This window comes from Mytilus californianus, unplaced genomic scaffold (assembly GCF_021869535.1).
Source record: "Mytilus californianus isolate M0D057914Y unplaced genomic scaffold, xbMytCali1.0.p SCAF_19, whole genome shotgun sequence".
Taxonomy (NCBI): Eukaryota; Metazoa; Mollusca; class Bivalvia; order Mytilida; family Mytilidae; genus Mytilus; species Mytilus californianus.
The window spans coordinates 7,624,870-7,769,048 of record NW_026262667.1 but is presented as its reverse complement, the minus strand read 5'-3'; positions in this window follow the sequence as shown (position 1 = coordinate 7,769,048).

The window sequence follows — 144,179 nt, the reverse complement described above, 5'->3', positions numbered from 1 at the left end:
GTGGGTTGAACCTGGTTTTGTGGTTAGCCAAACCTCGCACTTTTATGGCAATGTTAAATATAACACTAAAATGACACCATTACATGATATGAATACAGTACAACATTACGGACAGAGAATTACGCAAATAAACAATACAATATAGTACATTTGGACAACGAAACAACAGAAACACTGAAGTGAACAAACAACAAACGACAATGCAACACACACAGAAACAAACTATACGATAACAACTGCCATTTTCCTGACTTGGTACAGGACATTTTTAAGAAAAAAATGGTGGCTTGAACCTCCCGCTTTTATGGCAATGTTAAATATAACATTAAAATTGGAGCTCACTATCTTATTTTTATGGATTATAAAGGTATGTTTAAATTGCATATTGATTGTTATTCAACTCATTAATTTGCGCGCCAGATAAATCATGTGACAGGCAACACATGGTTTTTATACAGGTAAAGTGGTTAGGCAGAGCACTATATTTTGATATGAACAGACGTTTAGTCTGCTACAGTTCATTTATATTTGGTGATACATCAGAATTATTAGTTCAGGACATGGAGTTTCACAGGACAATATATTGAATTTGCTCAGGTAAGATCATTTATTTCTATTTTTGACGGTGTTATCATTTACTTGTCATTTTGGTATATCGAACAGACCTAGAGTCTTTTTATCAAGTGGCAGTCGATTTATGGTGTTGAATCTTGTTTCCGTTTGAATATGAATTTTATTTGGGGTTCAATTATTTGTTTCAGGGGTTTTTCTATGCAGTTTTATGCTCAGTTTTGAAGCGGCAGCGTTTAAACGGTCAGACAAAGTATGTCCCATTTATTGACACAGATCTTCCCAAATACCAGTTACGAAATTTAATTATCGTATCATACAACGGCAAGTTATTATGTTATGCGGCAGAAAATATGTATTTTGCGTATACGGAAGTTGGTGTAAATTGATTGGTAGTTACGTTCATTTGAGAAACCGGAAGATAATGGTGAAGTATTAATTACCGGAGGTATTATAGTGTAAATGCAGTTAGTATTCGTGATCCGATATATATATTTAAAGGTTGGTGATTAAAAATGTGACGATAATATCAACCAGAAGTGTCATGTCAGCAGAAAGCTGTGAAATTAGTGCAATATTAAATAAGTGAAAATATAGTAAGCCATACAGCTAGTGTCATATTGCAAAGTCAATATAAAGTCAGTGAAATTTAGATTAAATCAATCTGAAAGTATTTGAAGTTCCAAGTAACGAAACGTCCTAGATCTTGACAGCAATCAGAGTATATGGTTGTGGTTGTGATGAGACATATTTTGCTGATTTGTTTTAATTTTTACTAACTAACTTTTTAGTTGTGTATATTATGTTTGAATTTTGACTTTTGTTTGTGATAATTTTTTTCATTTGCATGTCCATTGATTTGTGTTCATTTGCATGTTGTAATTGTGTTTAGTTTTGTTTGATTTTTTCTAGTTTAGTTTTAGTACATTATTACTTTTTACTTTTGTTTCCATGAATGTTGGCCAACTGACAATCCGATTATCCTACGTCTTTACACATTAGTCACAAGTCATATAAGCATTATTATTATATTAGATACTTGTATCTTTCTATCCTTTTCACTTCCCTTTCTTTTAGCAGGACCGATTTGTCCTGGCCCTGGTTGTCCAAAATATCCCCGAGGTAACCCTTGAAGGATGGTCAGAAATCCCCCCAGGATTCCCCAGACTGCTTCCTTAACTGCTTTTTTTCATGGCTGAAGGCTTTGTGGCAAAATATATTATATTAGGCATCAATAATATAGATTAACAGTAAAATAATTGTTGCAATTTACAGTATGTTTCATAAGGATGATACCCCTATACACAGTAAAGGTACAAAATATAAAACTTGAAATAAAGAGTGTCAAAAAGGGGTGTGTCTCAAAATTGATATAGCAAAGTTAACTACCTGTCAAAAGATGTGGTATAGATCATTTCCATTTGGCGTCCGTCCATAATACGCGCCGCCGAAAGGGTTTGCGTCTCTGATTGTTAAATTTATGCTTATAATTGAGAATGGAAATGGGGAATGTGTGAAAGAGACAACAACCCGACCATAGAGCAGACAACAGCCGAAGGCCACCAATGGATCTTTAATGCAGCGTTAACTCCAGCACCCGAAGGCGCCCTTCAGCTGGCCCCTAAACAAATATGTATACTAGTTCAGTGATAATGGACGTCATACTAAACTCCAAATTATACACAGGAAACTAAAATTAAAAATGATACAAGACTAACAAAGGCCAGAGGCTCCTGACTTGTGACAGGCGCAAAAATGCATAGTTATCAATGACATATCTTTTATTTTATTTTAATTTCACAGGCACTTGTCTCTGAGAAAATACTCTACATACCTTTACAAGTTAACGGTATATATGTATATTTGTAAATGACAAGTATGTGTGCTTAATTTTAAGAATGGTTAAGACTATAGACGTCAAATTTAGTTCGTTTAAATTTGACAAAACAGATTTTACTCCCATCTTAAGAAGTCGAATATCCTTTTTAAAGATTGTACTTGTTTATTCTTCTAATGTTGTATCTGATGTATTTGTCATAATGATACATACATTGCCCGTGTCAATTTCAATTTTTGAAATGTTTTTCCTAGCTTCCGACAAAACTCGTATGCCATTGAAGGGGATACGTACAATTTTTCTTTCTTCATCATCAATTGAATTGTTTTTGAATATATAGTACTAATTGTGAGACAAGACATATCTGTTTCCTCTCAAATCAAGAACAATGCCAGAACCTTTGTTGGCCAGATACTTTGATCTATAAGTTATAATTATGGTTTCTTTAAACTCATACAGCGAGGATCAGTGCTTTCTATAAATAAAGAGAAAAACATAAAGGGAAGTTAATATAACAAAGCCAAGTATAAAACTGACTGTTTGTCTTCAAGAATGAGAAATTAATGAATAGAAAAACTGAAACTTCGGTGTTTCTCATAGAGTCAGCTTTCCGTCGTCCATCAGCATTGTCTTCAAATAAAATATCCAGATATATACCATACTTTCATGTTTATTTTTTAAACGTAATTTTATGGTCACCCTGAGAACTATGTGAGACGGAAATACTCGCTGAAATTAATGATTATAATAAGTGAAAAATGTATCTGAAAATAATATGTTACCTCTTTTCACGGATTGGATGGTAAATACTGCAATGTACATGTGCGTCCGTATCTTTCGTTGTATATAAAAGAGAGGCGAAATATACCAACGGGATATCCAAACTCATATGTCGAAAAAAAAGTGACAACGCCATGACAAAAGCAAAAAAACAAAAGATGAAAAGACAAACAACAGCACACAAAACATAGCTTATATATTATAGAATGATTTGATATGTTGTTTGCAATTGTATAATGTTGTATAGAGTAAGCGGTATCGGGTCTCAGAAATAACACCTTGTTTGATATTTATACCTACAGGAGAAAAGTAAAAATTGAAGGTTTCCTTGCAATTCGTCCTTGGTAAGTGAAGGATCCGGTCAGAATCGGGACATTAAATCCGATGACTCGTGACGAGGGAATGCCACGCTAAGTGCACGTCAAGAACTCATGCACAACTCTTTGAGGGGTCAGTAGGTGGCCGTTTGCAAGGTAAAAGTTCTGTTCCTGACCAATTTAATAAAATTTTCCAGTAGCAGTCCAAATTTCACGACCTTCATTCTGGACGATCGCTATCACATAAGCTACCTATTGTTTGTGTTATTAAATTGTTCTCGTCCTGAACACAAGTTATTTTCAGAGCTCGATTGTTTTGGTTTTTTATCTTTTGGAATACATGCGTGATTTTAGCGAAGCTTTTTACCTATTTGTAATGTTTTTCTGTCCCCAATATACGACAAGAAATATTTTTTAATTGTGAATGATGACGGCAGAAATATCATTTTCAGTTAAACTAAATTGTCTGCAAATAAGCACTGTGTGATTACATTTTTTAGGGATGAGTACTACTCATTTTAGATTTGGTTAAAATCTTAAGCAGTTGTCATTGTAATTATTAAAATGAATGAAGCTATGATGTATAAACAACCTAATCAGTTCAGAATATGAAAGAATTTAAAATTCTAGGGAAGTATTTTTTTGCGGATTTTCCGTAATAATTTGTATTTGAACCCTTATCGTATAATTATTGCGTTTTCTGCCGTATGTATGTAATAGTAGGATCTATGTAACACTATGAATCTTTGATGAGAATTTTGCCAAACGTATTCTTCTCGCTGATGCCTTTTTCGCTCAAACGTGTCCTTCAAATCACAAAACGCACAAATATGTCCAATTTCCTTTTCCCTAAACTTGTCCGAATTATTTCCTTTCTAAAAGTTGTCACTACTTTCAGATGTAAACTGACCTCTATGTTACGTCAGTTACGTTGTCTGTACTAAAAAAAAAGTTTTGTTTATACTGCAACATACCATGCACTTCACTATGGTCTATACAATTAAGTTTTCACTCCTATGCTTTGCTTTGTAATTACTTTGAAATTCAGGGACTACTCGGCTTAATCATTGAATTTTTCAAATCTGGAATAACGAGTACTTCAAGCGTGTAACTGTAATCACCCTGTTGAGGATAACCAACATTTCTTTTTTTATTTGCCCTAAGTACAATGATGTAAGACAGATCCTACTTGATTCCATTTACTCAATTGCTGATAATGTTGACATAGATATTAAATTATTACTTTTTGGAAACAGATTATTTGCGTATGATATGAATATTGCTATTTATAAATCTGTTCAGAAATATATCAGTGACACTCAACGTTTTGTTTGAAATTTACTCATTTTTTGTTTTATTTAGTTTTATTTTTTATTTTTTACTCCTCCACTTCAACATTAATTCATTTATTCCACTAAGTAAGCTTAGTGTCTCTTTCAAGCCATACATATATATTTCTAATTACTTATAAAGGATATTTGCATGATTCAAGGTACTCGAATAAATGATGAGTAATTGCCTATATACTTAAATATACTTTACATTTATTAAGTAACACTGTAAACATATATTTGCTCGTGTGTGCTCATAAGTAGCATGCATGTTCCACTATATTACATTATTTTAAATACAGTTGTTATAATTGAATTATACCTTGTACATGTAATATGGAGAGAGCTTTTATAAGCTGTGCCTGTTGCTCAATCCTTTTCATATCTTAATGAATAAAATATGTTTAAAATCAAAAATACTCCAAGCGTGCTTCAATATATCCAGTAGACCGATTTGATAATAAATTTAGGAACGTAGAACCCTACAGTCCTCATGAAGGTGATACAGTTGACAAAATCCTTTAATGAATATGATAATTACCATGCTAGCTGTATTTGGCAAAACCTTTTGGAAGTTTTGAGAATCAACTTTGTACTTTATTTGGCCTTATTAACTGTTTTTATTCGAGCATCACTGATGAATCTTTTGTAGTTAAAACGCGCGTCTGGCATACAAAATCTTAATCCTGGTATCTATGATGATTTTTTTCAAGAAAGGGTTGGTGATTCGAAAAGACAAGGACCCAAGACGTGAAACACTGTACACAATGAGGGATGAGATAACGAAATTTTATTTTCAAATAAACATATATCAAATTAAGAGTTGCATATTAAAAAATGATTTTCTCCCTGGATATTCAGTAATAATTGTGTGAAACAGGGATACTTGATGGAATGCTGTACATCAAAAAAAAAAAATGATTTTCACCATATTTTATTCATTTTCTGATCATTTCGAAAATCCTTCTCCCAAGTAGCAAGATGTCTAATTAAATCTACTTGTCTGAATATGTCTTTAAACCGTTGACATGAAAATGAAAAAAAATGACACGATTGGGTGTTAAAAGATGTGTAAGGAAAGGGATTTAAACACTGCGCTGATGTTAAATAACATTGCCGATACAAGATTTAAGTGTGGACTTTCTCAAAATGCAATTGCATTGAAAAGTACCCAGTCATAGTATAGTTTACCTTTGTGGTGTTCTTGATACAATATCGTTAACGTCGACTCCAAATTTTAAGACATACATGGGCCATTCAAAGATATTAATATACATATTTGTATTTATTTGATTTGGGAGTGCGAAAAAAAAAAAAAATTTAAAAAATATATAAAAAGGTAAAGAATGGAATAATATGAGTAGAATATGTTTCATAAATAACCCTGTTTGTCTCTACACACAACACACACTTTAACAATTTGATTTAAATCGTGTCTTGGATTTCTCCACAAAGTTCCAACAACCTAAATGTTTTTAAACGTCTTATAGCTTGTTCGACACTCTGAAATTCTTCTATTTACATTTTCTATTTTCCCTTCGCAAAGTTTGTCTTAATTGGTGTCTCCTATATGGCGTAAAAATTGGTGGACGGTTTGCATATATCTTATTACCTAAGATAACAAAGTTTGGAGGGAAATTCAATTCCAAGTTAGTCTCAAATCTTTGAAGAAGGTTGTATAGCTGCGCATCGTATTGATGTCAAAGAAAACCACGGATAACGGGCATTTTGGTAAAAGTATAAAATTGATGATGTGGTTCAACTTGAGATCTGTATATTACATAGGATGTACCATCAATGGCTGCAAAAACATTTGGAAGCTTCGACCAGTTTCCGTGTAATTGAAACCATTCTTCCCGACTAGGCCAGACTATATTTGGTGAATACATCTCCCATAAAACCGGTACAAGGGTTTTATATGGTTTGAGATGAAACGTCAAACAGAAAACTTAGAAGATGATAACACGGTTAACTACCAAGCCACACAAAAACTAACAGGAGACGATTATTTGGCGAAAGTCTGTGTAGTCCTCCAGTATTTTATTATGTGTTAAAAGTTAAAATCTAAATGCAAGCCGTTTGTATGTTGAAACTTTGATATTTATTTCCAGGAGAATAACTGACTATACTTGCAGCCAAAAGAACAAAACGCCTACCCAGATTTAAAAATCAAGAGTCGATGATGTTCTTTACAGCCTATCTCAGCTATCCACTCTCCTGGCCAAAAATAATTCAAATCATGAGAAAAACATGCATTCACTTTCAGAGGAAGTACATAATCTGTATAAAAAAGGACAGACAAGCAGCTTATGATCCGACTTTCTTCTTAATTTGGAAAATTGTCACTACAACCCCGGAGAAGATACAGGATATTGATATATGGAAATATAGTCTCTAGGTAGCGTTTAAACATACAAGATAACTTCCGTTTTTTATCTCTTCAATCTTTTTTACCTATACACCCAAGGATGATTATGGTCAAGTATAGTTCCAACTGGCCCAGTTTTCAAAGAAGATTTTTGTAAAAGTTAACATGTGACGATAAACGCCCAGTAATGAGAAAAGCTCACGTGACCCTCTGTGCTAAATGAGCTAAAAAATACTATATTTTTTTTTTAATTCTGGACGACACGACCAATTGCACTTTAAGATTTTTAACTGAAAGATCAAGGATCATAAAAATGTTAGCATATTGACAACATGAAAACATGAGACATACCTCTGTAATTGTTTTTTTTTTTTAGATAATTTGAGTTTTTAATATTTAAGAGTTCCTCTTTTAACAAAAACAATAATTCACATCATAAAAATATAACCAGTTATATATATATATATTATAGTAAAACAATCAGGAACAACATGAACATCCTGTCTGAAATATTTTTGAAGAATCAAAAATCCTAATGTATCCGTAATATGTCAGCTTGAAGTCCGTTGTTATATCTGTCTGTCAAAAATTTATAACAAAATATTATGTCATATTGTGACCGCAAACAACAATTTTTTTAGTTTTGAAATTAAGTAAAAAAGATTAAGCAAATGTATATTAGTATTTACCACGAAACGACCGATTGCGAAAAATCCTTAAACACGTGGTAGCATGTTTCCTAAATAAGAATTGTGATATAATAGGTATAACCCAACCTAGTCCTGGTTTTCCAAATCTATGTGCATTTCCTATCCCCAATCTTTGTTTAAGCTACTCAGATACGTCTGGAGCTTTTCTTCACAATTTAATCCTTTTGAAATGAAAGTCCGGAAAAATAAAGGCAACAGTAGTATACCGCTGTTCGAAACTCATAAATCGATAGAGATAAAAACAAATCCGGGTTACAAACTAAAACTGAGGGAAACGCATCAAATATAAGAGGAGAACAACGACACAACAAAAACACAACATAAAAATGTAACACACACAGAAACGAACTATAATATAACAATGGCCATTTTCCGGACTTGGTACAGGACATTTTAAGAAAAAAATGGTGGGTTGAACCTGGTTTTGTGGCATGCCAAACCTCCCGCTTTTATGGCAACGTCAAACACAACACCAAAACGACAACATCACATGACAGGACCACAATACAAATAAATGGGAGAACATATAGGACAAAGAAACACACGAATAATAGCTAACAAAAGGTACTAGGCTTAAAATTCAAAACGCCAGACGTGCGTCTCGTCCACACAAGACCAACCAGTGACGCTCAGATTGAAATATTGTGAAAGCCAAAACAAGTACAAAGCCGAAGAGCACCGAGGTCCAAAACTTCCAAAAAGTTGCGCCTAACACGGCCAGGGTTTTCTGCCTGGGACAAGAACATCCTTATTATTTAGAATGATTTATAATTTTGCAAACAGTAAATTTTATAAAATGACTATATAATAGATATACATGATAAAACCGAAGTGGAGACTAACTACGGAATAAAAACGGATACATTACATAAAACAACTTAATCCAACACATAAAAATACACAGCCGAGTTAGCCAAAGCCTCAACGTCACTTTTCACATTTGAAATTCTAGAAAAACACACAAAGTGACGTCACATTTGAATTTGTAAAAATATTTCCAAAAATAAAATAGGATAAGGATTGATTCAAGATTAGATTTGTAATACTGACATTACATTTATTAATAACAATGAAAATTACAATACTTATTAATATCAAACTGTGGTAGTAATTAAATAATTAATTGTATTATCTAGCTATGTCGGTGTTTCTTCTGAATCAAACTGTAGACCAAATATATCGTAAAAATTTCGTTGAACCAAACTAAAATCTAATAAATGAAGGGGGTGATTAATTATCTTTACCATAACACACGAATATAACAGAAAAGACGTTAAGACATTTGACAAAATCCGACGAGAATAACAAATATAACATCAAAATTAAATACATGAATTTGGGATAGAAAAGTACCGTGACACGTCTTATAGCAATGCAGTTTCACACTCAGCAAAACAGTCACAATCGGGAATAAGTCACGTTCGGTAATTAAAAGATCAGACGACGTAATGACAAACCACAATCTAACACGTGGTAAAAATGTCCTTAGTTAGTTTGGACAAAAACACATCGTATGGATCAACCAATTCGTGATGGTGTCCGTAAAATTTACGGAGTGTCATTTTTAATCTGTCCTCCTCATAACTTTGTTGGAGCAGTTTCTGCGTAAGGAGCACACTCCTGTATATGAAGTCCGTACAGTGTAAACAAGCACGAGAATAACGTATCAATTGAGATATGTAAACACCATACGAAAGGACAGAGGGTATGTTACTGCTGAGAAATGGGAAATTGATAATTGGGAAGTTGAAATCGTCCCGCTTATCATAGATTTTCGTGTGAAGTCGTCCATCTGTGTCAATATTGAGGAAAAGATCAAGGTATGAAGCAGTCCTTTTAGTATCAGTAGTATTCTTAATTTCAAGTTCACTGGGATATATGAGATGTAAGTATTGGCTGAAATATGGGTTATTCAATGATAGAACATCATCAATTTATCGGAAAGTAAAATTAAAGAATTTCGCAAGGTGCTTTTTCTTTTTGTCTTTTAGAAGGTTCTGAATGAATTCTGCTTCATACGAGTACAAAAACAAATCGGCCAGTAGGGGTGCACAATTAGTTCCCATTGGAATACCGACTGTCTTTTGAAATATAAATCCTCCAAACTCAACAAATATATTGTCGATCAAAAAGTCCAGCATTTTGATAATATCATCTTCAGTATATTTTCTGGTAGATTCAGTGTGGTTTTTCACAAAATATGAATTATTGTAACCCAAAACAAGAAATTTGTATCTACGATTCCCAGATTGTTCTTCAAGGATCTACAGCAAAGATCCAATACACAATCTTTTAACTGTTTCATTTGCTCAAAGTATTTCAGGATGATTTCCAACTTTTTCAATTGGTTGCATGGTTTCCTTAGAAGATGATATCACATCATTGAAAATTAGATTTCGTTGATTTTTCCGATTTCTGTTTCTTGTTTTTATTTCACGCGATCATCGATTTTTTTTCACTAGAGCAAACATATTGGAGAGCAGCTTGACATTCTCATCATCCCAAATCGCTTTTTTACTTTCTTATATCAAATTTCTTATGATCTTGCCAACCCCAAGGGTGACTGGGGAATAGAAATATTGTCACTTAGTCTTCTTCCGACAGTCAGTAAAAACCCTACCAAAAGTGGGGTATCCGTTTGTGCGGGATGTATAAATTTCGCAGCCACGTCGGTCAGAATTCGGACGTTAAATCCAATGCTAGTTTAGAGAGAATGCCCCGCTCTTTGCACATTAAGACCCTTGCATCAACTCTTTGGGGGTCCGTAGGTGGCCTGTTGCACGTCTAAATAGTATCTTTCCAATTTAGCCTAATTTTCCAGTGGCGGTCAAAATTACCCGGTCTTCATCCAGATCGACCCATTTTAACCTACCAGTTGTATGTATTGTTGATGTGCTCTTGTCCTGAACATGCATGAAATATTTGCCACTGGACGTTAAACAACCATTAATCAATCATATATCCTTAGACATTATTTTTGTTTTAATTTTGTAAATTAAATGAGGATAATGATAAATAGTTACGCTAACAATCGTTGTCGCGACTTTTTCATATTGACGTTTCAATAACCATTCTTTGTATAGCTACGTGTATACAAAGTCTATATAACATCTATTTTCAATATTTAATCTTACCCGTCTGCTATCACTGTTTTTTTTCTCCATTTCACAGGTTTTATTTTTACCTACATATGTTCTGCAATAGCACAGCATTCCAGTGTATTCGTTATTTCTTTTGTTTAAACTAGTTTTTGCTGGAGCTTTTTTCTTAGCTGTATTCACATGGTAACAGAATTGATTGTTTATTTATCTAAAAATAGATTTCAAACATAGGTGCACTAGCCATATCTTTTTTGTCCCAATTGCTTTGCTTTGATGACGTCAAAATTATTCTGAAAAAAGTTAGAAGTTGCTTCATTTTATTGTTTTATCTTATTATGTACATGTGGTACATGTATATAACAGTATTTTTGGTATTTATTTTATTTTAATACAGAACATTTCCATTCCTCTTATTTGAAATAACACTTTATGAATTTAGTGCGTCGAGAGCACTTTTTAAGTTTTATCTTCATTAGGTGCGCTCTCATATCCCCAAAATTCAATAGTTTAATAAAACCATCAATTTCCATTGTTTTATAAAAAAATTAAGACCCCATGCATGAAAAGAATGTCTTAAAATCATTCGTAAATGTGCATTGAACGTTGCCTCTGTTTTGCAACATAGAAATAGAAAGTGCACTATTGGGAAGCTGGACTCGTTTCTTTAGTCGTAAAGTTTTGTTCCCGACCGACCCATATATAAGTACTGTCTTTCAACCTATGGCTCCTTTGTAATGAAATTAAGATGGCTTTCTGAAATACATTGATTTTAATTGCATGATTGCATTTACAACTTACTTCATCCGGATGAATCTAATAGAAAGTAGAAATCAATAGCAAGTCTTTATATTGGGTTTAATCTGTATACTTCGTAAACAGAATCATATTTTTTTTTTAAATTTCTTAACATTATCAAACAATTTGTCATAATATTCTTATACGAGTTTCAGTTTTGTTACTTTCAGGAAAGATCAGGTCAAATCCTAACACAGCTTCTAAAAATATCAATAATATTGACGGATGATTTCCAGAAGATTAAGATGATAGTCACATAGAGATACCAATAATACTTTTTATCCTTTCAACTGTCAAAAGAAAATATAGCAACAAATACATGACCTTCATACATTTTAGCATTAGCGTCCTTTTGTAAATCAAATTCTTTAATAACATCAATATTTTCTATATTTTTTGTATAACTTATACGATAACATTTATTGATTTGTTGATTGTTGTTTGTTAATGCCCATTCATAATGCTTCATTAATATAAATGATTGAGACATCCAAATCATATATATATATATATATGTATATATATGAGATGTGAGGTATTAATTGATTATACACCTACGATACAAAACATTAAGATCATGGCACATTAACTGTAGCAGTTTATATACTTTTATACATTGCTTCGTTGAAAGTACCAGTACAGTTTATCTTCTAAAAGAGAGGCGGAAGATATCAAAGGGATAATCGAAGATGAACTGACATTGACAATGGCAAAAAAACCCCTAAATATGGAAAGTTAACAATTGGAAAGCTGAAACAATCTCTTTTGAAGTTTAGTTTTGTTCTGAAACGACCTTCATTGTCAATTTCTAGATGCAAGTCAATATATGAGGCAAATTTAACTCCTTATTTCAAGGTGATGAGAACATCATCTTTATAGCTAAACGTGAAGTTAAAGGATAATGCTAGCTTCTTTTCGGTCTTTCTAAGAAGCTCCAGTATGAAGTCAGCCTCATATGAACAAAAGAACAAGTCGGCACGAAAAGAAGCATAGTTGGTTCCTTTTAATTGAATTAGATTGGTGTTTTTACACAGTACGATATTTACCTTCCTAAAACAAGATATTTTTATCTACGTTGGCCATTCTTTTTTTAATGAAAGAAAACAGGACCAATTCTTTCAATATGTGTTTAGCTTGGAATTAAAAATACTTGTGTAAAGGGATGAAAGGACAAATGTTTTAATACTTTTGCAATGAGAAAGAGAACTAGACGTATGTATTATTACAGATCTTTGGAATGTTTTAGTATCCAAATCTCATTCAAACCGCTCCTAGAGTAGGTATTCTCACATAAAGTCTGAAGCCAGGCTTGATTGCTGATAAAATTTATGTTCATAATTTGAAAAAAGGATTTTGTTGGGCACTTGGAAGTCCCAGTAATATAACGCTGTGGGGCATTGTAGAGAATGTAAATATTTGGGTAAAGTGTTAAAACCCTATGTTACTTTCACTGAGGCTTGCAGTCTTTGTAAATAAAAAAATCAAAAGCTTGATATTGTATTATACTTTATTTTAATTTTTCGAAGATCATAGTGCTTCGTTTATGGGTAGACGGTTTACCCTCATTTAAATGTTCCCGCTTATAACCTTCTTATTTTTGCATAAGGATTGAGTATTGTAACCGGGGTTTTGTATTTGCCGCCATTGCATCAGCAGACTTGAAATTAGCAACCAATCAGCATTACGTAAGTGTCCAACATTCACCATTGGGAACGATACTTTGAGGACCAGTTGTATAAATTTGAGTGCAACTCATTTATCAAATCCAGGACAAAACATGCATGACCTAGATATTAAACTAGTATGTTGTTGACAAACGATCAACGTACCAGAAAGGAGTGCCTCGGTTTTATTTAAATAGAATATTTACTTAAGAGCCTTGTTAGGTCTCCTGTGATTTATACTTTGTAGAACTATTAGACGATTTGTTTATAATGAATTGTAAAGCTTAAATAAATTTTGTTATCTGTTGTACATGTATTGTTAGTGTCTCGGCTACCATATTGAAATCAGTTCCATAGGTGCTTTGCTTGGCCATTTAGCCAGTTGCACTATCAGCATAATTAGATTGTAATTCGACCAGAATTGACATATATCAAAATTTACCAATAACAGGAGCGACAATGAATGCTTTTCGGTTAAAATTGCTCATTATTTAGTTGATGTACTTCCAATTACTTTAGTCTCAAGCATAACTTAAGAAATATTTGTTGAAATGCGCAGATGGTGTAGGAATATTTTTCAGTTTTATGATAATCAATTCATTCAATTACAGGCAACGTTAGTGCAAAACTCGTAAATCAATGAAAAATGTACATGAAAAAAGTCCAGATATAAAACAAAACTAGATTGATTCGCCTGGATTCCATACGAACCAAGACCGGGTGCGTCGATAGGATGAGCGTCTTCGTCTGCCTGCATCGCCCGTCCTGAAAATCAACTCTCAGTCTAAATGGAATGATAAGGACTCAATGGATAAATGTACAGATTAGCTTAAGATATAAAACTGTGAAAACATGTCTGTTGTGAGTTAAGACAAGCGCATTGTACCAGTCAACCAATTCATGATGGTGACCGGAAACATATTGTAGTATCGATTTCCGTCAATCTTCAAAACACTGTAAGAGCAGTTTTTACGTCAAGAGCACATCCCCGTTAAAACATACCGTATAATATACCGAACGAAAACAGCTTGAATGATAAATCAATTACGAAATCAAAGACCATTGAAATAAAAAATCAACAAAAATTGTGCTAAATCTCACTTAGGCCATTTTTGCCTTGGATTACAAATACTTTCTGCTTTGAATCAGTTTAACGTTTAATTAACAGTGTTTCTCCAGGAAATACAAACTATATGATGAGACTTCATTTAACGTCATTGAAGAGACATTTATTCTCGAAATGCGGATCTGGTGCAGTAAAATTGGTACCGTTAATGTTGTTACTACTATATGTTCGATACCTCTACTGGTGGACTGTTAGTCATGGAGACCAGTAGCCTAAATTTAAAATTATTTCCAAAATTTGTTTAACAAGGTTTGGATTTTCTCAATATTTTGGCCTCGAGCATCACTCGCTGAAGAAACATTTACTGTCAAAATGCCCATCTGGTGCATTAAAATTTGTACCGTTAATGTTATTACAATATGTTCTCTCCAAACAAGCAGATATGCTGAGAGACATCCCTATGAAAACGGAAAATTACACTGTTTGAATTGTATGCATCCGATGCGCTTTTCTGGATTCACCTCCACCAGGAACGCTCAAAGCCGAATACTTTTAAAGCCAAGGATGTAAAAGAAACGAAACAGTTGAACTAAATGAACAAAAAGGAACTGATATAAATTCATCTACGGTCAATTTTCTCTGATATTATAAGTATTTTGACGGTTTGACCAAAGACGTCCATTTTACCTATACATTCATTTATATGTTTTAGATGACGTCCATTATCACTGAACTAGTAAACATTTTTGTTTAGGGGCCAGATGAAGCACGCTTCCGGGTGCGGGATTTTCTCACTGTGTTGAAGACCAATTGGTGGCCTTCGGCTGTTTTCTGCTCTTTGGTCGGGTTGTTGTCTCTTTGACACATTCGCCATTTCCATTCTCAATTTTATTGTAGGTATTTGTGGAAAAAAATAGGAACTAAAGATTTGTCAAAAATGTTTTGTTATGCTCACATCTATATATACGACATATTTTGTTAAATAACTCTAGAACTATAATATCACAAAGAAAACCCACAAAAACACAAAAGATAAAAAAAGCCCACTGAAATGGGTAAACTGATTTATGGTTTTTTTCCCAATATTTGATAGAGTAATGTCAAATGAACGTGCAAAATATATTATTTGATATATTAATTATACTTCGTTATTTTTAAAACTTAAGGGACCAAAGTTGTTTTAATAAACCTCCTCTTTTTTACTTTTCACAATCCGCTTCCCGTATTCTACTCCTTTTATTGTGTTCAAGCATGGTCAATAATTTTCAGAATCTAAACCGATATTACCGTATGAAAAAGTAAACAGTAAAATCAAGGACAACATACCAGAATACTGTTTTACAAGAAAATGAAACGAAAAGTTTAATATGCTATTTTTAGTATGAATCTTTTCAAGGAAATAAGAATTTTACTTTGTAGAGGTAAATTATATGGCCTTCCAAATACCGTTTCGATTCCTAACATCACTGAAGAGACATTAATTGTCGAAATCTGGATATGGTGTACTAATTTTTGCACTTTTGTTTTGGTAAACCATCTTTTCCGCAAGTTTATTGATTTCTGTTTGATATTAAATTAATATTTAAGATCCATTTTGTTACATCTGGTGATCATTTTATTTGGCAATCGCCAATGCTAGTCAGCAGGGTTTAAGAACATCCGTTGTTCGAACTGCTAGTCAAATGCGTTTTGTTAAAATATACTTTGTCACTTTTTTGGTCTTTTGGAAAATGTTGTTTGTGCTGTATTTAGACCCCTTTACCAAGAAATTTGTTTTGCACGCACACGTATAAGAATTGCGGTTTTTATCCAACGCAATCATAGGTTTGAACGTTGTTTTCAATTTAGACTTGTTTATATTTTTTCGGGCTTGTATTATATTTGCCTTCGGCTTTATATGAACCGTTCATCCTATTTCAACTCGTCCAAATTCAAGAGTCTATCCTAAATTGAAGTAAATTATATGGCCTTCCAAATACCGTTTTGATTCCTAACATCACTAAAGAGACATTAATTGTCGAAATCTGGATATGGTGTACTAATTTTTGCACTTTTGTTTTGGTAAACCATCTTTTCCGCAAGTTTATTGATTTCTGTTTGATATTAAATTAATATTTAAGATCCATTTTGTTACAACTGGTGATCATTTTATTTGGCAATCGCCAATGCTAGTCAGCAGGGTTTAAGAACATCCGTTGTTCGAACTGCTAGTCAAATGCGTTTTGTTAAAATATACTTTGTCACTTTTTTGTACTTTTGGAAAATGTTGTTTGTGCTGTATTTAGACCCCTTTACCAAGAAATTTGTTTTGCATGCACACGTATAAGAATTGCGGTTTTTATCCAACGCAATCATAGGTTTGAACGTTTTTTTTCAATTTAGACTTGTTTATATTTTTTCGTTTGGGCTTGTATTATATTTGCCTTCGGCTTTATATGATCCGTTCATCCTATTTCGACTCTTCAAAATTCAAGAGTCTATCCTAAATTGAGGTAAATTATTTGGCCTTCCAAATACAGTTTCGATTCCAAACGTCACATCGAAATTGGATATGGTTTACTAATTTTTGCACCTCATGTTTGCGGTATACCATCTTTTCCGCAAGTTTATTGTTTTCTGTTTGATATTAAGTTAATATTTAAGATCCATTTTGTTACATCTGGTGATCATTTTATTTGGCAATCGCCAATGGCAGTCAGCAGGGTTTAAGAACATCCGTTGTTCGACCTGCTAGTCAAATGCGTTTTGTTAAAATATACTTTGTCACTTTTTTGGTCTTTTGGAAAATGTTATATATAATATATATAAACGCCTAAAACGTGTACAAAACAACACAGAACAATAAATGTAAGTATTTATAAATATTTCATCAGTATGATTATGATGTAAAATGAATCATGTCAATCTATTCTGAATTAACTATAACAATCTTGAAATTTATACAATTAAAACCTAACACAATGTACAATTCTAAAATTTCTCAAAAATGACGTAGGTTATATAGGTATTTAAAACAGAGACTGCATAGATATGCTTCTAATAAAAATAGAAATGTGCGATATGAACTGGTACATTTCTAAAATTTTAAAGGTGACGACAGTTAAGATATTACAACAAACACTGCGTACAAATACATTCCCAATGAACAGCACTGACCGATTTGAGCTGATATAATATTTCAAATTTGACGACGGTAAAGTAATTACAACAGAGGCTGTGTATTTAAACATCTAAAATAAATAGCAGTTTGATAATGATTAAGTAAAAAAATAATAAGTTTGTCAAAGGTTAGTAATTGAACGTGGATGCGTATTTATACCTCCCAAATGAATAGTACCCTGCAATTTAAACTGGTATAATTCTGGAATTTTAGAGATGACAAATGTAAAGGAATAGTAACAGAGAATGCGTAGTAATATGTAATATAACCCAAATGAAAAGCACTGCGTGAATTAGAACTTCACCTTTTCATTGATCCCATTTGGTGCCAAAAATTTTAATTTTCTTATCCAAAATCTTTCCCGAGTGAGTCTATCCTCCCTCGACCAAACAGTGTTGTGGTCTATGATTGTAATGGTCAGTCGATTGAGATCTGCCTTAGTGTGGCCAGGGGATCTCAAACGTCGACTGAGGGGAAGGTCTGCCTTGCATTCATAGTCGCTACGATGGCCGTTCATTCGTTTGTGAAATGGCTGTTCTGACTCACCAACATACTGTTTACCACATTTACACTGTAGAAGATACACAGCATTTTAGTCTTGCAATTAACATTGCAAAATATGGTGTATTCCGTACCAGTGGAGTAAGTGTTAAAAGTTTGGGTATTCAGTATTTGTTTGCAAGTCAGATATCGTTTGTTTCCGCATCCCTTCCAAGAGCCCACAGACGAAATGCCTGATTTAGAGGATAAATCAGCTCTCACCAGCAAGTCTTTAAGGCTTTTGGGCCTACGGAAAGCCAGTACAGGTGGCTCGGGAAAGATCTTGGATAGTTTAGGATGTTTTTCGATTTCTTTCCAATTTTCGCGGATTATGTGTGATAACTTTTTGGATGGTAAGTCAGCACAAACGGCACTCTTTTGTTGACCTTTTTGTCTTTATATTGTAAAAGTTCATCTCGGCTGATGTTGTTAGCACAAGAGAAACCTTTATCAATGGTTTTTCTTTTGAAGCCCCGACTTTTTAGGTGACCGCGAAGTTCTTGTAGTCGCCTTTTTGTAGTATCATTGGTGGAGCAAATCCGTTTTATTCGTTTAGCCTGGCTGGTGGGAATGCTCTTGGTGCAATGTTTAGGATGACAACTCAAAAGTAGAAAGATATTGATGTTTGTCTGTGGGCTTGCAATACAGATCTGTTAATATGATTCCACTCTCACTTGCATAGTAGTATCAAGAAATATGATCTTATAGACAAAGATTTCATAAGTGCATTTTATTGAGGAAATGAACATCGTTGGCATGTTAGATGAACACTTGAGTTCTTGTTCAGTATTATCCCACTTCATGTCAATATCGTCAATGAATCGGAACCAAAAAGAGGTTGATAAAGAGAAGAATTGAGAATTATATATATATATATATATATATATATATATATATATACAAACAAGTCTAAATTGAAAACAAAGTTCAAACCTATGATTGTGTTGGATAAAAAAAAAAATATATATATATATATAAGCATTGCAGAAAATATCAATAGACTCTTTATAGCAGTCATTGTAGCTAAATTTTATGATTTTTACCAATTTTTACGATTGTAACCTATAATCTTGAAAACTATAATAGATTGAGAGAAACTGTAAGCAGCATACATGATTAGTTAAACAAGATCTACAAATAAGTCAAGGCCCGAAATCGTTAAGAAACGCCTTATACGTGTAGGCGTTATAGTCCTGCATGATTATTTTTACCCTAATTGTTTTTTTGCGACAACTAGAGTTAAACTGTATAAACTGTTAAAATGATCAGCAAGCGAGATCCAAAAAGTAACAATTACCAAAATCGTCAGGTAATTCCTTGTACGAGTTATAACCCTTAAAATGACGATTTCTACAAATATTTTCTTTTATTTTAAGACTATAACATGTAATCAGCTCACTGCATTTTTTTGGGTTCATCGAACCATATGCGTCGATCATGTATACATGGCTTACTTTGAGTGTGTTCAGCAATAATAGTCTGCTTAGGCGATTTTTCAATGGAAAGTTTTTATAATATAAAAAACAAAGCTTATACTTTTTTAAGCTTAATTTAGAGCTTCATCAATGGTGTCTTAATTACCTTGACAAAAAGCAATTGCGAATCCCCAGTTGGGCAGGTTTGATTTCATAACTATATCGACCTTTCCATCATAATTAAATTAAAATATTTATATGCACAGAGCATTATAGGTGTTATTTTTATTATCCGTATGATTTTAAATGGAATTTAATAATATTTGCATGATTATTTTAAGAATCACGATTCCTTAAACATTTATCAATTAGTAAATATTACTGACTTTGAAGTTAATGGAATTCTAAATAATAAATGAAAATGTTAATTGAAGATATAATTATATATATATTCTAGCGCGTCGGGCATATTGCCAGGCGATTTGGTACCACGATATCTCAGTAGCATGAGTTCGAATCCCTGCCAGGGAAGAACAAAAAATTTGCTTCCGCAAATTAACAGATCTAACATTGTTGGGCTGTTATTTAGACGAATTATGTATACAGAATGTGTTTTCAGCCTTGTATCACCATCACTGGTGATCCGATGGATAAAATCTGTCGTAGAGTTGTCACTGGTTCAGACGTACTTATTATATATATATATATAATATGTACGAACCAAATCTTTCTTTAGATTTTGCTCAATCAATATTTCACTATAGAATTTTTACAATGTCAGAATCTTTAAAGATGCATCAGCTGCCAAATGCATGTCCACCGAAAAGACTCTTAAATCTCATTAAAAAAATACTAAAACGTATTTTAGAATGACAAAAGTTGGACAATAAACAATGCATCAAGTCGTAAAAAGTATCAACATTATTGGACTGACGTTTTATAATCATCAACATTACCTGCGAAGACTGCCGATAGGCATGTGACCTTGATTATCAATTTAAATTCAGGCGACAGTAAATTGTGATGTTCAAAACTTGTAAATCGATTAGGAAGAGAACAAATCAAGTCTTCAAATAACAAAATGAGAGAATCGCATGAACTCGGAAAGGAGCGAGACTGGGTGTGATGGCAAGGTAAGCGTCTCCTGCTATGCATGCATCGCCCGCCATGGGAGTAACCGCTCAACGTGCTACGATCGGGAATAGGATTGATTGATTGTTGGTTGCTTAAAACTCCAGTGGCAAATATTTCATGCATGTTCAGGACGAGAACACGTTGACAATAAATAAAATATGTAGGTCATATAATAGAGGCCGTCCGGGATAAAAGGCGTAGACATTTGGACTGCCACTAACATTACGGACCCGTAAAAGAGTTCATGAAAGGGTTCTAAATGTTCCGGAAAGCGTAGCACTTCTCTACATGATTCGCCTGATGTAACGTCCCCATTCTGACCGGACGTGGCTGCGTACTTGTACATCCCGCACAGTCGCCTCACTGCAAGAGATTTACTGTCGGTCGGAAGAAGACCTAAGTGACCATATTTCTATTCCCCAGTCGCCCTTTGGAGCTCGGGATTAGGACACATCTGATAAATTAAGACCAGATGACTATAATGGTATCTAAAGAATACATCAATTCACAAATCAATATGAACTTCCACAATATTCACCAATTTATTTAAATAGGAATCAAGTGACTGTCAGATTTCTCCTGTTTACACAAATTGATACAATAGAAGGAAAGAGCATCTTTAATGACCTGACTACACTCTTTTCCATTTATTTTCGACGGTGGAAGATATTTTGGTCCTTTTTACTGAAAGTGTATTTCTTCTCGGTCTTGAACGATGTTGAGGTCCCCTGTAATTTCATGGCAATAGGGATCATATCTAAATTTCGATGTTTTACAGTCTCATTCATGTTGAAGGAGCATTGCTTTCTAAACTGACGTCTGATGTAACTGACTGACGTATGATTAAAAATTTAACTTCTACTGTTTTTTTTTTAAATCCGTATAAGAAATTGTAGGTGGTTCTATGTTATCAAAATATGGAGGTATAAAGTTTTGAACGGTAGAGTCAATAATAATCTAGACAAATTGATAACATTAATACCTGTGGCATCGCACATGAAAACGTGTTGATATGTATGTTGATTTTTGTTGAATAATCTAGCTGCTTCCTTTAACACAATTGTGGAAAATGTGCTAAGTTTTGAAGGTGCAATTCGAGTAGCGGCAATTGAATTTATGTTAGGAATACGGTTTTTGAAGTACGTGAATATTCGAAGAGTGCAGAGGTGTTTTGTAATTCTTCCGTTACTCAATATGATAAATAAACTTTTATAAAAATGGACAAATAAAAGAGTTCAAAAGTCAAAGCATTGAATTGGAATCACAAATACGGTATGTGCAGACAATAGTTAGCGCAGTCGAAGAACTCATGGCAAATACAGAAAATTTAAGAATTCTTAGTAAAACCATAAAAGGGGAAAATATAATTTGGTAATCAATTTAAAAGAATAGAATAAATGTGATAATAAAAACAAACGGTAGAAAGCACTCTCACAAGCAAAACAAAATGTAAAATTTAGGGCACACACCACAAGCATTGTCTGCAATCTTCTCAAGCGATTGTTCACTGGAAATTTGTGTAAATACTGTCCCTTCATAGCTTTTGTTTACAAGCTTAATTGAGAGCTTCATCAATGATGCCAGCATTACCTTGACTAAAAGCAAATGCGAAATCCCGTTTGGGCTGGTTAGATGTCATATCTATTTCGACCGTTCGATCATTATTAAATTGAAATATTTATTTGCACAGAGTTTTATATATCCTGTCTCCATTATCCCTATGGGATTAAACAACTACTACACATGATAATTCTTAGAGTCACGATTCCTGAAAAATATATCAGTTAGTAAATTTTAATGACTTTGAAGATATTGTTATTCTGAATAATAAATATCGGTATTAATTGAATATATAATCTACCTGGAGATTGTGCTTAATCAATATTTCACTGTAGAATACTTTTCAATGTTTGGAATCTTTAGAAAGGTATTAGCTGCTAAGTGCATGTCCACCGAAATGCCCCAAACTACTAAATTTGATTAATAAAAAACTAAAACGTACTTTAGAATTGTTGCACACGAAAAGATGCATCAAATCGAGGCAAGTTTCGATTAATTTGGACTGGCCGCCATTTCATTAACCAACGACGACTGTCATTAGGCATGTGACCGCGTAATCAATTTAGATAGATGAATAGAATAGAATACTAGTAGAATATCGAATAGAATAGTGTTTTATTGCAAATCACAGCGCCCAAAGCTATGCTGAATACTTACACTAAACTTATATACAATAATTACAATGATTTAATGAACAATTGGAAAAAAAAAAAAAAAAAAAAAAAAAAAAAAATCGATGTCAAAACCTTTAATCAAAACCAGCAATTAAACCAGCAGAATTGAATATATTAGGTACAGTTACCCAGTTTAATAATACCGACAAGCTAGAAAAAACTTACCTGCCACTTCTAACTATTATTGAATGAATATTACTATAATTTGATATGAAAAAAAACTTTCAATTGACTATAATAATTGTAGGAATTCCTGTCTTTTTTAAATAATAAGACAAGGTTTTGATTTAAAAGTTTATTAATCTTGGGATCCCCAAAGTCCACAAACCAGACACACTTAGATTCATCAGCTAATGCTTTTATATTTTCCACCATTTGTTCTATATATGCTAAAATTACTCGCGCTTTTCTTCATATTTTGGACATTTAAGTACAAAGTTTATTTCATCTTCGATGTTATTTTTAATAAGTGGACATTTTCTATCATTCACATCTAAAATTTTGTATCTTCCAACTTCTATCACTGATTTATGTGCACTTTATCGAAATTTAGAGATTATATGTTTTTGTTCATTATTAAAATTGAAATATGGCTCAAATTCAAATTGAGATTTAAACAATCTATATGTACGCAATTTATTTTTCTTATTACCATCTCTCAAATCAGAAAAAATGTTTCATTTTCCAAATATGGTTATATTTTAATCTCAACTGTAAAAAAAAGGTTTTTTAAAATTTATATTTTGATAATTTGTAAGTGTCTTTATAAAGATGTAAAACAATTAAAATTGAGTGGATGCTTCCTAGCTATGAAACTTTGCTCTGCTCATGTAATTCTGATGATTCCTGCGTTGATGCAGATAATAATCTATCACTAGTTTTTTCTAAATGCTTCCAGTACTTTAACATTTTATATATTGTTTCTAGAAAAAGTGGACCAACCTCTCCCATAACAGTGGTTTTATTGATTACACATAATAAATTATAACTCATTTTTAAATGCAACTTTTCTTGTTCAAAATTTGACATAAATTAAATAAAAAATTCTTATTATCTGGGGGTTATTGAATGTTTTTTCGTATTTTTTTTTAGAAACCCCACATCTCACTACCATCCGATAAAATGAGCTTCACAATGTGGTCAACAATATGAAAAAAAGGATGTAAATAGAACTTGCAACATAATAATGTATATTTTTCTATTTGATTTCATGAACATCGTCATATTATTTGTAACACGTTTACGAATGATTTTAGCGGGTCCAAAACCTAGTCATTACGCCGGTTTTCCTTATGTTCATAACTTTAAATTTTCCAGCTGACTTTCTTTTCTAAAACTGAAATTGCTGAGCACAGGTGCAATAACTCCAACCGGGGCGCATAAATTGTTACATGCATATGAATCTAAATGAGGTCGAATTATTGCCTTGTAAGTCAATCATGATTCAGCAAAGTTATAGAACTGATTTTGAAGAAAAAAAGATGAACCTAACTGACTGTAATAAGAAATGATCATTTTTTTTGTTGGTATTCGAAGCAAAGAAAACAAGTTATACTATTGAAATCGTAGCTAATATCTTTTTATCATTTCATGTTTTTATGGTTGTCTGTAATTATGACTTTAAAATGTCTCTTAGTCGATATATTAAGCAATATTGGCGTAGTCCTGACCCTTTGTCGTTTCAAGTCATAATATGTTTAGTTAAACAACGTTTTCAAAATCTTAATTAATGCTGTAGCATTTTGTTAACAGGGTTTCCGATTATAAATTATAAGTAGTACGGCTAGGCGGGCGCCTTCTGTTGTTTCCGTGCAAAATATTGAGAACCGTTCTGTCAGTGCTTTTTCAAATTTGTTACTGATGAAAAAATTGAGGTAAAGTTCAACATTTACGATTTTGGAGTTTGATTTTGGAAATGGTAATGTATGTCACTACTGTGTAATTACTTGAGAACAGTTCAACCAAATGTTTTCAAATTTTTAAATATAAGGATGACAAAATTTAGTTCAAGGTATATATTGACGATTTTCACATCTGTCGTTTAGGAGTTATGGTCCTTAATTAATTAGAAAAAAACAAATGTCTTGTTCCTTGTTACCAAAAGGTCGAGATAGGTTTTGATTATTTTAATATTTTGCTGTTCAGGAGTTAGTGTCCTTGAATGCTCTTACCATGACCCTAATAAATGTAAAAAAACCCGGTTTGATGTCATTCTGTAAGCCTCTTAGTTAACTTATAGTTTATTCAAGATTACGATAGATTAATGTTGTATACAGATGGTTACAAGTTTATATCGAAAACCCCAATAGAAGTGAATTCTTATTTATTGTAAACTTATTGCACTTATAATATGGAATGTTGTTCATCATAAAATATAATACGAAACAAATAATCGAAGATTTATTTGCAAATCGCGGCAAACAGAATGTGCGGAATACTTACAATCATGAATTTTATACATAATATAAAAGAAAATTGTTTAAAGAAAGTACAACATAACTGGTTTGAATTAATTGATTAAAATTTTATATTTCAAGAAGTAAATGAAATTAGTAGCTGGTAATGATAATGTGTCTTTTTCAAGATGTACCAGCTACTAATTTCATTTATTTTTTGAAATGTTAAACAAAACAAATATTAAAATCATCAGCAGAAAATGTTCATGAAATTGTATAAATAAGAGGTAATAGGTATTAACCGATGTTCAAATCTCATATACCAAATAAAGAGATATACAGGTAAGCAAAGGAACCACCAAATACTAAGGCGATTCAGGTGCGTCGACGGGGTTGGATAACACTTATTTTTCTCATTGATAAAAAATTAATATTTTCAATCGCCATCAATCATAGGAATACTACATGTTTCTTTTCATCTACTTTTCATTTGCAATGTCATTTTATGCTTTATCATCAAATAGATTATATTTCTAGATTCTTTCAAACTGCTTTGCTGTTACCAAGATATTATTTCATTCTAAAATTTGAGTCAGTCGTGGGCTTAAAAGTACAAGTTGTTTTTTACACTTAACCTTGTCAGACCCTACTAAAGGTTAGTGACAAAGTAAGGTGACTAAAATTCAATTTATATACACAGCACCCACACACACAAAAAAAATCATTTATATTTTTATTTTTGTTGGTATAAATAAATCCTGTTTGAAACCCATCCCTTTCATTTGTATGTACAATTTGTTTTTGTTAATCTAATAGTTGATTTGAATATTGTGAACGCTGCTCTAGACATTGTTATCTGTGGCAAAAAATGGCTACCCTTTTCGAACTCTTTCTTCTTCTGTAAAGATTTGATACAGATAGTTTTATCAGTGTGAAAAAGTAAAATAACAAAAAATATCGTACACCAAGGGCAATACAAAACGGAAAGTCCTTTATAAAATGGCAAAATCAAAGTTCAAACACATCAATAGAATGGAAAACAACTGTCATATTTCTGACTTGGTAAAGGCATTTCCCGATGTAGAAAATGGTGGATTAAACCTGGTTTTATAGCTAGCTAAACCTCTCACTTGTTCACTTCGTCATATTTTGGACGACAATATTATTTTATTGTTAAGTCTGTTTTTTGTGATACCCATTTGACATGACTCTGTACTTATGTATTCCGTCATACTTTGAACGACAAAATTATTTTATATCTACCTGTGTGACGTCAAACGCGCAATTCTACGCCAGTACTTAAAACCGTCCTTCCTTTATTGATGGATTTTACATAGATAAATAAAATCGTATAATAAAAAAGCAAAATGAGGATGTTCAATTTGATGTACATGTATGCCTTTTTGTGCTTCTTTGTCACATTTGTTTGTTTTTATAATGATTTAGATGATAACACAATGTTGACTGCTGTTCCCCTATTTTTGACATTTTTACCTATTGTGTCTGTTTGTTTTGTTCACGCATCGTTGTCAATATAATGGAATTTGATGCAACTGTCATACAAGTGAGAGGTTAAGCTAGCTATAAAACCAGGTTCAATCCACCATTTTCTACATAAGAAAATGCCTGTACCAAGTCAGAAATATGACAGTTGTTATCCATTCGTTTGATGTGTTTGAGCTTTTGATTTTGCCATTTGATTAGGGACTTTCCTTTTTGAATTTTCCTCGGAGTTCAGTATTTTTGTGATTTTACTTTTTTTGTGTATGATAATCGCATAGAATTCCATTATATTGATAACCATGTGTGAGCAAACTAAACAGACATAATAGGTAAAAATGTCAAAAATTGGGGTACAGCAGTCAACATTGTAATACAATCTTAATCACTATAAAAAACAAATAACTATTTCAACAAAGAAAACCAAAATGGCATATAGACACAGTACACTGGCAGAAATGAAGGACAAGAATACAAAATTGACCACAGCACAACAACACAATGGCGGGATGTATAAGTACCGAGTCACGTCAATAGTATTTTACCAAAAATGGACTGAACAGTAAAGGTTAAAAGGACAAATTAAAAGATTACTATAACACGTAATTAAGATGATAAACAAAGTCAGTACATAGAATCTATACTTTAAGACCATCATATATTATTTCTGATGTTGATACGGCATATTAATCAACACGGTCTTGGTATCTTCCAATGAACTTTTTTTTAGAAAAAGGATGAGACGTTCTTTGACATACCCTTGGCTCATCAACTTTCTGCTCAGACACTGGTGACGTTTTATAAAGTCTGAGTAGCAGCTGCAAGCTCTTGAATACTGAATGAGTTGGGAAATGTATATTCCATATGAAAGCATTAAATAAACTCTTTATAGATACCAGGATTCAAATTCTGTAAGCCAGACGGGCGTTTCGTCAACAAAATGACTCGTCAGTAACGCTCGAATCAAAAAAGTTTAAAAGGCCAAATAAAGAACAAAGTTGAAGAGCATTGAGGACCCAAAATTTAGATATTTGAATTTTTTTTATCGCATTAGCCTTAAATCGAAAGACGATTGAAAAAGAAATAATCAATAAAGAATAAATAAACAGAAGAAAAAACATCATTTAAAATATACAAACTGAAATGTGCGGATGCTACGAATATTTAGAAATAATTTTAAAAGGTAGCATTTTAACTTAATTCCGGCACATATTCCCTTCATATGCTTTATATAGATTAGAGGAAAATTGCCCGAAACTTGGGTGTATTTCCGGTGTTATATTTATCTAAAAAAGAGCGGTAGATTAAATTTTCACCAAGAAAAAATTATGTCAATAGGACCCTTGCTCTGCTCGCACTCACATTTCCATGTTTATTGAACTGCGAAACGGAGTCAAGTCCTGTTTTGGCATAAATGTTAAAAAGTTCATATTATTATGATCAATTGTTCCATCTTTTAAGCTGATTTGACCTCATTACCACAATTTCATTATAGACTACCATAAACTCAAAACAAATCATTATATTTAGATATCAGTGAACAGTGAAATTTGGATCAAAACAATTATTTTGCATATATTTTAAAAGTTCCCAAGATAATTAACATTTTATCTAAATTCAAATTTATCTAAGTTTCAAATTTATGTGACAAACACTTCACGGTAAATATGAATAACAATTTATATATAGGGTTTGTCCGGAACGCTTTTCTGGATTTACCTTTATCGGGAACGCTCTACCAAAAGAAATTGAAAGCCAAAGGTGTATAATTACTAGAATACTTTAGGAGTTTTATAACCAACAGGTTAATTGCCTTTAACACAAAAACCAAACAAAATCAAACCTGATACGGGACACGGACTAATGGACGTACAGACCGGGATATGTACTGTTCACTAATTATTGTAGATATGAAAACTAATTAAAAAATAGAATGCGACCAAGTTTAATTAAGAAGCGGTTGGATGGCAGACGTACAAAACAGACATCGAAAAAATATCATATAAATGATACATACTGCCCATTTTTGTAATGCTTCGACTAACATCGTTCTGGCTGCGCCTTGATAAGTTGATTCCATTATCCCTTTGAAAACCATATTTACAAAAATCTTGATTTCGTTTAATTTATGTGGTTTTGCTATTTGGATGAACCAATTACTGCATTATAATTCTTTGGAACACAATTCCTGAAAATATGTTAATCAGGAAGTATTGCCGACTTTAAAGATAATTGATTACTTAATACACGTATCACATGTCAGTCTTATAATATCAATGCATTCTTTGTAGAGAATTCGTTGGAAAATTAACACAGTTTCATTTATCTACGTAAAAATATCTCCTTAGATGATATATATTATGCTATATATAATGATTCATGTAAAGTAAGTGATCGTGTTTCTATGGGATACAAAACAATTTTATAGAGTAAACTTAATGCGCTTATAATACGGAACTTAGTTCCTCGTGTAAAGTAATATGATATAAACATGTAGGATGAAAGAAATATTATTATTCAATCATTCCTATAGTGTATATATTTAAACGTTCTTTCTGCTGCTTTGTCTTCTTTAGGTGGCATTTTCGCACTAGCGTGGTAGCAGACAATGAAAAGTTATAAAATTTGTCAACGCTGTCCACAAAATAGGAAAAAAACAAGAGTGTCCATAGTACACGGATGCCCCACTCGCACTATCATTTTCTATTATCAATGGACCGTGAAATTGGGGTCAAAACTCTAATTTAGCATTAAAATTAGAAAGATCATATCATAGGGAACATGTGTACTAAGTTTCAAGTTGATTGGACTTCAACTTCAGCAAAAACTACCTTGACAAAAACTTTAACCTGAAGCGGGACAGACGGACGCACAGACCGAAAAACATAATGTCCCTAGGTGGGGCATAATTAGGCTGAAAATGCATTAAATATTTATATTCCATATGAATAATCACATTTTGTCGATTAAGACATAAAATTGTTCTAAATTTTCTCCATAATTTCCTTATAATTTTTTGAGAGAAATTGTTTCGACTGACCTGCTCATTTTGATTCTCCCGGTTCCTTCCTCATTAATTTCGCGGGCGAAGCAATGAAACTCGTCAACTTTATCTTTTTTTTTTTTAATTCTGTCGAATTAAGTTCTCTTAGTTCCTTAAGTATATCTTCGCTTAACGTTCTTTCTGCTTTTTTGTCTTCTTTAGGTGGCATTTTCACACTGGCGTGATGGTAGATAAGGAAAAGTTTTACAATTTTTTCACGCTGTGCACAAAAAAGGAAAAATGTAAGGCTGAAAATGTTTGTGCATTTTCAGCTTTATTTTTTTCCCTATTTTGTGCACAGCGTGGACAAATTTTATAACATTTCATTATATAAATATACGCCATGGCAAAACATAACCATAAAAAACAAACTAAAACCGTAAGACAACGAAACGACAAACACATCCACAAAAACAGTAAATAAAAAGCTATGTGTGACCAAATATTACCGATTATTTGAATGTCCCGCAGAATATTTCGAAACGTGCATTATAACGAATTTTCATCGCACTGATGTTTTTCTCAAGCGATTAAACACATATCTTTTCTCGACATCAATCATTTATATAAGCACCAATTTTTATGTTAAAAAGAGATGATTGCAGCTTCCCAATTGTGATCTAACCATTTCTATGTAGCATCGTTCCAGCAGCGCCTGCATATGGAGTATAACCTCCCAGTTGATGCGATATTCCAGATCTTGCATGTCCTATCATATTTTCTTTGATAGATGGTTGATGCTTACAAGGAAACTATCAAATCAAGAGTTTCAAATGGTGAGTTTGAAATCACCCATTCAATAATTTTACTGACGCCATCACGATTTGATTGACTGTTATGGAATATCTGTTCACAGGTGACGACGGATATGTTCCAATTATCTTTAACATACTGCCGTCCTCATTCCTCGAATGTGAGCTACCAAGTTAGAATTATCACTGGGGTTGTACTTACATGAGCATCACGACGGGTGCCACATGTGGAGCAGGATCTGCTTACCGTTTTGAAGCACCTGAGATCAACCCGGAATTTTGGTGGGGTTCGTGTTGCTCATTTTTTTTTAGTTTTCTATGTTGTGTTTAGGATACTGTTGTTTGTCTTTTGCTTGTTTTTGGGGTTTTTGCCATGGCATTGTAAGAATGTTTTCTTCTTGTGAGTTTGACTATTCCTTTGATAACTTTCGCCTCACTTTCTTGTCAAACATGATAATAACATACAATGTACAGTCGTCATTCTCGCATAGACGTTAGAAGCTTCGTCGTCAGTATGTCGTCAAGCTCAATGCATTCCGAGACAACCCTGTCCACAATTGTGTTTTCAATATAAAAAAAGGGATATGTTGTATTATAGCCAACGAGACAACAACACACCAGAGTTCAGGTGATGTAGATGTTAACAATAATATGTCACAGTACGGCCCCCAATTATGAGAAAAAATACCTTATAGTCGGCTACAAAAGGCCGCAACATGAAAAATGTGAAACAATTCAAACGAGAAAACATACGGACTAATATTTATCCCTTTAATATTGACCCCATTTATGAACAATTTTTGAAAATAAAATTCCTCCATTTGAATTTGTTTCAAACCACATTTGAATACCTTTGCTTTGAATTATATTGCTCTATTTCAGACCTGTAAATGCCCTAGATGCGTACTTCCTAAATCAAAAATCTCAATAAATAGAATAAGGCCTCTTTTGATTTAGCAACATTATTTTGAAATTAAAGCGAACAAATCAGACTTTTTAACTGTTAATACTGATGGGTTGTAGGATTGAACAAGAGTGTCATCTGCTGGTGTCTTCGGTAACCAAGTTGCAACTCTCCGCTTTCAATCTGCTACATTCATCTTTATTGCAGAAATTAAGGCAATAATTCCTGCCTTGCGTTTTTTTCTTTTTCAAAATTATCAAAACTCATATGTTCTCTCTTTCATGTCTTCAAGATATACAAAATACAAAAAGTGAAAACCCGTTAATTTGAAAAAAATACTATATTGAATCAGGAATTTGAGTATTAATAAAAGACATTTTTTGTTATGGGTGTCAATTTGCACGTCATATTGGCATCCATGGAAATACCGTTGAGGATCAGGGAGCGAAAAATGATAACCTCAATATGAAATACCATACACTGATTTGAAAATCTAATGTTAGAAAATACGTTTTTTTAATATATGGAAAAATAATTGGAGTTAAAAGGACGATAAGAATTTACATGAAATTAAACCAAATATAGGTAACTAGTTTTATATGCAGGAAAGAAAAGTGTAAGATTTCTAGTTGCCGCATTTGTCATATTTTACAAGAATATCTTTAAACAAATTAAATTTAACCACAGTGTATACCCTGCTCGTGCCAGTCCACATGTTTTAACTGAATGCATTAATTTTTCCGATATTTGGAGAAATATTTTAATGTAAAACAAATATGTAGGATTTATTTAATATTATTCAAGTTCAAACAATTGTTTTATTTTTTAAAGAAATTTGAATATATTCCAAAAAATAAACAAATTTAAGTATATAAATACAACTTTTGTCTGATTTTTAAAACTGCCGTTTGTTTATATATTCTCGATGCGAAGTAGCATTTTTTCGATGATGCGGCAACAAGCAATCGCCAATCAATCGTACATAGTACTTTGGAACTCTGCTTAATTGCGTTCTTAAAACTATAATAGATAAATAGACACTTTGAAAAGCAAAAATGATCAGCAACACAAGATCTACAAAAAAATCAAATGGCCGAAATCTTCAGTCGACTCCTTATTGGAATTATTGCTCTTTAATGACAATTTTTACCAGTTTTTAGTGTTTTGTCTACTGTTTGGTAAACTTTAATAGAAAGATAGACACTTTGAAAAGCCAAAATAATCAGCAAGACAAGATCTACAAAAAAGTCAAATGGCCGAAATCGTGAGTCGACTCCTTATTGGAATTGTTGCTCTTTAATGACAATTTTTACCAGTTTTTAGTGTTTTGTGAACAATAACATAAAGATAGACAATTAAAATATCAAAAATTATCAGCAAGACAAGATCTACAAATACATCAGCATGTCCGAAATTGTCAGTCCACTACTTAAAAGTTTTAGAGTTCTTGCTATTAAAGGACGATTTTTACCAGTTTTTTGCGTTTTTGTCTTATATCGTTAAACTATAATAGATAAATAGAAACTTTAAAGTGATCAAGATCTACAAAAAAGTTTAAATAATTCGATTAATTATTAGAGTTATTGCTCTTTAGTGAAGCTTTTTACTTCTTTTTGTGTGTTTAGCAAAAACTGAAGAAGATAAAAGAGAAACTGTAAACAGATAAATGATCAGCAATGAAAGATCAACAACAAAGAGATTTTTGTCATGAAATCCATTCTAGTCTAAATGGTTTGAGGGTGTCCATAGTTAAATATGCACATAGACCTACGTGAACAACACAGGCTTTTTAGAGCCTTTAGTTTATTTTGTGCTTTGTCGTTTTTCGTCTATTACCATGGTATTGTCAGTTTGTCTTCAAGTTGTGAGTTTGAATACCTCTTCGGTATCTTCGGCCTTCCTAAACACAACGGAATGCAGGAAATCATCACATTTTTAAGATAAGTTGGCCGCTAAATTAATAAAACAGATGATATTAGTCATGTATCTTGAAACTCATGAACTATCTCCCCCTTATGGTATAGAACCACTAATTCAGGCCCGGTCGGAAAGAACATACAAGAAAGTAGTACATATTGTAAACAAAATAGTTCCTACGCATAGCTGTATCTTTGTCAATAGTTGGAATATTTGGGTAGTTTTAGTATCAAATGAAAGCTTGGGGACTTGGGATCACTGTAGAACCCTTATTGAAAGTTTTATTTGAATAATAAAGAAGTATATGAAATTTTAATAGGAGGGCTCATTTGGCCTGTTGTTCAGATCAGAAGTTCCTGTTTTTGTACTATCAAACTTCCGGGAACCAGTACGCTCTAATATGCAATTAAAGGTATGTTGATTTTTTCAGCACAAGTCAGGATAAGGTACAGTTTTGACATGAAATAACTGCCACTTTATTTGAACTTAAGACAAAGTAGCCATTAAAGCTTGAATTTGCAGAATTTAACATAGAAAGCAATGGGGCTATGAATTAGTGGATTTATACCTATTACTGACAGGCATGTTAAATTCTATTTTTAGAAATCATACCCTTTACAGTGAAAATTGGTCACATTTGTTATCAGAAATCATGTTACATTATTTTTTTTATGTAACAATTGTGTTAGTGTCAAGTTACAACCCTCAAATTGCTAAAATAAGGTATTTTAGCCTTTTTTGGTCATTTAGCATGCACACAGTTAAGATTTTACCCGAAATTTTAATTTTTGGATTATCTAACACTGAAACCAATGACTTGTATATCATGACTAGTTTACAGTATAAATATTGTTTTTGGTCAAATTATCTAGTGAGTGTTCATGTTTTATTGTGTTTCTTAGTGAATTACTTATTTCAAGGAAAATTGGTGTATACTTATGTAGGAAATCCAAAATCTCACTTGAAATGCATTTTATAACCATTTTAGCAAGTTGTCTAGCTTGGAGATACATAAATTGCTCTTGTTGATCCATGTTTATACATAAAAGTATTGTTTTTTTTTTACCAAATCACTCTCCTTTTCCAACATGTAGAAAAAAGGGGGGACAAAATTATCAATTATATTTTATGTTTGGACCACTGTATTTATATTGAAGGAAGAATCTCTGATAAAAATAAACATATAGGTAAGAACACTGTTATTTGAGTAGATATTAACAAATCAGAGCTGGGAAAAATTGAAAAAGTTTTATATCTGTCACTATTAGTATCCATAAGTAGTTTTCTTTGTTTAACGCATATGCTACTACCAGTCCAATTTGAGCTTGAATTCAGTGATATAGTGTTTTGACAAAAGCTTGATGTGTTTTTCTATGCTAGAAATAGATCATAGAAGGAAATTAAGTCAAGCAATTCAGGCCCGGTCGGAAGGAACATACAAGAAAGTAGTACATATTGTAAACAAAATAGTTCCTACGCATAGCTGTATCTTTGTCAATAGTTGGAATATTTGGGTAGTTTTAGTATCAAATGAAAGCTTGGGGACTTGGGATCACTGTAGAACCCTTATTGAAAGTTTTATTTGAATAATAAAGAAGTATATGAAATTTTAATAGGAGGGCTCATTTGGCCTGTTGTTCAGATCAGAAGTTCCTGTTTTTGTACTATCAAACTTCCGGGAACCAGTACGCTCTAATATGCAATTAAAGGTATGTTGATTTTTTCAGCACAAGTCAGGATAAGGTACAGTTTTGACATGAAATAACTGCCACTTTATTTGAACTTAAGACAAAGTAGCCATTAAAGCTTGAATTTGCAGAATTTAACATAGAAAGCAATGGGGCTATGAATTAGTGGATTTATACCTATTACTGACAGGCATGTTAAATTCTATTTTTAGAAATCATACCCTTTACAGTGAAAATTGGTCACATTTGTTGTCAGAAATCATGTTACATTATTTTTTTTATGTAACAATTATGTTAGTGTCAAGTTACAACCCTCAAATTGCTAAAATAAGGTATTTTAGCCTTTTTTGGTCATTTAGCATGCACACAGTTAAGATTTTACCCGAAATTTTAATTTTTGGATTATCTAACACTGAAACCAATGACTTGTATATCATGACTAGTTTACAGTATAAATATTGTTTTTGGTCAAATTATCTAGTGAGTGTTCATGTTTTATTGTGTTTCTTAGTGAATTACTTATTTCAAGGAAAATTGGTGTATACTTATGTAGGAAATCCAAAATCTCACTTGAAATGCATTTTATAACCATTTTAGCAAGTTGTCTAGCTTGGAGATACATAAATTGCTCTTGTTGATCCATGTTTATACATAAAAGTATGGTTTTTTTTACCAAATCACTCTCCTTTTCCAACATGTAGAAAAAAGGGGGGACAAAATTATCAATTATATTTTATGTTTGGACCACTGTATTTATATTGAAGGAAGAATCTCTGATAAAAATAAACATATAGGTAAGAACACTGTTATTTGAGTAGATATTAACAAATCAGAGCTGGGAAAAATTGAAAAAGTTTTATATCTGTCACTATTAGTATCCATAAGTAGTTTTCTTTGTTTAACGCATATGCTACTACCAGTCCAATTTGAGCTTGAATTCAGTGATATAGTGTTTTGACAAAAGCTTGATGTGTTTTTCTATGCTAGAAATAGATCATAGAAGGAAATTAAGTCAAGCAATTCAGGCCCGGTCGGAAGGAACATACAAGAAAGTAGTACATATTGTAAACAAAATAGTTCCTACGCATAGCTGTATCTTTGTCAATAGTTGGAATATTTGGGTAGTTTTAGTATCAAATGAAAGCTTGGGGACTTGGGATCACTGTAGAACCCTTATTGAAAGTTTTATTTGAATAATAAAGAAGTATATGAAATTTTAATAGGAGGGCTCATTTGGCCTGTTGTTCAGATCAGAAGTTCCTGTTTTTGTACTATCAAACTTCCGGGAACCAGTACGCTCTAATATGCAATTAAAGGTATGTTGATTTTTTCAGCACAAGTCAGGATAAGGTACAGTTTTGACATGAAATAACTGCCACTTTATTTGAACTTAAGACAAAGTAGCCATTAAAGCTTGAATTTGCAGAATTTAACATAGAAAGCAATGGGGCTATGAATTAGTGGATTTATACCTATTACTGACAGGCATGTTAAATTCTATTTTTAGAAATCATACCCTTTACAGTGAAAATTGGTCACATTTGTTGTCAGAAATCATGTTACATTATTTTTTTTATGTAACAATTATGTTAGTGTCAAGTTACAACCCTCAAATTGCTAAAATAAGGTATTTTAGCCTTTTTTGGTCATTTAGCATGCACACAGTTAAGATTTTACCCGAAATTTTAATTTTTGGATTATCTAACACTGAAACCAATGACTTGTATATCATGACTAGTTTACAGTATAAATATTGTTTTTGGTCAAATTATCTAGTGAGTGTTCATGTTTTATTGTGTTTCTTAGTGAATTACTTATTTCAAGGAAAATTGGTGTATACTTATGTAGGAAATCCAAAATCTCACTTGAAATGCATTTTATAACCATTTTAGCAAGTTGTCTAGCTTGGAGATACATAAATTGCTCTTGTTGATCCATGTTTATACATAAAAGTATGGTTTTTTTTACCAAATCACTCTCCTTTTCCAACATGTAGAAAAAAGGGGGGACAAAATTATCAATTATATTTTATGTTTGGACCACTGTATTTATATTGAAGGAAGAATCTCTGATAAAAATAAACATATAGGTAAGAACACTGTTATTTGAGTAGATATTAACAAATCAGAGCTGGGAAAAATTGAAAAAGTTTTATATCTGTCACTATTAGTATCCATAAGTAGTTTTCTTTGTTTAACGCATATGCTACTACCAGTCCAATTTGAGCTTGAATTCAGTGATATAGTGTTTTGACAAAAGCTTGATGTGTTTTTCTATGCTAGAAATAGATCATAGAAGGAAATTAAGTCAAGCAATTCAGGCCCGGTCGGAAGGAACATACAAGAAAGTAGTACATATTGTAAACAAAATAGTTCCTACGCATAGCTGTATCTTTGTCAATAGTTGGAATATTTGGGTAGTTTTAGTATCAAATGAAAGCTTGGGGACTTGGGATCACTGTAGAACCCTTATTGAAAGTTTTATTTGAATAATAAAGAAGTATATGAAATTTTAATAGGAGGGCTCATTTGGCCTGTTGTTCAGATCAGAAGTTCCTGTTTTTGTACTATCAAACTTCCGGGAACCAGTACGCTCTAATATGCAATTAAAGGTATGTTGATTTTTTCAGCACAAGTCAGGATAAGGTACAGTTTTGACATGAAATAACTGCCACTTTATTTGAACTTAAGACAAAGTAGCCATTAAAGCTTGAATTTGCAGAATTTAACATAGAAAGCAATGGGGCTATGAATTAGTGGATTTATACCTATTACTGACAGGCATGTTAAATTCTATTTTTAGAAATCATACCCTTTACAGTGAAAATTGGTCACATTTGTTATCAGAAATCATGTTACATTATTTTTTTTATGTAACAATTGTGTTAGTGTCAAGTTACAACCCTCAAATTGCTAAAATAAGGTATTTTAGCCTTTTTTGGTCATTTAGCATGCACACAGTTAAGATTTTACCCGAAATTTTAATTTTTGGATTATCTAACACTGAAACCAATGACTTGTATATCATGACTAGTTTACAGTATAAATATTGTTTTTGGTCAAATTATCTAGTGAGTGTTCATGTTTTATTGTGTTTCTTAGTGAATTACTTATTTCAAGGAAAATTGGTGTATACTTATGTAGGAAATCCAAAATCTCACTTGAAATGCATTTTATAACCATTTTAGCAAGTTGTCTAGCTTGGAGATACATAAATTGCTCTTGTTGATCCATGTTTATACATAAAAGTATGGTTTTTTTTACCAAATCACTCTCCTTTTCCAACATGTAGAAAAAAGGGGGGACAAAATTATCAATTATATTTTATGTTTGGACCACTGTATTTATATTGAAGGAAGAATCTCTGATAAAAATAAACATATAGGTAAGAACACTGTTATTTGAGTAGATATTAACAAATCAGAGCTGGGAAAAATTGAAAAAGTTTTATATCTGTCACTATTAGTATCCATAAGTAGTTTTCTTTGTTTAACGCATATGCTACTACCAGTCCAATTTGAGCTTGAATTCAGTGATATAGTGTTTTGACAAAAGCTTGATGTGTTTTTCTATGCTAGAAATAGATCATAGAAGGAAATTAAGTCAAGCAATTCAGGCCCGGTCGGAAGGAACATACAAGAAAGTAGTACATATTGTAAACAAAATAGTTCCTACGCATAGCTGTATCTTTGTCAATAGTTGGAATATTTGGGTAGTTTTAGTATCAAATGAAAGCTTGGGGACTTGGGATCACTGTAGAACCCTTATTGAAAGTTTTATTTGAATAATAAAGAAGTATATGAAATTTTAATAGGAGGGCTCATTTGGCCTGTTGTTCAGATCAGAAGTTCCTGTTTTTGTACTATCAAACTTCCGGGAACCAGTACGCTCTAATATGCAATTAAAGGTATGTTGATTTTTTCAGCACAAGTCAGGATAAGGTACAGTTTTGACATGAAATAACTGCCACTTTATTTGAACTTAAGACAAAGTAGCCATTAAAGCTTGAATTTGCAGAATTTAACATAGAAAGCAATGGGGCTATGAATTAGTGGATTTATACCTATTACTGACAGGCATGTTAAATTCTATTTTTAGAAATCATACCCTTTACAGTGAAAATTGGTCACATTTGTTGTCAGAAATCATGTTACATTATTTTTTTTATGTAACAATTATGTTAGTGTCAAGTTACAACCCTCAAATTGCTAAAATAAGGTATTTTAGCCTTTTTTGGTCATTTAGCATGCACACAGTTAAGATTTTACCCGAAATTTTAATTTTTGGATTATCTAACACTGAAACCAATGACTTGTATATCATGACTAGTTTACAGTATAAATATTGTTTTTGGTCAAATTATCTAGTGAGTGTTCATGTTTTATTGTGTTTCTTAGTGAATTACTTATTTCAAGGAAAATTGGTGTATACTTATGTAGGAAATCCAAAATCTCACTTGAAATGCATTTTATAACCATTTTAGCAAGTTGTCTAGCTTGGAGATACATAAATTGCTCTTGTTGATCCATGTTTATACATAAAAGTATGGTTTTTTTTACCAAATCACTCTCCTTTTCCAACATGTAGAAAAAAGGGGGGACAAAATTATCAATTATATTTTATGTTTGGACCACTGTATTTATATTGAAGGAAGAATCTCTGATAAAAATAAACATATAGGTAAGAACACTGTTATTTGAGTAGATATTAACAAATCAGAGCTGGGAAAAATTGAAAAAGTTTTATATCTGTCACTATTAGTATCCATAAGTAGTTTTCTTTGTTTAACGCATATGCTACTACCAGTCCAATTTGAGCTTGAATTCAGTGATATAGTGTTTTGACAAAAGCTTGATGTGTTTTTCTATGCTAGAAATAGATCATAGAAGGAAATTAAGTCAAGCAATTCAGGCCCGGTCGGAAGGAACATACAAGAAAGTAGTACATATTGTAAACAAAATAGTTCCTACGCATAGCTGTATCTTTGTCAATAGTTGGAATATTTGGGTAGTTTTAGTATCAAATGAAAGCTTGGGGACTTGGGATCACTGTAGAACCCTTATTGAAAGTTTTATTTGAATAATAAAGAAGTATATGAAATTTTAATAGGAGGGCTCATTTGGCCTGTTGTTCAGATCAGAAGTTCCTGTTTTTGTACTATCAAACTTCCGGGAACCAGTACGCTCTAATATGCAATTAAAGGTATGTTGATTTTTTCAGCACAAGTCAGGATAAGGTACAGTTTTGACATGAAATAACTGCCACTTTATTTGAACTTAAGACAAAGTAGCCATTAAAGCTTGAATTTGCAGAATTTAACATAGAAAGCAATGGGGCTATGAATTAGTGGATTTATACCTATTACTGACAGGCATGTTAAATTATATTTTTAGAAATCATACCCTTTACAGTGAAAATTGGTCACATTTGTTGTCAGAAATCATGTTACATTATTTTTTTTATGTAACAATTATGTTAGTGTCAAGTTACAACCCTCAAATTGCTAAAATAAGGTATTTTAGCCTTTTTTGGTCATTTAGCATGCACACAGTTAAGATTTTACCCGAAATTTTAATTTTTGGATTATCTAACACTGAAACCAATGACTTGTATATCATGACTAGTTTACAGTATAAATATTGTTTTTGGTCAAATTATCTAGTGAGTGTTCATGTTTTATTGTGTTTCTTAGTGAATTACTTATTTCAAGGAAAATTGGTGTATACTTATGTAGGAAATCCAAAATCTCACTTGAAATGCATTTTATAACCATTTTAGCAAGTTGTCTAGCTTGGAGATACATAAATTGCTCTTGTTGATCCATGTTTATACATAAAAGTATGGTTTTTTTTTACCAAATCACTCTCCTTTTCCAACATGTAGAAAAAAGGGGGGACAAAATTATCAATTATATTTTATGTTTGGACCACTGTATTTATATTGAAGGAAGAATCTCTGATAAAAATAAACATATAGGTAAGAACACTGTTATTTGAGTAGATATTAACAAATCAGAGCTGGGAAAAATTGAAAAAGTTTTATATCTGTCACTATTAGTATCCATAAGTAGTTTTCTTTGTTTAACGCATATGCTACTACCAGTCCAATTTGAGCTTGAATTCAGTGATATAGTGTTTTGACAAAAGCTTGATGTGTTTTTCTATGCTAGAAATAGATCATAGAAGGAAATTAAGTCAAGCAATTCAGGCCCGGTCGGAAGGAACATACAAGAAAGTAGTACATATTGTAAACAAAATAGTTCCTACGCATAGCTGTATCTTTGTCAATAGTTGGAATATTTGGGTAGTTTTAGTATCAAATGAAAGCTTGGGGACTTGGGATCACTGTAGAACCCTTATTGAAAGTTTTATTTGAATAATAAAGAAGTATATGAAATTTTAATAGGAGGGCTCATTTGGCCTGTTGTTCAGATCAGAAGTTCCTGTTTTTGTACTATCAAACTTCCGGGAACCAGTACGCTCTAATATGCAATTAAAGGTATGTTGATTTTTTCAGCACAAGTCAGGATAAGGTACAGTTTTGACATGAAATAACTGCCACTTTATTTGAACTTAAGACAAAGTAGCCATTAATGCTTGAATTTGCAGAATTTAACATAGAAAGCAATGGGGCTATGAATTAGTGGTTTTATACCTTATCTGTATTTGTATAATGTATCAACATTATCCACGAAATTTGGTTATTTTATATAGCAATTATAATACGTTTTCGTTTCAGTTTTTAAAACTAAAAAATGCGAAAATTATATGTAGACAAATAGTTGCTTAAGATATTCAAACTTGTGAGTCGACAACAATATGACAAAAAAATTGAAAGTTCGCAATTGGGACGCTCAAATCGTATCTTTTATCGTAAAGCTTTGTTCTCAAACGACCTTCGTTGTCAATTTCTAGATGCAAGTCAAGATATGAGGCAAACCCCTAACGGGAGGAATTGTGCTTGATTTTCATATGATAAAGACATAATCTTTCAATCAGTTTAATTGAGGTCTGGAGCTGGCATGTCAGTAACTGCTAGTTGTCCTTTGTTAGTTTATGTTGTGATCATTGTCATTTTGCTTAGTTTCTTCTGTTACCTATTCTAACATCGGACTCGGACTTTTAAACTGAGTTTTACTGTGAGTATTGCTGTGTGTTTGTTAATTCTACATTGGCTAGAGGTAAAGGGGGAGGTTTGAAAACTCACAAAACATGTTTTAATCAGCCGCATTTTTGCGCCTGTCCCAAGTCAGGAACTTCTGGCCTTGTTAGTTTTGTTTGTTTTTTAGCTCACCTTTTCAAAGTAAATGTGAGCTTTTGCCATCACTTGGCGTCCGTCGTCGTCGTCCGTCCGGTGTAAACTATTTCAAGCATCTTCTCCTCTGAAACTACTGAACCAATTCCAACCAAACTTAAGCTGAATGATCCGTAGGGTATCTAAAATAAAGCGTGTGTTTTATTTTCTGTTTCGTCAAAAAAACATGGGCGCCATGGCTATAAATAGAACATAGGGGTAAAATTTATTTTGGCTTATATCTCAAAAACTAAAGCATCTAGAGCAAATCTGACATCGGGTAAATATGTTCATTAGATCAAGTTCTATCAGCCCGAAAATTTTCAGATGAATCTAACAAACCATTGTTGGGTTGCTGCCACTAAATTGGTAATTTGAAGGAAATTTTGCAGTTTTTGGTTATTATCTTGAATACTATTATAGATAAAGATAAACTGTAAACAGCAAAAATGTTTAGCAAAGTAAGATCTACAAATATGTTTTATATGACCAAAATTGTCAATTGACCCCTTAAGGAGGTATGCCCTTTATGGACAATTTTACACAATTTGTTTATCATGTTTTCCAACATTAAAAAATCTTCTCCTCTGAAACTACTGAACAAAATTAAACCAAACTTAAGCTGAATGATTCTTAGAATACCTAGAATAAAGTTTGTGTTTTATTTTCTGTTTCCTTAGAAAACATGGCCGCCATGGCTAAAAATAGAAATAGGGTAAAATGCAGTTTTTGACTTGTATCTCAAAAACTAAAGCATTTACAGCAAATCAGTTAAAGTATTTATTAGGTTAAATAATTTTGTCGTTCAAATTATTTTCAAAATTATAGTTTTACATGGGGAATGGTGGTATACAGGGTTGAAAAACCAATAGTTTTTGTTAGAACTAATTTCAGAAAAAGACCGAGATTTTACGGAAATTTTGCAGTTTTTGGTTATTATCATGAATATTATTATAGATAAAGATAAACTGTAAACAGCAAAAATGTTCAGCAAAGTAAGATCTACAAATAAGTTTTATATGCCCAAAATTGTCAATTGACCGTTTACGGAGTTATTGCCCTTTAAGGACAATTTTACACAATTTGTTCATCTAGTTTGCTTACTTTAAAAAATCTTCTCCTTTGAAACGGCTGAGTCAATTTCAGCCAAACTTGGGCTGAATGAGTTTCAGACTATCTAGTATAAATTTTGTATTTTATTTCCTTGTACGTCAAGAAAGCCACTATGGCTAAAATGGAACAAAGGGGTAAAATAGATATAAGAAGATGTGGTATGAGTGCCAATTAGACAACTCTCCATCCAAGTCAAAATTTATAAAAGTAAACCATTATAGGTCAAAGTACGGTCTTCAACACGGAGCTTTTTGCTCACACCGAACAGCAAGCTATAAAGGGCCCTAAAAAATTACAAGTGTAAAACCATTCAAACGGGAAAACAAACGGTCTAATCTATATAAAACACGAGAAACGAGAAACACTTATGAACCACATCAACAAACGGCAATGCCTTTTTGTGCTTTTGAAGAAAATTTGACAGATACAAAGAACATTTAAATGGCATTTTTAAGCCATTCATTAATGTATATTGAAAAGCAAAAATAATCATTGATGAAAGATTTAAGCAGAAAATTACAGGTGAGCGATTCAGGATCTTGAGAGCCTCTTGTTTTAATTTTGGTTCATTTATATGTTTCGGAGTTTAGTGTGACCTTCATTTTCTCTTAACTAGTATGCATTTATGATTAGGGGCCAGCTAAACCCGCCTCCGGGTGCGGGATTTTCTTGCTGTGTTTAAGACCCATTGGTGGCCTTGAGCTGTTTTCTGCTCTTTGGTCGAGTTGTTGTCTCTTTGACACATTCCCCGTTTCCATTCTTAATTTTAAACTGTATCGGTTGTATCCTTTATTTTAAGGTTGATGGGATAGTCACCAAACTATAAATTGAGTGAGAGACAATCATCTATATAGAGGAAAGTGAAGTTAAGGCATACTGCTATGAATAAAAGAACAAGACGGCAGGAAGAGGAGCACAGCTGGTCCCATGGGGATACCGATTTTTTGTTGAAAAACACGTCCTCTAAACGTAACAAATATGTTATCAATCAAGAAATCAAGCATCTTGATAATGTCAGTTTCAGAGAATATTTGTGTTTGAATCAGAGTGATTTTTTTACAAAGTACAATTTAACCCTCCCTAAGAAAAGATACCTGTATTTACATTTGCCATTCTTTTTAATGAAACAAAGCAGGACCATTTTTTAACTTGGCTTTTAGTTTGGAATGGGAAATACTTGTGTAAAGTGTAGAAAAATCAAATGGCCATTCTTTTTAATGAAACAAAGCAGGACCATTTTTCAACTTGTCTTTTAGATTAGAATGGGGAATACTTGTATAAAGTGTAGAAAAATCAAATGTTTTAATACAATTGCAAGAGGAAATAAGACTTGTTTTTTACTGATTTGTTGGGCGTAATCATTGAACATTAAGGAAATGTATATAAATCCAACACAGCTTTAGAAATTGATCTTGAATCCGCAATGCCTTCAATTTGTATTGCGAATTAATCCCCTTGTCTAATTTCAATGTTTTGGTTAGTCTTTGATATCCTACTTATGCTTGCGACATAACCAGATAAGATAGAGTAAAAATCCGAGCTTTAAAATTGATGTATCAAGATTATGATGACTTCAATAGATGAAATTGAACAACAATACTTGTTAAAGATTTTCTTTTTATCGTTACCACTGCAAACCAAATCGTGAAAGAGGCATTGTCAATACAAACTTAGGGAGCTACCATTTGATGTTTATGGGGGGCTAGGATAAAATTTGAAAAAAGCAGGACAGGAGTTTTGAGTAAAAAAAAGGCAGGATGTTAATTTATGTAAAAAAAATCCGGATAAACTAATAAAAGAAGGCAGGACCGAATAGAGTGAAAAATAAAAAGACAGGACAGAGATAACAACTAAAAAAAATGCAGGACAAATTTGTTTATCCTAGCCCCTCATAATAATCAAATGGTAGCTCCCTTACCAATACGATACACACGTATATATATCATCTCTGGTAAACCTATACCACACATTTTGCAACTTTAATTTTCAATTATCAACACGTATTTCAGGATCTCAATATTTACGACTTAAGTCTTAATCTCCTGATGTCATATTAATCATATTTAAGCCAGCTGGTCACATTATTACTGGTGACGTGTCCCTTGTCTACAACACTTCTCTGCGAAATATGGTAAGCAAATGGCCGGAATACCGTGAGCCTAGATCCATATATTGGAAACACAACTTATAAATACTACTGGATTCAGTTGAGGATTATACTAGGTAAAGGGCTTAAAAAAAACAAGAAGACACGGATACTCTTTCCGAATGGGTTAAGGATGTGAAGTCGTTGAACGAAATTAGAACTAAAAAAATGAATAGGTCGATGAAAACTCATGCTCAATTTATATTTTCCAAGACATAAATGTTGCTAAGCATTTGTCCAAATATGTTGTTGTGCTACAGAGAACATCGTTTTTGTTTGTAAACCACATATACTCCCACCACACTTACAGCGGAGTAGATCCTGAACAATCATAGGTCTGTTCGATATTCCGTTGGAATTTTTCAAAAAAGGTGAAAAGCTGGATCTTTCTTCACTGCACTGAATGCCAAAATAACATTAGTGTCCGTACAAACAATGCTATATTGCTGGGTCTGTCTAGTGCCCAATGAAACCTCTTCCCAATTTATAAACATCAGTTTTATCAGCAATCAAAGATAGGCTTTAGAGTTACTGTAAAAATAACCATTCGTGGGGCTGTGGATATGAATACTAAAAAAATCTAAAGATTATTAGAGTACATAGAATCTAAGACTCTTTCCTCTTGCAAAACTCATAAGTCGAAAACAAACTGACAATACCATGGCAAAAAAAAAAAAAAAAAAAACACGACGAAACAAGAAACAACAGTACATAAACCACAACATAGATAACTAGACTGAGCAACACGAACCCCACAAAAAACCGGGGCGATATCAGGTGCTCCGAAAGGGTAAGCAGATCCCGCTCCACATGTGACACCCGTTGTGTTACTATTGGAAGTAAAAATCCGGTGATGAGTCTTATTCGGTACGCACATTCGAGGAAAAGAGATTGGGACTGTGGTTACGACAATTGGAACTTATCCGTTATCATTTGTGAAACAGATATTCCATAACAGTCAACCGACTCGTGCTGGCGTCCGTAAAATTTTCGAAGGGATGATTTAACTTCACCACTTGAAACTCTTGGTGCAATAGCTTCCTAGTGTAGGAAATGCAAGCTCTGGAATATAGTATCAACTGGGAGATATATACTCCTTATGCAGGCGCTGTTTGAATGTTGCAACAAAGAATGGAAAGTTCACAATTGAGAAGTTGCAATCATTTATTTTGTGATAAAGTTTTGTTCTCAACCGACCCTCATTGTCAATTTCTAGATGTAATTCAAGATATGAGTCATACTGTTGTATCCTTTATTTCAAGTTCGATGGGATATATGCGCTTAACATAGTCACTAAACTTTGAACTATTTAGTGATTGAACAGATATCGTCTATACAGGGGAATGTTAAAGGATAATGCTATCTTCTTTTCATTCTTCCGAAGAAGCCCCTGTATAAAGTAAGCCTTCCATGAACAAAAGAACAAAACGCCAATAAGAGGAGCACAGTTGGTTCACATCGGAATGCTGATTGTTAGTTGAAAAACACGTCCTCCAAACGTAACAAATATGTTGTCAATAATTGAATAGTATAATGAAAGTTGACTTTTTTACCTTTTTGAATGGTTTTCTCTATTATAAACTTAAAGACAGATTGAACGAATTTGTGCCAATTTGTTTGCCATTGTAGATAAAAATGTCTTCTGTTAGCAAAGGATGATTCAACGACATCATCAGCATGCTTGATTTATTTATTGTCAACATATTTGTTACGTTTGGAAGACGTGTTATTTTTTATCAAACTATCTGCATTCCTTTGGGAAAACTCTGCTCTTTTATTAATTTGTGGCAGACTTCCAGATGAGCCTCTCAAGCAGAATAGAAAGAACCAAGCATTATCATTTAACTCCACGTTTCGCTATATAGATGATGTTCTCTCACTCATAAATTGAAAGTCTGATGACTCTGTTGAACGAATCTACCCCAGCTTGAAAATAATGAATACCCCACAGGTGCAGTTAAGTATGACTTATATCTTGACTTAAAATTGACAATGAGAGTCGGTTAAGAACACATCTTCACAACAAAAGTGGTGATTTCAGCTTACAAATCGTAAACTTTCCAAATTTTATGTAGCAACATTCCAGCAGCGCCTGCATATGGCGTATATATCTCCCGGTTGAAATTTTTCTAGGCTTGCCTTTCCTATGACGATTTACTTTATAGAGGGTTGCTGCTTACATGGAACGCCATGACGAGTTAGTTGATCGTTATAGAATATATGTGTCAAAAGTGACCACGTAGTCCCGTCTTTTCTTCGATTGTTACATCACCGAATGAGAATTCTCACCAAATGAATAGTTACCTTATGCAACATGCCATTAGAAGAGCAGGAATTGCATACCCTTCCGGAGAACCTGAGATCACCCCTAGTTTTGTTTAAAAGGGGTTTGTGTTGCTCTTGATTAGGTAATGTGTTTTACTAATGTTTTTAAGTGTATGTGTTGTTCCAACACGTAACAGTCTTGTCTAGCCTTTGTCCTTAAAACATTTCTTCAATTTCAATATTTCACATTCGGTCAAGTTTAAGGATAAGAAAATTTACATACCCGATTGTTTACGAATTTTTTTATGATGTCTTTGTGTTAGATAAGAGGCCATTACCAATTGTCGATTGCCTGATATCTTATTCCTCCTTAATAACTGTAATAATATTTTGTATAGCGCAACGATGACTGGTGTCACTAGTGGGGCAGGATCTACTTACCCTTTCGGACACTGAGATATCCCCAGATTTTGGTGTTGTTCGTGTTGCGCGAGCAGTCTGTAGTTTTGTGGATTCGTTTGTTTGTTCGCGTTCGGTTTTGTTGCTTTGGCATTCATGATTAGTTTGTTTTTATTCGAATAATAGGATTTTACATTTTCATAAGAAAAAGCGTTTCTAAAGAAAGCCTTTAATTGAGTAATTTGCAGTGTGAGTGTGTGTGTTTTGCAACTCTATTTAATTGGATTAATTATGCCTCTATGATTATATTAAGAACAGTTAACACCAGCACTGGATCAAGGCAAGCTTTTTATTAAATAATACATGAATGGGACACATATTAGTATAAGAGATCAAAACTTGATCTTGTCGAGAAAACAAGTCGTATGGAAATAGAAAGATAAGCTATACTTGGTCATTCCTGCGTTGTAACATAATCACTTAGTAGGTCAACAATTACACAAAACTGAATAATGTACGACTGAAAGAGGTATGTTTTAGGGAGCACCCAACACTTTGACTAAAATAGATTAGGCTCGTTTAATTCTCATAAAATTTTGACAAAATACTAACTTTGACCTGTTGACGAAAGTATAAAAATTTAAAGAAATTTGAACCACACAATTAACAGGAATAATTTCATGAGATATATAGCTGCTTGACTAACACTTATTTTGATCATTGAGAAGCTTGATTTTTCTCTTTACTAATGGCTTGTGACTAAAACGTTGTATAAAAGTGACACCTAACATCCACGTATTCCAACATCAATCCGAATTCCGATAGCAAAAAATCTTATTCGGAAGACTCCGTATACATACTATTAGTATTTTATTGTAATTATATTACGAAATAATGATCACATGATGCTTGTATTACTAGACTTGCAGTTGCTTTACAGCTGATTTTTTAAGAGTTAACTCCCTTAGGTGTTCTTTGAACTTGAATTATGTACAATAGAACAGTAACTGTTCGTTATGAATAATAATATGATGTAAATAGGTAGTCATTTAGTGTCATATAAAATCTTATGTAATCCAAAATCGCATTTAATAACATAAAAGACTTATACAAAGCTACCTAACGAGTGAAGTTTACGTCAGAACCCAATTTTGAAAAAAATCCCAATGTTTATAATTGTTGTTGATTTTCTTTACGAAACATATAACTAAATCAGGTACCACTACACCTAATCATAATAAAACATCTGTACTTATAACTCTTCGATATCACAAAGTTACGGACTAAGAGATGTAATTATGTTACATTAATTACTTAGTAGGTCAACAATTACACAGAACTAATTAATGAAGAGGTATGCTCTAGGGGGCACCCAACGCTTTGACTAAAATAGATTAGGCTCGTTTAATTCTCATTAAATTTTGACAAAATATTAACTTTGACTTATTGACAAAAATATAAAGATTTAAAGAAATTTGAACCACACATTTAACAGGAATGATTTAATGAGATATATAGCTGTTTGACTAACACTTATTTTGATCATTGAGCAGCTTGATTTCTCTTTACTAATGGTATTTGACTAAAACGTTCAGCTGATTTTTTAAGAGTTAACTCCCTTAGGTGTTCTGTACCTCCTTAAAAAAGTTTCGTTTTAGGCGTTTCTAGTGACAGTTATGCGTCGACGTCACAGGAAAGCCATATCACGTTTTTTTTCTACTAATCCCATAATATAGTATCCTTGTCGTTGATACATGCATATATGTTTCATAAAGCTAATCACTTCATCAAATGATTAGCTGTGTGACGTCTGCAAATTGTCATTGCTACTGTAAACAATAAGTATTAAAATACTGTGCCACGACGAAAATGAACTAAACCAAGACACTACTTAACTAAATTATAACACTACATTTTCTTTGAACTTGAATTATGTACAATAGAACAGTAACTGTTCGTTATGAATGATACTATGATGTAAATAGGTAGTCATTTAGTGTCATATAAAATACTATTAAATCCAAAATTGCATTTAATAACATAAAAGCCTTATACAAAGCTACCTAACGAGTGAAGTCTAAGTCAGAACCCAATTTTGAAAAAAATCCCAATGTTTATAATTGTTGTTGATTTTCTTTACGAAACATATAACTAAACCAGGTACTGTACCACTACCGTTCATAAAACATGACCAAATATTGTCTGACCAATTTAGAACATTTTCACACCTTCTAGAGACATAACAAAATTAGCCTCTCATTGTAATAACCAAACGTTGATATTAGCTCACTTTAAGTGTTAACATGTTTTGTAAAAGGGTTGTAAATCATTTAATGGTCATTTCAACAGATGGAATGAAACAGCAATGAGATAATGTTGTGATAACATAAAAGGATAAATTATTCAAAAATGGAGATTTCTTCTGCTTCAGGTACAATTTAATCTTGTATATCTAAAATTCCTTCATTTTAAAAGCACAAAATGTTATATAAATCAGCTTTTCTAAAATTGTATAGTTTTTAAATAAGGACAAAACTTCATCAATAGATTTTGATTTACAATCAATTCAACATCAGGTGCTTAGTTTTTCATAAACTTCCTTTTATTTTTGTTAAAACATTGAGTTTAAATAAATTTAGGAAGATGTGGTATAAGTGCCAATGAGACAACTCTCAATCCAAGTTACAATTTATATAAAGTAAACCATTATAGGTCAAGGTACGGCCTTCAACACGGAGCATTGGCTCACACCGAACAGCAAGCTATAAAGGGCCACAAAAAATTACTAGTGTAAAACCATTCAAACGGAAAACCAACGGTCTAATCTATATAAAAACGAGAAACGAGAAACACGTATGAACTACATAAACAGACGACAACTACTGTAATCAGATTCCTGACTTAGGACAGATGCAAACATTTGCAGCGGGATTAAACGTTTTAATGGTACCAAACCTTCTCCCTTTTCTGAAACAATAGTATAACATCTCAACATAGAAAAACACACTATAAAATATCAATTGGAAGGCTTAACTCAATCAAAAAACGTAAATTAACACACAATGAACGAATAAATTTGACCTGTGACACCTGAATGCAAATACACAGTGAATAAAAAATTACAAGGGATAAATATTTAAAGTCAAAAGTAAATAAACAGGTTTAAACAAAGTTAAAGTATGATATCACTGTGAAATGTCAAACAATTTTTAGAAAATCATCACTTTTGAAGAAACCTGCGTCATATAATACACAGGTATATGAAAATAATTTTGTTGTTAAGTATACTTCTTCTGTTTGTATAAAATCTTCCGTTTAGGAATACCAAGAAATTTCTTTAATATCAATAAAACTAATCTAACACTTGGTACATATGGGGTGAATATCAACAATAAAACTATACAATTAGTGCTAGATAAAACTTCCTGTAAAGGTCCAAGAACAGCATCTAAGGAAAAATGAAATAATTTTGATGTTCATAGTACGAAGAAGTGAAAATAATAATAAGTATATTTATACCAAATAATCAAAGCTGGTATATAGACAAGATCCATGTTAACATTAAATAAAATAACAAAAAAGCATTACAAATAGTATCAACAGGTCAAATTAAAAAGAAAGTACGATTTGAGAGTACTGACAGCTAGTTAAAAGCCAAAACAATTAATAATTAAAAATCATGCATCAGAGACTAAAATCAACTAAAATACATCCCAGGGATTTAGTATTTTAACGTCATGAACAGTCAAAGAAGACATGACAAAAATAAATGTATCGACAGGTAGTAAGTCTGGTATAAAAAATAGATTAAATATTACATTATTTTACCTACGCCGTTGCCCCCTTTTAATTTTTTGTTGGTTTTTTTTCGGGGGGGGGGGGGGGGGGGGGGTCTATATATGTACCATTAAATAAAATTTACAATGTTGAAATCTAAACTTAAAATGCTTTTGCAGTTCTATTCTCCTGATTTCATATATAATACCGGGTAATTAGAAAAACAACAGTACTCATGATTTTTTTTTTTGCTCTTTTTCCTTAGACATTGCCTTGGGGGTTGTACACTTCGTTAGTGCAAATTTTAAGAGTTCACTTTCATAATTTATCTACAATGAAAAGTCATTCATGTGTAGCATTTTATAGTGCATGGAAAGCCATGCACTAGTGAAAATTGTAGGATTTGATGTCTTTTAATTGTGAAGAATGAATGTAATTCATGTTCTGCTAAGTCTAGGTTAGTCTATGGAAAGGTATATACTATGAAATTTAGAGCGAGGGGCTTGCCCCGAGCTCTTAATTTCATAGTATATACCTTTTCATAGACTATCCAATTTAGCACATATTTACAACTCGAGTAATCTTTTAATTGGTCTATTGATAGTTTAATTTGGCTGACTACTTGTATCACAGATGTTTGTAAAACAGAGCTCATTAACGAATTTTATGTTTTGTAAATCTACTCACTAGTATCATTGTAAGATATGTGATTTCAAAAGGCCCTAGAATGAAAAGATGATAGCTGCTGGTGTAAGTATGTATATTGATATAAAGCGGTATTTTACTATACATGTATTTTACTATACATGTACTTCTTTACATGGTAAGATGACAAAATGAATTGACCAAAAGCAGACAATAATTAAATTGCAGCGGAAGCTTTACATGTTTTTAAAACACTTTTCAATTTCACAGTAAAACTAAAGCTATAATAAATTGAAATTATTTGAAAGATATAGATAGTTTGTCCCCATAGATAGTCTAGCGGATAGCATTAAAAAGCAACTACCAATAGATCAGAGATTATAGGTTTTGTGTTTTGTGTTTTTTTTTTCAAAGTAAAAACTAAAAGATTTATCAGAATATGTATATATGTATATATATATATATATAGGTGGCACATTCTCTTCAGAAATTATCATGGTTTTTCAATTCAAGACATGCATGAAATATTTGCCACTGGACATTAAGCAACCAATAATCAATCAATTCATGACGAAATAGATCAATTTCCCCAAGAAAGTTAATAAAATCACCAAGTTGCCTTAATTTCCCTTCACAATAAATCATAGTACACACTTTTTTTGTGTACATAGTAATTGCATGGACGATAAATTATTACAATTTTAAGATAGCGTTGTACTCTAATCAAGGTATAAAGAACCATATTTGTTACTCTTTATTTAAATGAAAAACAACTTGCAATTGTCAAAAACATTTTTTAGATCCAAAGATTTTAATAACAGGATTTAAAAATCAATGTGAAAACTAATTACAAACTATTTTATTTAATTTGGAACACAGTATTTTATTTCAAAATAGCCAGTGGCAATTTTTGTTTTCATATCTTGATTACGATACAATGAAATCTTACCCTTGTGGTCATTCATGCGTAGTTACTTAGTACACGGAAAAGTATGTACTATGAAAATTAGAAGGCAAATTCAAGCAATATGATTGGACGAGAAGTTGTAAGTATGTGCTGACATAGTACATGGCTTTCCATGCACTATAAAATGCTATACATGAATGACTTTTCATTGTAGATTAATTATGAAAGTGAACTCTTACTAACTTCACTAACGAAGTGTACAATCCCCTGAGGCATTTTCCTTGGGAAAATAGCCTACTGATTAAAGATGAAAGAGAAAAGAATTATAAAAAACATTTTGAACATTGCAAATCTTTATATTAATGGTACATATATATAACAAACAAAAAATAAAAATAAAATGGGGCCAAAGATGTAGGTAAAATTATCTTTTATATAATTTTTATACCAGACATTCGAGTCGATTATTTTTTTTCAAGAAAACAATGTCAAGACTGCTGATATATAAAGCAAAGTATTTTTTTGAGAAAAAAACCCACAATACATGTACATTCATCAATAAAAAGTAAGATGTTGAATGGTCGTAATTCAAATATTCATAGAGTTAGTTTTATAATTATCAAAAAATATTCAAATTTCAGAAAGCGGATTGATATAACATTGTGTGCTAATTAAAATCAAGAAATTTAAGGTATATAAGTATTCAATTTTTACTAGATGTAGAAGAAAAACTCAAATGTTTGAACAATTCATCCTTTTTGTCCTCACAAACTATGTCAGTGCTATTTCATTCCATCCATTGTAATGGCCATTACCTGTTATATACTCACTTCATTATAAAAAAGTGAATTCTTATTTAGTTTTGAATATTACAATGGGAAAGGATAATTCCGTGAGGTCACTCGAAAGTGTTAATATGTTCTAAATTGGTCAGACAATACTTGGTCATGTTTTATGAAGATTTTAAACCCTCGGCTACGCCTTGGGCTTTAAATCTTCATAAAACATAACCAAGTATTGTCTAACCTATAAATACATAGATGGGAAAATACTGATTTTTCCATTGGGCAAGAATGGGTGAGAATGTTTTAGCCCATGCACTATAAAATGCTACACAGGAATGACTTTTCATTGTAGATTAATTATGAAAGTGAACTCTTAAAATTTGCACTAACAAAGTGTACAACCCCAAGGCAAGGTCCAAGGAAAAAGAGCAAAAGAAAAAATCATGAGTACTGTTGTTTGTCTAATTACCCGGTATTATATATGAAATCAGGAGAATAGAACTACAAAAGCATTTTAAATTTAGATTTCAACATTGTAAATGTTATTTAATGGTACATATATACCCCCCCCCCCCCCCCCCCCAAACCGAAAAAACAAAAAAATGAAAAGGGGACAACGGCGTTGGTAAAATACATGTAATATTTAATCTAATTTTTATACCACACCTAAAACTCAATGCTTTAAGAAAAATAAAAGGAAGTTTATGAAAAGAAAACAAAAAACCCAATACATTCGTCAATAAAAAAGAGCAAGCACCTGATGTTGAATTGATTGTAAATCAAAATCTATTGATGAAGTTTTGTCCTTATTTAAAAATTATACAATTTCAGAAAAGCTGATTTATATAACATTTTGTGCTTTTAAAATGAAGGAATTTTAGATATGTAAGATTAAATTGTACCTGAAGCAGAAGAAATCTCCATTTTTGAATAATTTATCCATTTTATGTTATCACAACACTATCTTATTGCTATTTCATTCCATCTGTTGAAATGACCATTAAATGATTTACAACCCTTTTACAAAACATGTTAACACTTAAAGTGAGCTAATATCAAAGTTTGATTATTACAATGAGAGGCTAATTTTGTAATGTCACTCGAAGGTGTGAATATGTTCTAAATTGGTCAGACAATACTTGGTCGATGTTTTATGAACATTGAAAACCCTCGGCTACGCCTCGGGCTTTAAATATTCATAAAACATGACCAAGTATTATCTAACCTATAAGTAATTAGTCAGGATTTAATCTTGACGTCACTTCAGCTTAATTTCAAAGCGTGAGTTGATTTAAATTTAAGTCTATGCGCAGTGTATTTTGTGGACACTTGTTTGGTACATGACTAGATTTTTCTATGTAATTTTTTGTAGACTTCTGATTGCTTCAGGCATAAGTTTTCTGTTTCGTGTATATTAACATCACTTTTTAGTACTGAAAAATTTCAATTAGAGAAACTACCATCAGTGATAAATAGAGGAGAGGACAAAACCTGAAGGTCAGCATTGCTTTTATAACCAAAACATTACGTTAAATGTATGTTTCATTAGAATCCTTACTTTTGTTTGTCTGACAACAATCGCAAGGCAATTCAATGTCACATTGTATTTCTATATAATATACAACAGCCATGACTGCACGTGCTATCGATGACAATGTTGAAATAATGCACTATAAAAACAGACGAAAAATTTGAATTAACTCTTAATTTTATGGTCGTAGGATAGAAATGTAATTGTAAGAACTATATACTTCTCTTTATAATTGTGTAGGGTTGTCAAAGCGATGATCGTGTGCACATTTTAAGTATGAAGCGCTTCCGCGCTTCGTACAAAATGTGCTTCGGTCAACGCTTTTACACCCCAATAAAATTATAAAAAGAAGCATTCAATTTTTGTCTCGCCTTGACGGAGTCAAAAAGCGAGACAGATGTATGCTGTTTCCGGCGTCTGTGGCGGCGTCAACGTCGTATTAGTTTGTGAATAGGTCTAGTTTATGGTGAACCACTAGAGGTAGGTCAATCATCTTTGGTATGCAGTTATATTAGTATTGACACATCTCATTTCCATGGAGATTATTTGACCTTCTCCCTCATTCATGGTCTATTGACTTTGAAACTTTTGCTTAGTGAAAATATATTAGTTTGTGATAAGGTCATTTTACGGGAAAACCACTAGAGGTAGGTCAATGATATTTATTATGCAGTTGTATTAGTATTGGCACATCTCATTTCCATGGAGATTATTTGGCCCCATCCCCTAAGTCATGGTCTATTGCCTTTGAAACTTTTGCTTAGTTTACATATATTAGTTTGTGATAAGGTCATTTTATGGGGAACCACTAGTAGTAGGTCAATGATATTTATTATGCAGTTGTTTAAGCATTCGCATATCTCATTTCCATGGAGATTATTTGGCCCCGCCCCCTCAGTCATGGTCTGTTGACTGAAAGTTTTGCTTAGTTTACATGTACTAGTTTGTGATTAGGTCAGTTTATTGGGAACCACTAGTGGTAGGTCAATGATAATTTGTATGCAGTTGTAGAAGCATTAGTACATCTCATTTCCATGAAAAATATGGTCCTTACCCCTCAACCAAGATCTATTGACTTGAAACATTTGCTTAGTTTACATGTATTAGTTTGTGATTAGACCCACTAATGTTAAGTCCATGATATTTTGTATGCAAATGTACTGGCATTTGCAAGTCTCATTTCCATGGAGATTTTATAGCCCTACTCACTCATCAGGGTTCATTGACTTGGAAATTTTTACATAGTTTACAAGTTAATGTTTGTGTTCTGGATTGTTTAAAGGGAACGACTTATGATGTGTTAATGGTATTTTGTATGCAATTGTTATAGCATTGGCACATCTCATTTTAATGGAGATTGTTTAGCCATGTATCTTCAATCATGGTTCATTGACTTTTAATATTTGCATAACTTACATGTTAAAGTATTGCTATTTTAATTTCAACATTTGCATTATCAAAATAACTAAAAAGCGAGACATATCTATGTGTTAACAGTTTATTAAAGAATCCCTGATAAGACCTGTTGATTAATGAATTTTAGATCGTTGGATATCAACAGATACAACACTGATCTTTTAAAATATGGAGGAAGTTTAGATTTAAATTGCGAAGGATGTCTTGAATATCATTTCATGACATCTTTATACAATGGTATGTTTTATAAAGATAAGCTACCTTTCGATTACAACACTGATCTTTTAAAATATGGAGGAAGTTTAGATTTAAATTGCGAAGGATGTCTTGAATATCATTTCATGACATCTTTATACAATGGTATGTTTTATAAAGATAAGCTACCTTTCGATTTTGATGATGTTTTAAAAAGTCGTTCTAGAGTTATTGGACTGAAATTTAAATTGCAATAAGTTACTTAAAACACCAAACTATACAAAAAGAAAGACACAAATTCAAAAGTGAGCAAATCAGGATTATCCAATAGAAATGCGTAGATAATATATCTAATCGATTAACCCTTTTCATATTTATTAATATATTGGTGATTCACGGACATACAATACTTGTTAGTCTTGTATGTTTTTTTAATTTTAGTTCATTTATATGTTTTGGAGTTTAGTATGACGTCCATTTTCAATGAACTAGTACACATTTTTATTTAGGGGCCAGCTGAGGACCACCTCCGGGTGCGGGATTTTCTCGCTGCGTTGAAGACCCATTGGTGGCCTTCGGCTGTTATCTGCTCTTTGGTAGGGTTGTTGACTCTTTGACATATTCCCCATTTCAATTCTCAATTTTATTATAATTTAGTTTCTTCGTGACGTAATTGAAGAAATTCTTTTAAACATTAATATTTTCCTGCAAAAAAATATTTCACAGAAGAAAACTAGCATAGATCTGGACCTGTATCTTTCCGATTAAGGTTCTCTCCAGATGTCTGTAGGATTTTTTTTTTGTCGTTTGGTTGCTGTCTCATTGACGCATACCCCACATCCCCTTTGATATATCTTATCATAACTCTGGTATCAAACAGACATTTTGGAAGATCAATCTAAAAATAAACTTAGTCGATACAACTAAAAATATCTTTATAAATAAAAAAAACATTCTCGCAGTTAACAATTAATTTGACAATACATAAAATGTCTATTTACATGTATATCACAGACTTTTATTATACACAAAGAATTAACATATGTTACAGTTCAATACGTTTCATTTTCAGTAGGTCCAACGGTTAAAGAATTATTGTATGCAGAATTAACTCCAACGAGTTTCAAAAAACTTCTTTTCTTCTGTAGAAAATCTGGCTCTGATGGAATGATATGATTCGGTAATAATGAACATGGCCTACAGCTGCATTCTTGTGGGACAGCTAAAGTTACAACGTACACTTTGAACATCCTTTCACCAGATGTATCAGGACAGAGTATCCGTACTCGAGCAAATCTTTTTTCGGCATCCTGGCAACATTGGCAGTGGTGATCAAGCTCCCCAGAATTCGTCGATGACGGTCTTGTGTAGGACGTACAAGTACCCATGCATCCGAAAGAGAGCAGTCGTTTTGGATGACAATTTCTATATCTTATTGTATGTATGATTCGTTTTCGTTCACACTGTGCGGCAGAAATAGAAATGAAAACACCTAAGATCACACATACAGTAAGGGGTTTAAGAGGCATCTGTAATAAAAGCAAAACTAAGAATTACTTTATTTAAATTTTAAACAAAACCAAAATACCATGACAAAAAAAAAAACGAAAAATATGATAAGAGCCATGAATTGACCCTAAAACTGTTCAGATATTAATTGAAAAGGGGGAAATATTCTGAAAATCTCAAAATGGTTTAACTATTGAAAGTTTTGTAGTTTAGCTAAAAAGTAAAACAAATTAAAAAGTCCAAAGGGTTGACTAGGTTATTTTTATATATGGTCACCACCAATGATAAAGAACAGCATCTTTGGCTGTATGGAATATGAATTAACAGCCATGTCCAGTAAGAATGGGGACATTAATCCGATGTCCGTGTAAGGGAATTACCACGCATTTTATAATTCAAAGAACCCTTGCAACAAATCTTCGAGGAGTAACCGGGTGTTCTGTTGCAAGGCAAATTTTCCTAAGTACCCTCTTTTCTAATTGCAGTTCATATATATTAAATCTGGTCGACCCATATTGCAGTATCTACCTATCGGATTTCTTGAAAAAACATTTTCTCGTTCTAAATATGTGTGATAAATTTACCACTTTACGTTGAAATAAAAAAAAACCCGATCAATCACGAATTCAAAACCAACATCATTGAAAAAATTATGAATTTTCGTATTTTGCCTGACCAATTTAAAATAAGAAACTGAAATCGTTCTAGAATGAATTCTTAAATGTCATACACAATGCTCATTGTAACATGGATATGCATAAATATTTTGTCAGTATCTGTATACCAAACATTAACGTTACCTGTCATTCTCGTTTAACTTGGATAGGCATTATCACGGCCGACACTCGGCTAACCGAGAGATTGGTCGGTTAATCTATATTGAGTATGCGGCTATATGGGCGGTTGGTCTGTTAATCGGGTCGGTTATACGTCTGTTAAGAGTAAAACGCACAATTTAAATGTTCAACTCTGTTAAATATACAGATTTTTGGCATATTTTAAGAACCAAATAAAAGAAAGAAAAGTGTCTGACAAAATGATATCTATCATAGAACATTTTCCACCTGTAAAAACATTTCATAGTCTGCGCAAACTTCAGTAAAACTAAAAGGCGTCGCGCAAGTATGTGGTATTTATGCTTATACGCATAGCAATTGTTTTAATAAAAGGCGAAACAAACAATTTTAGATATCATTTAAAGGACACAAAATAGTACTTTGGTTCTAAAAAATAAATTGACATTAGTAAATATTTCATAATTGTAATATAACGTGAGTAATACCATGTTTTAGTGACTATTAGGGGAATAAAGTCTGTTAATGGGTTGGACAATTAAAATTGTGTCAGTTAAGAGTTATTTAGCCACGACAATAGTTTTGCTACCTTTATAATTTCCCATTAAAAAAGTTAAGAATGAGATGTACTTGAGTAAAAAACAATGACAATATGGTGCAACAGTATCCTTGTAGTAAGAGGATTTTTATTTTGACTTTCTTTCCATTTTATTGAAAGGTGTGTCACTGCAATTTAGCGTGATATGGATTGGCCGCTGGAATATGCATGAATTTATTATTAACGTTTTCAATCAGCCTTGATTTTTGTGTCTGTTCAAAGAAGCACGTTCAAAAATCCGACTGAAAGTGTCTGTCTTATACAACACCGGGTACATATAACGTGTTGTCGTTCTCATATGGACATGATATTTGCCACTGGACGTTAAACCCTAATTCGTCAGCATCATCCAATTGGTTCTTTTGTTCTATTACTTAATCATATGTTGTTGACAAAACATTCTAAAGAAGTAAATGAAAAGAAGCGAATGCAGCTACATTTGATTATCTTAAGTTTTAATTTTCATTTTATTCCGTTTAGTTCCTTGCTACATAAGTGCAGAGGAGAACTGCAGTTGTGCGCTTGTAAAATTCTAGCATTTGTCAACAATTTGAGTACATCGCAATCCGTTACTGTTTTAACCACCCCCTCCCCCTGAAATTTTGTTTTGTTTGCACTTTACAATATTTACTGAGCTATCAGATTCAGCGGTTGACAGGAGGCCAATGTTTATCGGACTCCAGTCACAAATAACATAAAGTGATATACAGTAAAAAATTTGCAAAGCATCTATATAGATATCGTTGTCTAAACTATTAATTTAAGAATAAGGAGATGTGGAATAAATGCCAAAATTGTTTTAACAATCATCTTGGAGGGTCTAAATAGTAAAAAGGGGTGTTTCATGTCCGTATTCTTGAACAATTGTTATTTTTCTCTCTTTTTTAGCAATGCATCACTCTCTACTGTCCTTATCTATTATTCTATATTATGCGACTCCATCAAGATTCTCGTGTATACCATGAGGGTCCGGATTGGGGGTGTTGTTTATTTCTGTATTCTTTAAATTGTTATGTCACTTTTCTCTACATTTTATTTATTTTTCTCATTATTCTTTCTCTATTCTTTATATTTTAGCAACCCAATATATTTTACTTACTGATGTTTAGTTACATTACGACGTTTATCTCTGATATAAAAAAGCAGATGTGGTATGATTGCCAATGAGACAACTCTCCACAAGAGACCAAAATGACACAGAAATTAGCAACTATAGGTCACCGTACGGCCTTCAACAATGAGCAAAGCCCATACCGCATAGTCAGCTATAAAAGGCCCCGAAATGACAATGTAAAACAATTCAAACGAGAAAACTAACGGACTTATTTATATATAAAAAAAATGAACGAAAAACAAATATGTAACACAAAAACAAACGACAACCACTGATTTACAGGATCCTGACTTGGGACAGGCACATACATACATAATGTGGCGGGGTTAAACATGTTAGCGGGATCCCAACCCTCCCCTAACCTGGGACAGTGGTATAACAGTACAACATAAGAACGAACTATAAAAATGATGTATATACTGGTTACCAATGTAGATGAAAAATTGGTGTCATTCATAACAACGAAACAGAATTCACATGATATATGCGACCATTCTTGAATGAAATTAATATTACTTTGATATTACACTTTTTGAAACCATTTTTATCAATTTCCAATTTCCATTGTCTAAATTTATGTTTCATTGTTCATGTGTTGTTTCCGTATATTTTATCCACTCGTCTTGAGCCTACCCATTTGATCCGATAACTCCCCATAAAGCAATCAAATTATATTTTCATTGCAATTCATAACTCTTAACAGACCAAATAACAGACCGGGTTTTATACATCCGACCCATTAACAGACCAGGTTTTTAATAAAAATTGATTAATATCACCAAAATACAGATTTTCGTGTAGATTTTTCACACAATGATATTAATATGGTTTACAAACATAATGCCTGTCTTTTTTCGATTTTCAAAATATTGCATGCGAGTAAATTCAGCCAAGTTGTCATTTTGTGTACATTTTGTGTGTGTAAAATGTGTATAAATTTATTGATGAGTAACCCGCCTTTTCATTTTATTGATTGTTTATCGAAGCTAGAAAAAAAATAATTACACCACTGGATTCAGTACATTGAATTGTTTTGTCAGACATGAATAATTTTTATAATAAAAAATATATTTAAAAAGTTATACAATGAAACATACTGAACTTGCAAGTATTTTCTCGATAACACCTGATTAACAGACTTTAGCCAACCCAATTAACAGACCAACCGCCGATATAGCCGCATACTCAATATAGATTAACCGACCAATCTCTCGGTTAGCCGAGTGACGGCCGTGATTATATGTGTCTACTATCTCATAACAAAGCAATATCTTTATATCGCATGTTTGATTGGAATTGAAACATGGCTTTGTTAACAAAGCTAAATAAAAAACGTCTTATTAGATTTCAAGTTTTTAAATTTTCATTTTTTTAGTTCGACTAGGTTGGGTGCAAAACACAAAGCCACATAATGTAAGAAAGGGAACTTTAAATCAGATTCCTCGTGTTGGTTCATGCTCTCATCACGTTCAATAACGTTTACAATTCTTTACTAAAAGTCATATGAAACGAGTTTCTTGTGATTTGAACAATGTTACGGAAATTATTGAACCAATGCATGCATATATACTAAACTAAGTGCTCTATGCACGTTTTGTTTTTTAATTTATTACGAATCTATAACGTATTAGCGACAAATAATATTTCATTCAGTGATTTTTAATCACAAGCTCAGTAACTTTCAAGTTTGTTGCCGAAGTTTACCGGATCGTGACATTGATAAACAATCAACACAGAATCGTGAAGCACGTGCAAAATAAGTGAATTGATATAGCGGGGTTAATTTTTTTTTACATTTTACATGCGTTCCCATTTGATAATTAAACTTTTTCATAGCAGTTGCTATCTGATTTAATGTATTAAATCTGTTATTTACGAATAAATATAACTATTTACCTCCCAGTGCACGTTTGTTTACATTCCTTCATCACGGGTTTTCCCTTGCACTTGCGCTGGTCGAAGTTCTAACGAGAGATTCCGAGTTAAGGTCACTGCATACGGACAAATATCGACGAATTAGAGTATGGGAAGACAATAATTCAATACTAGTACATTTCTGAAGATTTTGATAAGATAAATGCTTTTCTTTTACACGAAAGTCCATGTGCACTTGTTTTTTTTAGCAAAACTTAACCATTCAAGAATATAAAACATATTCAACTTTTTTTAAAACTTGAAGTATCATATGACATTTTAAGGTTTTTTAGGTGGCCTGTTGAAAGGCAAATTTCTGTCCCTATCCAACTTACTCTGTTTTCTAGCGAATGTTTAATTGTCCACTCACTTCCCGGTTGTTTACAAAACCCTTTTATTTATTTTACTGTGTCGATTTTACATGAAAATATTGCCGCACGATGTTAAGTTAATCTGAATCTAATCAATCTCAAATAAAAAGAATACCTATAGATAATCACCTTTTATAAGTTTTTAGAATTGAGTGTCGGTAAATATGTAATTATTAGTGCACCCGTTTAAAACGGTAAACAAAGTGATGGTCTTGTTTCATAGGAGGTGCAAATGAATATCCGACACGGCACGTATAGTTTTATCCAGCGATTTTATATTCACGTATAATATAAGGGTAACAATTTCCGACTGTTTTCATTAAAGTCAAATTTGCTTGTACCAATATTACAAAAGAAAATATTTTAACCCTATGTTAATATCACACAAAGCTATGACAATAAATGGTGGCCATTTCATTACCAAAGACACGTGCATAGAATGTTCCAGGAACGTCAGAAGACAAACATTTGCGACGCCAAAATGCAAACGATCAAAAACAGATCTGTTCAACCCGTCAATCTATTTCGCCTGTGGGAGTTTCCATCTTAGTTTAAGTACAATTTCGTAATTTATAAGTAACAAGTATACAATCAAAATATTTCATTTTAATCGTGCTAAAACTGAAATCTGGCTACTGGTACCACCAGAAACTGACTGTTCAGCAAAACCCTACCCAGTGGAAGAAATTATACTATCATATATAAAATATTATATATGCCCTTAACTAAAAAAAACAGTAGGAAATTTTGCAAGTACCTAGAGCATGATGAACTGCACATGAACATCGAAAAAAATATTTATATAACTTTTAAACTTTCGTGTATTCGATATTTAAGTGCACTGGACTTCTTTTAACAGAATATTCAATTTGCTATCTCCGAAAGTTAAAAAGTTACTTATATTTGTTTTCTGATATTCATATTCAGTTCCGAATGATCTTGTTGCTTCCAACAGTTGTTGTCCATTCGTTTGATGTGTTTTGTCATTTGATTTTGCCATGTGATTAGGGACTTTCCGATTGAATTTTCCTCGGAGTTCAGTATTTTTGTGATTTTACTTTTTCCTATAAATCCGTAAGATTGCCCATTTACGTTCTTTACACCTTAATATCTGAAAAAGTACAAATAGCGAAGACACATTTAAAAAAAACAATGATCACCAAAATGAAGTTCTGCTAAAAAAACATATGATAACTAAAATAAATGAAATTAAATAATGATAAACCATGAACAATGTAGCAAACGATATTAAAGAAAACCATCCAACATTATTGAGGAACTATTGGCTTAAAAAGTTTAAAACAAATGTGAGTAATATCTTAAACTTACCTTGAAACAATTAGTGAACACTGAAGACTGAAAGATTTTTATGATCATTTTCAATTATATACCAATATTAGTGCGTTGGTGGTCATATACCTTATTGACCTCATCATATACTATTATATAAAAATGTCATACGAGAAATAATCTTGCCACTAGTGCACAAATGTTAATTATATGGAAATCAATACATAGAAATTAAGAGTATTATTGAAATCTGTAGCAAATATCTAGTCTAATAATGAGATCATTTATTGTATTTATGAAAGAACTGAAGAAAACTAAAATAGCCGAGTAGCCAGTGTTTGTGTACTGATGTGATTTGTAACAGACATATTTAAAATTACATGTTCATCAATTAAGAAATTATAAAGAAACTAAGGTTCCAGCTCCCTCAAATTAACCTTAGATGGATTTGGTTAGTATGTTCCCTTTAGGTAATATATCTCCAAACGTTTCATTGTGTTTGTGCATCCCTGACTTTCAAAAGTTTAGGTTTGATCGTTTCTGATGAACGTTAACCGAGAAAAGCGCTTCAGACGCACGAAATTTAAAGGGTTTAATTCATTTAAGAAAATGCCTAGAATATAGTTAGTATTGTCTCTTAATTATATTCAGGTTTTTTTTTAAAGTTTTAAATGCAGGCAATCTGTTGTATTCTTTGTCAAATTAAGACATTTATAAGTATAAAAAAATAACTTGAAACTCATCTGTTTGTGTCCCCCTTTTAAATGGGTTTTCAGTCTCTCTTTTTCAATATCAATTATACTTAAATGTTTTGTTTCATGGATTTATCTACTCTGATTTTCCTTGTGTTTTTTTTAGTATTGATAGTAAAATAAGGGATTGTACCAAATTTGATAAATTCAACCAAAACAATGTAAGGCAATCATAGTAGTGTTAAGTGTGTGATATAAAAACATAGAATTGAGTATTTAGTACAATAAAGTAAAATTTCCAAATCCTGTACCCAAGGGACTGTGATCAATGTAACAAGTAAAATTCGGGATTTTAAACATTAAATAGAAAAAATTTAATTCGAGGCCTTAATTTGAGACTGTAACCATAAATGTGTAAAGCAACATTTCACCCAAAGACTCCATAACTGAAATATCATCTGGATAAAAGTTTATGGCCTCCAATAATCGAATTTTAAGAACCCTTGAACTTTTATTTAGTTCTCTTTTGAGCAATGGTCTCAAAAGGGAAAGTGTTGCGATTTACATTAATGTGTGCACCGTGACAGCCAATAATAATTTTTTATCACGGAAAATTGGGGAAAATACACACTGATCATGTGTTGTAGTTGCAATCAAATCTATCTGTCAGTTGTTCTAAACTTATCTTATTAAAATTTAGACAAGAATAGATAAAAAGCTGTCGTTAGACTACCATCCATTACACCCCCCTTTCAATCGTCCGGCTAAAAAATAAAAATTGTCGTACTAAATGAAAACATTAACAACCAGCTGAATGATTACGAAACATCCCATACATCATAAAAAAAAAAAAAAAACAGGAACTATTCCCCTTTTATTCTTCGAGGTACAAAGTCGTTGATGGCTTCATTCCACTCAATCAGTCACTTTAAAAATATTTACGCATATATGTAACGGTTCCATTTTGAAAGTTAGTAAAGGGAAATAATTCAAACCGTCTTGCTAAAAGTTAAATAGCAGAACTGATAAAAAAAATATAAAATGACTTTTTCTAAAAATGAGCCAAATCAGGACAGGACACCATGGGACAGTGCGCTGCGCCTTCTCAATTTCCTCCTGCAGGAAACATTAATCGCAGGTTTAGGGAACAAAGTTAGAAATGCAAGAGTCATTAATTTTGTTCATTCAAATGAATTTAATTAATATACAGATAAGGGGATGTGGTATGATTGCCAAAGAGACAACTATCAGCCTTAGTTCAAACAAAATGAATATAAGCATTACAGGCCACCGTACGGCCTTCAACAACAAGAAAACATCCACACCATATAGAAGGCCACAAAATACCCCGGCACGAAAAATCTGAAAGCATCTAAACGAAAAAACCAACGGCCTAATATATAACAATTTCTTTTACAAAAAACACAGAACTACAGGCATGGGACAGGCACATACAAAATGTGGCGGGGTGAAAGATGTTTGTGAGCTCTCAAATCCCCCACCTAGCCTGAGACAGCGGTGTATCAGCACAACATAAGAACAAACTGTAAAGATCAGTTGCAATTTACTTAACTGAAAAAATCGGTACGACGTGCAAAAACAACAAAAATAAAAAATATTGATCCAATGCACTGAAATAAGAGTACTCGCAGTTTATGAAACTTGTTTACTTTAACAAATTGTGACTTGGATGGAGAGTTGTCTCATTGGCACTCATATCACATCTTCTTATATCTAGTTAAACATTTTCCGAAGCTAGTAACCAAAATAAATTACGTTAATTGAAATCTAAAGCGTGACTACAGGGCATAGCGAACAAGTTGTGAAATAAACACACCGTAAGAAGGGACCAAAAGAACATATTCGCTCAAAAAGGAAAAAAAAAATCGGGAACGAAAAACCGTCTCTTTTGTCGTACTTTTTTGTATAGAGTTTCAAGAGTTAAAAGTATTTTAATAAACCGCGAAGCCATTAAGTGAACGGTGGAGGATAAGAGGGATAACAGACAATACGCTCTCAAAACTAACCACATTTTAAAGCGATGATTATGTTATATATGAGAAAAACTCATACCGTATAGTCGATTTTTTATTTTGTTTTTAGAGCACATGTTTTACTGGTGTTTGTCTAAAAGGCCCCTTTTCGTTCTTTTTTAAGTCGCAATGTCGGTCTTTGGTTTTGATTGTCTTGATACACTTCAATATTGTTCTATTCTGAACCATGCTCACTTGCATGAACAGTTCACATTATTAAAAGGGAGACTATAATATTTGAACTCCGCACATTTTGCATTATTTTTAAGTTTAATGAAGAAAATCGGTAGCTGACTTTTTTGCATTGAAATCTTTTTTTCGATGCTTTTTCAGACTTTCCGTGTTTGTTCTATAGACGACAAAGTAGTTATTTTTTTATGTTCTATTCAAATACCATTGAATTTTAGAACCCTATGGTTATCGTCTATTCATTCCAGTGTTTTGATTAAATTTCGATAGAATTTCACAGACAATTACTAAACGTGTATTATATAGGAATTACCCAGCCTTTCTTTTGAAAAGAAAAAGAACTTAATATAATATGATAAAAAAAATATTAGGGATTGTTGTACGGAGTCGCGTCATTTGAGTTGCCCGTGGGAGTTAGTAAAATAAATAAAGATTCAGTTCTACTGGTAGTCAATGCAGTCTGTTAATAATTATGAATTTTAAGCGAGGTAAAATAATAATTACAGTATTCCTCGAAAAGAAGCTATGACTTGGCGATTAACTAGCTGATTAATTTAGTCTTACATGAAATTGTATCTAAATAATAATATGCATTTGACGCAAGTAAATGATACATTATCTTATATTACTTTGTTAATATTAGCAATATTAATATCACCATTACATAACAATAAATGTCATAGACTGTTAATGAATATCACAGAATTTTCAATAGAAATACGCGTTTTGTTCATTCAAAAAGGTCAGACTTCCAGATATTAATAGATCAAAATTTTACAAAAGCTTTTTAGGGAGTCATCTTAGATTTTCCTATTGAATTTAAGATATAGTGTGTATAAACACACATTGACAAGAAGTTTGACCTGCATCTGTCTATTGGTTATTTGTGTAGTGGCGTTCCTTTCTTATTGGCATCTCCTTTTATTCATATCGATATTATATTAACGGTAAACTCACGGCTCGTAGGAGCCTAAATCGTTCACATTAAAAAAACGTTTTCTTATTTATTTTCATATTTCTTTACTCTCTTTACTCAAGCTAAACGGTTTGCTATTTTCGTAGCTTGTCAAATATGATCATGCAAATCTCTACAATACTTTATAAATACTCTTATGTTACAACCTTTGGCAGTTATCAAAATAATATTCTTTAACCTCACCTTTATCCCAATATTTTCTCACGCGGCGCAAACTAAAAGTTTTAGTAGCGCCTGCATACGGAATATATATCTCCCAATTGATACGATATTCCCGGGCTTGTATTTCCTATCATGATTTCCTTGATAGAGGATTGCTGCTCACAAGGAAGCTATTAAACCAAGAGTTCCAAATGGTGAAGTTGAAATCATCCCTTCGTAAATTTTACGGACGCCATCACGAGTTGGTTGACCGTTATGGAATAACCGTTTCACAGATGATATCGGATATGTTCCTTATGTCGTAACTACAATACCTTCCCTTTTCACGAATGTGACCTACCAAATTAGACTATTTACCGGATTTGTATTAACATAAGCAACACGACGGGTGCCACATGTGGAGCAGGTACTGCTTACACTTCCGGAACACCTGAGATCACCCCTAGTTTTTGGTGGGGTTCGTGTTGCTTAGACTTTAGTTTTCTATGTTGTGTCATCTGTACTATTATTTGTCTGTTTGTCTTTTTATTGTTGGCCATGGCGTTGTCCGTTTGTTTTCGATCTATGAGTTTGAATGTCCCTCTGGTATCTTTCGTCCCTCTTTTATTTAGGTCCGTAAAATTATGAATACATTCCAGGAAAAAAAGAAGTTTGTCATTATTCACTCCTCACTGGTACTGTTCCCCATGTATATTAGTGAAACATCCATACTACTCTAAAACACACCTCGTTTTTTGAGGTTGATCTACTTCGAAAAACGAAAAAATAGACCAGTGCTATACTTTCACCTATCTATTTATTTTACAATCGATCTCTATTTACAGAATTGTCAGTTAAAAACTATGGCTTCTCTTTAAGTTAAGAGTTTATTAAGTAAAATTTTATTGGTTATGATCTAATCTAAAAGAATTTTGAATAGTCCTATGCAACAACAGTTTTGGATCGTTTTACATTAGAACTGACTGATTGTTCTATCTCTAGAACAGTTTTAAACAGTCCAATCTATCGATATAGTTATTTATGTATTTCATTTTATTTCTTTATCCATGCTATTTCAATTAAAATCCTTGTAACTTTTGATGATTAATTATTAAGTATTGTTCATTTTATAATTAAATTTTTTTTTCGTATATAAAATTAATGAATTTTCGTTATAAGGGTATTCCAAAATTTACACAATAACTGTAAACAACTTATGCATCATTATATAAGATTGTATAATGTCAGGAACACAAAGTACCTCATCCCCCGATCTTATAATATGGACACTGTTTAATCAAATAGGATTTTCTTTCCTGTCAATTGTTTGGGTTTAATCGTTCCTGATGGAAGTTAATCCAAAAATTCGGCTCGGACGCACGAAATTTACAAATTTATTTTCATTTTTGACCAAACAAGTCTTTGGAAATTCCACTCACAATAAAGCGGGTAACGTAACAATTCATCCCACCGCAACATTGTCGGGGTGCTTTCTGTGAGGTCCGTGTTCTCTAATCTGATTACGAACGGGTAGTTCCGAATTACGAGAGGAGTGCTTTTATAAGGTCTGCCTACTCAACTTTCCATGACCTCGAGGTTATTTGTTAGTTTCTGTGGTTAGCTCTAAACATCTCATACTGATAATTTTTTCTGCTTTCGTGTTTTGAAAGGGAGCAAACTTCGTTTTTTTCACTCATTTTCTAATATAATGTTCACAAAGGGAGATGACTGTGTTTTCCTTTGTTTTTCTTAATTGTAATTTTTTTCCACGGGAGGTACTTTGCATTGTTTGAGCGGTGGTGGTCATGTGAGGGTGACTGTACTTGCTATTTTGTAGGTATCTTAAGAGTTTCGCTCTTAATTTTGATGAGCATGTTGTTGAAAAAGATTTAATGTGGTGCTTATTTAACAATTTTGAGTTTTTCTGCTGCTTAAGGATGGGATAATTTTGAAATGGTTGTCATGAAAAAATGTTACTTGTAAAGAACCACACCGACACCACAACAAGTACACCGAAGATTAAATCATCAAAATTCAGGACGTTTTCATCGACATCATTACATTGATAATTAAGCAGACAGTCGGTATTCCAATGGTACTATTTGTGCACTAGTACTGGGCGACTTTTTGTGTGCTCATATGCATCAGAATTCATAAAGAACCTTCTCAATGACAAACATAAAAATCATCTTGCAAAGTTCTTGAATTCATTTTCAGAAGACACTCAATAAACCACCTTTCTATGAGGGCTTATATCTAATATATCAAAGCGAACTTGATATTAAGGATACTACCATAAGTAGAAGGTCTGTTTCATATCTTGATCTTTTTGTCCTCGATATTGACACAGATGGACGACACTTTCGTGTTCTTGACTTTAGACGTTCCTGGTGCGGATTGGTCCAAAGGTAAGATTCGGACGCATACAGTTTTATAGTGTTGTTTTGATTCATATTTTACTCAATTCGTACTTTATCGAGAAAGTGTATATGTTACAAAGTTGCTTTTTTTTTTTTGCAAAAAAAAAAGGATAAGCAGAGCAAATGTTCAATAGTAAAGGGTCTGGATGGGGTTTACAGAATAGAGAATAATGAGCAAAAAGTGCAAAACAAAGGGTTAAAACAAAAAGAATAGACACAATAGAATAAACAAAAATAAGAATAGAGCATAATAGTGTGCTAAAATATACAGAATAGAGGTATAGAATAATGGACAAAATAAATAAAGTAAAGAGAAAAATGAAGTAACAAATTAAAGAATAAATAAATGAGATTTATCTGACGTTTGAATATTTTAGTTAGTCGTATATCTGTTATATATGTTTGCACAGTTATTGCTGCTGAGTCTCAATTATTGTCACATTAACCAAATATGTCTGGTTGGGTTGCTCACTCATTGTGTCAATAAGGCGGAACTAAAAACACTGCCTTAAGTGGAAGGTTAAGCTAGCTATAAAACCAGATTTAACTCACCATTTTATTCGGAAAATGACTATATGTGGTTGATATAGTCTAACGATTGATTTTGTCAGGTTTTATGGACTTTCCCCTTTTTGAATTTACTTTGGAGTTCCGTATTTTTGTAATACTTTTCTACTACAACCTACGAAAAATGTGATGATTTCATATTTCATGTTGTCAACTTTCCATTTCTTATCATTAACATACGCTCTACTACATCGTATGATGTTTACATCTCCCTGTTAAAACATTATGCTAGTGCATATTCACACTATACGGACTCCATGTGCTCCTTACACAAAAAATGTTCCAACAGAGCTATGAAGAAGAACGGCTGAAATCGACACTACACAAGTTATACGTTCACCATCACGCATTGGTTGAACGATACGATCTGTCGGTGCCTCAATTCACAAGCGACATATGATCGTGGTCATAGATCTGTAGATACCATTTTGACAATCGACGACTTTATATTGAAATACATAATTTGTATAGTAAACGGATCCTAAGTACATGTATCCACATTTTATTTTATCATATGCATATATCTTCAAGTTTGGCCTAAAAATTGGGTTCAAATTAAAAGTTACCAGAAATAAAAATGAATTTTGCATTAAACAAGAATAAAAACAAATTCACATTTTACAAGTTATCATAGCAACAAGCCATGGACAATTTTCAATATTTTGTGAAAAAAATGTTTTTCCCTGTGTTGTATGGACATGGTATGTTGACCTTTAGATGTGATTTGGTTTTATGTGTCGTTGGGTTGTTGTCTCATTGACATGTCCAGTATCTATTTTAATATTTTGATTCATAATCAATGAGCATTTATTTAGACAATAAAGTACACCTTATATTGCTATGACGACTAATCACTGCAGTATTTTATGAGGTAAGGAAATTTAGCTTAAACCTGTCTAATATAAAAAAAGAAGATGTGGAATGATTGCCAATGAGACAACTCTTCACAAGAGACCAAATGACACAGAAATTAACAACTATAGGTCACCGTACGGCCTAAGTATGATGGTAAACGAACGAAAATAATTTTTATTTTTATTATTATTAAAATCAGGGTTTATAGAATTTTTAACGAGTTACAGTTAAGTTAAATCTTAAATCAGTGGTATGCATATAAATGGTTTTGAACTTTACAAAATAGGTCGACCGCGCATGACACGACCATCGCGTATAAAAATGAATCCTTAAATTCGTATTTGTGGAAATCACCATCAGTTCATTGTCTAATATTCTATCAGAAAACAGCATTAGTTATCAGAGATTCAAACGTGAAAATATCTTGCCCAAATTGACAATCTGCAAATTGGATCTTTTTGCTTTCCTTTGTTTATAAAAAATACATCTATTGTAGTTATATACGAAGACAGAAATTAATTTATCAAAAATCCCAGTTTTCTTGAATTTGAATGAAATTGAGATTCCTCTAGTTTAACCAATCTGAATTCAAGTTGAATAAGATAAACTAAGAAAGACTAGTAATAAAGGTGGTTTCGGACATGCGATACTTGCATGATCGATATCTTAAATTTATAATAAGAAAATGTTTTACCTTTATATTAGTTGAATAGAATTAAATTAGTTTTTACCTTTAGGCCGATTGCAGACTTATGAAAGATATAACTTTGGAAAAGCTTATTATACGGTTGCTGATCATAGAGGCACGTGGAACAGATGATACGCCTTCATGCTGTCTCGGAATTCTAAAGAAGAACAGAAAACATTACAGTAAAATGTGGATGGCACAAAGTATTTTTGACGATTTGTTTGTTGAACAAACATAGATCTATGAATGGTGTCTTAAAGAAATCGATCTACTAATTAACGATTCTTCTTTAAAATGTTGAATAAAAAGTGCTGCCGGGAATTCCATTCAAACATTTCCTGTGAATGTACTTAATCGCATCAACGTATCAAATTCTTAACAGTTTAAAAAAACATTCTTTGAAGTAAGAAGTATTTCTTTATTTGATAATTAAAAAGTAATATGCAAATTGTTAAAATACCGTTATGAAACTACACGTTTTAAACAGTCAATAAATATCATAAGAATCATCTACGCTTTGTCACTAACAATTTTCTTTCTTTTTATAATTTTCCAGCCATTGTCCTCGATTATTACAGACTTCTGAAGTTTTTTTCATAAGCAACATGATGGTTGCCATTAGTGAAGCAAGAATCCTTCAAACATTGTCGAATCGTCTTATTTTCCCCCCTCAGTTTTATGGTTGTGTTTCTGTTTTACTTTCAAATTGATTCATGCTTTTCATTTGTCATTGGATTTTTTTTTATCAAACTTTGGAACAGAATACATTTTCTATTCAGGATCATTCAATTTTCCACTATTTGAGGAACTTAGCATGATAAACCTTTAAGATTTCAGTGTTGTCTGCTGTTACGTGTGCGCATGTCTTTTGTATAAAGGTTTGTCAGAGTTTTCTGTAGATTGTCTCGATATTGCTTTATTACATGAATTTTCTAATTTTACATAAGTTTTTGATAGCTCTATTTGTTTTTTACCATCGGGTTTTAAGTTACAGTAATATAACTAAAGTAATTGCAGATGTCTTTAAAAGTAAAAGTTCGTCATATTATTTAAAAGGGCACTAGCTGTCAAATTCATGTTCACCGATTTGACTCAAATTCTCATATTTGATTTATAACAATGTAAAACATTTATCCAAACTATTAAAAGTCTAAAATAAACAGTTAACAGGACATGGACATGATAACACGTAGCTTCGTTTCGTGTATATTTTAGTCTAGACGCCATCTAATTAATTATCGAGTTGACCTCCAAAGTCATCCAATGACCATATAAGCGATGTAAACATAAATAAAGCTATAAATAGATTAAGCGAACTCGTGCTATTGGATTTTTCGAGGTCTGTTTAATTTCATATTATAGATCAAAAATATATTTTATCATCGTTTTTACCTGTATAAGAATGATTTTTTATGGAACGGATCAGTCAATCAAATGATTTACCTTTGTTTCACTTTCAATGTTGACATCCTTTTCCTTTAAATAACTTTACACATACAATTCACGTGTTATCCATTTCTAGCTAAGGGGTTAAATTGAAGTTCACATGAATACTGATTCAATGAGGTCGAATTATTCACTTGCAAGTGAATAATTCATCATCAATGTTTCTTAGCTTATTTTGACAAAATTGAACCATACTAGCGACTAAAAGCGAATAATTATTTTACTATTTCACTTTCAAACCAAGAACAAAAAAAAATCATATATTAGATTTTTTATATATTTCGTAGCTAGTGCCCCTTTAAGATGTGACACATATCAAAAACTTACTTCGACAAGTATAACTGGTGATTTAAATAATTAAAATTGAGTAACTATTTGCAAGATTTTAGGTCAATAAATTAACTCCAATACTTTACATCTTTCTTAATGCAGTTTTAAATATAAGTTATAATACAATAAGTCGTTTGGTGAAAGCCTCAAAACTACTTGGATTCGTCACTAAATCTGCTCCAAGAACTAAGCTGTGGACTGTTAGTAATCGACTCTCATTCACACAATTTCATTGTTTCAGCACCTGACGTTGTTTTAAATATTTAGGTTTTTTTTCGTATTAAGCTTAATGGCTTGTAATTAGACCGCACTGATTCAAAATTGTCATTTTTGTGTTGTATATCATGTTTACTGATATTCAAGGATTAAGTATTGCAAAAAGTTTTAACCTATCATTCTTCAAAGTACAGTCGTTTTAAATATAAAATTTATAAGTAGACCAAGTATGTTTATATTGAACTGTATTTTTAAAGGTAGTACATACCCGTTTAATTTTATCATACCGAATGTAACCACTCTTTCGATGATCGTGTAACATTTCGTTATGAAACTGTGTATACATAGATTATACTGTACCATATCAGAAACAAGTCGTCTGTCTTCAAAGTAATTATTGAAGCCAATCCTTCCAAGGATGTCTAAAAGGTAATGATAGTGTATAATTATTAGAGTTTCTGAATAAGCAATCACTTGAAAATGACCTGGCATTCATTCTGTAAAAAGTGTTGCTTCTGATTTATTTTATTTTCGATTGATTGTTCATTGCTTAACGTCCAAGGGTAAATATTTTATGCAGCATGTTCAGGGCGAGAAAGAAATAATAGTACATAACAATAAGTAGGTCCAGTAATCGGGTCGACTGGGATGAAGGACGGGACATTTTGACTGCCACTGGAAAATGAGGTTTAATTGGAGAGGGAAAGAAATGAAGCTTGTAACAGGCTACCCACGGACCACTCAACGTTTTGTTGCAAGGGTTCTTAATTAACTTGCAGATATCATGGCATTCTATCTACACGAGGCATCAGATTTAACGTCCCCATTATAACCTGACGTAGCTGCAAATTTATTCATCCCGCACAACCAAAGAGACACCCCACTTTGACAAGTTTTTACTGCCGGTCGGAGGAAAACCAAGAATGACCATATTTCTATTCTCGGTCACCCTTGCCATATTAATTTTTTGCTTTCTTCTTCATGTGGCACATCTTGATCCTGCATTCCAAGGAATGTGTCGTATTTTATTCCTTGTTCAAGTAAGTGGTCATTCGCTCAGTAGCTTGACTGTGCAGGTGATTTATTGTGCGTTTTACTTTAATAACATAAATCTAAATAGACAGAAACGGAAAATTTTACGCACGTAAAACTAGTCTAATCAATTAACACTTTGTACCAAGTCAGTTTAGCTGTATATAAAAATAGTACCTAAAATTGCAACTTCTAATAACCGACACAGTGGAGTCTAACTCACAGAATCAAATTTAACGGCCGTAAGAAAAATCAATAAATCAAATGTTTACGCCAAAATACAAATCACTGTAAAAATGTTCCAAATGTCTACAAACCTTACTACAGAGCTACATTCCATGGTTCTATTTTACCCAAACAATAATAGTTTAAACTGTAAGGTCAAAATGAAGCAAAATCTCATATTTCTACCAGATACTAGAAATGTCAAAATTTCCATATTTTGAGACATGTTTGTTAATCAGAAATATTGAGCGCATGCAAGTACAAATGTACCACAAAAGTATTGACATGAAAGGTGTTATGCATATGGCGCAAGCTACGATTACCTGCAAAAAGTAACAATAAGAAATAATTGTATTTCCGGACAGGAACCCGATTTCAAATGGAAATTGCAGTTACCATCACTTGCAATACTAGGTAGGCAATATAAAAATATAGCTTTTGCGAGTCGAGTCCGTTTGTACAAACCCATTACATTATGAAGTTGTGAACCTGTTTACCTTTTTTTAATCGAATCCTTATATTAATTTTGCATACATGTTTTATTGTAGAAAAGGCATGGCGTTACCAAAACTTTTTCGGAAAACACAGGTGAGATTCTCAGCAAAGGATGATTTGAACCTTCTAAAGGAGGTGTTGGCTGAAAATCCACACAAGGACAAAGCAAAATGGGAAACTGTTGCCCAAAACGTGAAGGAAAATGTTGATAAAGTCTTTAATGTAACATCTAGGAGAGTGAGAGAAAGGACACAGTTACTGTTGCAGCAGTTTCAGAAACTATGAAGCACTAAAAAGGTAAATAAAATATTATTTGACTTTGTTTATACATTTTTTAAACATTTAAGATCTAGGATAGTCTCAAAATTTATCGTGGTTGTGGTGGAGGATCCGATGGGAGGCACTGAATTAGATAATTTTGTGTGCTTGTATTTTCCATGTAAGATTTATGAGTTAAATAGAAATGTATATTATGTATGGTCGTGGTCTTAAAAAAGAGCTGCCCATGCCCCCTGCATATTATTCTAGAATAACCCTTTTCTTAATTCTTTTCTTGACTTGATTGCAGTTCTAAATAAATAGTTAATAGTAATACATGCAGATTCTCAATACATTGTAGATTTGGAACAGAAGAAGAATACAATGGAAAACAACAACTTCTTCGAGAAATTCTGTTATTAGCTGAAGAAGAAGACAAAGAAAAGAAGGAAGCTTAATAGAAGGACAAGGTTTGACCAATCTGCAAAACTTATCAGAAAAAGGCCAATGGAAGCCCTTACCCCAGTTAAGATCTCAAATGGTAGGCTGTATACATTTTCTGTAATGTATTTAGAATAAAACATGCAAAATAAAAAGAAACTCATTAATTTGTAGTAGGTATATATAGCAGCCTGAAATGATAAAAAAAATAATATAAAAATAAGATGATGTTGTATGATTGCCAATGAGACAACTATCCACCAAAGTTCAAATGAAGTGGATGTAAGCAATTATAGGCAACTGTATGGCCTTCAAGAATAGAACAACCCATACCGTATAGTCTGTCATAAAAGGCCCCGACATGAAAAATATGAAACAATTTAATTGAGAAAACAAACGGCCTAATTTATAACAAAACAATTTACGAAAAACAAATATGACAGACATGAACCAACGACAACCACTGAACTACAGGCTCCTGGCGTGGGACAGGCACATACAGTTTGTACAGTACTATCAAAAATCGTATCCCTCACTATAACATTGAGAAGGATACAGTCACGATTAAGATTGTAGGCGCTTCAACGTTAATATGTGTTGTCCCATAGAGTTCATACATGTATTTATATAGTGTACACAAGCTTAAGCTTTATAATATAAAAGGTTACATTCAAAGGAGTAGGTTTGGTAAGGGCCATATTTGACCCGAATATTAAGTCAAAAGTTTAAAGATAAAAAAAATTTCAAGTTGATGAAAAGACTCGTAAGAAAGTGGATTTCTACCAACTTTAGGCTAGGAAACAGAGCGCAGGCTTCGACAAACTAAATATTCAAACCAGATAAAAAAATCTTTCTTGTCGACGCATGCACTCTATTTGTCCAGTCCAACAAATCAATGGAAACTTACCTGTTTTCTTGAATTTGGTGGAAAATCAAAATGTGTGCAATTTGTGACGTCATGAAAAGAATGCTAATACGTAATTTTTCAACAAAAAATTATATTTCCTACCTAGTCATTGTGTTAACTTATGATTCATTGTAATATTGGTCAATAAATCATAACTTGAAATTTTAGCTAAGAATAGGGGCCATTTTAGGGCCTTAACGAACCTACTCCTTTGAATTTGTGGCTGGTCATATAAATTTTCGATTGAAGCAGGAGAATATCTGGCTACAATATATAAATCTCGTTTCCATTAAAAAAAACAAAATATACTAACAGGTTATGTAATTGTAGATAGAAAGTAACGGCATATGCTTTAACAATATTATGCTGAAAAGTAAAATTGTAACATTAATTTCTTCTTGAAGACAGTGAATGTGTAACAGTAACACCCAGTAAGATCACCAAAATAAAGGGTAATGAATCCATTATGTCGTACCTTAAAGAAAAATGTGATGTTGAAAAAGAAATCAAAATGGAAGAAGTTAACCTGAGGAAAGAGGAGTTGAAGCTGGAGAGGGAGAGGTTCGAGATTTAACGGGAAGAGAGGAGACAGAAGATAGAAAATGACAAACAACAACAGCTATTATTGATGGAACTTATCAAAACTGTAAAAAAAAATTAAATGAAGTAAAAGCAACTGCATCTTAATAAAAGAAATTGTTTTACTAAGTAGTCTATGTGATGATAAGAATGGATTGGAAATTGTTGAAAATGTATTATTTTGAAGAAAACAATAACAATATTGTTACCTTATTTAGACTAATGTAATTGCCCATATTCAAACCACCGGACAGTCATCACTTTACGTCTGGTATAATTAATTTAAAAAAAAACAAGATGGCCACTGTTGCTAAATTTTTTTTTTATTAAAGTTATATGTTGTAGGATTGCCAATGAGACAACTATCCACCAGGGATCAGAGGACGAGGATGTTAAAACAACTATAGGGTAATATACTACCTTCAACAATAAGCAAAACCCATACCATACATCAAAGGCACAGGCATGACAAAATGTGAAACAATTCATAAGAGAAAACTAACAGCCTGATTTAATCTAAAAACTGCAACAGAAAATATCAAATACATGTAAGGCAGGCAGCAACATATGACAACCACAGAATTACAAGGTCACGACTTGGGATAGGCACATAAAGGGTTTAATTTGCTTGTGAGCATTGAACCCTCCTCCTAATTTGACCATAAAATAACATTTTCTAAATTCTCGTCTTTAATTTTTTTACAGGGGATGGAAGGAGTGGGATTTATTTAAGTTTTTCTAATTTTTCTTCAGCTCTCATCATCAATACACGTGGTATTCTGTAATCATCCGATCATCTCAACTTTCACGTGAAATATTTTGATAAAGGTTAAGGTCAACGATTAAACTATAAACAATATCGGACAATAAATAGTACAGTTTCCGTAATTACGTAATGTAATAAAGACTACAAAAACAAATTGTCAAAATCAATGTACTGTATAACTAACCATATATAATAGATATATTTTTTACTGTATAATCTCCCTGGTTAAACAGTAACTAATTTACAGGGATACCCGACTGAATGATGTGAGTCGAGTAAGTTGTAAAAACAGCAGAGAAATGTGCAATAAAATATTTATTTTATAAAAAAAAAAGTTTTTCTAATTTTTTTAAATAAATTAGTAAATTCTATAAATTCAAAAATTATTGAGAGTAATGGGACCAGATGATTATCAAAATAATAATAAGTCTCATTCTGAAATTATATTAATTATAATCTTGCATTATGGCCAAGTAATGTCAAAAGTGTCGTATTAAGTGGCGTCTTGTTTATGTTTTCTTAATCTATCTGGTTTAGAAACTAAACTTTTTGATCATAAGTCTCACAATTTGGACTCATTTCAAAAAAAAAAAAACTTTCAAGGAGACTTCTTTTACAAAAGCTATTTATTAAGATAATGGAATTCATTCTACTGATCAATGAAAAAACGCAAATGTCCATATACATTTATGCCTATTGGAGGTACTCTTCTAGGGTTGATGGATTTAACCCAAAGAATGTTCCTGTCTCACTGCTATATAAACAAGTATGACAGTTGGTGAATATAGTTGCTACAACGTAATATTTGCCAACTGGCTGCAAGTACAACTTGAGGTTTTTCTTGAAATCAAGAAATGCAAATAAGGAAAGGACTTTGTCAAATGTCCATTCAACAGATACACGGACTGCTGACATGAGTTTATTAAATTCTTGTTCTTCTGCAGTAAGTGCTGATCCTCTGTATGGTGCAATCAAACGGGGTCTCAGAGGATACGCTGGGTCACCATAAAGGGAATATGGCGTTCCATCTACTTTGTTCATTGTGCCTTCCAGCTGATTCATGAGACCGCTCTCCCTCAGCATACCCGAGTCATGTCTCCTGCCTTCTATTGGCCCAAATAAATTCGCCACTAGTCCATTTGGTGCAACAACTGACTGGAACTTCAATCCATGCACACGCTTGTGACCGCTATACACAATTCGTTGATGCTTGGTTGGTCTACATATTGGCATTACTGTGCCATCAATGAATCCTCAACAGTTAAGAAGAGGTGTCCCTCTCTCATGAATGACCTCTGCAAATGTACGAAGGTACTCTTCAGACAGCCACTCTTGATCAAGTGAAGTTAGCTTTTGACTGGTATTGTCATAAATGATGTCTAGCGTCTTGGAAAGAATTTATGATAATTCGTACAACGGCCTTTAAAAAAATGGAGAGATATCTTCAAGTCTATTAGGATGTGAAAGTTTCAAAACTATACAAAGCGCTTCTATGTTACTTGCCACGGTTCCATTGTTACATCCAATTTTTGGTGGGATTCCCAAAGCAACACGCAGTCTATCAATGTCCTGTTTCTCAAATCGGAACATAAATCTACATTGTTCATAATTGAGAACCTCCAAATTATTTTTTTCTCCATTGTATACATTGTCGTTAGACGGATTCATTTTAGTTGAAATAAGGACCAACTCGTCGTCATCTTCAATAGCAGACAAAAATAGAATCTCGTCATAAGACATATTGAGCAAGAAGAAAGTGAGGAATAAGCCAGCCAATGAAATTGTTGTTTTCAAGACCGCAATTCAGTCCAACAAGTATCCGTACACGTAAAAAATAATCTCAAGCAAGCACTAGATATTTTTTCCGTGTACGTCTAGGTACACGTACCAGTACACGTGCGACATCAAAATCTCAACAAAAAATCTAGACGTTTCTTCGTGTACGTGTACGTGTGGCTACAAGTACCCGTACAAGTACAAGTTTCCAATCTCAACCTCTCTAATATTTGTATAGCCGAAACGTGTCCACTTAAGGCTCCAAATAAAGGCAACAGTAGTATACCGCTGTTCGAAATTCATAAATCGATTGAGAAAAAAACAAAACCAGGTTACAAACTAAAACTGAGGGAAACACATTAAATATAAAACGTCTCAAAACTTTTAGCGCTAAAGTGTCATCTTAGTCGTCAACAATGTGTACGGAAGACATAAGGGACTCGACTGGAAGAAGGGACACAGTTGAAAACACCAATGTAGTTAAAAGAAAGAGTCCCCGAGTTAAAAGAATACAATAAAAAAAAAAGAGATCCCTTAAAATTGCAGAGATGGTAAAAAAGGCTCAGAAAGGATGAGCAATAAAACATACAATTATTTTTTTACAAGGAATCTTGATGCAGTGGAAATCTAACTGTTAGTCACAGAAAAAGCTTGACAAAAGAGGAAATAACAGCCCAATTTATAAAAAAATCTAGAAATTGTATTTTTTGGTAATGTGATCTCGTCCTAAATATGCATGAAATAATTGCAACTAGCATATCAACTACCTTTTCTAAAGGAAGCATATGGAATTTTGAAATACCCTTTGTGCAGGTTATTTAACCTGTCTTTATCAGTTGGCAAGTTTCCTTCCGACTGGAAATGTGCTAATGTTACCCCTGTATTTAAGAAGGACTCTCTAAGTGACTACAGAAACTACAGACCGATCTCATTGATAAGCGTTATCGGAAAAGTCATGGAAAGATGTGTTTTTAAGCATATTCATAACTATCTACTTGCTAACCAGATAATTACACCCAACCAATCAGGTTTCACTCAAGGGGACTCAGCCATTAATCAATTGTTTAATATTACAAATGAGTTTGGGAAGGCATTAGATGACGGGAAAGAAATTAGAGTATTTTTTTGTGATATAAGTAAGGCATTTGACAGAGTTTGGCATAATGAGTTGTTGAGAAAATTAGAAGCTATTGGCATTAAAGGTTCTATTTTGGCATGGGTAAAAAATTATCTATCTGATAGAAAGCAAAGGGTTGTAATTAATAATGTATCATCCGAGTGGGGCAATATAAAGGCTGGAGTACCCCAGGGGTCGATCCTGGGACCTCTTTTACTTTTGATATTTATCAATGATATCATATCTGATAAACAGTCCACTATTAAGTTGTTTGCTGATGATACAAGTTTATATTTGATAGTAGATGACCCTCGGGAATCGGCAAACAACTTGAATAGTGATCTCGCAAAAATCCATAGATGGTCTTCAAATTGGCTAGTGACCTTTAACCCTCAGAAAACCGAGACCATGACAATTTCACGGACACTTCACAAACCTGATCATCCAAAACTTAACACGAACAACCTAACTGTAACTGAGGTATCCACCCATAAACACCTTTGATTACATATTTCAAACGATGGCACTTGGCATAAACATATTGATGTAATAACCGAAAAGGCATACAAACGACTAAATGTTCTACGAAAATTTAAATTCATCCTTGACAGACAAACACTCGAGACAATATACCTAACATATATAAGACCATTATTAGAATATGCTGATGTTATCTGAGACAAAAATACACATCTTTTGATTGATAAAATTGAAAAAGTACAAGCAGAGGCTGCCAGGATCGTAACTGGGGGTACTAGGTTGGTGTCCCTAGAGAGATTATATCTCGAAACGGGTTGGGAAAAGCTTAAAGATCGAAGGGAGGCCCACAGATTAATTTATTTTTACAAGATGAAAAATCATATTACTCCGGAATATTTATCAAACTTGGTTCCAGGATCCCATGCAACCATACATAATCATAATACGAGAAACTAGTCGCTAATCCCCCCTGTTCAAACAAGAACAGCCCTGTATTCGAATTATTATTTACCAACAACTGTACGTTCATGGAATCTCCTCCCTTGGAATGCTAAGACCAGTACTTTGGTGGGGGCATTCAGGAATTGTGTCCAGTCTCGGGTGACTAGGCCTCCAAATTATTATTACATTGGTAAGCGATTAGGTCAAATATATCACTCAAGACTTCGAATGCAATGCAGTTCTCTAAATCAACATCTTTTTGTAAAAAATATATTGGCCTCACCACTTTGTTTATGTGGTGCTATAGAAACAACAGCGCATTACTTGTTGCACTGCCCCCGATTTCACATCATGCGTGAACAGCATTTTTATAACATCAATATCATACATTTCTTGTCGGAAGAAATTTTGCTATACGGTTCAACGGAGTTCAGCTACGAACAAAACATTGAAATATTCTTGGCAGTTCAAACATTCATAATCAGTAGCAAAGAATTTGATTTCAAACATCTTGTTCAACAAGTAATACTTATATCTTAAATAATTGTGTCCGTTCAGAAACATACACTTTATTATTGTATTTCTGATGTAAAAATATTTTTTTCTCTTTTGTGTTCACAACCTTATTACATGTATATGTTTTGTTTGTTTTCCTTCTAGTGTAACATTGTTATTTTTTTTTTACATTCTACTCCTTGAGTATTACAATATGAAATGTTCTTATTTGAATTAGGAAACGGATTAATATAAGCTAACAGCTTGTTTCTGGGTCCTATTAATTATTCACTTGTATTAATATGTAAATGCCAATTTGTGTACATTACTTAACCTGAATTTAATTAATAAAATATGTTTACACTAACTACCTTTTCTTTCCGTGGCTGTTTCATTTTCAAAATTCTTAGAATAAATTCCTCTCTAAATGACAAATACTTTCTACGAACTTAATATTTATTCCTTTTCAATATAAATTCATAATCGGTCATATGAACAACATATTCTATAATGTCTCCCATATATTTTTTTTTACAGGTACTTTGACATCCTTCCTTATATAACGTGATATAATCTATGTTTGCAAACCTTGAAGAACAAAGAAAAAATATTCTGCGTTTATTTAGTCTAATTGACAATAAAAAAATCACGACGAATAGGTGCATATTTCATATGACGACTGACGGAAAAGGGCATTCCTACCATCGTGTAATAGTTTTTCATGAAATAAGATGGCCAAGTTTGTTTGTGCATTTTTTAAATATAGAGATGATTGGGATTTATGAAAAGGATAAATTTCGGTGTACTACACAAGATAGACATGTTTATGTATATTTACACAGTTTTGGCTGCTTGATCAAAATTATTGTCACGTTAACCAATTATGTCTGCTTGGGTTGCTCACCCAATTTTGTCAATATACATGTAAAAGAATTATGAATAACTGTCATACTAGTTGTAGGATTAGCTAGCTATAAAACCAGGTTTTACTCACCTTTACTTCGGAAAATTACTGCACAAAGTCCGGAATATGACAGTTGTTTCCATTCGTTAAGTTTGTTAACATAGTCGAGCGTTTGATTTTGTCAGGTATTTTGGACTTCCCACTTCTTGAATATACCTTGGAGTTCGGTTTACGTATTTTTGTTAATACAATAACATAAATGTACGAAAAAAGTCTTGATATCTAAATGCTTTTACTGTTTACTAAATTCTTGTTTTCTCGGGGTCAGTATTAATCGGAAGTATCGTAATATATCCAACACGTTAAAAAAACTCTTTCATTTCTAAACAAATTTACTTTCAATTGCCAAGCGAAAAGGAAACACTTCGATGAGCTAAATGACCAAATCACGACAATGTGCTTGGACCTGAACTTTTAAACCACAACAAGGAGGAATAATAGCCATTATCTGGCCCGAAAATTGCCACAAGAGTATACATCTTTAATACTGCTCAAGTTATGAATTTTATTGGAACATGAATAGGTAGATATAATTTGTGATGTCATAAAAATTTGTGCATTTAAATGGCCATTAATTATATATGGGCAAACGTTCAAAAAATGTTATATCGGAGTAAATCTAAATATGTATGAAAAGATTTCATAACTAAATTAATGTTTCTGTTTTTACAAAATGCAAGAAGTTTATAGCCCCAAAACAAGTATATACGAAACCAATACTGTCCACGGAGCATGACAAATAAACCCGCTTCCACTTTTTGTTATTCTAAACTATTTTATTAAAAATATTTTTATATCAATGATAGGCATATTATGATTCGTTTCTTCGTCGACCAGAGACATGTTAAACTCCTCTAACTTTTGAATGCCACTGTAACAGGAGGGTATAATGGAAAGGGACAGAAAAGTAGCCTCGTAACAGGCCACCTATGGAACGAAAACATTGCAATGTTCTTAATATGCAGAGATCGTGGCAATCTCTGCACGAGGCATCGGATTGAGCGTCCCCATTATTACCGGACTTGACTGCGTATTTATAGATCCCATACACCAAACGAACGCCCCAGTTTGGAAAGGGTTTTACTGCCGGTCAAAAGAAGACCAAAAGTGATCATATTTCTATTCCCTAGTCACCGTTGATGCTAATTTATTTTTGAAATGATGACGACTTAAAATGTACTATTTGGAACCCTTGGATGTATAGTTTTATTGTATGCAGCAAAAGTAACGTAGGGTGGCCCAGTGCTCTAAGTAGTTCACACTAGCCTGTCAACACCGAGTTTGTGCGTTCGAACACCTCTGGTGGCAGATGAGTTAAACTCTAATCTTAATTGAGTAGGCTGGTCAGTTTTCTTGCCTGTTCTCTTGGGCCCCTAGGCATTTCCTTAAATCATTAATCTTTTTTAACTTTTTTTTCTTCTAATAGTTTAACAATTGTAAAAATGAGATGTGGTATGATTGCCAATGAGACAACGCTCCACTAGAGACCAAATGACATAGAAGTTAACAATTATAGGTCAGCGTACGGCCTTCAGCAATGAGCAAAACCCATCAAGAATGTTTCATCCATCCATGATCCTCATACAAGATGTCATTTTCTTTAATTTCAACGGTCAATTCATGCATATCCTTAAGTTTTTATCAAGGAGGTATATGGGATATTTAACGGAATCACATACCGAAATAAATAAATTATGATAAAAAACTTAGTCGTCTTTTGCCCGTCTTGTCTCAACGTGGTTGTGAAGAAAGATAACAGCATTTAGGTAGTATTTACTAGACCATAGGGATAATGATAGCTTTTTAGAATTTTTATCACTTTCTAACAATGCCCAAGAACCTATATACACAGTTTACTGAAGTACTTTCAATATAATATTCAGAAATAATTTTGAATATGTATGATGACCGTTTACTTTTTCCGTGATCTTTATTTATATTTTTTTTCACCTGATTCATCCCTCAGCTTGGGAAAGTATGTTCGGTAGATACTGTATTTTGTTGTCCATTCACAGTGTTCTGCTACATTGACTTAGGTACACAAAAGAGCAACCTAAATACCGGAATGTAAATACTACCGTGCCACCTTTAATATGCTGCTTTTGTGTGCCCAAATATACTGTTTATAACATTTAGATCATATTCTCCAACGTAATTATATAAAGCGGATATATCGTCTGTTAAGATATAAATGCAGTATTTATTCATTTCAATATTCAGAAATTTCGAGCAAATTTGTACGACATTGAACTTGTTATCAAGAACCAAAGAACAAGAATATCAGTTAAGTCACAGAAAAAAATGGAGTTACTCCTCTTTATATCGTAATTAAAAGAATTGCTGGATTGATAGGGGTAGTCTTTTTATAAAACATTCTAGATTACAAAATTCATTAGAAAACCAACTATGTTCGGTCTTTTCATGCCATTTATCATGGCGAAAATGACAGCTTCTACATGTATAAAGACCAGATTAAAATATATTCAATAAAACACTAATGGTTTTCATATCAATAAATGCACATATATCAAAATTGAATATATTTTTATTTATTACATACATATAAAGAAATATACGAAAGCGCTTTAAAAAAAACTTTATATTTGTATCTTTGCATTATTTAGGAAACTTGTCGTAATTTTGCAAACTTGGCATTGGCTCACTATTAATACACTTAAGCTTAATGTAACTGTGCCTTTTTAGTTCTTTTTTAAAATTCATTCCAACTTCAACTTCAACTTCATTGGCTCACTATTAATACACTTAAGCTTAATTTAACTGTGCCTTTTTAGTTCTTTTTTTAAATTCATTCCAACTTCAACATACTGCTAACAGTTGAATGGAAGTAGTTGTCAAATGATAAAATTTTGCTATTCTTTGTATTTAGTATAAAAGGAAATTCAGGAATCTTTGGATCATAACCATGATCAATATTCACTATAAACCAGTAAAAGTCTGAAATGGCCTATATCTGTACTCGACTGTACTGATTTTTACTCGACCAGTCTGAATTGGTCTGAATTTTACTCGACATTACTCGACCCCAGTCTTAACCATACTCGACTGTACTGATTTGTACTTGACCCTTATCTTTGCCATTGAAAATAGTCTGAACTATTACTCGACCAGTCTGAAATAGTCTTAACCCATTCTCGACCTGTACTCGACCTATTTTTTTCAGTCTAAACCATACTCGACCAAAGGTCTGAATAATACTCGACCAGTCTGAACCATACTTGACAAAATAACCTCTACTTTTTCTAAATTTTAACTGTTAAAATAAATTTCTTTTTAACTAACATGACAACAGCCACAATAAAATAAAGATATATTATAAAAACAGATTTTTACATTCTTACATGATTCTCAGATTTATCGAATAGAGATAGTTAAATCAAATTATCTTATATAATAATTTAATTATATTAATTTTAACGTTTTAGAGTTTTGTTAAAAAAAGATTTCTTTTACCTAATACCACACCTATACTGAGGGTAATTAAACCTTATTAAGGTGCTTCTTGTTTTGCATGTTTTTTTTTTTTTAAATTAATTTTCCTAAATTCCTAAATAAAAACTACATAGGTTTCATGGTTACATACAAAAAATGTACAATAGTTATATAATTATCTTTTTAATGAGGTAACAACAGCCAACAAAATCACTGAAATTGTTTAACCTTATTTTAGAAATATATCTATTATTATAATTTGGGATATATTATATACAATATATATCAAAAAGGAATAAAAAATAAAGAAATTAATAAAATTGTTCTTCTGATTAGTGGTGAAGTATAAAGTAATACCTCCTGCTTGGGGCAAACTCATGAAAAAGATCACACCTGGTCAGAGAGTATTAATTAAATTCTAAATAACATTCATTCAAAATTGCAACATCCTGTGACACTTAAATCGCAAGGCCTTTTGAATTCACTAGATAAGTAATACACGAGTTTAAGAAACATGGGGCTTTCTTTTTACCTGTAAAACACACATGTACTGAGGTAATTAAACCTTATTTAAGTGCTTCTTGTATGCCATGTCTAATTTTGACAAAAATTATTTAAATTTAATTGAAATAAATTTTTACTGTAACTTTGAAACACATTTCTTTTTTTAAAAGTTTATCACAGGATTACTATGGAAGTTCTATTATCATGATTATATTAAGTTCTTGGTTTAACAAAACAAAGGTGTCATTTTTTTAAATTTATTAAGTTGCTTTATATGCTATTTTATATATATTTTAATAAAAAAAATGTTCACTGCATTATTAACTAAACTCAACTGACACCATAAATCTATACGAGGCTTAAGTTAATGGTGAAAATTGTCCAGTAACCATAAAATATATCTGAAACATTCAAAAAATTTTAAATAACATTGAAAATATCAGTCACAATTCAGTTTTAAGATTATTTGATCAGCTTGTTTTATTTTTATTTTAAAGGTGATATATATGTATGTATATAAGTGTTGATGAATATGGTGATGAAGTTATATTATGTTTATTGTGAAATTTTGGTTTCAATGCTATATTGAATACATTTTTAATTTCAAATTGTTGTTCAAATTTCTACCCAGGGGAAATAGCTGTTGTTAAAAACAGTTCCTAAATTGATGAAATACAATAGATAGATACAAAAAATAGGTCTAGGTTGGTTAAGACTTGGTCGAGTATGGTTCAGACTAGGTAGAGTATGGTTCAGACTAGGTCGAGTATGGTTCAGATTAGGTCGAGCATGGTTCAGACGCGTATAAAATGGTTAAGTACTGGTCAAGTACAAGTTCAGAGTGTTAAGTATGGTTCAGACTACAGTCGAGTATTATCAAGTAAATTTCAGACCAATTCAGACTGGTCGAATAAAAATCAGTTTAGTCGAGTACAGATATAGGCCATTTCAGACTTTTACTGGTTTGTAGTGATTTATAATACTAAGAATAGACCCTTATACCCAACGCAAACGAAGAAGATGTTCTTTTTATGTTCGGTTTGTTAATCTACTGATGGACATTAAAAAGAGTGAGCATTAAGATACCAACCACGCCACTTTGCCATGTGGTTGCCTAAGTCAGTAGTTGTCGTATGCCATATCTTAATGTTTTCGTTAATTGGAGAATTGGGTGTTAATGACAGATCATTGATTGTTTCTGTTACGTTAAATGACCCCTTTAATAGAACACAGTGGCATGTTATATAGACAACGGCAGCTTTTTCACAATAATCTTACGATTAGAATTGATAGTAAATGAATTGTGCTACATTTGCATTTTAATGGATTCTATATGAAAGCTTCTGATTTCTGAAGGTAAACCACAAGGTGAACAAATAAGCCATGATGAAAATAAATGGATTAAAACAGAATCACTTTTATAGAAATCAAATAACCTAGATTCGTTGTATTTATTTAACTTTATTGTATTATATACTTTTATTTAACGCCATTTTGTCCCAGGTTAGAGTTAAAATTGAGAATGGAAATGGGGAATGTGTCAAAGAGACAACAACCCGACCATAGAGCTGTCTTTTTGACATTGTTAAGACATCTTTTTTTTTTATTAATATTGTATCTATATTGTGTCATAGATCAAACTTATGCGTTCAGTGTATAACTTTAAAGAGAGGCTAAAGATACCAAAGGGACATTAAAACTCATAAGCCGAAAATAAACTGACAAGCCGCCATGGCTAAAAAAGAAAAAGATTAACGGACAAACAATAGTACACAAAACACAACATAGAAAAATAAAGATTGAGCAACACGAACCTCACCAATAACTGGGGTGATCTCTGGTATTCCGGAAGGGCAAGCAGATTCTAAATTCCATAACGGTCATCCAACTCGTGATGGCGTCCGTATAATTTAAAGGGATGATTTCAACTTTACCACTTGGAACTCTTAGTTGATTAGCTTCAAACACTCTATCAAAGAAATCATGATAAGAAAAACAAGCCCTGGAATATCGTATTAACTGGGAGATATATACTCCGTATGCAGGTGCTGCTGGAATGTTGCTACATAGAAATGAAAAGTCCACAATTCGGAGGCTGAAATCATCTCTTTTGTCGTAAAGTTTTGTTTTCAACAGACCCTCATTGTCAATTTCTAGATAAGTCAAGATATGAGGCAGACTTAACTGTATCTGTTGTATCCTTTATCTCAATTATTAATTCCAGTAATAGGTTTGTATTGAAGTCAATAGATTTTTTTACTGAATTTACCCCATGCTTACATCCAATTCTCTCCCTTAGACCACTTACCTAACTTTAAAGATCTTTTACGAAATGGAAATAAAGTACTATTTATAGCTTTGCATATTTATCTAAATCTCAAATATTTGTTCACAATATGAATTATGGGTTCTATTTCTGATAGGTGCATTAATAATAACAATAAATCTGTCGCCCTTATTTTTTAACAGGAATGCACGCGGATATCCAAATCCGCTAAATGCTCGAAGTTTGCAAACATGTTTAGGTTAAGTTAAAACAGAATTAATCAATCAAACGTATAACAGTTCAATTTGTTATTTGAGGATCGAAAAAATCGACTTGTTTCTTAACAGATCACCAGAATATAATTACTTTAAGATTGATCCAAACAGCAATTTTCACAGATTTTGATTGATTGATTGTTGTTTGCTTTAAATCCAGTGGAAAATACTGTATGCATGTTCAGGACGAGAACAAATTAACAATACATACAATAGGTAGGTCCTGTAATAGGGGCCGTCCGGGATGAAGGTCGGGGAAATTTGACAGCAACTGGAAAATGAGGGTATATTGGATAGGTACAGACATTTTGCCTTGAAACAGGTAACCTACGACCAACTTAATGAGTTGTTTCAAGGGTTCTTAACGTGCAGAGAGCGTGACACTCTCTACCCGAGGCATCGGATTTAACGTCTCCATTCTGAACGGACGTGGCTGCGTATTTATACATCCCGCACAGCCAAACGGACGCCCTACTTTTGCGGTTTTACTGCTGGGCGGAAGAAGACCAAGAGTTACCATATTTCTATTCCAAAGTTACTCTGCCATGTATTTTGAGTATTGACCCTTAAAATATCATTCTCACCCAAAACCCTATTTATGTTGAAAGTAAAGATGTATTTTTTTTGTTATAATTATGTCATTTTGGTAAGAAACATCCAGCGATACAAACTTTCATAATGTTGTTTCAAAATGTTTTCAATAGAGGCATAAAGCCGCGAATAACATTTTGATTTGTTGGAAATATCTAAAATTTATGAAAAGGGTGTTAAATTAATGCTTTTAGACTCTTCATTATTCAAATTTAGCTTGTTTTCAAAATTATCTTTATTAATGAAATCGAAAACACAGTTGTAGGATTGTCTGTAAATGCATTTAGCTCGACGGCATACTGATGGCCAAGCCATTTGGTTTATAAGAAAAAGCCAAGTATTTCAACCGATATAAAGTTGATATGATCTTGACTTTATAACTTCACTCAAATTCACACAAAAATCCTTCATGAAAGACAATCCCATAAAAATATTTCAGACTTGCATTGTATGCGAGATATCTAACCAGGAGTGAAACAGTTAGGATATATGACCTCGTATTGATTTTGTTATATTTGTTTTTGACGAAGCTTCGTTTTGCTGCCTCCTCAAAACTGATTCCCATTAGGTAGTTCATTTTTTTCTAATGCATTTTAAATGGTCAGTTACAACCTGACTTCCACGCTAAAGAATCTCCCTGTCTTGAACATCGGTAAACTACTTAATTTTCAACGGCAGCGTGTTATATACTCTTAAAGGTACTAAGGTACTGAGTATAAAAATAAAATGTGGTATGTTTGTCAATAAAACAACTATTCATCAGAGTCTAAATGACGTGGATGTTAGCAACTATAGAAAAATCCATACTGTATATAGTCTTGTGTAAAAAGCCTCGAAATAAGTAACAAATGTGAAACAATTCAAAAAGGAAAACCAACTTTTCTTCATCATCAATTGCGTCAACCATTACGAGACCTTTACTGATGTTTCACTTGCGTTGTATGAACAGAGATTGATGTTTCATTTGTGTTGTATGAACAAAGGCAAGGTCTGTGCAAAAACCTTCTTTTGAGCACACTTATCAACGTTAAAAGTTACATAATAGGTCTTGTAGGAAGTCTATTTGATCCTCGGAAAATACTGCCTCAAATCATCATTATCCTTCTATCTCAAGTTAAGCGGAAATCCTGTGGGTTGTCCAGAAAGATGGAAGCATGTACACAGTACATGTTGTCTAAACATGAATTCACAACGAGAATGCAGGTTAACCAAATCTCACAAGCACTACACAACTGTTTTCGTACTTCCAAAACCGTTTTTTTCACCTATGCCAAACATTGCTGATGTGAAATTGCAAGTGGTGTAGTGAATCGTTGACTATCATCTGATAGGGAAATATAAAAAATAGAATTAGGTTTGTTTTGGTGGTAATATACAATCAAATACCAAGACGCTGAAGTAATGCTTGTTTATTTTGTAGGCTGATTTTCATGATTCCCTCATGGTTTCATCAGCATGAAATGGATAATGACGAAAGTTTCCCACAATAACGTCAACCAGCACTAATCATTGCGACAAAGTTAAGGGTTAATATGAAGATTCAAAATTTTTCCATTTTGGTTTTCTTTCCGTTGTCTAGTTCCAATGTTTAAAATAATACAAGATTGATTTGCTTAACTTCCAGTGGCATATATTTTATGGATGTTAAGGACGAGACCATTGGATGTTGGATGTGTACTGATTGAGTCTTAGATACATGATTTCGTTTATAAGTTGTTATTGGCTTTGAACAAGCTGTCAGTAACTGCGATTACTCTCAGATCTCTACTTTGTGTCTTTTGTTGTTAGGGATGTATAAATACCCTGCCACGTCCGGTCTGTGTTTTTGTTAGATGTTTTTCTGCTTTGTATCGATTTGATGAGTTAAGCATTTTCAACTGATTTTATAGTTTGTTCTTATGTTGTGCTGTAACACCACTGTCTCAGGTTAGGGGAGGGTTGAGCGCTCACAAACATGTTTGACTTGGATGGAGAGTTGTCTCATTGGCACTCATACCACATATTCTTATATCTATTAACCCCGCCACATTCTTTATGTGCTTGTCCCAAGTCAGGAGCCTGTAATTCAGTGTTTGTCGTTGGTTCATGTCTGTCATATTTGTTTTTCGTAAATTGTTTTGTTATAAATTAAATCTCTCAGTTTGTCATCTGCCGCATCCATATTTACTGCTGAAGCAAAGGCAATAATTTTGGCTTTGAAATTTATTGCTTCTTCAGACAAATCAAAATTTATTATATGTTCTGATTCACTTTCATGCTTACAAGCTATACAACATACTAAAATTAAAAACCCAATAATTCCCAAGATTTTATATGTAATGAGGAATTTAAAAATTCTTCATAAAGAAATAATTTTTCTATGGGTACAGAGTCATGTTGGAATCCATGGAAACATGGTTGTAGACCAGGAAGCAAAAAATGCCCTGGATGACCCTTTATCTAACTGTGATATACCATATACTGATTTTTGATGTAATATTAGAGAATATGTTTTTAATATATTGAAAAATGAATGGAGAAAAAAGATGATAATAAATTACATGAAATTAAATCTAAATTAGGTAAACCATTTAATAATTTTATGTGCAGAAAAGATCAGTGTGTTATTTCTAGATGCCGTATTGGTCATACTAGAATAACATATGAGTATCTTCTAAAAAAGGAAGATGAACCACAATGTATACCTTGCAACTGCAAGTATACTATTAAACATGTTTTAATTAATTGTATTGACTTTGCTGATATTCGTAAGAAGCATTTTAATGTCAATAATATGTATGACTTATTTGTTAGTGTTCCAATTACAAATATTGTTTCATTCTTAAAAGAAGTTGGAATATATTATAAAATATAAAAATGTTGTATAAATTTAAAATGATTTTAATTTTTATCACGTTATCTAAGTGTTGAATTTTATTTGTAAATAAGCAATTTTGCTTTAGACTTGAGTTTTAGTATATTGAAGGACCTTTTGTCTGATTTTAAAAATATACTTTAAATTGTAAAAATATTTGAATAAGCTCTCGCCGCGATATAGCCTTTTTGCGCTAAGGCGGCGTAAAGCAAACATCAATCAATCAATATGAATTATCAGTTGGAAAGCAAGTCCTTGGAAACGTCCGTTGTCGTCAAGCTCTATCAGCAACAATAGCAGGGGGAATTAATTAGGTGGCGCTACAGTCGTCGGTGACGTCAAAAAGTCCGCGAAATAAATCGGCTAAAAAATCGACGTTTAAACTATTTTTTTCAACTTGTCATGCTTTTATTATAATTGATTTTTAAAGTTTGTAGATTTTGTGAACAATATAGTTTCAATACGACATTGAAACATTGTCGAAAATAACTTTTATTTGCTATTACTTTATCCTGTCCGTTCTAAAAATGATCAGCCATTTTTTTTGTTCGCCAAAAACATCGAAATTATATAACTTGACGTTTGCGTATCCAAATACGGAATAGAACGTTAAAAATCTTAAATGAAACCGGGTAACCTATTTCAAATTTCTACACAATTATGAAGCCATCATTTTTTACTATTATACATCAATTTTGGTGACCACCAGTCATGTCAATTTGTACCTGGTTTTGGCTGCGTTTCTACTTCAAAACAGTAAAGTTCAACTTCTTTTTCTTGTACTTGTTTCCTAAGTACTCTAAAATACTGATTTTATTATAGATATGAATGAAATTGTGATTAAAAATTGTTGTTTTTCACAATTCCATATGATATTTCCATTTTAAAGTAATTAAACCCCTTTTTGATCCCCTACACAAATTGACGGTGACATTGTTTTCTTTTTCAACATACGTCATATATAACGTTTACAAAATATGTGTCAGGGTCATGTGCATAGTGAAAATTTACACATTGGACAAGTGAAACAACAAACAAAGTTCTTCTTTATGGCGTTTGAAACTATAGGTCTAAGAAAATTTCATTTAAGGATACTGGAAGCAAATATGACAAATTAATGATGGCCTATGCCATGGATAAACAAAAGCACAAAAATAGCAATAGAAAATGCATTGCAAAGAAAATTTCTGGAGGAAAAAACATATGAAAAAAGGAAATGAAGGTCAGTTGACAGTTATTAATTATATTTATATTTTATAAGTTAAAAACCTTGCTTATCAATTATCTCTTTACTAAGTAAGCTACATTAATAAGAGCAAACACGAGCTTTTCAAGTCAAACAAGAAATTAATTCATAGAGATGTGTGCTTACAAATTGAATTTATTCAAATGGCAAAATCTTGTCAAATTTAATCATCACTGATCATTATTAAAGTAAAATGCACAAGATTTGTCATACCAACTTTCATTTCTGAGATTAATATCCAATTATTCAGGTAAAATATACAATACTTTGTTTATAAATATGTAAAGCAGCAGATACAGCAACCTGAAGAGAAGATAAGCCCCAATTTTTTTTCAAAATGTTTACTTTCATAATCTATAAAATGCAAAAGTTTAAAATAACCTTCCAAGACGTCATAATTATTTGGACTATAAAATACCCTGAGAAATTGGACAAGGGCTACTGTGCTAGCTAATCTAATAGTTGAATTTTACATAATAATGATTTTGAAATTCAAAATTATGTCACTTTCACCAAGGATTTGTATAGTACAAATCCTTGCTTTCACTTATAATTTTAAGCATTATTTTTTACAGAATTTTTGTCATTTTTTTGGTAAACTTATCCTTTTTCTGTATGATATTTTCTAGGCAGTACTGTACTGTTCAACTAAGAAACATAGGCTTGAGTTAAAAGGCTTTTTTACTTTGAAGAAACTAAATTGTGACTCTTGGTCCCATTTTCTTAAAATATAAAGTATAAATGGTCAGTACTATTTTTTTTCAGAAAGATTATTTAAATTGTATGCAGTATGTTTTATTGAATTAAACATTGTTAGAAGTAGTTAAATTAGGAGTGATCCCTTATCCCATTATAAAAATTACAAACTGAAAGTAAATTTCATCAGCCAGGGCTAATATTATATCAATTCAGCTAGGTTTCAAGATCTAATTTTTACCAATTTTTTGTCTTTTAATTTTTACCTGTAATCCTTCTCTGAAAAGTAGAGAAGTATCTCTTCTTAATATTATAATAACATAGTTGTAAATCGACTTTCTTTTATTTTCTTCTTGATTTTTGTAAATGAACTCCTTTTTATTCATTTTGATGGGTTTTTATTTTTGACTGGTGATATCAAGGGGAGATAACCACTTGCACAAATCGGCAAAAAAACCACCGCTTCGTGTTGAACATAACTTGACGTTTGCGTATCCAAAACTGTATTGCATAGATATTCATATCGAGTGTTTGTCTTAATGAGATGCTTTATTAAATTAAAATTCAGCCCATCATTTTTAGTTTCCTCGAAAATATTTAGATTTTTCGATCAGGAGCCTTGACAATTTTCATACAAACTTCAAGTTTGAAGATAAAATAAAGAATAAAGGACTTTGAGTTGATGTGTAAGTTTTGACGAGTTAAAACTATGTATATTCAAAATTATGTTGATCAATAAGTTTTTACTATGACAGTGGTATTTTAGTGAGTAAAAATGAGGTTTTTCTCGTCCGTAGTTTTACTGAAATTTCACGAATCACGGTCACGTGACTCTATTGTTGCTGATAGACTTGGGGTCAAACCGTGACCTGCTTTCCAACTGTATGTCGTTAGTTTGTTTAATTACATGGTTTTATATTTTTCATGTCGGGGCCTTTAATAGCCGACTAAACGCGTATGGGTTTTTTTCATTGTTGAAGGCCGTACGCTTGCCTATAATACCTACATCCACTTCATTTGAACGTGGGTGGATAGTTGTCTCATTGGCAATCATACAACATCTTATTTTTATATGTATTCCCTTTCCGTCAATAAGAAAATAGTTTCATAATGTTTAAAGCAAAGTTTGTGCACGATAGAATACTAGAAGCAACAACTCATGATGTCTGTAACCGAAGAGAAATGCTAATAATAACTCTTCTTAGCTGCAAAAAAATTATCGTGTAAAATCCAGAAGTATGATGATTGAAAATTTAAAAAAAAAAGGCTACAATAGTTGTTTATTTGTATCAGCTTTTTTAAACAACAAAAGACATATTTTTCTCTTTTTAATTCCTGTACTGTTAGAATTGTTATATCCTATAAACAAGGTATTAGATTGTATAACAGTTATGCAATATACCAAGGCAGAAAGAAGTAGGGCAAATATATAAGAGAGGAGCATGTGCGACTTGTCCTGGTTTGGCTTTACTTTTTGTCCGTTTTGGTTTTGTTTGCTCTTAAACCTTGAGCATCACTGAAGAGACATTAATTGTTGAAATGCAGGTGCAAAAAGAAAATGGTAAAGTCAATGTTATTAGGATACAAAGTATAGACAAAGACTGAAAAAAAAAATGATTCATATGCTCAACACCAAGCAGATCAACACGTGTTAGAACACGAACATTGGTTGCTGAACATGATAAAAAGTTCAATCACAAAAATACTGAACTCCGAGGAAAATTCAAAACGGAAATTCCCTAATCAAATGGCAAAATCAAAAGCACAAACACATCAAACGAATGGAACAACAACTGTCATGTGATTGGAAGCTTTTTCAAGACACAAAACATAAAACAATTGCTCATGTTTTGTATCGTTTATTGATAGGTGTAAACAAAAAGAAATTAACTTAAAGGCAGATTGTTTAAAAAAATTGTCAAACGATTGAAGGAAAACAAAAGAAACTTAAGAGGCAAGTGATTTGAATAAATTTACAAAAATGTTCATAAAAATAAGGGGATGTGTTTTGATTGCCAATGAGACAACTATCCACCAAAGTTCAAATAAAGTGGCTGTAAGAAATTATAGGCAACCGTATGGCCTTCAACAATGAGAAAACCCATATCGTACAGTCGGCTATAAAAGGTCCCGACATGAAAAATATGAAACAATTCAATTGAGAAAACTAACGGTCTAATTTATAACAAAACACTTTACGAAAACAAATATGACAGACATGAACCAACGACAACCATTGTACTACAGGCTCCTGACTTGGGACAGGCACGTAAAGAATGTGGCTGGGTTAAACATGTTTGTGAGCGCTCAACACTCCCCCTAACCACGGACAGTGGTGTAACAGCACAACATAAGGACATCTATAAAAATCAGTCGAAAAAGGCTTAACTCATCAGATCGACACAAAGCAGAAAATCATCAAACATAAACACAAATTGGACGTGGCAGGGTATTTATCCATCCCTCATCCCTAACAACCAAAAGGACACTGAGTACAGATCTGAGAGTACTCGCAGTTACTGACAGCTAGTTCAAAGCCAATTATAACTAATAAGTAACAAAAAATTATGTATCTAAGTCTAAAATATCAATCAGTACACATCCAACATGCAATGGATTTAGTGTAAAGACGTCATTAAGTCATAGAAAACATTACCTTGTGCAATGCCAAAAAAAAGGATTGACAGATTGTAGTACCGTTAAAGTGCATTTGTGTATAACAAAACTATTAGTATGTTTGATTTTAATTTACTGATTACAAAATCAATATTTATACCAATAAAAACAATATCCAAAGATCTAACTACAGTGTTGAATTGGTAACCTTTTAGAATAAGTTTATTTAAAGGATTGATAAGTTTACCCGGATCGTATATAAATTCCCGGGCTCGGTAAACAACATAACCATAAAACCTTACAGATCTGAGAGTACTCGCAATTACTGACAGCTAGTTCAAAGCCAATATATAACAACTAATAAAAAAATCATGTATCTAGGACTAAAAGGCCATTATATGATCATGCGTTCCAATTTCCGTCGATTGAGAAAAACTTTGTATTTCTTGAAAATTAAAAAATGTGTCCTTCGTTGAACATTAAATTTCGTGGTTCACCTATGCCACTAAATCCACTAAAACTGGTATCTCACGAATAATAATGATTTCACTGTATACATATTTAAAAATGGTGTCTGATTTGAAAGAAGTTAACACTCCATTTTATTGTAGAACTTAATATATGACAAACTGTTGATTAAAAATTACATCATTCCAGGGTCTTTTGTTTTCCACATAATTAATATTACCAATAATTAACAAGTTCCGGGTCGACGGGTTCAAACAGAAAGATTTTGAAAGTAGAGCAAACTGTGCACCTTATAATCAGCATGACTTCATGAGATAATACGAATACTAAATTTAAGGCGTAAGTACTTTAATTCAGTCACGGACCTGCGATGTCGCGGGTGTGTTCTAGTACTTATAAAAATTAATTTTAAAATGTGCAAATTGAGTTTTTGTTTAAACATTGAATTAAAGAATAAAATAGTGTAGTAAACATTACCAATGAACTTTTATAAATGGAGTACATAAAAGTCCGAAGTCACTACAAGTTCTAATCAATTGAGACATATACATTCAATATACACGCGACGATAGTAAATTGTTGTTGATATTGGTACCCCAAGGGTGACCGGGGAATAGAAATATGGTTACTTAGGTCTTCTGATGACCAGCAGTACAACCATTTCTAAAGTGGGGCGTCCGTTTGGATGTGCGGGATTTACAAGTGCGCAGCCACGTCAGGTCAGAATGATGATATTGATCCAATGCCTCGTGTGAAGAAAATAGCACGCTCTTAGCACGTTAAGAACCCTTGCCACAAATCTTTGAGGGTCCGTAGGTGACCTGTTATAAGGCAAAATTTTCCTATCCAAAATACCCTCAATTTTAAATGGCAGTTCAAATTACCCGGACCTATATCCCGGATGGCCTCTATTACAGGACCTACATATTGTATTTATTGTTTATTTATTCTCGCCCTGAACTTGCATGACATATTTGCCCTGATGTTGTTCAACCAAGAAAAAGTTGGCAAAAGAATTTGCATGGTTCTAAAAACTAAAAAAATCATATTCACGTTGGTCGTTGTGCAAAGCCACTAAGTCTTATTGTCGAAATCCAAGTGTATGTCAACAAATGAGTCTGTAGTAGGGGTTTCCGTTTTTTCCTCAATCTCAAGTTTGTGGAAATCAGTGAAATCCAATCAGAAAAAAAAAACATGGAATATTGAATGAGTTCAACGTCAGTATACGACTTATCATAAACAGTTACAAAAAGGCTAGCATAATAAGTTCTCATGTGAATGCCAGTGGATTTCGAAAAATGCAACCACCAAAAACAACAGGTGTCGTCAATTAGAAACTTAAGCAAACCGAAAACTTGTTTTACGCATAGTTGGTTTCACAAAATAACTTGAATAACGTATGTGTGTCTCTGATTGTCATTTTTGTAAAATAAGACAGTGCGTTGTTTGTTTAAAGGGGTATTTGATTTTGTCATAAAGTAAAGTAGAATTCAAGTGTCCAATTGTCCTACTTTCCTTTATCCCTGAGCAACACCGTTTAAAGTAAAAGACGGCAATTCGACGTCGATTCCCGGTGCGAAAATCAAACTTAACTACTGCAAACTGTCGTTAAACATTGTACACCGTTACAATTGGTAGTAGAATTGACTTACGTTTAGGATGTATTGCATTTCATAATTACATTTAAAACATAGAGTCAGAAGATACCAAGATACCATGCCAAACTCACAATTCAACTGTAAATGCCACGGCAAAAAACGGAAGACGACATTAAGACGATCAAGTCAATAAAACACTTCATAGAAGTGTGAAACAAAGCTTTTTTTAATTGTGACATGTATGTGCAGAACTCAATTCTGTTCCTACATGAAATATCATGGATTCGATCATTTCCTGTAATTTATTTGTTAATAAACTTTACTTTTTACACATTGTAACTTGGATGGATAGTTGTCTCATTGGCACTCTTACCACATCTTCTTATTTATATTAATTGAGTCGACTTCTTTTTGATTGATCTGTCCAACCTGAAAACCTATCGCTGATAGATTGACGATTACACTTAAAAGCAAGGCGACGACAGTTACATATATTTGTCCTTATAACAGTGACAAGAACCTAATACAGAGACTGCAGAATGTACAAATTAATCCTTATAGGATTAGAAAAATAGATTAACAGATTACTAGCTAAAAATTTTCTAATTAAGTTTAGATTTGTTTGAAATGAAACACGTACAAATGACTAAAATAAGGATATATTATTTTTTAGCAATAAAAATGTCAATTAAAATGCTATCATGAAATGCCTTATGTTGGAGAGTAGGAGTATGAGGAATGACGCTTTAATGTAATTACAGTTGAAATCCCATGACAAATACTGGAAGTTTAATTTAAGTTCATATAAGGTTAATAAGTGAATAAATATACACGTCAAATGATTTTTTAACTGATCAGCTGCCAGTACAAATCATTTATTGTATACAAGGAATTTTCCATTGTCAGTTGCTTCTTTGACCAATTTAAAATATGGTTACACGTTTCTGATCTATAAGACTACACACGCAGTTAACGGTTACAATACATGGCGACAAGACAATTGATATATTACTTTGTGTAATGAGCTTCGTCATCCAATTATTCATAGTAATCATAAAAGACAATATCACTAAAAAAAGTACCATCGCAATTTATATCTGGCTAATAAACTCGTCATAGATACTAGGATGAACGTTTTGTACAACAGACACGCGTTTCGTCTACACAAAACTCATCCGTAACGCTCGTATCAAAATGTTAAAAAAGTCAAATGAAGAACGAAGTTAAAGAGCATTGAAGACCCAAAATTCCGAAAGGTTGCTAATTTATTATATAAGTAAGAATTTTGTTTTTAGTCAACAAATTTAACCAAATCCTGCAAATCTTATGACCTTCGAGGCCGTTGTTGTATACAAGCTGATATGCACACGAAAATCATATATTTTTTTAACGTATCTTCACTAAATATTTCAAATGCAAAATTTAATGTAAGATCGGGTCAATTCTTTATTGCATCGCTGTTTCATGGAACATTTTGCCCAGACACCAATCTACAAAACAACACATAAAACAGAAAAGTGAGCAACACAAAGCCCATCAAAAACCGGCGGTGATCTCAGGTGCTCCGGAAGGGTAAGCAGATCCTATGAGGTGAAGTGTCGTGAAAATTTTTTGAAACTGTGTTTATTTCTCAATATAAGAATAAGGAGATGTGGTATGATTGCCAATTAGACAACTATCCACCAGAGTTCAAATGAAGTTGATTTTTCTTGTACTTATGGAACAACTTTTTTCTTTTGATTTTTTTCTTTTATTTAAGTACCTGGTGAGTTGGAATGTAATATGTATTCAAACATTTAAAACAAGTAGATGATTCGGGAAGAGTAATCACAGAGAGTCGCTTGTCGCAAGTTGTTAATCGTTTCGGAAACCACTATTTCTATAAAACTTCTATAAAACAGTGCTGTATATTTTGATATTTGACCATAAATCAATGGAACCTGAATAATTGTATTGTTGTAAATTATTCTTGAATGTTCGGAATTTGTTGTGTCTATATTGTTCACATGTTTGTTTAGACATCCGTAAAAGAAAAAGAAAATATCAATTACAACTACCTTTCGACTATGATTAAGAGATAGGCGAAGGATACCAAAGGGACATTCAAACTCGCAAGTCGAAAACAAACTGACAAAGCCATGGCTAAAAAAAAAAGACAAAGACAAAGACAAACAACCAACAGTACACAAAACACAACATAGAAAACAAAAAACTGAGCAACACGAACCCCACCAAAGAGTGGGTGATCTCGGGTGCTCGGGAAGGGTAAGCAGATCCTGCCCCACATGTGGCACCCGTCGTGTTGCTCATGTTAGTACAAACCCGGTGATAAGTCTTATTCGGTAGGTCACATTCGGGAAAAAGAGGGTGGGGGATTGTAGTTACGACAATTAAAACATATCCGTTGTCATCTGTGAAACGGATATTCTGCAACGGTCAACCAACTCGTGATGGCGTCCGTAAAATTTATAAAGTGACGATTTCAACTTCACCACTTGGAACTCTTGGTTTGATAGCTTCCTTGTGAGCAGCAACCCTCTATTGATTTTATAGAGAAAAACATAATTGTGCTTTATCTGTAATAAATATTCCATGAGAACGCGGTGTGTCAGTGTAAGATCCCCCGATGGCCGGAGGCCAGAGGGTGACCTAACACTGACACACCATTTCCGAATGGGATAACTATTTTACATCCCAGCTGTTCTAAATTAGATAAGAAACCATTTACGCTTCATAAAATCTAGTTTAGAACGCTACACAATCATTATTATATACTTTATATATTACTATAAGGTATTTACCCTTTATGAGGCCCGGACACAATGTTTAAATATGTTAAATTAACAGTGATTTGTATCCAGTTGTCCTGGTGTAGGGGTATGAATCGTGTGACTATATGCTAAAGGTCTTGAGTTCGATTCCCAGCATAGACACTGAATTTGTCAAGATACATTTTGATAGTTAGTCTTTTCCGTATAAATATTTCAAAGTTTTAGTATAAATTTGAAATTCCCGCCAAAATGTTACAGAAAAAAGGAAAGCATGCAGAACAAAGAAACTCAAGCTAGGGTGATCTGGTAAGGGTGATCCGGTTCAGATCACCCCTGGTAGAACAAAGGAGCTGGGATGTAAAGAAAAAGAATCCACGGTAAATGAATAGGCTGACGTCACGACAATTGTTTAAGTAGGAATATTAAAATTGCTTTAGATGGACATTTTGTGTCATATTTGTTCTTATCAAATAAGTTTAACTTTTTTCGACGGCTACGAATGGCTAATTAATCGGACAGTTTGTTAACATTTTAGTTAAATCAAATGTTACCAATCAGTTCTGGTTTGTACCGATTATATGAAATTGATAAGTCCTGCATGGTCTATTTAGTGATCAATATATTCAGTAAATGAACCAGAGTAGGAAATTATAGGGCGTTCAGGTGGTATGATATTGCAAGAGTTAAAGCCATCAACTATTATTTATACATCGACTGTATAATTGAAAGGACGTATGTATATACGCTCTGGGTATATTTTTTAGCAAACCATCCCAAAGGAATTTGAATGTTTGTTTATCACCATCGTGTTACATTTTATAATGACATATGTGTATGTTTTAAATTGGTCTGAAATGTGGTATGACGGTAACCTTCAGCTAAATAGCTATCTTTTTTCTAACACTGCTATATTGCCGTTTTTGTAGGCTTTCTTTGTTACTATGTTGTTTTTTGTTAATTTGAAGATGAATAAGGCTTCATACTTCAGCTTAAAATAGTATTATATTTTGTTTTCTTTTAGACATATAAGTCAATTCGAAATTTGAGTGACTAACGTGATTGTTAAGGCAATATAGGAAGTCTGGAGCATATCCTGTATTTTTTCAATAACATGTGTACTTTACTGGGTTTATCGTTTAACAGATATATGGGGTCGTATTATGGTATACCAATTCATAAAAAGCTTTAACACGTCATTAGAATTGTTTAATGTCTTCATAAATGATATTTTTTATTTTGTTAAACGACAATACTGTCTTTTAGCAGTCCTGATTATAACCATATCACATCTATATAACAATCTGAGTTTCAAGTGCTGATTGATTGGTTCAAAAAAAAAAATATAACGCAGGCAAATCCTGATAAATTTCAGGTTATTGCTGTAGGGAAAAAAAACCTTTGCAAAAAATCCGTCCAAATTCAGCAAAATATTTTATCATGTGAAGAAACCGTCAAGTTACTTTGAATTGATATTGATTACCAACTAAAATTTGATGCACATATAAGTAACTTGTGTAGAAAGGCATCACAACAGCTGAATGTTCTCAAGTGAATTGGATCCTATCTAACCAGATCGAACAAACTTACAATTTTCCATACTTTCATTTTGAGTAGTTTTTTTTTGCCCTTTGGCTTGGCATTTTTCTACAGAGATGAATTATAAAAAACTAGATAAAATACAAGAGAGAGCATAAAGATTCGTCTTTGACGACTATTTATCATCCTCTGGAACTCTTCTTGAGAACGCAAAGGTTCCAACCCTACAAGTGAGACGCATCAGGACATTGGAACATGAGACTTACAAAATTGTAAATAATTTGGCTCCTTCATGTTTACAAAATTTACTTCTGAATCACATTAAACACACTAAATATTCTTTTAGATACAGTAACATTTTGGAAATACCACAGGTAAGAACTACCTCATATGAAAAGAAATGTTTTAGCTTTGCTGCTGCTTCTTTATGGAATAGTTTACCGGACCACTCCAGGACTGTAAACAGCTTCACACATTTTAGAAATCTTGTTCAGTCCTGAAGTGTTTTTGCTCTGCCTGCAGATAATTTTTGATACATTATTTATGCATTTTTATGCTGCATTAATAGCTTGCATAGCGATTGAAATTTGTGTTTTAACTTTTGAATAATTACAAGAATTATAGTTGTTTACTTTAAATTATTTACTGAAAATTTTTAGCTGCAAATTTTTAAAATTATTCCTGTCTTAGTGCTTCATATATATGTTTTAGTGTTAGCAAGATACATGTATATGCTACAGTTAATGTGGTACTGTTTTATTACTATTTATTTGCATGCTGCATGCCTTGTTTTATTTGTTATTGTATATGCTTTTATATTCGGTGAAAAACTCATTAGAGCTTATGTTTAATATGTTTGTCAAATATGCCGAATCCAAATAAAGTTCTACTTACGTACTTAATTGACAGAAGAAAGCTCCCTTTCGATTTTTTTTATTTTTGACTTTGTTATTCCTGAGTTCCGGAACTTTGACCCTTAGATTCAAGACTATTTGTGACAAATTGCGCACTAGCTCTAGTATTTCATAATTGAGTTCATCCAAACTTTACATTATTGTGAGGATTGACAAAAGGAAGCTCCCTTGCATTTTTTTTTAATTTTATGGTTTGTCGTTCCAGAGTTACGGAACTTTAACTTTTACATTTAAGGCAATTTTTCACAAATCGCGCTCAACTCTAGTATTCCTGGATTGATGAAAGGAAACTCCCTTTGATTTGTTTTTTTTTAAGTTTTGAAGTTCGGTTTGTCACTCCAGAGTTATGGGACTAAATTGTAGAGATTTTAAAAAAAATTCACATTTTGTACCATAACTTGAGTTGAATTTAAGACCTTTTAATGTTTAATAGGGATCAGATTATTTGTTCTTTGATAAATTTTGACATGTTGATTGCTTTGAATAATAACATTAACGGTACCAATTTTACCACACCAGATGAACATTTTGTCAATAAATGTCTCTTCAGTGATGTTAAAGGCCAAAGTTTTTTTTTAAATCCAAGCCTTAATAAAAAAGTATAGCCAAAGCCGGGCATTGAATCAGTTTTGTAGGAGGGAGGAAATATATTCCTTAATTGAAAAAAACAATTCCAAAATTTTGTACAGGTAATTTAAAAAAAAACAATATCCGTATTATCATACCAATAACGAAATACTGGTTACTGGGCTGGTGAATAAAGTGCTTCTTATTTTAAAGGTTTGTAAGGAACTTTTGTTAGCAAACGGCTGCCAGTTGTTAAACAATAGCAAGTGGTATCATTGTCAATGAGCTATTAAAGGCCCCAACATTACGAAATTTTAAACAATTCAAATAAATTGAATGATTTATGTGCTAAGCAATAAACGAAACACAAATATGAATAGAGCGACTAAAGACTACCAACTAAATTACAGGTTTCTGACTTGGGACAGGCACCTACCTACAGAATAGGTAAGGGTAATACATCTTAGCGAGCGCTTAACCCTACCCCTAGCCTGGGAAAGTGTTGTTACAGCACAACATTACAATGACATACACAAATTGTGAAAAAAGGATTGATGCATCAAATCGACACAAAGCACAAAAAGTATAGAGACACAAAGTACCGATCTAAGAGTACTCGCTGTTACTGAAAGCTAGTCCAAAGCCTATTACAACGAATAAATAAATCATTTTGTCCAGACTCAAATGAATCGGTACACATTCAATGTATTTATTGTAAAGACATCATTAAACAGTCAGAAAATTTTTTGTGGAATACCAAAATATAAGCATCGACAGGATATTGACCGAAAGTGTTCAACTGTATACGAATAAATTTAGGTTTAGACTTATAAGAAAAACATTGTAAGGACCTGTAGAACAATATTCAAAGATCTAATTACAGCCTTAAATTGGTAACCTTTAAGACTAAGCTATTCAAGAGGGTCGATTAGTTTACATGGATCGTATCTATATCTACGGTCTTTTATATCAGCATTGTCCCCGTTGAGTCCAATCTCAATTCCAGAATGATTTGTAGCCCCTATTTAATCTCATTGGTCGAGATGTAATTCTAAGTGCCATCTTGTGTTTTCGCTTTCTCTCGGAATTTGGTAATTTTCACCTTTCTCCGTCCATTCTTTTTTTATCGTCCAATTCCTCATTTTTAGTTATGGTTACTTGTCCTTGTAATAGGCCGTGGTTTTCTTTCAGCTAAAGAATGTTTTATGATAACGTAAGAAAATGCTTCATTTGCACAAAATCATGGAAACTCCACAGTTCAACACTTAATACTTTAACAAATGTTGATTTTTATTCCCTAAAAAAAAGGTAATTTTTGTGGGGAAAATGTTCGGTCAAAAAACCAAGTACTCCTATTATTTTGTCTCCATTCCATGCCAACGAATCATTTATTATATGAAATCCACGTCTGCTTGTACTGTGGTTTCTTATTTTTCAAAGGAATTTCCCTTTTTAATATGCTGGCGGTGTTTTTCGGGGTTCATTTTAAACAAACGGGTTTAACGGAATTGCCATTTATAGTGGTACAATGTTAAGTATTTGTACACATCGCGCGTTTCTATAATTTGGATTTCTTATTTCAAAACAAAATTTCAGTGGTAACGGCGTGCATCATAAAAAATAAATAATTGATGGCAAAAAAAACCAACTCATGATAAGAACAGATATAGATAAACAGTACAAATACTTACTTTTGGGTTAAGAATAAGGACGAAGCAACGACAAATAATGTATTGCATTTCTCAACATAATGAATAATAGAGTAACAGGTCATTTTATTATTTCATGATTACGCGATAAAAGGACAGCGTACATAGAAATAAGATGTGGTATGAGTGCCAATGAGACAACTCTCCATCCAAGTCACAATGTGCAAAAAGTGAACAATTTAGGTCAAAGTACGGCCTTCAACACGGAGCCTTGGCTCACACCAAACAGCAAGCTATAAAAGAGGAACGAAAGATACCAGAGGGACAGTCAAACTCATAGATCGAAAACAAACTGACAACGCCATGGCCAAAAATAAAAAGACAAACAGACAAATAATAGTACAGATGACACAACATAGAAAACCAAAAACTTAGCAACACGAACCCCACCAAAAACTGGGGGTGATCTCAGGTGCTCCGAAAGGGTAAGCAGATCCTGCTTCACGTGTGGCACCCGTCGTGTTGCTTATGTTATAAAGGGCCCCAAAATGACAAGTGTAAAATAACAACATAGAAAACCAAAGACTAAGCAACACGAACCCCACCAAAAATTGGGGGTGATCTCAGGTGCTCCGGAAGGGTAAGCAGATCCTGCTTCACATGTGGCACCCGTCGTGTTGCTTATGTTATAAAGGGCCCCAAAATGACAAGTGTAAAATAATCCAAACAGGAAAATCAACGGTCTAATCTATATAAAAAACGAGAAACACTTAAGAACCACATCAACAAACGACAACCACTGAAAAATAGAATATGCGTTCAAAGCACGCCATTCCCACCCCCAAAAAGATATTTTTAGTGAATATGTCAGTATTTTTTGTTATCTGGGAATTAAACACTTGTATGTTTTTATAGTTTTAATTAAAGTACATCAATACCATTCATGATTAAGTTTTGAAGCGAACGAAACCATAACTGGTATTTTCTTTTAGAACAGTTTTAAAGTTATTGCAGAACCCCAAAGTTATTTTTGAAAACAAAATTTTAATATTGTATCAGTTGTGTAATAAAATCACTTACAACAATAATATTTATTTTGCTCAGTCTGTTTTCACAAAATTACACGAAACAAGGTAATCAATATTATATTTCATTTTAATAATTCACAACAAGCTAAAAAAAAGACGTGACAATTAACAATGCAGACGTGTGGGCATCTTTTTTTTTTGCCATATGTTGACGACCCACAATGATATTAACTGATGTTATCATACCTCAAAAATTTGTCTTTAAGGAAAACGTACTTTCGAAATAAAATTGGCCATAATGGAAAAATTACATAATGACATGATTAGTGGGCTCTATTGCTTGGAGCGTGAATGAATGAGGAGTTTATAATCTGGTTATTAGCAATGTGATTATAAGAAAAAACTTCCTAGTTTGGTTTATAAATATTGTAGAAATATACGAAAGGTTATGATTTCAAGTCTGGTGTGGTAGAGTATGTTGATTTCGAGATATAAAAATAAAGTGATGATGGTATTACTAACAATGAGACAACTATCCATCGAAGTCCAAATGACGTGGTTGTAAGCAAATATTGGTCACTCTACGGCATTCAGCAATAAGCAATAAGCAAATACTATAAAGAACTATAGCCCAAAACGTGAAACAATGTGGAATAATTCAAACGAGTAAACAAACGTCCTGATTTAAAAAAAAACCCAAATAATAACAAAAACAAATATTACAGACAGTAACAACGACAAGCACTAAATTACAGGCTCTTGGTGACTTTGAGATGATTTTATGGTAATAAAATGTACATGACCGATGGTTTCTTAATTTGTTGATCCCAGAATAAGTTTAGAATCAATTACTAATCCGTTATTGCATGATGCCTAGCTTCTTGATTACTCGTCAACGTATTTAATAAGAGTAACACGACGGATGTTACATGTGGTGAAGGATTTCATAACCATTCAGGAGCACTTGAGATCGCCTAGTTTTTCGTGGGGTTCGTGTTGCTCAGTTTTCAGATTTGTCTATGTTGTGTTTTAAAGACTGTTGCCTTTTAATTTTTTTTTTGCCAGAACATTGGCAGTTTTTTATAGACTTATGAGCTTGAATATCCGTTTTTTATCATCCGCCTGTTTTTGAAGAACAGGCACAGACATTTTTCGGGGTTAAACCTGAAACCCGTTCGTTATGTTCTACGCCCCTTTTCCATTATTGTGTGTTAACGACGTCCAGAAAGCGTCGTATTCACCTCACACAAGATTAAACGTCCTTATTCCTATCGGCTGTGACCGTGTAATTATAGAGAAATTCAGGTGAACATATTTCCACAAATAAAAATCAAAGTTGATCAATGTGAGATAATTTTATAAGTCTGTTTTGTCTTGTGGGTGTCGTTTCTTTACATACATAAAATTGAGAATGGAAATGGGGAATGTATAAATGAATGACGATTGGTACTGGGGGACTCTTCAGTAGGTAGTTAAAAATGTGTTTAAAAAACGTCTGGGATCATATGTATGGTAGCTGTATTCTAATGTATTTAATAATTTCTTTTTCTTGGCTGGCTCGAAGATGAAAAATGTAGTTCAAATGAAAATGTGATGCTTTAAAAATACTTTGTTCTGACAGTTAGTAAGGAGCTTGGTATCCAAAATGTTTCAACCTTCTTATTTTAGTTTATATGTAGATATGGATTGTCGGTTTTTAAATCATATTTCATACAGGAAACAAATGCATAACAATAAATTGAGCTAAATGCAAGACTTAAGTACTGGTCATGAAGTGAATTCCTTTTAAACGGAGGAGGTCCTATATAGGAACGTAGTTAAATGTTATATTACTGTTAGTACCCGCGGGTATCACCAGCTCAATAGCAAAAGAAGAAGAAACATTAATTGTCGAAATACGTAAACATTTGTACCGTTAATGTTATTTATACCACTCGGTCGATTCCTCTGCTGGTGGACTGTTATTCACCGAGGGTATCAACAGGCCAGTAGCAAATACTTTAGTACTGGCATGAAAATACGGATATTGTGTGTTATTCAAATGAGTTGTTTTTTTTTAAATTAAGGAATGTATCTCCCTCGTACAAAGCTCTGATTCCTTGACCGACTTGTGCCATAGTTTTCGACCTATTTATTTTATCAGCTCTTCAGGTTTTTAATATATTATGGTTTTGAAATATTTTGGCCTCAAGCATCACTGAAGAGACAATGTCGAAATGCGCATCTGTTGCAGTAAAATACATACCGTTAATGTTATATATATATATATATATATATATATATATAAAATGACTGAATAATAGCCAACGATAAATCTTACGGGGCGATGGATCATATAAATATGATACAGTACACTACAAAATATAATATATAACCAGTCTAAAAGGGTACAACATCACCAAAAAATGACAATAAACGAACAAATGTAACTATAAATATTTCGGATAACGGATATCCTTCATCAGTATGACCACGATGTAAAATGAATCAGATCAATCTATTCTGATTATTAAACTATAGCAATCTTGAATTCTATACAATAAAAAAAGTGAAACAGTTTCACCAGAACATCATATATAGAGACGCTAATAAAGTTTTAAAATTTCCAAAAAAACGACTCAAAGACATGCCTAAAATGAAAATAGTAATTAGAGATATGAACTGGCACAACTCTAAAATTCCAAAATGACGTCAGTTAAGATGTTACAACAACTGCGTGTAAATACATTCCCCCCAAAAAAACAGCACGGATCGATATAAGATGGTAAAATATGTCAAACAGAGGCTTTTATCATCCCAAATAAATATTAGTTTTATAATGAAAAGAAAAAATAATAGTAACTTTGGGATAAGGTTAAAAAATTGGACGTGGATGCGTACTTGTACATCCCTACAAAATGAAAAGAACCCTGGTATTTAAACTAGTAAAATTCAAAAAATTCCAAAAGAATCCTTAAAACTGTAATGGTCAAGTAAGGAAGCCGGAGTAACTGGAAACAAATGGTGTCAGGAAAATGAGTGATGGTAGGGAAAATGAGTGACTCATTCTATGTTTTTTCATTTATGCCCTCTGGGGAAACTGTCCTTAGCTTTCTTATCCAAAACCTTTCCCGAGCAAGTCTTTCGGCCCTTGACCAACGCTCGTTGTGGTCTATGATTGTGATTGTAAGGTTTTTGAGATCAGCTTGGGCGTGCCTAGGTGATCTCAAATAACGACTTACGGGGAGGTCGGGCTTGCAGGTGTAGTCACTTCGATGACCATTCATGCGTTTGTTGAATGGCTGTTCTGTCTCGCCAATATACTGCATGCCACATCGACACTGAAGAAGGTATACAACATTCTGTGTTTTGCAAGTTACATTACAAAATATAGTGTACACAGACCCAGTGGAGTGGCAAGTTAATGTTTGAGTATTCAGTATTTGTTGGCAAGTCAGACATCGTCTGCTACCACACGACTTGCACCATCCTGCAGTTGAACAGCTTTTATTAGAAGAGACGTCAGCTTTTACAAATAAGTCTTTCAGACTTGCTGGTCTCCGAAAAGCTAAGACAGGAGGATTGGGAAAGATCTTGGACAATTTTGGGTGCTTGGCAATAGTTTGCCAATTGGCACGGATCAAACGTGAAAGGTTAGTAAAGGCGGGATTGTATGTTAAAACAAACGGAACTATTTTGCTGCGCCACTTCTGTTTGTACTGTAATAGGTCATTGCGGCTGTTGTTATTAGCACGCGCAAATCCCTTATCTATGTCCAATTTCTTATAACCTCGTTTGGTCAAAAAACCGCGAGGTTCCTGCACTTGAGGAGGCTGTCACTAAACGGTTACAGGAACTTCGAGTTGTGCCAGTTCATATCTCTAATTACTATTTTCATTTTAGGCATGTCTTTGAGTCGTTTTTTGGAAATTTTAAAACTTTATTAGCGTCTCTACATATGATGTTCTGGTGAAACTGTTTCACTTTTTTTATTGTATAGAATACAAGATTGCTATAGTTTAATAATCAGAATAGATTGATCTGATTCATTTTACATCGTGCTCATACTGATGAAGGATATTTGTTATCCGAAATATTTATAGTTACATTTGTTCGTGTATTGTCATTTTTTGGATATGTTGTACCCTTTTAGACTGGTTATATATATATATATATATATAATTTATTCACGATAGTTATTATTGTTTTTCGTATTATCTATAAATTCATGGTTTATTCTTTGAAAACCAAGAGTGATGCTGGAAATCTAAGGATGATTCTAATAAGTGAGCTTGCTCCAGTTCACAACACTAAATGTTCATACAATGTTTCAATGATGTCACAGAAGCAGAGGCTGGGAACCCCTGATGGTAGAACAATAATAATAACCCTTATGTTTAAATAAAGATAAATATTTGTAATAGGTTTCAAGTTGATGTGAATTCAACTTCATGGTAAACAGTTAAACCAAAACTTCAACCTAATACGGGGCGGACAAATCGGATCGGGAAACATTGCTTAACTACTACTGTTGTCGGGATTTATAAAATAATCACATCATATTCATAGATATGACCACGTTTACCGTTGAAATGATGATGAAAGCGCTCCTCAGAACGAATCTTGATTCATTTTTGCGCTCGCCCACTTTTATGATTCCAGGACTCGTGCACTTTTCTTTGCGGTAACATGCTCCCTTTGTATTAAATCCTTAAATCCTTAATACATATGCTGTTATATTAGCTCTCTTAAACAGCTGTTTTCAAGTTTTAGCTAGGTTTTTGATCCGATAAAAACATTTGAGAGAAAATGTCATTTATTTGTTGATCTGGGAATTAAATACCTTTTTATAGTTTTGATTCAAGTGCACAAAGCCACTTCATGCCAAAGGGCGAGAAACCATAACTTATATTATATCTGATATATCTTTATGATTTTATAGATTTTAAGGTTTTAGGATATCAACGATGTTTCTAGAAACAATATGTACCACTGCAGTTATTGTATCAATAGTATCATACATATCATGTTTTTATCTCTATCAATTTATGGGTTTCGAACAGCGGTATACTACTGTTGCCTTTATACATCGGAGTCAAAATATAGTTAACTTTCCTCAGTTTAATTAATTTGCAATTGACGTGATAATAATTTATAGTTCGTTTCAAGACGTCACGATAAAATAACGAAAGAAAACCACGTGAAAATTAAAAAAACAAAAACAAAAACAATTAGTAGATATTTTTTGTTGGTCAAATGTTGAAAACCCACTTTTCAAATTAACGTAATTACTTACTTCGAGAAAATTTGCCTTCAAGAAAAAACGTATTTTTAGAATAAAATTGGATATAATGACAAAATTACATAACATTTACGTGTGTTGTGATGCTTTGGGAGATTTGCAATATGAGATTATACAACTATTATGGTTTATAGCAATTTGATTATAAAAACTTCCTTATTTTGTTGTAGAAATATACAAATATACCAGCCTTTAATAGCTGAGTAGTATCTGGTGTGTGTTTTGCACATTATTGAAGGCCGTACAGTGACATATAGTTGTTTACATTTACGTCATTAGATCTCTGATGGGTAGTTGTCTTATTGAAAATAATGCCATTTCTTTGTTTTTACATGAATTTACATTATTTGGATCTAAACATACATATATAATAATTATATTCATTTAATACACAATACATAACTTTCGATATACACCATACTTCTTAAACTTGGAATCTTTCTTTAACTGCGATCCTATAGTTTTCCATTTATCTGCATGTCATTCTCAGTCTACTTTTTTATTGTTGGTTACTGTCTCTAATCTTTTATGTCAATATCAGTATTTTAGGCACTTGTTTTGGTCTGTGCGTTTCCTAAAAGTGAGATGTTGAAAGGTCAAGATAACTGAATAATGACTTAAATGCATATAATATTATATGTAAGAAATTTCAATGATTTAAGCCCAATTTCCAATAATCTTGACAAGTCCCACTAATATCAATGTTGATAATCCATGGGATTTATCGTCTGAGTTACTTTATTGCCTATTATTGTCCTTTTCAACCCCAATCAATTCTTAAGAAAACTATTTAGCAACGTTTCACATAAATGAAAATCTGATTGATATTTAGAAGGTCATCAATTAGTTGATTACTCTTTGTTAATCTTGTCAAAGAATTGGTCACATGCCACTAAAATTTTGGAAAGCCAATGAAGCAATGTAAAATAAATAAAGTCTCAAAGTCAAAAGGACAAAAGTAAAAAAAAAGAAGATAATGCATTTAGTGCACACGAGGACGATTGACAGACAGGTAATAGTTATTCGTTCATATGTATGCAAATGCAAAATGCATAATAGTCGCCAGGGTAAAAAACATGCACAGTTAATATCCGTGGCTGATATCGATTACGTGACGTCATACAAATTAGGGTTCGATTAAGCCTTTGCAACCGTGTCTGATATTGATATCATCACATATGGCTTATACAGACGGTTTGCCATGGATTGTATTACACATACAGTTTACCTGAATTAAAAACTAAGTATATAATAAATTACTATACCAATAGGTTACTTTATCAATCATATTATTGGTATCTAAACATATTTCAAATGCAAATGGTTGACCATATATTTTTGGTGTTCGAACGATTCCTTTGAATGTCTTTGTCGGTGCATGTGTGGTTTAAGATAAATAAAGCGACTGCAGTAGAGCCCGGAATGGCATTTGATTGAAATTGAACAAAGAATTATTCGGCAACGAAGCATAAGGATAACATTAAATGCATGCGGCATTAGAACGCTGAGATAAGCCAATGGATATGGCGGTATTTTATTACAAGGAGTTGTCTGGTGTTTAAAATTTGGGTTGGAACTTGTGGTACGGCATATTGCTAAGTATCTGCGTCGTGAATTTAGGGTAGATGGAACGGACGAATGCTCCTTTTTGGAAGAAGGGATAAAGTTTTCATTACCCGACTCTTTTCTTCTGCCTTAAGTTCATTTTTCAAGTTCGACTCTATTATTTGCGTTTATTTGGTGTCACCATTAGGACTTTACATATAGTATGTCGCATCAGTACACTTGGTTTTGAATATTTAATTAATCTATTTTACTTTTATAAACCAAACAAATCTTCTTCATTTATACTCTGTGAAGCGGCATTGTTCTGTGGCAAGGCTCTCCAATATTTTCTTTCCTTCGCGAACATCTTTTTCCACAAATCGAAAAGATTGAGCATCATTTTTGCAAATATCATTTCATTTGTTGTTGTTGTCAGTTTTGTACCCTCTTATGTGACAGTGTATCTGAAAAAAAAATCCATAAAGGATAACGTGTACACAAGAGCATGTTAAATACAATGGCATTTAATCCCCTTTAGTGAACGAAAATCAGTGAAGTCTATTTTAACTATAAAGCAATAAACAAAGATGCGACGCAGTTAGTTAGCATATGATTCTTGTATTAAAAACTTGCAGAACTGTTTATGATATAATTGAATTTTCCCAAACTATTGAACTGATTATGACAAACCTTGAGAGTAATGCTTGAAATAACCAGTATTACAAAGGAAAAAAATTACATTCAGTTTATTCAACAAAAAAGTTCCTCTTTAGGTGTAATGCCAGCAAATCATAGTACGTCACATTCAGTTTCATACGAAAAAGGGTCGAAAAAATATTCCTTTGAATTTGACAGTTGTAGAAAAAAGTAAAATCACAAAAATACTGAACTCCGAGGAAAATTCAATTGGAAAGTCCCTAATCACATGACAAAATCAAATGACAAAACACATCAAACTAATGGACAACAACTGTCATATTCCTGACTTGGTACAGGCATTTTCAAATGTAGAAAATGGTGGATTGAACCTGGTTTTATAGAAAATTAATCCTACATTTCATTGCAGTAAAAATTCTGGGTCATAAACATACATCTTGGGTGTTTCAAAGCACCATTTTTTTTTTAATATTTAGTGTTTCTATGAAATACTTTGGAAATTTGAGGTGACATGGTTACTAAAGCTTGTAAACAGAAAAAAGGGGTGAAAATTTGGTTGGTATACTTTCTGTGATGGTTATCTTATATACAATAAAATGTGATGTGAAATTTTCACTGTAGTACTGGGCAGGATAAAACTTTACTCATGCCAAGTAGTTCTTTATTTGAAACGAAGATAAATTCTGCACAATTTTTTGTAAAAAAGGCCAATTTAACAGACACTAATAGGGGGAAACAATGGTGGTATCACTCCTAGAGGTGCAAACAAATGTTGTAAATGCCACACACACTGTTAACCTTCATCATGGGTCCACTGAAATTGAATTGTTATGGACTTTTCCATCTCGTTGTCTTTTTTCACAGGAACTCAATCGATTTTGATACTATTTCTTGCGTCCTAGGGACACTGTCGTCATGGACAAGTGGGTCTTTCATCATAGTAAGTTTGCCGAAAATACAAGTGGAGTAATTTGGGGAAAACGTCACGTAGATTTATTACATGAACCTCCATATCTCGCTAACTTGAATACAGATGCAGTATATTCTAAAGTTATGGAATACTATTTGTAGAACAACATGATTTAGTCTCGGGAATTAACTGATATGGCTATATGTCACGACCTAGAACAAGTAACCGCCTCAAAGCTATTGATTATACAACAATGAATTGTCAATTAAGTAACGAGTTGTAATTAACAATCCAAATAATTATCCGGTATTCGAATTGTTACTGAATGGTGTTCTCAAGAATTTATTGGCATACGAAGGACAATAATTGACAATGAATTAGCTTTAAAAACAGAACAATAGATAATCAACAAGTCTTGTAGAGATTATCTGTATAAGAGAGGCGACGAAAGATACCAAATTGATATTCAAACTCATAAGTCAAAAACAAACTGACAATGCCATAGCAAACAAATAAAATAATAAAAAACGATCAAAAGGCGAACAGTTTGAAAAACACAACATAGAAAACTAAAAACTGAACATCACGAGCCCCACCAAACACAGGGAAGATACCAGGTACGGGAAAACGTCACGTAGATTTATTACATGAACCTCCATATCTCGCTAACTTGAATACAGATGCAGTATATTCTAAAGTTATGAAATACTATTTGTAGAACAACATGATTTAGTCTCGGGAATTAACTGATATGGCTATATGTCACGACCTAGAACAAGTAATCGCCTCAAAGCTATTGATTATACAACAATGAATTGTTATTTAAGTAACGAGTTGTAATTAAAAATCCAAATAATTATCCGGTTTTCGAATTGTTACTGAATGGTGTTCTCAAGAATTTATTGGCATAGGAAGGACAATAATTGACAATGAATTAGCTTAGAAAACAGAACAGTAGATAATCAACAAGTCTTGTAGAGATTATCTGTATAAGAGAGGCGACGAAAGATACCAAATTGATATTCAAACTCATAAGTCAAAAACAAACTGACAATGCCATAGCAAAAAAATAAAAAAAATAAAAAACGACCAAAAGGCTAATAGTTTGAAAAACACAACATAGAAAACTAAAAACTAAACATCACGAGCCCCACCAAACACAGGGGAGATACCAGGTACTCTGGAAGTGTAATCATATCCTGTTCCACACGAGGCATCCATCGTGTTGCCTTTGTAAGTACAAACCCGGTGATAAGTCTAATTCGGTGGTTCGCATTCTACATTTTAAATTACAAACTCCTTGAGCTAGCGTCTTATTTATGTTTGTATAACTCCATGTGCTTGTTTCTTAATAATGCATACGAGGTCTTTAATTCTGATTTGATATAAAAGCACTAGCGTGAATTGATGACAGTCGTAATAACATATTACACAAATTTGTACTAGGACAGTTATCTACGTTGGTTTAATTTTGTGCGTTTTACATTCATAAACTTCATGCATTTCTATACTAATCTGTGACACGATAGCCGGATTGATCATATCTCTCTATCAAAAAACATATTTGAAAAAAACGTGTTAAGATTTAGTAGTTTTAGGGATGTCAACCAGTACTCGAGTATTCGAGTATCGCTCGGTAGTACCGAGTATCGAATATCAAAACGATACTCGACTTATCGGTTTCCTGTTAGAATATATGTCTTCGGTATTTAAAATTTATCTTCTTGAGAACCTCTTTCGGAAAATTAAATAGGCATCAGTGATTAATCATACTAGTAAATAAAATACATTTTTATTTCGAATGCATGTGCTAAATTGTCATTCAAAATGCCTCCAAAAATACGTGGGTTATACCTAGGCCAACACTTTAAACTAAACATGTCTTAGCCATTCCGTCACATCGGTACCGTCAGAGCAAATTTTTTTTCTGCAAGACTGTAATTTACAAAGTTGCAAATCAGACTGTCCCCAATAATAGTTGACAAGAAAATGTTTCCAAATAAAAAAAAAATCGTTGCTTCCTCTGGTGACCCTCAGTGAATAGTTAAACTTCTAATCCTTACGCCTTTGTGAACTTTAAATGTGTCTTCTTAACGATTACCAAATACTATTGTTTGATATAATTTTTCCTTGTTATAATTTTTAAATAGGTGTTCATTAAATTATATTGAAGAAATTATTGTTTTTTACCTAATTAGTACTACTTGTAGGTTATGAGCTATTAATTATGGTGTGTAAATTTTTGTCCCAGATACTAATGTAGATGGTTTTTCGTCTGTTGAACAACAAACCACAGAATGTAAAATACATATTTTTGTGTTTCTGTGTTGTAGATATATTCCCGTGCGAGTACTCGAGTCTCGCAGAATAAAAACCAACGAGTACTCGATTAGTAATTCTTCACCGAGTTGACATCACTAGTTGTTTTACAATTTTAGTGACAAAATAATTGTTTGTAACGTCCTCCTCCATTCGGCCCAAACATCCCTTCCTGTAGGTGGGTTTTGTATCGTACCTCATCCTTTTCTTCCCAAACATCCCTTCTTGTAGATAGGATTTGTATGGTACCTCCTGTTTTTCATCCAAAACACCCCTTATTGTAGATGGGAGGTTTGGCTAGCCACAAAACCAGGTTCAATCCACCATTTTTTCTTAAAATCTCCTGTACCAAGTCAGGAAAATGGCCATTGTTATATTATAGTTCGTTTCTGTGTGTGTTGCATTTAAGTGTTGAGTTTCTGTTGTGTCGTTGTTTTCCTCTTATATTTTATGTGTTTTCCTCAGTTTTAGTTTGTAACTCGGATTTGTTTTTTTTCTCAATCGATTTATGAATTTCGAATAGCGGTAAACTACTGTTGCCTTTATTTGTATCGTACCTCCTGTTTTTTTTATCCCAAACATCCCTTCTTGTGGGTTGGTTTTGTATCGTACCTCTTGTTTTCCATCCCAAACATCCCTTCTTGTGGGTTGGTTTTGTATCGTACCTCTTGTTTTTCATCCCAAACATCCCTTCTTGTGGGTGAGTTTTGTATCGTACCTCTTTTTTTTTCATCCCAAACATCCCTTCTTGTGGGTGGGTTTTGTATCGTACCTCCTGTTTTTCATCCCAGACATCCCTTCTTGTGGGTCGGTTTTGTATCGTACCTCCTGTTTTTCATCCAAAAAAATCCTTAGGCCTTTGAGGTGGGTTTTATACCGTATTGCCATACACAATACTGCTCAATCAGAGTTATGAGGAAGACACTTAATAAGTTTTACGGCCACCATCATGAATTGGTTAATATGTGTGGATGTCTAAACTCACAAGTGACATGTTTTTGCGGTCTTAGATCTTTAGATACCAGTATAGTTGTCTGATCTGTCATTATACCAATTTTGTCTTTTACCCGGTTGTTACATTTCAACTGAGTGTGCTTCCCTGTCCGACGCACCCGTCTCGCTCCTTTTAGAGTTCATACAATTCCCTCAGTTTCTGTTCGTTGTCTTGGTTTGTCTTTTCCTAATCGATTTGCGAGATTTGAACATCAGTAAACTACTGTTGCCTTGGTGTACAGACGGACCAACAAAAAGACTCTTTCCTGGACTGAGGTATGATAAAAATCATGTTCATATCTAGGTTTATCCTTATAAAAAATATTGTAGGCAACATTGGCAGGGCCGCAGACAAATTTCAAAAGTTTAGGTATTGTATAGATACAACAAGTGATCAGTATGCTGGAGTTTCTTATTGACAACATATTTGTTGAATTTGGAGGTAGACTTTTTCAACAAATTGTCGGCATTTCTGTGGGAACGAACTGTGCGCCTCTTGCTGCCGACCTCTTCGTATTTTCATATGAGTCGGAATTCCTTCAAGAACTTGTCAAAAACAAGAAGATTAAAGAAGCCAGATCATTTAATATCACGTCAAGATATATTGATGCTGTTCTTTCCATTAAAAATCCAAACTTTTCTGATTGGGTTCCATTAATATATCCTCCAGGACTAGAAATTAAAGAAACAACAGACACGGCTTTCTATGACTCATTTTTAGACTTATACCTCGAATTTGACATAAGAGATCATCTCAGTACCAGAATCTATGACAAACATTGCATTTCAATTCATGTGACGTGTTTGAGCTTTCGATTTTGCCATTTGATACGAGACTTTCCGTTTTGAATTTTCCTTGGAGTTTGGAATTTTAGTTATCTGACTTTTTAGTAGCTAGTTGATGTTTATTGGTTGTGAAACATTTACATAATGCCAAATGATGAGAGCTTTACAGATTACCCTATTCCTTTTAAAATGATGAGGAAATTATTAACGTCGCAGGTGAGAAGAAAAGACGTATTAATTTTAGGAATGAAAAACAGGAAAATTTAATATCCGATTTCGTAACAAGAACATTATCTTTTTAAAAGTTTTGAAACAGTACAAGCATATAACATATCCACGGTTTTTGTATTCAAAATAACTTTTAATATGGAAAATTCAATATTTCTTTTAATTAATTTTATTAGGATGCAAAAGAGTTGACCTTATCAAATTTTGTTTTGCGCTGAAGCCCTCCATACTAACATACTAAAAGTGTGCGACGATCAAAACTTTTACATCCATATAAAATAACAAAAGAAGCATTCAATTCTTATAACTATACTCATATGCTACAATCATACAATTACTATTTATATCAAGCTTTTTTTCGGTTTTTCTTATGGATAGTTGTGTCGTTTTCAAGAGAAGCAGGTGCAGTCATAAATGTTGAATTTTATTGGGAATGCCTCACGGTTATTGTCTGCCAATCAAAACAACAAATTTTGATGAAACATACATATAATGTTATTATTGACAACTATCTTGTTTTTTCTAACCGTTTCCTGTGTAGGCATTATTTCTTGCGGCATCATGGACTTTGTTTTTCCTAAAAATAACTGTGTTAGGCCTACCGTTAATTGACATCAATTTACAAACATGTATTGGTGAATAGAACGTTGACAATTTTTTCTCCCATTATTTCGTCATAAAATAATTATTGTCTTTCATTCATAAAAAATGACGAACAAACACAGTTATATATATATATAGATATGATCCGTTCATCCTATTTCGACTCTTCCAAATTCATGAGTTTATCCTAAATTGAGGTAAATTATATGGCCTTCCAAATACCGTTTCGATTCCTAACATCACTGAAGAGACATTAGTTGTCGAAATTCGGATATGGTGTACTAATTTTGCACCTTTTGTTTGCGGTATACCATCTTTTCCGCAAGTTTATTGTTTTCTGTTTGGTATTAAATTGATAATTTAGATCCAGTTTGTTACATCTTGTGATCCGTTTATTTGGCAATCGCCAATGGCAGTCAGCAGGGTTTAAGAACGTCCGTTGTTCGACCTGCTAGTCAAATACGTTTTGTTAAAATATACTTTTTCACTTTTTTGGTCTTTTGGAAAATGTTGTTTGTGCTGTATGTAGACCCCTCTACCAAGAAATGTGTTTTGCATGCACACGTATAAAAATTGCGGTTTTTATCCAACGCAATAATAGGTTTGAACGTTGTTTTCAATTTAGACTTGTTTATATATATACGGTTGAGTCGATCACTTCGATTTTATAACTATATAAATCCCATGTATAATGATTAATAAAACAATGAATAAATCATTTGCATATTAAGTACAACAACTGATGATAACAGCTTCACTGCTTACTCCTTAAATTCCTTAAATATCGACAAAGAAAAAAAAAAACAACAAGAGGTGTTGTGGTTCCTATAGCGAAAGTGGATAAAAATTTCACCAGTTAACAACGTTTATATAATGATCAAATAAAAGAACGCGGAGGAACACTCGACTTCTTAAACCCTAACGGATCTTGGGAAATACCGAAAGGAGATGGATAAGTATTAATAGAAATTCTGACCCGAGAACACAGCTATTTCGTAGTGCATTTCCTTTACACATAAATAAAAAAAAATCGCACTTGCTCCATCTCAATTATTTTTTTCGGTTTGTACGTACGCATACTACTTTTGGGACAAATTACATCAAAGTTATAGAAACTTAACCAGCTTTGTCTCATAATATGGACAATTTTATGTTACATGTACGATAATTCAGGCTGACAGCTTCAGACATACAAATTTTTACCATTTCCAACTGGAACAAATCACTTCTTTACCTACAACTTCATGGATTAATGTTTTGGGCATGTTATATCATCCCACTACTACATATTTTATGCATACAATATAAAGAAATAAGTTTGGAAGATGTATGAAAACCAATTTGCAAGATATACACATTTCACCCTAGGGACTATATTTGTGTCACTGGACCTTCTCATTTGTTATATTTGTTTATCATTTTTATTTTATTGTTTGTTTTTCAAATAATAGATTGGCATCCTTTGCAGCAAACTTGTTTTTGGTGTCTGTTTTATGACAAGCAGTAACCATCACAGTTTAAATAATCGAGCAATGTTTATTGGCTATAAAAATCAGGGCTCATTTTTAACTTAACAGATTGTTATTAATATTTTCTTGTCCGAATCTTTTAAAATAACTTCTTACTTGATGTACTTTTCAGACATTTTATAATGCATATTGAAACTTTAAATTTACTGGAACATAATCAGATCATTAAAAAAGTCATAACAATGTAACATTGAATTGTGGATGGGTCAGGATATTTCAGACTACTTAAAATAGCCAGATCAAGAAATTATAAAATATTATAAAATTGAGAATGGAAATGGGGAATATGTCAAAGAGACAACAACCCGACCAAAGAGCAGATAACAGCAGAAGGCCAACAATGGGTCTTCAACGCAGCGAGAAAATCCCGCACCCGGAGGTGGTCCTCAGCTGGCCCCTAAATAAAATTGTGTACTGGTTCAGTGAAAATGGACGTCACGCTAAACTCCAAAACATATAAAGGAACACATACTGTTGATTGCTAGTTTGAAGGATGGGACTGTAAACATGGTTAAATTGATTGGTCAGAAATGGGTTGTGTTCATGAATCTGCTAATGCAATCTATCAAGATTTAACTGTATATTGAATGTTTTATTTCATGCAGTACTCATTATCATTACCTCGTCCATCTTTACTATTGATATTCCAAATTCATCTATGTTGCTTGCCTTTTGAGACATTGGTTATGTGTTTACAACTTAAGTTCATGTACATTACATTCAAAATGGACCCTAAACTACACTCATTTCTGTAAACTGCATGTTGCAACTGTTGAGGAAGGCCATACAGATTACAGTCAAAATTCTCAGTTAAAAACCAAACTTTGCATCCTTCCTCCAAAACATCAGTAATTGGCATAGTCGTCAATCACTTCTTCGTGTATAACGTTTGACATGATTGGTATTGATGAAGGTGCAAGGAAATTGGAAGCATACGGGTGGTCCAATTAATTGCAGATCAAGGTCCGCCTGATCTGCCGTTGCTTAAAGTTTTCTATCGTTCCTCGAAAAATTAAAGCCAATCATCAGTTTTCCCATTCTTAAAACGATGTAAAAATATTCAATAATGTGAAAAATCTTTGAAAAAATCTGTATAAAATAAAAATTAAGTATCAAAACGCTATAGAAAACACGTGTGAAAATCATCGTCTGAAATGTGCTTCTCCCCGTTGGCAATGTCAATAGAAATACTGGAAGTTGCGGAAATAGAAAAACAAAGGATATGAGGTATCCATTCATGACACAAAATCAGTACATGCACAGCCAAAAACACACAAAAGGCAAAGGAACAGCGCTTTTATTTGTGTTCTTCATATCAAAGTCACAGAGAGGCCTTCAACACGGAGCAAAAAAAAAGCTCTCACCTCACTGCAGGTTTAAGACGGCCCCGTTCACTGGCGAAAATGTATGTTTCATTGAAAAATATTGTGGGTGAAGTTCTTATTTATAAAAGAAACACTAAGGTGACCTCCGAGTTAAAAAAACCTCTTTTTTAAGTTTTCCTTCTTCCATAGATCTTTTACGACGTATCATTATGCATTACGATGCGCCATCTTTGACTCTTACTTTTTTTTTGAAACTGCGTTTGGTGCTCCAGGGATGCTCCTTTCCATCTTTTGTAAGTTTTTGCTGCTGACGCTTCTATTCGGTATTTTCTTGAGGATGGGATTAAGTTCATTTTTAAATAGCGTTTGGCTGCTAAAGCAGCTCCTATCTTGATCATTTAACTCGGGTGATGAGATTTGATGCTATTCGAAGATGGGTATTGCGGCTACTTAAGGTAATTTGTTTTAGGCTATTGGCTGCTCCTGTCGTGTTCGTCTATTTTTTTATCATGTTGCTGCTGCTCCATGACGGGGTATTGCTACTGCTGCTTCGGAATCGAAATAAGGTAATATCATTATACTCTTTACTTGCTCCTTGTGTGCTCATATTATTCTTTGTGGATTTTTCGAATTATTACTGGTACTGCTAATTCAACGGCATAATTCGTCCACCCTCCGCATACGTCTTGCAGTGACGATGATCATCTCGTGAAATAAATTGCTGCCAATCTCTTGATCTTGTAAAACTAATCTTAAATATTCTATGACTTGTATTTTGTACATGTTTAGTGAAGTTTTCATTTACTAATACTCAAAATCAATGGTAGTACTGATAAAATAGATCTTTTTACAAATTTAAATTGATAACTTATTAAAAGAAGTTCATTCAAAAGGTTCGATAATTTTACATAGATCGTATCTTACTATGTGGGCTCTACAAACATCGTGAACATGAAGATATTATTTCCCGTTTGTAATACGTTTTTTTACAGATACAGCCAATTTTTCCAAAAACGAATCTGTGCATCAATGAAAAAACAATTGAGGTTTTTAAAGTAATTTGTGGTAACGAAATCCTGACTACAAATTTTACCAGTGATTCTTAGATTATCGAAACATTAACTTCCTTACAGATATGGGCAAAACGAACGATGTTGGATATATATATAATATATATATGTCCCAGGTTTGGGGAGGGTTGGACGACCGAATCCATGTATAACCCCGCCACATTTTGTATGTGCCTGTCTAGAATCAGGAGCCTGTATTTCAGTGGTTGTCGTTTGTTGCTGTATATCCTATTTGTTTTTCGTTCATCATTATGCCCCCGCCGCAGCGGAAGGGCATTAAGTGTTACCCTTGTCCGTCCGTACTTACCTACCAAAACTTGTTTCCGTTCTCTAACTTTAGTTTGCCTCAACCAAATGCTACAAAACTTATAAACAATGCTCATTACTACAAAACACAGATCAAGTTAGAATTTTGGTGGCATCACTTTTACCGTTCTAAAGTTGTGCCCCTTTACAAATTGAATAATTGATGAATTATCATAATCCGTTCTCCAACTTAAGTTTCCTTTAACCAAATATTATGAAACTTAAACACAATGTTTATTATTACAAAATTGAGATCAAGTCCGAATTTGGGTGGCGTCACTTTTATCGTTCTTGATTTATGTCCCTTTATAACGTTATATGCAAGCGGGGGCATAATCTGTGTCCCATGGACACATTCTCCCATTTATTTTGTAAATAAGTTATGTCGTGAGTTTTCTCGTTTGAATTGTTTTTCATTTGTCATTTCGGGACCTTATATAGCTGACTATGCGGTATTGGTTTTGCTCATTGGTGAAGGCCGCAGGGTTACCTATAGTTGTTAACTTTTATGTCATTTTGGTCTCTGATGGAGAGTTGTCTAATTGGCAATCATACCACATTTTTTTTGTATATCTAAGTTAAAAAAGGTATACTTAGCAGTAGTAACATAAAACTTTTCGCATTTGTCGTTAGTTTTTGTATGGAGTTTCCCGGTGTGAATTTGAAAGTCATTGCTATATTTATTAGATTTTTAAGTAAGTTATCTTGTTTTTATGTAGGCAGTGTATTTAAACAACTATCAATTCTTAAACTCAAAAATATAACAGGTATTGTCCGAAGTAAATGGTGGTTAAACCAGGTTTTATAGCTAGCTAAACCTCCCATTTGTATGACAGTATAGAACCCGACTGATGATCTCACAAGTGATCTCTATTAAATTTCATTATATGTTTATTCAAAAGTTTATTTACTTATTATTACATACAACTTTGACATTGGCCTCAATTACCAATAACAATTCTGGCATCCTTTATAAAAACAGAAATAATATTAGCTAATTTCCGATCTAATGGATGATACATTATGACAAACTTAAATTTGTAAAACACAATTGTTTTGCTAAAATATCTGAGGCCATTTTCGGTAGTATTAGACTAATTCCGTATAAAATCAGATGCTTTATAAAAATTTATTAAATGTCAACATTTATAAAGCAGAAATTAATTGGACATTGTTGCTCGATTTATTCTAATCTTTGCACATGTTATATGAGTCTGTGGTTTTAATCTGAATTCCTAATAGTAAAATAATCCTCTTTAATGCTCTATTTATATAACTCACTTCTGATTTTTTTTACCTGTTTCATAATCAGCTTGACTTGTTAATCCTTATATCCTTAACAAATATAATTGTATGACTTTAATTTACAGCATCAAAATCAATACTTCCTTTGTTAAGTTTTAGTTCCCTTGTTAACTAAATCCTTCCAACATATCTAACAGAACACGTTTATTTTATATTATAAATATTGATAAATAAATTGCAATGACTTAATATCACCCGATCACTTGTTAGCCTTTGCAGAGTTTTGTCTCATTTTCATACCGGATCTACTTTTTATATTGAAATAATGTCTAAGAATTTGAAATAACTCCAACTGAATCATGTTACATCTTAGGTTCCTGAAAAGATCCTTCTGTCTGTCTGTTTGTCCGATAAAAATGGTTTCCGATAATCTACTTCCATTTCGAACTTTCCCTGCAAATCGGTACTTTAATATTCTACTTTATGCTCGTTTCCATATTATTTTGAAAAATAAAACAAAGAAATATTCTGGTCTCAAAATAAAAACCTTCCCCACTCTCTACTCAAAATAAATAAAAAAAAACAGCAACTGTGGTTGTACCACTTTATAAACGTATACATAATTAGATTTGTAATTGCTAGCAATAACGGATGGCACCCTCGTCCCCCATTGCCAGGGTAACAGCAGCCATGTTGAAAATTCCAAAGTCAAAGAGGGCATATGCACATGCCAATTAGCATTATTGTAAAGTTTCAATGAGTTTGGAGCATTTTGAAATTTTTTAATTTTTGCTATTTCCATGGTAACGGCCGCCATTTTGGAAATTCCAAAGTCAAATGGGATATCTGCATATGCCAGTCAATATTTGTATGAAGTTTCATTAACTTTGGAGCATATTAATTTTTTGGACGTTTTTGATGTTTCCATGGTAACGGCGGCCATCTTGAAAATGCCATTACCCGATTGCAAATCTGCACATGCTGGTTAACATTATGATATAGTTCCATAACAATTGGTTCATAGAATTCCAAGATATAAGCTGGACAAAAAAAGTGGAAGAAAAAAAATAAGAAAAAAAGAAACGTAGAATAACAATACGTCACCCCAACTCAGTTGAGGGTGCCATAATTAATTATCTTGTGATCGTAATGTAAGCGAGTGCTCATTTGAATACAGCTATTGTGATTGGAGTTGCTTTAAAATGTGCAAAACTATTTTATATGTCTGCCACATTTCTTTTATAAGTCTTATAACCTTATCACCATTATAGCTTGAGAACAAGGTATTATGATATATTTTATGATATATTTTCTTACTTACCAATATGTTTTCCTCGAGCATCACAGTGAAAAGACATTTTATTGTCGGCATGTTAATCTGATGAAAATACAATTCGTTCCGTAAATGTTCGTTTATAAGAACATCACAAAACTAGTCCTTTCCAGAAAATCATTTCAAGATTTTTTTTATTTTACTTTCAAATTATAATTGAAACACGTGTTTTTCTTTGTCGGGAAGTAGACCTGCTTCGCTGCAATGACGCGCGTTGAAGATTCAACGATTAGCAGTTTTTAATTTCTGTTGATTTAAAGATAAGATTTGGCTTATATCAATTCAAAAAATATTTAAAAATAGTTATTGGTATTGTGCCTTTCAAAATTCTTGTAATTAAACTCCGCTATAAAGCCTATTTTTTTGGTAAGTAAAAGTAATACATTGTTTGTTTACTTCTCGCTATTTCTCTACACTGTTTTGTAACTAGTTGTTTACCAAGTTACTTCCCAGGAAGGAAAATATTTTAATTTTTATCTTTAAATCAGACTCGGAAAGTTGAATAGAACTTCAAGAAAGTCCTATAGTGTGACAATAGAACATCAAAGTTTAAGAGAAACCCAGAAAGACCTCGCAAAATATTATTCTTTTCTATCTTTTAAATATATCTGCAGGACAAAAAGTAACCTGTAAAAGATTAATCGTATTTTGATAAACACTCGATATTCACATTTGAGTGTTCTTCTCCAGACTATAAGAAATAACAAAATATCAGCATTAATGGTTCAAATAGTAGTGTGTCGATGTTCAAATAGTAGTGTGTTGATGTTCAAATAGTAGTGTGTCGATGTTCAAATAGTAGTGTGTTGAACATTGTTCAAATAGTAGTGTGTTGATGTTTAAATACTAGTGTGTCGATGTTCAAATAGTAGTGTGTCGATGTTCAAATAGTAGTGTGTCGATGTTCAAATAGTAGTGTGTCGATGTTTAAATAGTAGTGTGTCGATGTTCAAATCTCATATATACAAGGAGATACAAATGAAGGTAAAAATAATAAATTTTGAGGGAATCGCATGAACTCCTTTAACCGTCGATTCATTCATTTTCATTGATGTTTTATTTCTCGGTCTAGATACAAATCTATATAAAAAATTGTACTTCTTTGAACATTTAAAGTCGTGTTTTACCAGTACAAATGAATTTAAAGAACATTGGCGTCCCACAAATAATAATGAAAACACAATACCTTATTATTGTGTATCTCTAATGTTGTTAATAATTTAATTTTTAGCCGGATTTGATCATATTATAAACGAGAAATTCGATTGTTAAATGTTAACAAAAATTGGCATTTCAGTACAATTGTATCTACATTGTGCTCAAACGGAAATTAAATCTTACCTATAGAAGTGAAAGTGGAAATACACGATGTAATTTCATTGACTGTCAATATAATGCATAAATGTTTAATGAGCGACACGAAGTTTTCAAAGAACATCAAAATTTGATTGATGTATGCTTGGTTCATGCTTGAATTATTACTTTGAAAATAAATGAACCTATCGTGAGTAAGCTCATATACCCCAAGCCCCCTTTCTAAAGAAGAAAAGCTATAATGACATAGTTTTTCTGTTATACTGAATGTCAGATTGTTTTCGGAAACGATTTAAGCCCAAAATATTGTCTTCTACAAATTTATTTAAGTATTAATAACCTTGATCTAGGATAAAATGAACACAAAATCCCATTATATGTTATCTTTTATCCCAGGAAGGTTTTTATCCCATGATTAAGTATTTGATCAAGCATCCGAAAACAACTTTTCTGCACAAATTGCTGTCTACTTTTATTTACAATGACCTTGACCTCGAGGTATTGATCTCAAATTCAAAAGGGATCTTTCTCGTAATATATGTGACCATATATCCAAGTATGTTGTAATCCAGTACATAGTCTTTCATTCTGCAACGGGACATCACTTTTCTTCACAATCTTTTTTTCTATCTTGATCAATCATGAATTAGACCTTTGACATAAAATCAATACGGATCTTTTTCGTATTATATGTGACCATATACTGTGATTATCTAAATAAGCATCTGATATAAAGTTTTTGCCTAGCATCCGGAAACCGAAATGGCTGACTGGCGGGTCAAAAAATGCATACCCCTCGCTGCTTCTCAGTTTGAGAATATTTCATTATATGAAGCCGATATTATGAATCTTTAAAAACTTTGAGAAAAAAAATTGTCCTGACCCAAAATACAGACCCTCCCCCTCACAATAAAAAAAACAGCAACTGTGGTTGTACCACTTAATAATAGTATACATAAATATTTTTCGATGGTAATATACGTGAGTGGTCCTTAAAAATCGCTTAGAAATTTGCAAATAAAGGCAACAGTAGTATACCGCTGTTCGAAACTCATAAATCGATAGAGGTAAAAACAAATCCGGGTTACAAACTAAAACTGAGGGAAACGCATCAAATATAAGAGGAGAACAACGACACAACAAAAACACAACATTAAAATGTAACACACACAGAATCGAACTATAATATAACAATGGCCATTTTCCTGACTTGGTACAGGACATTAAATAGTTTATATGTTTTATCTCTGTTTTATAATTCTATCATCTTATCATCATTATAGCTTGAAAGCAAGGTTATAAAATTCCAATGAAAACACATGATCTGCTGACAAAAGTCTTACTGACTTTTAAAGACAATAAACTCGTTGAATCATTAAAATATAATGATGTCTGAATGAAATGTCGTGACCAACAAAGGTGACTTGATTTCATTTCACCACATCTTTTGTAGTTACAAGGAATTATAAACGCCTACTGAAATGGACTGCTCCGTGTGATAGCCATTTATTTATGATTCAGATAATTATCTTAAGGTCATTATATGACTTAACTAGCTCATGTTCCCAAATGGATCATGTGCACTTTTGCATTATGTGGCCTCCATCGATAACACTGTCTTGAAAGTACAAGCTCGCAGTAGTTAATTTATAGGTACCCAAATGTCCATTAAATAATATTAATATTAGATGGCAGAATTAATAAAACTGTCAGATTAGTTACTCTTTATTTTTAGACTCCAAGGGTGACTGTGGGAATTGTAAATCTGGTCACTTTTATATCTGATGCCTGGTGTATAGAGAGTGTCACGCTCTATTCACACCAAGAACCCTTGTAACAACCCATTGAGCGGTCTCTAGGTGGCCTGTTGCAAGGCTACATTTCTCGACCTATCCTCATTTTCCTATGACAGTCCAAATTTTCCGCCCTTCCACCTGGTCGATTATTATTACAAAATATACCTATTGTATTTGTTGTTAATTTGTTCTCAACCTGAACATATAAGAAATGTTTCACAATGGACGTTAAGCAACGAACAATCAATCAATCAATTATCGTTATAAGGGTATAATTTGCATAAACAACCATGTATGTGTTTAGTACGATGTAGAGATTAGATTTTAATTACTGGGATTTAAAAATAACATGTAGAAAATTACAAGGCGAATATTATAAGTATAACATGATGTGGATAACAGATATATTTGGAATCGTAAATTATTCTGCACCTTGTCATATGAAATGAATCGACCGAGTGTAAAATGCATTTTTAAGGATCTGTATTTGATGTAATTATTTGACGATTTGTTATTGCTTCCTTAGTATCACTTCATTACAATGTAAGTTGTGGAGAGTTTGTGGTGTTTATCCCTGCTGACATACGTACATAATAAATAAGGGTATCACATGTAGTATAGCAGATTTCTATGACAATAGCTGTGAATGTAATTCATGTATTTAAAGTATTTAGCTGTATAATTAACCATATCCGGATTCTTTCTTTGTTTTGTTCCAGTTTACCTCTTTGGGATTGCGTAATTGGTTAAACAACGATATAGTTTATTTTTGAGTTTACCTATCAATTTACGTTACTGCAATCCGATGATTAATTATGTCTGTTTGAAGTCAGGAGAAGAACACGATAATGTGATCATAACTGTAACGTCTTCAGAACGTAATGTGCTGGATGTACAGGTACGCAGCCAAGACCGATCAGAATGGGGCGTTTATTCCGATACCTCGTCTAGTCTAATGTAATATTAAATGACATAATTAATAAAACTGTCAGATAAGTTACTCTTTATTATTAGACTCCAAGGGTGACTGTGGGGAATGTAAATCTGGTCACTTTTATATCGGATGTCTGGTGTTTAGAGAGTGCAATGCTCTCTACATGTTGAAAATCCTTAAAAACAACTCTTGTGAGGGGTCTTTAAATGACCTGTTACAAATCAAAAACTGCCCCTATCCAATATATCCTCATTTTCCATGGCAGTTAAAAATTTTCGCCCTTCATCCCGGTCGACCTATTGAAATACTACTATAATAACAAAGTACAAATGCAAAAAAGCAATGTTCTTCCAACAACGTTAACAACCTTTTAAAAATCTTGTACGGATTGTTTGAAGTAACAACGCTGAAAAAGGGACAGCGATAAGGAGTTGAAATCAAAGAGGTAAAGATCTTCACAGACACACACGTAACATAAAACTGAAATCATGCGCTTCATTGAGGATAATGTAACGAACTTCAAATTTTCTGACATTCGTGTTCATCAAAGTTGATGATGTAATACCTTGGAGATTATTGTAAATGAAGAACTCGGAACTTTAATGACTTCAAGATTTTTCCTACGTATATTTAGAACTTCAAATAAATGTCAAGCTAGTTTTACTGAGGTACCTGGTAGAAATTGCTTTTGAAATTATGTACATCTTGTACAGCTAAGACATACTTTATTATAATGATATTAGTAGTGAATATCTCTCAAGCATGAGTTGAAATGTCAATATTTAAGTAAAATTGGCACAACTAATGTTATTACTACTTCTGGATAGATACATCTCCTGGTGGACGTTGACCACCGAAGGTATCACAAGCCCATGAGGCAGTTCTAATGTACTGTTTTGAAAATACGGATATTGTTGCATTGCTATTTGATGTTAAGATAATTTGATATAATTTAAAACAATATGCCTATGTCTCAATCCTTGTCCTGTTTTGGCTTTATTTTTGGTATTTTTTTAGGTATAATCTGCTCCCTGGCGCAGTATCATTTGGTACCGTTAATGTTATTTTAAGGTTGAGAAATTGTTCAACGGTAACCTGTAATTTGTATTCAGCCGCATTTGTTTTACATCGAGTTTTGATAGTGAGTCGCGGTCCAAACTATGGTTTAGAATTACACGTCCTTCTGTAATGGATATAATGACATTCTGGATGAGTTATTAGAGTTTGGTTGAATGAAAGGGAGTAATATGAATCGGAATCTTTGATTCTATAACGTTTGATAGGAAACTCTGATTTATATCCGAAAGCTTAACCAATTCAATGTATATTTAAATATATCAAATATTCTTATATAAATTCTGGTAACAGTAGTTTACAATGTTCAAAATATCATAAATCGAGTAGGAAGGTAAGTTAAAAAATGATCTTAGGGAAGTACATGAACTTCAAAATGTTTAGGAGATCTTTAGATACAAGAATAGACGTTAGATCTGTAGTTTTACCGATTGTGTCCTATTCCGGATTGTGACATTTTGACTGGATTGACATGGCGGGGGATGCACTTTCTGCTAATGAAGTCCGTAGTAAAGTGTGAACATGCACCATCGTCACATATCAATTGAGATGTGTGAACGCCATACGATGGGATAGAGGGTATGTCAATGCTGGGAAATTATTATGTCTGTTATGGAGTCTAGTTTGAAGACTTCCATCCATCACTGTCAATATCGAGGAAAAGACCAAGATATGAAGCAGACCTATTAGTTGTTTCCTTAATATCAAGTTCACTGGGATATATAAGATGAAACCACACACAGAAATGTGGTTAAACGCTCAACAAAGATACCGGCCTACAAGTGTGTACGCCAGACGCGCTTTCGTCTGCGTACGACGAATCACTGGCACTCGAATTGAAAAAAACCAGGTAAAATCAAATACGAAGTTGAAAAGATAACTGAATGAACGGACATCATCAATTTATATGAAAATGACGAACGTTTAATCCTTGAATAGTATTCATTGATAAAAATATATTCAAGTATGGGTTATCCTAGCATGTCTAAGATTTAGCGATTTAATTGTAGAAAAGGAAAAATTGCAAAAAGATCATTTCAAATGAATGACCCACAATACTTTCCTCCATAACATTGGTACCATACGCTACATTTTTTTTGTGTGGATATATAGTTCATTCAGACACTTGTAAAAAAAAGGGGGGATCAAAGAAGATAGATAATTTAATTTCGCATACAGGTATATTGATGAGGTTCTTTCCATTGATGCTTTTAAAATTGGGTCCCATTAATATATCCTCCTGAACTACAGATTAAAAGATCCACAAATACAGCTTCTTCCGACTCATTTCTTAAACATATATCTCGAATTTGACTACAACGGCCATTTTAGTACCAGAATATATGAAAAACATGACGATTTCAATTTTGAAATTATAAATTTTCCTTGCCTCAGCAACAATATACCAACTTCATCCCCGTATGGAATATACATTTCTTAACTCATACGATATTCAAGAACTTGCAGCTGCTTTCATCGGTGTCTGAACAACATATTAATGAGCCTGGATTTTGTCAAAGAACATCTCGTCCTTCTTCTCAAAAACGTCATCGGAAAGTATCAAAACAAAATAGATAAATATTCAGTATCTACTTCACAGAAAATACAAGATGGCATGGTCTGGAGTTATAGTTTCTAGTCGCGTATCTTTTTATTTACTTTACAGTTTTCCCTTTATTTGTCTTTGTGCTATTATGTACAGTTCGGAGTTTTTGGTCATCATTGCTCTTAAACTTCGTGCTTTATTTGGCTTTTTAATTGTTTTTGATTCGAGCGTCACTGATGAGTCTTTTGTAGACGAAACGCGCGACTGGCTTACAGACATTTAATCCTGGTATCCATGGTGAGTTTATGTTCCTTTTGATCGTATGACTCTTAAAGTGACTCGGTATTCGTGCATTCAGCTTTCGGGTATTATTGCGTTTCGTGAACTACGAATATTGGATTAGAGACTAGCTATAGAATCTCTATAAATACGAAATTGTTGACGCTTAACAGCGAGTAGGACACTGGTTTCCTGGTCTGCGATATTTGGAATGGGAGAGGGTAAAGTAGGGTCTCAAGTACGTGATCAGCGCGTTTGGTCGCCCTCTTAACCTTCTGTGTCTGGCACGTTCTGAAGAAGTGGTATGTGTTGTTCTTTCATCATACACATAACTGCACACGGGTTTGTCGGCATCATGGATCGGTGTTGCTCAATCGTTACTTTTCTATGTTGTGTTTTGTATACTGTTGTTTGTCTTTTGGTCGTTTTACATTTTTGGCAATGGCGTTTTCAGTTTGTTTCAGACTGGTGAGTTTGAATGTTCCTTTGGTATTTTTCGCCTCTTCTTCTAAGAATTGGGATCACTGGTTTCAGACGGAAAAGAGGAGGGGTCATTGACAATATCATTTACCATGTAGAAAACAGCAACAATAATGTAAACAAGAATTTTAATGAAAATTGAAATACTTTTGCAGATCTTGGGAGCTGGAAGGTATAAAATTTCATATGATAGCAACTATGAAAAATATGGTTCAAGAGGTAAACGAATTTGAATTTGCCGAAATTTAAAGAAGTAGTTAGGATTTGATTGATTTGATTCAAAACAAACACGTTCTCTTTATATACATCTTTTGATGAAAGTTTTTTTAAGTTGTAAATTAAATATTTCAAGCTTATTTTTATACAGCACTCATTTAAATATAAAACAAAGGAAGTGAAATCAAACGCATAATTAGGCGGCTAGCATATCACACAGTCCTTCAGAAATACGAGATAAAATTTCCAAGGATGCATTTGCAAGTGCTTAAAAAGGGTCTTAATCTACAACTTTTTAGAAAGAACCTTAGATAATTGATGTTATGTATGTTCTTCGGTATAAAGCTCTCCTAGTTGAACAAAAGTAATTTCAAAAACCCAAAACAATAACTGACTGGCAATATGAGAAAAAAAATGACCAGCTGGACCAAAGTTTGGACACATTTTTAAAATCGTTCAACAACTTGAAAAATTAAAAAAAAAACCATTCAACCTACTTATAGAGCTTGCTACTTATGTGGTGTAATAGGTAACATGAAAAAAAAACGTCAAAAACTGAAAACTGACAGAAGAAATACCTGTGTGTGGTATTATCGGATTAAATCTTCCCTACCAAAACTGTTCAAGGGAACAAATGATGATTGATTATAGTCCTAACTTAGATACAGCCACTGTCGGACGAAAGTTGAGGGTCGAATCATGTTTTACAGTTTTTTTTATCTTCCCACATGTATGACATTCTGATTTTCTTGTATGGATTTCCTGAAAGACTAAAATGCAAGATCATAGTGCAATTTTATAGCAAGAATGAAGAATAATTTATATCATAATGTACGTTGTTGGAGCTGAAATGAAGAATAAAATATATCGTAATATAAGAAGAAAGTAATTCCCGTCAATTATATTGTAAGATTGAAATAAAATATCAAGTCATATCTTAGAAACATGAGCTAAAACCTAAAATAGTAACGATATCTATATGCGGAACACAAGATAATCCATAATAATAAAGAATTTATAAAAATTATTATTTATAAGAAGTGAAGGTCACATGCTTGTTTTCCAGCTGTACGTGGTACACAATTCTCGGATATTTGAAGAAAAAACAACATTGTGTCATGGATAATATGTAGAAACGTAAAACAAGAGATAATCTTCCGCATCTTTTTTATTCTAGTTATACGCTTGCGGGAATAAAAAAAAAATGCCTCTCTTTTACTCTGACTAGTTATATGCATTCATGAATATTAAAATCATCAAGGTCATTGCACTTTCTATCACTTAACAAATAGATTATTTTACAGAACATTCAAGTCATGTGACTGACGAAAACAAACGTTTCTAACAAAAAGATAAACGAGGTTAACAACCATATTACAACCTTCTTAATATGGAATCAAGAGAGTGTTGACCATATTTTTACCCTGTAAATATGGAATGAATTGGTCTCAACAGTATTGCCACTATATACAATTATGGCCTTTATGAAAAGTAAATATCAAAATTATCCACGAGGTCCGATATTGAATAATTTTGGGTATTAACTTTTCATGAAGGCATAACTGTATTATTATACTGAACTGATACGAAGATAAAAGTTTCCTTGAATGAACTTAAAAATTCGAGATAAGTTTGCAATGTCCTCTCGACTGTAATTAGAAAAATCAAGATTTCTCATGTATCTGTACTTATTGCATACTCATTTAGGCATAGTAACGCAACTTTTGTAGCCTGCTTAGTGCTTTTTGTTTCAAAATGTTTTCAATGTCCAGATCCGAGCACATGTCAAATGTTGAGGCAGCCGCCATATTTTACAGATGTAAACAAACGATACGACGTCACTAGCTCGTTTTTATTTTGACGTGTAAATGTGCGCAAAATTTATGAGTTATTTTCGCTACGCGGATATTCCCGAAAAATTAATTTGCCTACGCGCATATTCCCAAATAGTTATTCTGCCTACCCGTAATTTGCCGCGGGAAAGGGGGTTACTCTCCTTGAAGGAATAAAAAACATACAGTAATATCTTAATTATTTTATTAATGGTTTCTATAGTAAAGTAAAATAATTTGAAATATGACTTCAATGTGTAATTTAATACGATGTCACATCGATAACACTTTGCTGAATACTAGTTGTAAGTCAGAACAGTATCGCTGAGTAAATAAGTGATCGACTTCCTCGATAAGTATGTCAGATAACTACATCCCGTTCCGAAAAAGGTGGACTATACTGCTTTACCTAGGTCCGCCTATACGTTACACTTTTCAGCCGCATTTTCCAAAGCAACTTAAAACCAGTGCCTCTTAATATTTTGTTCTCAGCTTCAAGTATGATATGTCCCTTTCATAAATATATATTTGTAATTGGTTGGCCATTCTTTTTTACAACAAAAGGTTTGACTAGAGTCAGTAGTTTCACAGTTACTCTGCAGGGAGTTAAGATTATTGGTAAATGAATAGAAAGAGGTTTAGTGGAGCATTTTGGTTGAAAAATAAAGTTGTTTGGTAGGAAACTTACATAATTTGGGCATCTGGAAGAGTGAAGGAAAGTCCAGTTATTCGTGTTTGTTTGAAATTTCACAAGAACATAAAATAGACATATTATAATGCATAATGCACCTCCTTTAAGTAAGTGTTGCGGGAGTAGATGTTATAAATTTTCTATTGCACCTACTTCCTTATAAGCAGAATGTAATTTAAAAATTTGACCATAAATCATTGATAATTCTAATCTACAAGTATGATAGTACATAATAAAAGGTCCTAATTTCTAGGGGGTACAAATCTTAGGCGATAAAGCAGTAGTTTATGATTATATGATATTAAAATAGAAAGTACGATTTTGTTTGCAAATGAGTGTATCTAGTCTGAAATATGCAAAATGAGCCTTGTGCCATAGTTCATCAAATACTTCTAATACTAGTAATATGTTTTACAAGTTTTGTTGACGTAACTATACTATTTCTATTCAAACTTAAAGTGATATAGCTGTTTGCTATACTAGGTGGTGCATTAATGTACTTTTAAGAAACCCCGTTGTGAAAAGTGTCACATGACTATTACACAATTACGTAGTTTGATATGTAATGCACAAAACAAGGTCCGACACGAATGCCCTGCCTGAAGCCTTATTGTGAAAAGAAATGCAAAAGTCTGTACTGATTTTCTCATTAAACAATAATGTTACAAAAACCGGCTGGAGAAAACAGTTCGGGCAAGTACAATTTTCACAAGATTTAAGGGCTGTAATCCTTTCAAACGTAGATCATCGGCAACGAAACCTACACTCAATCTGTAAGTCATCATTGTACACTAATGTACCACGTATCAGCATAAGATCGACAAGGATTACAAAATCTAGACCAAAACAGTTCTGTAAGTCGAAGGGACGTTATTCCGTCAAAGGTGATCAAACGTAACGAAGGGCAAAATGAAGCAATCATTATTCACTCTTGTACAAAAAAAAAAATTCAAAAAAACACGAACTGTTGTTTAATTTCAGAGACGGAAGGGCGGGTGTGATTACATATAAAACTATATGCTACGGCCACTAACAGTTATAAAAATAGAACGACAAGTTTAATTTCAGTCGTGCAAACATTAATGGACCATGTGATGTTTCAATCGTAGAGACTTAAATTGGTCATTTTTCAGTCGTGCAAACATAAAGCCATACAACTTTTTCAGTCGTGAAGACATTAATTGGCCATACAACTTTTTCAATCGTGCAAACATAAAATGTCCTTTAACTTATCGTGGTAGTTTGGAATTTCTTCACTGCTATTAAACACGTGTATTTTATTGACAACAGTCGATCAATAATTGAATGATATTTAGATGACTGATGTTCTCCAAAAGTATGAAACCACGTAAGAGGACAATGTGTAACTGACAACACGATACGTCTTCATATTCTACAAGATGACGGATGTGGTTAATATGAAAGTTTAAATTGATGGTGCCTACATATATGAATATATACTAATCTGATTAGGGATTTAGATCACAATTACATTGACGTATATCCCTCAATTTTTTAATATAAAAAAAGTTTTTCAAAAGTACTACGAACCTGACAAATTAAGACTATTATAAAAGTGCTATAAACTCCCTTTGATATTTAGAAAATTAGAAAATGGTTTTCCGAGAGGCATATTGATAGATTGGTTACTTTATAACCTTCTCATATAAATAAAAAGATGTGGTGTGAGTGCCTAATGCCAGAACTCTCCATCCATGTCATAATGTATAAAAAGTTAACAAGTAATAGGTCAAAGTACGGCCTTCAACACGGAGCCTTGGCTCACACCGAACAACAAGCTATAAAGGACCCCAAAATAACAAGTGTAAAACAATTCAAACAGGAAAACCAACGGTCTAATCTATATAAAAAACAAGAAACGGGAAACACTTATGAACCACACCAACAAACGACAACCACTGAACAACATTCTCCTGACTTGGGATAGGTGCATAAAGAATGCAGCGGGTTTCAACGTTTTAACAGGCCTCACCCTTCACCCTAACCTGAGACAGTAGTGTAACATTACAACATAAAAAGACACACTATAAAATATCAATTGAAATGGCTTAACTCGATCAAAAAGACATTTAAACAAAAACAAGTAAACATACGCTGAACGAATAAGTTTGATCTATGACACAATATAAATACTTCTGCTTTTGGGGGCCTCGGTGGCCGAGTGGTCTAAATATTCGAACTACTGTATCACTAGCCAGTCAACACTCCTAGGTTGTCAGTTCGAATCCCTCACGGGGCAGGTGCACTCGACTCTTAATCTTAATTGACTAGGATTGTCAGTTTTCCTATCGAATGTCGGTGGTTCTCTCCGGGCACTCCGGCTTCCTCCGCCAATAAAAACTGACCGCCACGAAATAGCACAATATTGTTGAAAGTGGCGTTAAGCACCAATCAATCAATCAATCAATCTTCTTCTTCCGAATACGGGAGTAGACTCCTAGTTAGGAGTGTAAAACTTCCCGGAACTTGTGTGCTATGTACATATGGACTTAATTAGAATTAATATAAACAATAAAGAAAAATAGTCTATAGAATAACATATATACATTATGTACAGTGGTTTTGGTAGTTTAATAAGTTGGTGTGGGTCCTTCAAATGTTAGAGTGGATATAGATATAAGAAGATGCGGTATGAGTGCCAATGAGACAATGATATGCCACTTTTGAAGGATTCCAGAATGTCCGACATACCTATTGCTTCAGGTAGTGAATTCAAGTCAGAGATGGTGTTCGGATAAAAAGAATATTTATAGGAGTCTTTATTAGTTGCTATTTGCCGAAATTTATGTTGCCCTTTGGTACGTCTATCAGATTTTGTTAAATTGTCCTTTGAAACTTATACTAACCCCCAATTAATTTTATATAGCATTGTTAATCTAGTTTTTTTTCGTCTATTATGTAAACGTTCCCATTGTAAAGAATTTATCATTTTGGAAACTGCTCCCGTTCTTTATAATCGTTATAGACAAATTTGGCTGCTTTACGCTGAATCTGCTCAACCTGAGTTATGTGGTGCTTTTTGTAC